This window comes from Acomys minous (genome assembly GCF_964271855.1).
Source record: "Acomys minous genome assembly, chromosome: 19".
NCBI lineage: Eukaryota > Metazoa > Chordata > Mammalia > Rodentia > Muridae > Acomys > Acomys minous.
In genome coordinates, this window is record NC_140499.1 from 47,736,787 (window position 1) to 47,880,965 (window position 144,179).

At 36.3% G+C, this 144,179-nt stretch overlaps 1 protein-coding gene and 1 long non-coding RNA gene across 2 annotated transcripts; one reads left to right on the forward strand and one right to left on the reverse strand.

Moving 5' to 3' along the window:
- Window positions 1–14,859: 14,859 nt before the first annotated feature.
- Window positions 14,860–32,564, forward strand: LOC311590079. The gene is made up of 3 exons (XR_014776756.1): window positions 14,860–15,077; window positions 30,826–30,942; window positions 32,058–32,564. It is a non-coding gene; the product is annotated as an uncharacterized lncRNA (long non-coding RNA).
- Window positions 22,001–89,836, reverse strand: BCHE (butyrylcholinesterase). The gene is made up of 4 exons (XM_084768900.1): window positions 89,664–89,836; window positions 82,132–83,660; window positions 33,550–33,716; window positions 22,001–26,326 (listed from the first exon to the last, which is right to left on the reverse strand). Exons 1-4 carry the CDS (start codon window positions 89,778–89,780, stop codon window positions 26,202–26,204), a joined length of 1,938 nt encoding a protein of 645 aa, XP_084625026.1. The 5' UTR covers window positions 89,781–89,836; the 3' UTR covers window positions 22,001–26,201.
- Window positions 89,837–144,179: the final 54,343 nt, after the last annotated feature.

Genomic DNA, 144,179 nt, shown 5'->3' on the forward strand with positions numbered 1-144,179 from the left:
AAAAAGGCAGAAGGACTACGTGAAAGTCACCTTGGTTGGAGAGAGAGAGGTACTATTGTGGTTTGAATATTAAGTACTATATAGGAGCTTGTGTCTAACCACTTGATCCCAAGTTGGAGGTACTGACTGGGAAGGCTATAGTAGGTTTGAGTAAGTTGAGTGTAGCTGGAGGAAGGAAGTAAGAGAATTTAGGTTCTGTGAGTTTATAGCCATCCAACTTCCTTTTCTTACTTTCTGCTTCCTGTGTACAGATGAAATGTGATGAGTCTGCCCTACTAAAAAGAAGCCACACACTTTTTAAACATTAGAAAAATACAAATGAGCCTCATGGCATCTCAGGAAAAACACGGGCTCTATCCATTTTAAGTTCAGGACAATAAGAGAATAGACTCACTTAAAGATTCAGAGCCTGGCTACTTCTCGAGCTCATGAAAGACTGGGATCTTCCAAGCAATGCCACTTTTCCAGATATGTAATATAAGATTTACAAGTTCATACATTTACACATTTAAAATTAAATAACTAAGCCTTGTGTTGTGGAACTAGGGTCATTAACCAGAACACACAACCTAAGGAGAGCAATGCATAAACCTTTAAGAGTGAAGCTGAAGATACAATGACAATCCCAGAACACTGAAGCAAGTAGGACGAGAGAACATCTGCCAGTAAGAGCTGCAGGTAGAAAGTACAGCCTGCCTAACAATACAATCATATATGATGCTAACTGTAAACACATGGTGGCTTTACAAGCTCTTGCAAGATCTACTATATAATTATGCACTTGGGACGCCAAGGTTTGCCTTGTTGAATTTTTAGGATGTTTTTGTTTGACCATTCCTAGCTATTCTTCAGTTATTCTGTATTGGAATAAGAATGTGTACTCTATTCCACTATTGCCTGCTGTTGTTATGTAACTTTCTTTTGATTTTATTAGGCTTCACCACTGAGAGTTTGACATGATTCTTCAGGAAGATTTTGGTGTTGGACTGTATAATACATGAGCATATAACTAAAGTATACTAGCCATGCATGGTGGCTCACACCTTTAATCCCAACACTTAGGGAGGTAGAGGCAGCCTAAGTGCTGTGAGTTTGAAGGGCAGCCTGGTCTACAAAGCCAGTGCATAACAGCCAAAGGAACACAGAGAAACCCTGTCTCAAAAAAGAGAGAGAGAGGGAGGGAGAGAGAGAGAGGGGGGGGGAGAATAAGAAAGAAGGAAATAGACTAATGATTTGAGGAAACAAGTAAATGACATCAACTCAAAGGAGAAAGCCAATAAATAGAAAAAATATAATCATGTTACACATTTGTTGAAATTAGCCAAGGGGGAAAACATACAAAGTATATTAAATAAGTTACCAGAAAAAAATGAATGGACTGAAAGACTGAAATTTTCAAAAGGATTAGGAAATCATTTCAAGAAAGTAATTAGTTTCTTAAACTGTGGTACATATACACTATGGAATACTATTCAGCTATTAAAAACAAGGAATTCCTGAAATTTGTGGATAAATGGATTGAGCTAGAAATGATCATAATGAGTGAGTTAACCCAGAAGCAGAAAGACTCAAATGGTATATACTCACTTATATCTGCATATTAGCCCAAGGGGCATGTCCCAGGAAAGCCTTCACTTACCAGGAAACTGGGACAGAGGGAAGGACATCCTATTGGGACTCTAGAAGAGAGAAACATGGGAGAATAGCAAAGTAGAAGGATCCAGAGGGTCCTAGAAGCCTACAAGTAGAACATTATGATAGGTAGATTTGGGCCCAGGGGTCTCGCTCAAACTAAGGCACCAGCCAAGGACAATACAGGCGGTAAACCTTAAACCCCTACCCAGATCTAGACAATGGACAGAACACTCTCCACAGTAAAGTGGAGAGTGGGATATTACTTTCTCACATACTCTGGTGCCTCACCTTTGACCATGTCAACTGGAGGGGGAGACCTGGTGGCACTCAGAGGAAGGACAGCAGGTTACCAAGAAGAGACTTGATACCCTATGAACATATGCAGGGGATGTAATCCCCCTCAGGAACAGTCATAGGGGAGGGGAATAAGGGGAAAATGGGAGGGAGGGAAGAATGGGAGGATACAAGGGATGGGATAACCATTGAGATGTAACAAGAATAAATTAATAAAGGAGAAAAAAATAAAAAACTAAAAGCTAAAAAAAAAAAGAAAGTACTTAGTTTCTTAAACAATATAAAACTTTCAGGAAGATGTGAACATGTTTTTAATGGTATGCAGCATTGTTGTTACATCATATTAGGCATACTTATGGCTTTATTATTTTTTTCTTTAGAGATTAAGTATGGCAATTGTGTTTGTGTATAATAATTCAAAAGAATAATTCTGTAATGGTTAACCTTCAATGTAAACTTATAAGTTTAGCAAGACACTATTTGGAGTTGTTTTTGACGGAATTCCAACAGCGGAATCACTAAGACAAGATGGCCTACTACAAGCTTCCCCCATGTGTGTGTCCAGATCATCATGAGATGAGTAATCCCTCCACAACTGTGTGCTTCACCAATGATACTGAGCCTCGTCACAGACCCTCAGGCATGGAACAAACAGCCAAGAACTGAAAAAGAGCTGTGAAGACAGCAATTTCAAGTATTTTATCACAATGAAATGTCTCTGCAGCACAACGGATAAATAACTTCTTCCTCTTCTGAATCTGAGATTCTTTTGGGACATTGGAAGACAAAGACCTAAGGCAATGGCTATATGATTTCTTAGGTTCTGGCAATGAATTGAGCTTTCAGCCTGGGGCATGTAAACATTTAATGAGGCGTACTACAGCATCGTAGGGTTTCCACTCTACAAGTAGAATGTTGTGAGACTTATCAGCATCCCTTGCCCCAACTCGAATAATAAATCTTCTTCGCCTTTTATCTGTTTACCGTATTAGATCTGTGAACACTAACTAATACAAAAAGCCTGGAAGAGTCAACCATTAGAAACTTAATGGGTAATAATAAGAAACCTATGAATTATGGTATTCCAGAAGGAGGAGAAAAAAATGTTAATATAGGATAAAATTTTCGTATATTAATCCTAACACCCAAAAAGAGAAAGGATGTTTCAAGGTAAATAATAACTGAAAATCAGAGCACAATATTGTCAAACTACTAAAAATTATATATGAAAAATGAGCTTCTTAAATGAAAATGGCTAAAACAAAATAAAGTAATAAAATGTGAAGTATAGAATAGAAAATTTGAGCAAAAAATATTTCTCAGTATAAGTAGTTCAGAAATAATGTCTGAACATTTTAATAAAACAAACAAACAAACAAACAAACAAACAAACAAAAAGCCAGTAGGTCCTAGGAAGATGGTTTAATTGATGATATGCTTAATGAGCAAACACGAAGATCTCAATTTGGATCTTTAGTACCCAAGTAAAAAGCTCAGCAGCTTCCTAGCCATCCAATCCAGAATTGGTGAGCTCCATGATCAATGAGAAGCCTGTTTCAAAGAACATGATGAAAAGCAATGGTGGTAGATTCCTTACATTAACACCTCACCTAGCGTTGCACTTGCCTACATGGGCACATGCACATACACTTCAAACTACTTACATAATATTTATATCTATAAAAATATGGAGAATTAAGAAATGTTCTACTAAAACTTACCCATCACAAATTTAGCAGTATTTTAATAACTTGTAGAGGAAGTAAATGAATTAGGTGAACACAAGACCGCAAATAATTCTCATTGTTAAGTTGATAAAAACTAAAGATAATAACTAAAGGAAAACATAATTATAGAATAGTTACTATTACCCTTATTTGAGGCTACTACAATTCTTTACAGCAGATCTAATAGAATTGCAATACTAGTCTATTTTTCTTTAAACAAAATTAATAAAATGATTCCTAGTAAAAACTCTGCTATATTGAGAGATCAGCACCTAGTCCAATCTTCATCGGACAAGCTGCCTCTTGCAGCTGATGGGAACAGATGCAGTAATTGACAGCCAAATATTAGGTACAGAGAGAACCAGTGTTGAAGGTCTTCAATAGCCCCTCTCCCCTCAGAGCTCATTGGGCATTGGCTATAATTTACTATTGGTCTTTTTTTTTTATTAATTTGTTCATATTACATCTTGATTGTTAGCCCTTCTCCTGTTTCCTCCCATTCTTCCCTCCCTCTACTTCCCCCCTTCTCCCCTCCCCTATGTCTGTGATTGAGGGAGACCTCCTCCCCCTATATATGCTCTAAGAATTTCGAGTCTCTTCTTGGTAACTTGCTATCCTTCCTCTGAGTGCCACCAGGCCTCCCCATCCAGGGGACGTGGTCAGAAAAGGGGCACCAGAGTTCGTTTGAGAGTCAGATCTCACTCTCCACTCAACGGTGGAGGATAGCATGTTCGTCGGAAGACCCAGAGATGAATCCACACACATTTGCTTACTTGATTTTTGACAAAGAAGCCAAATCTATTCAATGGAAAAATGATAGCATCTTCACCAAATGGTGCTGGTCTAACTGGATGTCTACAAGTAGAAAAATGCAATTAGACCCTTATTTGTCACCATGCACAAAACTCAAGTCCAAGTGGATTAAAGACCTCAACTTAAAACCAGAGACATTACTATTGGTCTTATTCAGAGAGAAAATGAGGTTGGACTCAGAATGTCTCTCTTTTCTTTTACCTTCCTTTTTTAGTTTTAGAGATAGGGGTTGAAAAGAAAGTAGGGGGAATGTAGAAATATTTTGGGGTGATAGGATGAAAAATAGACTATTTAATCTACTACTCAACCTAAGGCCTTAATTGTTACTCACAAGATTATTTTTAATTCACTGCTATAGAATTTTGTATATTGATGCAAAATAAGATTAATTTTGATACATTGTATAGAATTCAAATTTAAGCTTATTTTTCACACACATTATAGATATTTCTACTCTAATATGAGGTATTGTACCCATACAAATCAAGTAAAATACAAGGTTTACCTCCAATACATTGAAAGTGCTATTGCAGGCTGTTTAGGATATGTAAGATATACAAATTAATTTTTATTTGATAAAAGCATGCTCATGTCAATTACCATTATATTACAAGACTGTACATCCTATGTTTAACAGCTAGATATGATTCTACAGATAAGGTAAAATAGATAAGATCTTCAAAAACTCACAGACATACAGAATATGGCCTTTAAAGATGTTTTTATTATCTTAAAGACTCATTAACAAGAAAACAGGTTAACTCCTGACAACACCCAGCCTCAAAGATAAGGAGCACCAAAGAACCTCCTTATGGAGATGGCTTCAAATGTGGCTAACCAGCTACAGGGCAAAATGTCTTCATTTCTGCTACACACAGAATTATTCCTAAAAATGGGCAAGCTTGCCCATTCGATGACTCTGCCAAGACAGGGTGAGCAAGCCCTCAATAGTTCCTCCCTCACAAATATGAATGTCAGATACATTGGGCCAGAAAGCTGAAGATGATGTTCCAACATTATAGAGAGTTTTGGGTGACTGTTAAGGCAGTAAACTGTCTCTGTCATTTTTTTCTCATTGGGAGCTGCTAACCTGCACTTCATATTTAAACAGTTAATTAATTTTATTCCTTCTCAAGTCTCTGATGGGGTTAAACACCAGATAGTTTAGCTTTACAATTAAGCTTAGTTGTTTAGGGGTTAAGATATTTTTAGGTCTAAATAGATGTTTTAATTTGATAGAGATGAGATATGATAGCTATTTATTTACATTCAGAATTTTGGACTCACAAAAATAGGAAATATGTTTTCTTCAAGGTTGCCAAATACAAATAGCCAAAACACTATGAATGTAACGTTATGTTATTCCTGATTGTTTCATGCTTCTTCTTTATGTATGCAGTTTATTATATATGTCTGTAATTAAAAAACAAATATAATATGAGAAATCTGAATGAGAAGAAACTATACTATCATAGAAGTTTAGGATGGATTAATTATTGTGCAGCATTGTGCAATAGGCTTATTAAATAAATCCTGGTCTCTCTGTGTGGTTATTTGGGTGTAATTGCTGATTTCACTAAAATAATAACTCAGTATTAAATATTAATAATCCTTCAACAAATATCCAACCATTTCATAGACACAAACTTGCAGGTAGGGATCACACTACAGAGTTAGTAAGACATATAAAGTGATTAGCCAGTCTACTGGTATAGATATAATTTGGGAGGCTGTGAGATAGGAGATAAATGGTTTCTACCCACACAGTTTCATCAACTTTGCAAAGATGAGACTTAAAAGTACTTTATAAATTAAAGAAATTAACTGCAGCACTACTAAACTGAAAGTTCCACCTACACTACTTGCATAGTTTTCTATTAATAGTGCTTGAAGCATTAGCTGCCAAGGCCCTGGAATAAATTATTGTGGAACTTGAGCTTGCAGAAATGAGTTATTGCCTTTCATATGCACATTTCTTGTAGCAAGAAAATGCCATATTTGGAGTCAATCTCTTGTAAAGTCCAAAAGCTATGAACAGTTACAGTGACATAAGAGCTTAGACTTACAGGCTTATTAATGTTTTATAGAAACAAAGTGAAGGAGATAAAATGGATAATAATTTAAATGAAGGTGAGATCATTCTTCAATATCTTTTGATCCCTTTTTGGTCTCATGTCTACTTTTAAGAGTGCAAACGGACATTTTTGGCTGTAAGGGAAATTCATTATTCTATGGCATTACTTATGAAAGAGAGTGATCATAGCTAGAAATTGTTGCATGTGGATTTACTAAATTTTTATCAATATCTGCAATATAGGTTAAAAATAGGTTTAAGGTAAAAAATCACAAAGCCATTAATTATATAAAAAAATTAAAAACTTACAAATGCAAAACTCATAAGCATCCATTTAACCTGAAAGGAAAACTTATTCTTAGACTAAAAAACCTGAAAAATAATCACAGTACCCAAGGCCTTGTGAACAGCCAAGGAAAATTAAATAATACCAGAAGTGCAATGATTACCATCTATCATTGCTTTGTTCAGCCTCCTTGTTAACACATGCAGCTGACACTTTTCCTCTCATAACTAAGAAAGACTGTCTTTGGATTTCATGTTAAGATTACCCTCTACCAAACTAGAGACTATGTGTTTAAATTTTGTTTAAAGGAACTGTTTGGTACAGTTTATGTGATTTGGACATCATTGTGGTCTTACCATAATAGATCTTTTTACTATGTGCAGGGCTAGGTCAGTTTCACTGTCTACTGAACCTGTCAATCAAGCAATAAAATGTGATAAGAAAAGTCTAACATCATATCAGAATTCAAAAGGAAATACCTCTTTCATTTATTTAAACAACGATTTTTATTTTTTTCTATGTAAAATAAAAATATACCATGTCTTAGTTTCACCAATGATTGTACAACAAATTTACAAACTATGAAAGAGATTGACTTGCCTAATATCATATACATACAAGAAAAGCACTGATTTCTCCTAAGCCAACCCTTTTTTTTTTCTTCCACTTAATTTATATTTTAACTAATATATAAGGTAATTTTTAAGTGTACATATTACTGTTGTGTTATATAATACAATGGCTTGACAAATTATTGCATCATTAACTGTTTGAGCCACACAAATTAAACATCTTTTTAAATAAGGTTTTGTTTACTTTATTTTATGTACATTAGCATTTTGTCTGCATGGATGAATTTGCTTCATGTGCGTGCAACGCAAGGACAGTCCAGAGAGAGCGATGGGTCCCCTGGAACTGGAGTTACGAACCACACAGTACACTACATGTAATTATTGGGAATTCAGCCAGTGTTCTTAATTCCTGAGTCATCTCTGAAGATCAAGTTAAAAAAGCTTCTCCTCAGATGTAGGGTTGGTGAAGATCTTTTCCCAGTCTGTAGGCTATCGTTTTGTTCTCTTGACTGTGTCTCCTGCCTTACAGAAGCTTCTCTGCCTCATGAGGGCCCAATTATTAATTGTTGACATTAATGTCTGGGCTGTTGGTGTTCTGTTCAGGAAGTTGTCTCCTGTGCCAATATGTTCCAGGCTCTTCCCCACTTTTTCTTCTAAGTGACTTAGTGTCTCTGGTTTTAAGGTCTAATATCCAAAATATATAAAGAACTCAAGAAATTAAACACCACCAAACCAAATAACCCAATTGAGAAATGGAGCTTGGAACTAAACAGAGAATTCTCAACAGAGGAATATCAAATGGCTGAGAAGCACTTAAAGAAATGCTCAACCTCCTTAATGATCAGGGAAATGTAAATCAAAACAACTCTGAGATTCCATCTTACACCCATCAGAATGGCTAAGATCAAAAATTCAAGCTACACCACATGCTGGTGAGGATGTGGGGAGAGAGGAACACTCCTTCATTGCTGGTGGGAATGCAAACTAGTACAGCCACTTTGGAAATCTATCTAGTGCTATCTCAGAAAAATGGGAATAGGGCTTCCTCAAGACCCAGCTATTCCACTCCTTGGAATATACCCAGAAGATGCTCCAGCACACAACAAGAAAATTTGCTCAACCATGTTCATAGCAGACTTATTCATAATAGCCAGAACATGGAAACAGCCTAAGTGTCCATCAGTAGAAGAATGGATAAAAAAAAACTGTGGTACATATACACTATGGAATACTATTCAGCTATTATAAACAAAAAATTCCTGAAATTTGTGGATAAATGGATTGAGCTAAAAATGATCATAATGAGTGAGTTAACCCAGAAGCAGAAAGACTCAAATGGTATATACTCACTTATATCTGCATATTAGCCCAAGGGGCATGTCCCAGGAAAGCCTTCACTTACAAGGAAACTGAGATAGAGGGGAGGACATTCTATTGGGACTCTAGATGAGAGAAGCATGGGAGAATGGCAAAGTAGAAGGATCCAGAGGGTCCTAGAAACCTACAAGTAGAACATTATGATAGGCAGATTTGGGCTCAGGGGTCCCGCTCAAACTAAGGCACCAGCCAAGGACAATACAGGCAGTAAACCATAAACCCCTACCCAGATCTAGCCAATGGACAGAACACTCTCCACAGTAGAGTGGAGAGTGGGATATTACTTTCTCACATACTCTGGTGCCTCACCTTTGACCATGTCCCCTGGAAGGGGACCTGGTGGCACTCAGAGGAAGGACAGCAGGTTACCAAGAAGAGACTTGATACCCTATGAGCATATACAGGGGGAGGTAATCCCCCTTAGGAACAGTCATAGGGGAGGGGAATAAGGGGAAAATGGGAGGGAGGGAAGAATGGGAGGATACAAGGGATGGGATAACCATTGAGATGTAACAAGAATAAATTAATAAAGGAGAAAAAAAAAAGCTTCTCCTCACATTTAACCATTTCTTCATGGTGAGACGGTCAAAATCCTGATTCCTTTTTTATTTATTATTATTATACTTTATTTGCATTACATTGGGATTGTAATCTTCTCACTCGTATCTTCCTGTTCCCACCCTTCCTCCTTCTTCTGCCTTATTCCCCTCCCCTAGACCTCTCACATCAGGGGTTCCCCCCCACCACCACTGTCTGACCACAGCCTATCAGGTCTCATCTGCATAACATGAATCCCCTTTCTTTGTGTCACCACAGGGCCTTTCTGTCCAGGAGCAGTGATCAAATCACAGGCATCAGAGTTCTTGTCATAGGCAGTCCTACACACCTTCCCTACATGGAAAATGAGCTGTCCATTGGTTACATCTGAACAGGGGATCTAGCCTTTCTACTTGCTTTCTTTACACAGTAAAACAAAGAAAGAAATAACACCATATCCACAAAACCAAAAGAAAGGAAACACACACACACACACACACACACACACACACACACACACACACACACACAACCATGAACATAAAAAGAATAGGAACCAATAACCACTGGTCATTATTGTTTCTCAACATCAATGGCTTCAACTCCAATAAAAAGACACAGGCTAACAGAATGAATGCAAAAACAGGATCCATCATTCTGCTGCATACAAGAAACACATCTCAGCAATAAACATAAACATTACCTCAGAGTATAAAAGGCTGAAAAAAGAAAAATCCTGCTTTCTAACATTGCAAAATGTACATTATTGTTAATGTAATCACAATTGTCTATCATTTTTTAGACCCATTGGCTATTCTTCTTTTCTGCTTCTCCCCCTTCATTCTTCTTTCCCTTCCTCTGATAGTTAATGCATCTTCTATCCTTAACTTTCACAAATTAATATGTTTTAACAATTATGTCTTCTTAAAGACTGCACCCCAATCACAAACAAAATGATGTTGAGCACTAAGATTGAGCATGAACTTTGGTGGGCACAAACAAGTCTATGATAAGTGTACTGGTCTCAATTTCTAGTCCTTGGTGTGGAGATCCCAAAAACCATTTGAAGGAAATAGAAATTAAAATGAAGAACTTGTTATTTTCTTATCATTACAGAACAATAGGTATTCTTGTTCTTGACAAAGTCTTTTAATAATAGAGACAGAACCAATTATTTTGTTCTAACATTTTTGTCATAAAACCTTTCCTGACACAGAGATCCTAAATCCCTAGAACTGAACTGGGTAATAGGAACATATTTTGTTGTAATGAGGCAACTTTCGTTGGTTCTTAGACAGGTGCAGGCCATCAAAAACAATGACTATAAGCTTGAGGACTCCTTATTCCCTAATTTTTTTCAGAGAGGAGAGGGACCAGAAATGAAGTCATCAGTCAATGGAAGTTAAAAGATAAAGTTTTGATAAAATATGCAAATTACAATTCCTAAGAAGCTTCATGGTAAAACCTCGTCTATTTTCTGGAGTGTTTGAATCCTCATTCTGTAGAGCAGATTTTTCTTCTCCTCTTACAACCTTGTTCTTTGAATCACATCATCATGTGTTCATTGAAATCTTCTATTACACCAATAAGGATATTTAATGAGTTATGTAAGCCATCTAAATTCATTAATATAGCAAAATACAGTGATTTTTACTATCTTTAGACTAGTTACTAGTTTCATGTTACTTTATAGTCATTACTTTTGGAGTTTCTAGTTCAATACATACTTGCTCACTGAGTACACTTTGTCATCTTAGATGCTTCAGTGTTTTAGTCCCACTGTGAATACTAAATGGCCATGCATTTTAGAAATATTACAACCAAAATTGGAAATACAAACAACCTGTATGCTCATTACAGGAAAGTGTCAGATGTGCATTCTTTTGTGATTTGTTCCAGTAGCTGTTCTTTTCAAAGTTCAAGAGAGTAGAGAAAGTACACAAGCAGAAATGTGTTATCTTTAGTCATTTAATTGATCTAGTCAGAAAATCTGCTCCATCAAATCCAAATTCATCATTTCCCCCCAGAACTTTGTCATGACAAAATACTTGTTTTTCTACTTCAGACTTCTCATTGACCTATCCCATGGATATTTTATGTTCTATTGATTGTCTCAGCTAGTGCTGTATTGTACACATAGTTCATAATACAATATTATTGGATTGTACTGTCTCCATAGCTCAGGCAATGAGGTGTTCATCAAGTACTGCTTAATAGGCCCCACTATGAACACTGACACATGATCAAAAGGAAACTAAACTTCTTTTTTTATGTTGAAATGATGCAATGCATACCTTCTTTGAGCTCCAGTTTTATAACTGTAGTTTCCGGAAAATTATTAAAATAAAGCAAACATAGTATCTCATAAAGACACAGGACATTCCACAATACCTATGTGACAATTTGTATTTGTATAATAGATTTATTTGTATGTAATTTGGATAAGGTTAAACAGTAATGTCCAAAAATGTGCTTTTGTTCTCAAAAGAAAGTCCAGCAATTTTCCATTAATAATTTTCACACTCAGTATGATTAAAGCTATTTTAAATTATTTTTTGAGTGTTTTTCCTGAATTGATATATGTGCACCGTATATATGTCTGTTGCTGGCAGACAATAGAAGACCATGTCAGAGCCCTTGTAACTAGGATTCCCTGCAACTGTGAGCCTCCTTGCGTGTTCTGAACTTCCATCCTCTTCAAGACCAACAGATGCTTTTAACCACTGATACATTTCCCCCAGTCTCTTATTTTGTGTAGTTTTAGTGTTTTTCATTGATTGTGTTTTTACCCCATTTCCGATATTTAAAATATTTGTTTAAGTCTAGGTTTCAATCAATGAAACTTCTTTTATAGTAGTGCCTAGGGAATGAAGCTTTAGTTTAGGCTTCAGGAGTTTAGCCAGTTTTTTTTTTCCTTTCATATCTTAGACTTTGGAAGACTTTATTAGCTTTTGGAAGTCCTGTTCTGTATAATGAAACATTAAAATGATTTAATCCTAATTTATTGAATTTAAGGTTAATTAAAAATATATCCTGTGCTTCTGACTTTCACCATGCAATAATCATTATCAAATTTTATTTATTTCTACAATTATTGTTTTTCAAAATGTTTGATATATATTTTTAAAATCAGAAGAACGAATGATACATTAACCTTGCTGCCTTCCTTCTCTACAGCAATTTCTCTTCTAACCCACGTTAAGGGGAGTCAACTAACATGTGGCGCGTACCAACCTCACAGATGGATCACTAATGGCAATTACACAATTGCCGGGTTGTGCAACACAGGTGCATAGATTGGCTTTGTTTGCCTGCCAGCTATATACGAATTTTTGGCAGGCACTCTATTGGTAATGAGAAGCAGGGAGAAAGAGAGAACACATCCTCATTCAACCAGAACCAGCCCTTGCTGCAATGGGTCTACAGCTCAGCCAGAAATACTGTTTTCAATGCATCTTAGTTACTGAATCACTGCCAGGTTCTTAACTCATATCTACACCTTGGGAGCAAGGAATTTTGATTAAATCATAGATTTATAAGTTTAATGTGGCCACCTTGTACTCCTTGATGGGAAGAGAAAACTTGAAGACAGTACTACTTTTCTATTCAAAATAAACAATGGAAACGTTTTATGTTTATATTAATGAAAACTGCATTTTTCTTCTTAGTTTTCCAACCACATCTTTGGGTTAGATTTGTGAATCTGTATTTCCTATTCCTTGTTTTTAAAGGACTGATTTTAGGGTTAAGGAGCTAACTCAGTAATAAAAATTGCTTCCTGCTCTTTCAAGGGACCTGAGTATGGTCTCCAGTACCAATAGCAGTCTCCTCTCAGCCACCTATTAAATCCAGCGTGCGAGACCTTAAGTCTTCCTTTGGCTTCTACAGGAACCAGAATCCAAATTCCCTACATTTAAACAGACATGCCCATGTGCACAGAAATAAAACAGTAATAAATCTTTACATACAGACCGTGATTATAATTTCTATATGTTTATGGATCTTAATATAATATTGTGACATGTATTTTAGGTCAGGTGCATACAAAATGCTCTTATTTTTGTGAGGCTATAGATACTGCACTGGTTCCCAGGAATCCAAATATAGGTTTCTAAAGACTCACCCTTAATTATGAACTCATGCTATAAGAATCAGAATGCGTAATATTATCCTATTTTAAACGTGGGAAACAATGTAGCTAGAAGGAAGTAATTATACTTAATAAAGGTTAAAAAAACTTAGAGAAGCAAATGTGTTTTAAAAGTTGATTAAATGAGCAGTATTTCTTTTAAAGGTACATAAAGATGGGCAAGGAAACTTATACCTATAATCCTTGCAACTGTCAGACTAAGGCCAGAAGATATGTATGAGTTTGAGGACAGCTTGAGGTATAGAGGGAGTTGCCCCACCTCAAAGAAATCAATGAGAGGGGAGGAAGAAGAAAGGAACAAAAGAATAAATTTAAAAAAGAAAGGAAGGAAGAAGAGAGAGGGAAAATGGAAAAATAGACAAAGAGTGATAGAGAGGAATGGGATAAGAGGTTGAGAATGTAAAATGAGTGGGAAATGGGAAATATAAAATGTGGATGTATAACCTGGCCTCAACAATGTTACTGTGTTAATTCTGTCTGTTTCATCTTATTTGAGCTCTCAGACAGAAAAATGCAACTTTTTTTTTTCATTCCCCTCCAGATGTTTGCCAAAGCCAGAACATACCAGCCATCTTGCTATGTTTCTAAATTACCCTTCCTCTTTTTTCCGTGCAACTGATTACAAAAGGCAAGAATTTTTATCCTCCTTTTCTCCACCTTCCTCCTGTGGGTAATTGCCAAACTATGCAGCTTGATATTCCTGGTCCCCACACCCCTTTGGACAGTAACAACATTGCCTTTAATCTATCTGGTGAGTCTGTTGTTACATTACTTTGTTAACTAAATTAAGAACATTAGGAAAGGAACAAATATCTTCATTAGTTTGTGACACTCTAGACAGCATTATTCCTAATTTTCAGTAGCAGAGACATATTATTCTAAATGTGCCAAGGTGCCTGCCTATAATATGAAGAAAGAAAACCCCCTGTAGAAGTATGGGTAGAGGCAGGCTAGAAAGATGAGGAGAATGGGAAGACAACAGTTTTCATAACTCTGGAGTTTGTTGGAAGTTTCCTAGCAACCTAGATAAGAATTTGACTAATCCCTGCCCTTAGAAACATTGCCTGTGTCTCTGCTGTGTCTCAAGTGCATCAGTAGGTGACAGAGAAAAGAGAGCTCATGCCTAAGCTAAGTGTTCTGACCAATGAACATCTGAATGGTTAGTAGCTACTAACAAAAGGAACATGAGATGTCCATCAGTCTGGTACCTCACAGGCCCCGATGACACCCAGGACCAGGAGTAGGCAAGAGACAAGAAGAAACCTGTCTGGGATGGAAAATGTCCGGCAGACAGGGCAAGGAACAAGTCTAACATAATCACCAGACTGGCCTCATGGGGTTTGCACAGTGAGCTAATCTGAGACAACCACCAGTCAGGCACCATGCAGGCATGGGAGATGGGGAAGGCAGACCATGCATGAGATCATAATGCACCAGTGGGGCAGAGTACTCCTAACCACATTCCTGAGACAACCCCAGACACTCAGAGCCATCAGGCACCACTAAGAGAAACAAGTGATGGAGAAGTGGAAGAGAAGTAGAGACACAAGGATATGGGAAAAATGAAGACAGGCAGAACTGAAGACTCAAGACTAGTGAGGAACACCCTGATGTGAGTAGGTGTTGATGCCTGGGACCATAGTGAGGTTCTCTGGCCTATGCTGCTAATGCGCACAATGTCTGGGACCATAGCCCAGCAGCAGCAGGGGGCTGATAACACAAAGGCCCCTGAAGTCTCTGGTCTAGGCAGCAGTCAAGGGGCTCAGCTGAGCCTGACCCTAGCTAATTACCATAATCTGGAGAGTGGGTCCCACACATTGCATAAGTAGCAGGTGAGCTGCCATCGAGGTTAGGAGAACTGGCCATGTTAATCTTAGGTATGGTGGCAGACAAGGGAGAGATAACCTCCTCCCCTCCTCACCCTACTCCCACCTTGCACCAAGTGAGAGACATGGTCTTGGGGTCATGAGAGCAGGAGAGCTGTCTCTTCCCTTCACCAGCTGCAGCACTAGGGAAAATGGTCCCTGCACTTTGCCAGGGCAACCTAGAAGAGCTGACTCTGGTGGTAGGGCCACAGGTGAGAAAGCCGCAAGATAGAGCTGGCCCTTCCACTTCGCTGCCATATGGTGACATGAGCAAGGGAGAGGTAATCCCCCTCTGACCTTTTGCCACCTACATGAGGCAGGAGAGCTGGCTCTGAGGTCATCAGAGAGGGAGAGCTAGCCATGTCCCTCATGTGTAGCAGCGCTTGGGAGAGAACAGGCTCTGCACCTCTCCTTGGCAACACAGGTGAACTGGCCCTGATGTGAGATTTGCAGGTAATCTGGCCTTGAGGAAAAAATGTGAGATAACTTCTCTACTTCTTATCTGTTATGTGGTGGCATCATCAGAGAGATCCACTTCCCTCCCTTTTGTCCTCATCAGCAGCAAATGATAGGAGAGTTGGCCCTGATGGGGTCATGAAAGCAGGAGACCTGATCCTGCCCCTCATCTGCAGCGGCACTTGGAAGATCAGGCTCTGCCCCTCATCTGAGCAGCACAGTAGAGATGGCTCTGGATGTGGGGGTTGCAGGAGATCAAGCCCAAGGGTGTGATTGTCAGAGAGCTGGCCTTGCTTCTTTTCTGCTGGGCAGTGGTACAGATAAGAGAGAGACACCCTCCTCCCTGCCCTTGTTTCTTACCATCTATGGCAGGCAGGAGAGTGGACGCCAAGAAGTGGGAGAATTGGCCTTGTCCCTCACTAGCTGCAACACTCAGGATAGCAGGCCATACAACCATCCTGGGCAGCAGTGTAGAGCTGGCCTTGGTAGCAGTGATTGCTAGTTAAGCTGCCCTGAGGACAGGATAGCCTGAGAGCTGATGGGCTGAACAGCTCAGATTCCTTCAGCCCCAGATCCAGGGCATTGAATTGGTCCACCCCAATATCTCCCACATCAAGGAACTGCTGGAGTTTATGAAGGGGCAAGTCCTACTGATCCAAAACTACATGACACAGGGCAACCACAGGGTATCTAAGGGGAGTCCCAGTAAGAATCTAGTATTGGTAGAGTGTAGCAGAAGCCAAGGCCTTGCATCAGTCCAACAAGTCATTGCAATGAACATTTATAAGCAAAACCGTGGAGAGAAAAGGGTATATAAGTGTCTCGATACTTACATACCCTTTTCTCTCCACGGTTTTGCCCATATTTGAACATGTCCCTTGGACGGAGATGCCTGGTGGCACTCAGAGGAAAGATAAGAGGTCACCAAGGAGAGACTTGATACCGTATGAGCATATTCAGGGCGAGGAGGCCCCCCTCAGACACAGACTTAGGGGAGGGGAGGGGAGTAGGGGGGAAGTGGGAGGAAGGGAGGAATGGGAGGATACATGGGATGGGCTAACAACTGAGATGTAATATGTATAAATTAATAAAAATGTATTTAAAAAAAAAGGGTATATACTGTGATGTGCTAGAGCTTCCACAACAAGATTTTTATATTCTCTGTTGAGGGAGAGGTTGCAATGTAGGGGGGAAGCATAAAGAGAAGGCGAGATGAGTGAGGTAGTGTGCATGATGTGAACTTCACAAAAAACTAATAAAAAGTTTATTAAAAAAAGAACTTGACTAAACATAACTAAATTTGTGATGATCATTACCTATACAGAAACAATATTTTTCTATCTAAAGTTCTTAAAACTATACTAAAACATATGTTTCATCCATTATATAGATTTATTTATTTCCCAACTATAAACCTACTATTTTTCAGGTATCGTTCACACAAAACTATAGACGTTGTCATTTAAAATCACGTTTTAACTCCCTTGATCAACTTTGGTAAACTTGGTTTCACTTGAGCCTATAATCCTGCACAGCGCATGCCAAGCACTACAGTATGTAATCTCCATTATCAAAATCAGCAGAAGAAACAACCAATCAAAAATATTTAGTCAAACCACAGGCTTATCTTTCATGAAGCAAACATATTTTTTTTAATAATTTCTAGTGAAGTGTGGGTGTACTGTGGTCAGAAACTTAACAGCAAAGTTGGTTTAGACAGGACTGGGAATAATCAGTACAGTCTTAAGAGGAGGCGTAAACACCAAGTGCAGTCTCAGTGCTCAGTTGCCTGCATTGTATAGTCCATATCTATAATAAGATCCTGCATAAATTCCTCTTGATTTTTGGTGGCGTTTTCTAGCACGAGGCCAAATTTCCTAATTAATACCACTAGTTAAGCCATACTGCTAATCTGATAACCTTCACTTAACCAAGATTATTAGTTGATACCTGATACGTAAGACGATCTGAGCCAAATTCTCATTTCTCTTCAGATCTGCTGAATAGACTTGACTTTCTCAGATTATAACTCCATGGTGGAGAAATGCACCCAGTTTCTACTTCCTGTCTCTTGACAAATCCTGTTATCAGTTGCTTAGAGCTATAGATAACATAGCACCTCTGGCTCCTCTGAAGGCCACTACACGCTGTAGCTGCCATCTTCTCTCTTGCTTGACCAAATGTTTCTCAACATCCACATTAGCTTTCCTATAGTCCAGTCCTAGAGGAGCCAGAGTGAGCTTTCTAAAATAAATATTCTCACCTATGTGCTCAGAATTGACAGTGGCTCCCAATCTTCACTACTTACCCACACCTCATCTTTTGCCCTCATATTTGTTGTCTCCCAGGAGGTCTCATTTGGTATTTCCCCCAAGCTTATATGATTTAGTAGTTTAAATTCCCATAGTGTGGGAGACATGTCATTTGTTATATATAAGGCATAACTTGCACAACTAAAAATCTCTACTCGCAGTTTACCAAAACTATATTTATCCATGGTTTAATATTATATAATTACAAAGTTCTCTGCTTTATCTTTGTATATCTCTTGTCACTAAAATTTGCGCACCAAGAAAGCAAGCGATTTTCTGTTATGAATACTACTATGTTGAAGTGCCTAAAATAAAAATGGAAAAAATGGGTGTTAAATGATAGATGAAATGTGCTCAGTCTATGCAGTGTAATATTTGGAAGTACATGTGAAAGCCGTTTCCCAAAACAGAAATTTGTCATATAAGGAAATCAAGAATAATTTTATATATGGTAAGTATTGTTATATTTATGGTATGTTTATATTTTCAATGAATACATATTTGGAAGTTGAGGACTATGTGATTAACATTTTTATAGATGAGCAAATAAAATAGATGATTGTAATATGTCCATAAATGACTTTCCCTGTCACAGTCTCCACTGCTGTGACAAAACACCATGGGGGAAAAATTCAGTTAAGAAGGATCCATTTTGCTTATATATTTGGGGGTTATTGTCTTTTGCAGAAAACCAAGGTCAATTTCAAGGCAGGAATCTGTAAGCAGGAAATAAAAAACAGCTATGGAGGGCACTGCTTACATGCCTTCCTCCCATGGCTTTCTCTGCATGCTCTCCAACATCACTCAGGAACAGTTTCCCAGGGGTGGCATTGCATACAGTAAGCTGAGCCCTCCCATTACAATCATCAATCAAGACAACTCACCAAACACTTGCCTATCCATCAATCTGACAGAGGCTTTTCCAATTAAGCTTCTTTCTACCCAAATATGCCTAGGTTTTTGTCAGTTTAACAACTAACCAAGTCGCACAAAACCAAGTTGTTATTAGGGTATATGGTCTCCTTGTAAGAAACAAAATAGCTCTATTCTGTAGTGGTTCTTAAAACCTGATTGATTGGTGTATCTTAAAGAGGAAAATGTCCCAAAGGGCTTCATTATTGAATTTATCTGTAAGAGTCAACATGTTTTCCTAGATTCACTATCCTGTGCACAGGCATGCTAACAGTGACCAGATGTATTAAAAACTTATCATTAGCCTTAGTGTATAACACATGACACTTGTGTTCTTGTAAGACAATTTGATAGTATAAGTTAGGCTAAACAGTAGCTCAAAGAATGTACATCCAACTTCAGAATATTTTACAGCACTGAGGAATATACATGATTATTTGGAAACACATGTCTGTGTCAAACAATTGTATAAAACCTTATGTATGGTGAGAATTGAGGCTGCCCTCAATAGAATGCCTTCAGTGTGTATCAGGGTAAGTAAGTGCTGTTTCTCTGACTGGCTCCTACATATAATTTACAAGAAGAAGAGTATTATATCCAATTCATGTCTTAGAAATTCTATAACATGAAACATGAGAAGGAATAGTGATATGCAAAATTCCCACTTAATATTTTGCACAAGATTTTAAAGAGACAACTCCAAAAGCGATTATTAAATTTTCACCTTTATGATTGTGCGGAAATGATAATTCACCTACCAAGTAGAACATTATGTACACATTTAGTTTAAAATTAAAATACCACTGCAGATATCAGCATTTGAGTTTTCATTCACTTATTTCCTTACAAAAAGATAGCAATTTCCGAATTATCACATTACAGTGTTGTAAAAAGAAAAGAAATGAAAAGAAAGAACATTTCTTAATGAAAATGTGGTAATGTTGAAGAGCCATTGGAAAGAAAAGATCCTATAAAACTGAAAAGGTACCTGAGGCAACAGATTTATGGCATATGGAGGAAACAACTAAGTCCTATTTTGGATATCCCCAAACGTATCTTTGTGAAAATCCTAGTTAAGAAAAGAATGTGATATTTCAAATACAAGATTGTTCAATACTCTCAAAAAGATGTTTTCCCAGTGGGGATCCATAAGTGTAAATAAGATAAACTGGTTTTATGATACAGATGTAAATATATGTCTGCAGTTTACCAGTTATTCCTAGAGTACTCCCCCGCCTGGGATATTAAGCTATTTTTGCATTAGTGGGAGGAAAAAAAAAAGAAGAATACAAATAACAACAAATAATAAGGAGAAGGAGAAGAAAGGAACAGAGGGAAAAGAAAATACCTCAGTAAACAGCATCTTTGTTCAAAGGCAATCAATCGGGAAAATCATGGAATCATGAGATATTGAATTTCATTGATGGGAGAAAAGGAAAAGAATCTACCCTGAAAGTATTAAGAAGTACTGGAAATGAAAGCCGGCATTGAGATGAACAGTTATGTATATTAACTGTCTGAAGTGTAAAATACATTGGGAAGGGTTAACTCAAAAGTTATAGGCGACTGCTCTCTTCAACACATATCAAAGGACTCGCAATTCCTGAAGCATTTGTTGCAGGGAAATTTCTTTTTCTGATACCTGAGGATAGACACTGGTAAAAACTGGGATGAACCTGGGCCTGCTATGGAGTATTAGATTTTGGATTTTGCTTATTATTAAAGTAAAATTTGAGCTAAAGCTAAAGAGCAAAGAAGACTTTCCTCAAGACTGCTGACTAGAGAGACACACGGAACAAAACTTAAGCAGGTTCAAAGTTCTGAGATAAGCCACTGAATATGACGAAAGAAGAGTGGAGAAAGGCTGACCAGCAGGACACACAGTGCTCAGGGGGGTTATCTTCGGTTTTCTATGTAAATACATAAACTACTAAGATACCCTGTTCTCATCAAAGTCCAGTTTGTGCTTTCTCGTTAGTGGATGTAATGATGGCAACACTCTTCTAGTGTTAAATCTGAGAGTCATGTTTCCCAGGTTCTTGAGAAAGATAGTGGTTCCTGAGTGGTAGAACACAAAAATCAGGAAAATAATTTGTATATATCTATATGAGTTCTAGGGAAGCTTTAAAACAACTCACTTTCAACTAGTTTATAGTAAAACATTCAACAGCATTAGCTCGTGTTGATGACATATTGAAATCATTGCTACAGTTGCCACAATTGGCCCTAACATAACATATATGGAAAAAGTTCAATACGTTTATGTTTTATAACTATATCAATGTATATAATGAACATATACTTCGTTTATGTTATAATACATCATTTTGTAGTAATTATAATGCTTAATTAGATGATTATCATGTGAGCATAACAGTCATTTTCTCATTTTATTATTTTCTACTACATGGAGCCATTCAATAAATTTCTTTGTTCTACTTTATTGGTTTTGTATTACTAGTATTATCAGTAGGTAGGGCTAGCAATCAATCAAGACACTGACACATGTTATATTTTAAAATAGCCTTAGTTAACCCAGGGCAGGGCAGACATTAATCCTCTAAACCCCTTGCCATAGTGGGGCAGGTTTCACATACTTGCACCAATCTCATGCCAACTTTCCTAATAAGTTCTGTCAGGTTACCTCCCATCTATATTCCCAAATACTTGCTAATGTTCTTCATCTGGGCTGAATCTCCATCCACGCTGGCCATGTGCTTCTCTTCCATCTAACCCATGGCGGGCTTCCTCCTCATGGCAGTCTTTCTCTTTCTCCTCTCAGGACCCTCTCCTCTGCTTTCCTCCTCCTCCTCCTCCTCCTCCTCCTCCTCCTCCTCCTCCTCCTCCTCCTCCTCCTCTTCCCAGAATTCCTCTCTCTCCTTCTTGGGACTCTTAGCCAAATCTATCTCATCTGCCCTGCCCAGGTGGGATGTCTTTTTATTAATTAGCATCAAAATACATCAAACCATCCCCCAACACTACTTCGATGGTAAAAGGAACTCTTTTTATAGGTAGATATATGTACATTCATGTTGTATTACTTTTCTCTTGCTGTGATAAAATAGCATGGCTAAGGAAAATTACAGAAGAAAGTGTTTATTTGGGAGCATGGTAGCAAGCATCAGGCATGGCTACTGGAACAGGAAACTGAGAGCTTATATCTTCAAAAACAAGCACAAAGCATAAAGGGTGAACTAGAAGTATATAGAACTATATAATCTCGAAGCCTGTTCATAATGATATGCTTTCTCCAGCAAGGTGGTACATCTTAAACATCCCAGACACTACCACCATTTGTAGATGTGCTCAACTATCTGAGCCTATGGAGACATTCTCATTCAAACTCCTACATTATCTCACCTGAGACATTGGTCTCCCCACTCTGAGCAGAGGATGCATCCAACATATCCCTTCTAGTATCCTTGGCTGAGAGAATTGGCTCTGTATTGTACACAGAACACAGAATTACCTTCTCTGAAGGAGATGTCAGGTCAAACAATACAGAGGTCCCTCAATGCCTACCAATTGTTGCCTAGAGACCTTTAATAAGACTTGAGGCTAGCAGGCCCCTGGAAGTGAGGTCTGTGAGGAGGTGCACTGAACTACTAAAGAATTCAATGAACTTTCAAGTTCATTCACAGAGAAGTTTGGGGAATGTATAGAAATGGATCTTAAGGGTATAGGATAGGTGTGGAAGGAACAAAACCTGGACCAGGCTAAGATTATTGATCTGCGCCCACCGAATGGTGATTCTAGGCTTAACATGGAAGCTTTCTCAGTTCAAGGGAGTTCATTTGATTGGTAGTCTGATGTATTTCTCAAGTGATATTCTATTTAGAACAAAATGGACATGCCTGATATCACTTGGTTTATTGTTAATGATGGGCCAGCACATTTGAAGAGCTTTGTCATTATTCTTCTCGTGCCTGATCTTAGTGTTGAAAATACTCCTGCTCAGTGGATACATTAATTGTATTGGGTTCAATTGGACCCCACAGAACCAGGGGTCAGGTGGCACCACTGAATTGTCAAAGCAAGGCAAGCACAGGTATTCTAAAGAGCTGTTCAGGCAAAGCAATATATATAATGGTCTGATCCATAGGGATCTTTGGTACTGGATAATCAAGTATGATATTTACAAGGATTAAATAGAAGACTACTAAGCATTTATTTCATCTGGGCAAGCAGAGAAAGTCTAGAACAAATGCAGGAAAGGATAAATTTGATTGTAGCACTAAGAAATCTTTGCCTGTCAGTTTCCAGACTTGAACCAGTTAGAAGACCTGGAAGGAGGTCCAGGTGCCCCTGAGTTAGAAAAATATTAACATATTGAAGTTTTTTTTTATCCCTTCTCCTGTCCTTTCCTAGCAGGACCTATGGCCTTATACTAGAGTAAATATACAATGATGAAAATAAACAATTATATTTTCTTGGGCTATTGTATACTGGCACTTAACTGATACTGATTCCAGGAAATCCATGAAGGTAAGCTGCTTGTTAATGGTGGAATACAAATTGGGGAGTACAAAACTAGTCAGTTTAGTGCAGAAGTTATTATAATTGACATTAGTGTTTATATCTTAATATATTAAATCATGTCTGTATGCGTACAGATATATTAAGCAGCTATCTGTATTTCCTTCCATTATTTATAACACAATGTAGTATCAATTGAGATAGTATCACTGGTTAAGTGTTGAAAACTTATAGTATCATGTTTGAGTGGTAGGACACTAAAAGATGACGCAATCTTCAAGGACTCGGCTACCTACTCTAAATCACATAATACATTTCCAGTTGTGCATGGAATAGTTACAGCATGTTAGGCAAATCATGATCTGACTATAGTCTTCCTTTAGACATGAAACACGGCTTAAGGAAATGCAGCTGTGTATCATGCTGACAAGCAGTGAATTTGTAGTGGTTAAGTTTTATATCACTTTGACAGGATCTGGAGTCAACAGCATCACAAGTTTTAGGACACTTCGGCAAGTGGCTTCATCAGGAAATTTGGAAGAGGAAGAACCGTCTTAAATATGGATGCACCCCTTGTGGGTAGCTTAGATCAACTTACATGAAAGACGGAAATTTGCTTTTCACCTGCTTGCTTCCCCTCTCCCTTGGAAACAGGGTTTCTCTGTTTACTTGCTCTGGCTGTCCTGGACTTGCTTTGTAGCCCAGGCTGGGCTCAGACTAACACAGATTGTCTGCCTCTGTCTCTATAGTGCTGGGATTAAATGAATGTGACACCATGCCCTGCTTGTTCTAACTCTTGCTGGCAAGTTCATCTAACCTTTTGCTGTGGCATCCCTGCACTGATATAAGAACCTACTTCTTTGAGATTTCATAGTAGACTCAAGGCCAGATGCTCTCTAGGGTTTCTCTAGGTATCCAGCATATTACTGCAACTGCTGAGACATCCAGCCTTGTGTATTGAACAACTTCTATGTTCAAGACTTTCTAGTGTGAGGCACTCATTGTTAAACTACTAGGCTATAATCCCATAAGTCATTCAAATAAATTCCCCTTGAATGTATGTATTCATTTTTGTCTGTTCTGTTCCGTTCGAGAAACCTAAAACACATTTATATGCATATTTTGATCTAGTGGTAAACTTCTTTTTTCTTTGGCAGTGTGAAAAGATAGTAAATAACGCTTTGCATTCAGTACATTTAGGCAAAGCTGCTTTCTCCTTGCTATTTCACTCTCGTTTCCAAACAGGTTTGCAAAGAGAACATGTGCTGTTGGGTACAGTTTAAACAACCATTCTATGACATTTCACAAACTTTTAATTTTGTTGTCTTTCTTCAGTAAGGTGAGGATTGTCTTATTTAATAAGCACTGGGTTAATTGTTTGACAGCTAAAGTAATATTAATAATTATCCAATAAATTATCAGATTGACAAGAATTTAATTACATTACCTTTTAAATTATCGTCTTTGTCATTGTAAAATTCAGCAACTATTTTTTGAAAATTAAACGTCAATATAAGAAGGTTTCTTTTTAAAGGAATGAGATTTGTTACAGCAGTTCTTGTAAATCAAAATTTGAACATTAAGCCACTAAAAATAACATTTTCCGTATATAGTTGATCAAAATAATGCTCTGACCTGCCTTAACTAATTACACTTATTCTTTTATAATCTGAGGCATATTTATTTGTCAGATTTTAAGACATGAACCAAAAACCTCCCCCAAATTAAGTGACAGTTAAATGGCTTTGTTTAATGCTACAGCAATAGTTCCTCATGTATTAACCCCAAAGAGGACTGATGTGATGTGGATTTTAAATTCACAGACACTTAATTCATGAGTACTTTCAATCAAACTTTTGTTTCACCTGTGAATCTGAGCGTTCTTAGACACTTATTACTGCTGTCCATCCTACACAACACTGTGGAGACAGTAATTATCTGTTCTAGCATTACTGTGCACATGGTTTTGTTGCTGATGGTGGTAGAGGTTTTTTTTCTTTTCTTTCTTTCTTTTTTTTTTGTGGATTGTTGTTGTTTTGTTTGATTGTTTTAAGCTATGGAAATTTTGGATGCTTCATGTGACAAGTCATGCTCATGAAATGATGCCTGAAACATGGTCCTTATGCAGGACAGCCAGTTGGCTTGATTCTCAAAAGTACCTGAAGTTCCTTGTATTTGTTGTTAGCCATATTTTATTTTACTATAACATTTTCTAGATTCTATGGCAGTTATTTTTATATTCACTATTGCCTCTATGTATATGAGCAGCCATTTTTGTTTACTATTTAATATTTATACTAGACTTATGATAAATTATAGAAAATACTAATGTAAACTATGACATAGTGTTTCAAAATCCAATTCAGTTTTTAAAGATTCTTTTATACAGGTGGTTTTGAAAATACAGAACTGGGTAAAATCAGATGATGTATCTTTTAGGTAAAAGCTGTAATGTAATTTAGGAAAGTAAGATCAAAGCAACACATAATGAATTCTCAACGTTTACATTGTGAAAATTAATAAGAACAACTTCTAGGAGTCAATTCTGAAACTTTAAATAATATACTAAATGAAGGATGAAAGGAATCGATATTCTCCTCTGGCATTTCGGTCTCTGCTGTTTAAAAGCATTCTTGGTACATGAGGACAGAGCTACTGGTATTTTTGCCTTCACCTATAAAAAAATGAACATTCTATAAAGGGTAAATCTATTAATTAGAGACCCATACAACTCTCTTTCTTGCTAGTGTAATCATTAAATTGATTTTTCCAGTCCATCATGTAATTACTCCAGCGATGGAAACCTGCTTTCCACTCTTGTTCTGTTTCATCAATATTTCCTGTAAAACATGGAATACATTACATTAATCTAAAGTTTAATCCCTGTTTACATTACTTGAAAAATAATTCTAATTATAGATGCCATATTTCGCATTATGTATTATCAGCTTCTATTACTACTGGAAAAACGTTTAATAAATTTTTATGCATCATATTAAACAATGTGACTAAAATATATATAAAGTGAAAGTATAAATTGGATTATCTCAATTTATATTATTTGTTCTTCCATTATTTTCCGAGAAGACCTGCAGATATTACTTCTATTAATTAACTATATATATTTACAGCATTACAAAAATTTCATAATACAAAATACACACTGGGGTATTAACTTCAATCCAAGTACTTATATATGTGAATATTTACAAAAATATAAAGAGAGCTTTGCAATTATCATACCATACAGATTTTCCATGTTCTTTTCATGTAATGCTCAGTTACTTACACTGTTGACGTTATTTAGCATCAAGTACTTTCATACTAAAGAAAAACATTTAAAATGAAAGTATCAAAGCTAGCGTGTTCTGGATAGGAAGCAGCAAACAAAAAGCAGCAGTGCCTGAGGAATGAAATAAGTGTGGAGGTGAGAGTCTATAATGCAAAGCAGGAGAACCCTGCATGCAGCGAAAGCTAATCCACCCAGGAATCAACAACTGGGACCTGTCAGACCTCCACTTTAAATTACTAAGCAGCTGTGCTTAAGATAGAATTTAAATTCCTTAGCATGGTGCACAGGACACTTTGTCCTGGGTCCCTGGTTGTCTGGCTCTCCTCTCCGGGATGCCTTCCTATTAAGATTCAGTTCAGGCGTCTCTTCTTAAAAGCCTTCCCTGATCCTAGACCATGCCTCTACCAGTTCTTTGTCAGGTAACAGGCGTCATTTTTATGCAGAGCTTCAAGGATAGCATAGTTCCTTCCTAGAGCTCTGGGACAGAACATAAATTCTGTGAACAGTTATCACATTAACTGAAGAAAATGAGAAGAATGATTATCATATTTCTATCTAATATCTGGTTGTATTACCAAAATTATGCAAGTATTTGTTAAATGCAAACTACCTTGGGGTAACAATCTAGTATCTAGGGAACCTACTATAAATATTTTGTTGTTTAGGAAACCATTTTCATCTCCCTAACTTTTGATATTTTGTGGATAATTGATGACATGATTTTTTATTTTTTCAATAATGAGTATTTTCATACTTTCTATTAACTGTTTTAAAAATCCAATTTATTTTGAAACAGTATTTCTTTTAGTTTTTAAAATTATAATATAATCACAACATCTTCTCTTTACCTTTCCTACTTCCAAAACCACCCAAATGTCCCACCTTGTCATTTCCAAATCTATGGCCTCTTTTCTGTTAATTGTTATATGCATATATTAATGTCCTTCTACTCAACACCTAGCCACCCACCAAAGAAAGTAGTCTATGTTAATTTTAGCGCGAATGTTAAATAATATTCTAAAAAGAGTGTTAATCCAGTATAACTCATAGCAATATACAGTTTGACAACATATTAATATCTTCAAATAGATACAAATATATTTATACTAAACAGGAAAAAAGCTTTCAAAATTTATTAAGAGCCTATGATTAGAAAGGTAGGAATAAAATTATACTCAGCAAAGTTAACATTGTTCTTATGCAATATAAAAAATAACAAATAATGCAGTTTATTTTCTAGACAATAATTGCCTAATTTTAAAGTGCCAAATGCACAGAAAATGTGAATATTTATAATAGAATTTACATAAATGAATTCAACTTAAGTCATGCTTTTGCCCTGACTATTTCCTAAAAACAGAAATGTTCTCTATAAATAATCTAGCAATTTCCACCTGAATTTCTAAGGCATATTAATTTGACATGAATATAATGTGACTTTACATATATAAATATGAATAAGCTAAAATATGTATGCATCTTAATACATGACCTATTAATTTGCTAGTAGTAAACAGATATTTTTTTTTTAATTTTTGAAAATTATATGCACTGTGTAGGGGTTTTGTGGGGGTCTGTGAAAATAAATGGAGTGCAAGTAGAGGACAGAAGAAGGTGTTCAATCTATTAGAGTTGGAGTTACAGGCAGCTGTGAGCTGGCCGAGATGAGTGATGGAAACTTCCCAGGGTCGGCTGTAGGAGCAGCACATACTCTTAGCTGCTGGGCTCTCTCTAAAGCTCTTACATTTAAATTTTATCCTTTTATTTTTCTATGAGTGATTTAACTACTTTTAACTTACTTCAAATGGCACAAATTATTTTACTAGCTATAACGCAGGGACTGTTTGCTTTATTTGTATGTATTTGGTGGATTATGGACAGATTGGAGACCATAAGTGAATACTTTTCTTTGTGTACTCCGTACTTCACAGAAAGAAAAGGAAGAAGAAACATGGATGGTCATGGAAGCTGGCTATCTAGAAATTAAAGTTTTCCATTCACTTTTTGTTGTCGCTGTTTCTTCTCCCTTTGTGTCTCATCTGCAAATAAAAATATTCTCTTTTCTATGAAAGTGGTTACCCTTTGTTATCTTAAAAACCAAAAGAGTGAGCAAACTTCTGTTGGGCTAGGGAACACGAAATACAACTGAAATTTACATCTCATATTTCTGTGGATATAAATGAATGCTCAGGGCACTTTGGTGAGAACGTTGATCCTGACTCCTAAGTGACAACATCATTGTTTTGTCCACACATAACCAGGAATTGGAAAGTAGCTCAGATTTTAAACATTCTTACTCTCAGTTTATCTTACTTTACTTTTAATAAGAACACTCACTCATCTCATAGATGAAGGCTCCACTCTCCCAATCTCAGTATCCTTAAAGGACCCACACTCTTCTCACTCTCAACGTTAGGATTTCAATACATTAGTTCAGGGCACAAATAATTAGCCTACAATAGACCATGAAAAACAGGTGAACTGACTTAAGTTTCTCATGGAATTAAATTGAGGAAGAACTCAAGTTGACAGACAATGACTTTTGCTACTCTTGATTTAAAATCACCAACTCCATGAAGTGAACAAATGCTCTCTGAAAAGATTTAATTGCAATCACTGCCTTACTTTCCTAAGTTTAACCTAAGCTAAGGCAATATCAGAAAATTATAATTCTTTATGTAGTAAGTTGAAGACTTACTAGTTTCCCTGTCATAATTTTGGTGTTGAATGAGAAGCCAGAGAGAGTCACATTAAAATGAGGTTGGGCACTGTGAAGACCACATGTACTATGACAGGAAGAAAAACAGTTAATTTTATTTTATCATAAAGTTAACGTTGTTTACATATTTTTGTTAATAATAGCAAATCCATATTTTGATAATGAAACTACTATAGCTGTTTTTTGTCCACATCCATTTTCCATGGTTTCATTTTTAGTTGTTAGTCTTGCTAACTAATTGGGACAATTAGTTAAATGGTCTGAAAGTGACCAATTTAAAAAATGTCTGAGCTATTCAGTATTTTTTCATTTTCATGCATGTGTATATGATGTTTTTCATACAGCCATTGCTGCTTTCCTGATTGCTCTGGGACTCTTCTATCTCCACCTTCCAAGACTGTAATTGTATTTACATAAGTTTGGGGGATCAAAACTCCGGCCCTCATCTTTACTTAGACAACACTTTAAAACAGACTCTTGTTGGTGGTTGGTCTGGTCTGCACAAATGAGCAGACTCATGTACCCCAAAATGTCTGTAACCTTGCCTAAATCCTTGTTCCTGTTTGACTACTAAAAAGCCAAAACACCTGGGCAAGGGAAATGGGATAGGCGTGGCTTAAGTTCATGGGCTTTTGGGAGAGAGACTGGAAGAAATTTAAGGAGACCAGAGGGGGAAGAGTAGTAAGAAAGAAGGGCCGTTACCATGGATAAGGTGGAGGAAGAAGCACATGGAAGCCATGGATGGAGGACTCAGCCTAGATGAAGATAATTAGCAGGAATCTGGGATTATGGGTGGGAGGTAGCTCGATAGAAATTATTAGACGCACACGGCATGGGATTCAGGTAGGGTATGGGATACCTGCAACCATATGGGAAGTAGTTTAGGGGATTAATATCTGTCTGCCACAGGTTAAATAATGGTATTTTTAAATATAACAGGTATCTGTGTTTCACTGATTGCTAGAGTGTTAGGAAATATCACTATACAACCAGAAGTAGGTTCTACTTATAAAAGAACCACACGGAATCTTTCTCCATATCCAGTGCAATTAAATTCAGATGTGGTCTTCTTTGGACTGGGCAAAGAACCATTCTCAGCAGTTATTTAGCTGGTTAAGAAGTCACTTTGTCTAATGTGTTTCTTTATGAGATAATATGAAGCTGCTATATTTTTCATTAAATTTCATCTTTAAAGGAGATTATTGCTATCACTGGTGACAATGAATGGATAATTTCTGTCTCTTTGTAAAAATCAGTATAAGGTACTATGCTATAATATTATTACTGAAAATATTTGAAACACACACTGTATACTTTATTTCTTGCAGGTACATGTAATAATGGCCAGGCATGGACGGAAGTATAGCCTAGAAGTGAAGAGCTGCAATCCACGTTTTAAACGAGTTTTAAGAATCTCTTAAATTGAGGATGTTTATTGTTCAAAGGTAAACTATGGCTGACATGTTGCTTAGGATGTTTATTGCTTTTCCTTGTGAAGTGAAGTAAGCTTTCTTATTTCAATATAGGCCATCAGCAGTAATTCTTTGAAACTTTCTTTTGTTTGTAGAGGTACCCATGGAAAAAATTAAACCTTAGCTCGAGCCTTATAATATAGTATTTGAAACATTCATGATAAAAACATTCGCAATTTTAAATCTTGACCAATGCAGGGTATGGCTTGAATATATATTTTACAGATAAAATCTTTCTACAATTACTTAGTTATAAAACTCAGAGCATATAACATCATACTTGGTTAAATGTAAGAATTTTAAGTGAATAAGTTGTTCCAAAAATCATTAGTTCATTTGCCTTAAACTTTAATATGTGTGTGTGTGTGTGTGTGTGTGTGTGTGTGAGAGAGAGAGAGAGAGAGAGAGAGAGAGAGAGAGAGAGAGAGAGAGAGACAGAGACACAGAGGGAGAGAGAGAGAGAGAGAGAGAGAGAGAGAGAGAGAGAGAGAGAGAGAGAGAGAGAGAGAGAGAGAGAGTTTTTTAAAAGTTAGTGCTGAGAGTCTAATGTCAGGTCTCGATACTGATGCACTAAACTTTATCCACTGGCTTATCTCCCCAGCCTCATTAAAGTATATTTAATTTGAATACACTTGGAGTGGTATTCAGACTATACTACAGATCTAATATCTAAATATAAGATTATATTTCAAGATGAACTAAATTTATCCCAAAGCAAATTAGGACATTTTACAAAGTTTTGCTTATGTTATAAAGATGCCCATCGTTTTTAGAAGCAGCTGCAGCTGACCCAAACTGAAGTTTTGTGACAGAAAAAATTTTCACATAGAGATTTTTGTATCCAACTTTAAAAATCGCTAGTATTGCAATCATGGCTCATCAATAAATAAATCATCATAGAATCCTTGTACTTGAACAATAGCTCTGCTGCCTTGTAATAAACACATCATTTCAATTCATCTTCTCACTTCATCCTTAATTTTTCTTCAAAGTAGAAACCAACCCTCTCACTTAAGCAGATTTCATGTAGAGGTTAGAATATTTCATTTGTGGTATGTTCAATGGTATCTGTTTTGGTTTCTTGGCAGATTGAGTTACCTCATTGTTACTCACAGCCGGAGGACACAAGGACGGCACTGTTGCTCTGCCAAAGGACACAGAGACCCATCTCTGGATATATATTATGTCACAGAACACTTAGTCATACTCAGAGCACAGATATATTATTAACCTCTTTCAAACAGATGAGAGTACACAATTAGAAGTTTGGTGATCAATGTCCAATAATCAAAGGGTATATTAAACAAGCTAATACATCTCTGATAAGCTTAGCTTTTTTCTAAAGATAATGCAAGTTCTCTGAAAAAGAAACCAACGATGTACATTAATGTTTGATGACTAAATGACAATTAAAGAAGCAGCCAGCCATGTGATGGCTAGTTGAAATCGGTCACTATTTTTCATTTAATTAAAATTATGCTCTAGTTTAATATAAAGAAAATACATTTAAATTATGAGCAAATACCACATGATTGTCAAAGTAACATTAAAACATTATTCCATAAGTATTCAAGTTTGATCATGAATATAAATTACTTCTCACTAAAGAAAATATATTAAAGTGGCCAAATAAATTGAATAATTAAAAACTAAAATTGACACTGTTCCCTTTAGTAATTCATTAATAAATGTTCTTTAGAGATCCATGAAAACATTACATTAAAATTAATTTAAAAAATTCTTGATAAAATGGATGCAAATTCAACAAAATATTAAATTTACCAATCATAAGGCATTAGTAGACACTGAAGAACAAAAGTAGCACTCTGTTAATATTCACCTTGACATGTAGTAATAAAAAAGCCAAAAGAATAATTATAATTTCTGAAGATAATTACTAAAATAGCCTAAAATATACCTAGTTAATAAACATTATTACTGATATAAATGCTAAATAGTTTTATAAGATTAAAATTAGTAATTATACTTATAAAATTAAGGCAGCTACATTTGAGAAAGAGTGCATATTATTTTCTTTGTGGATGGGTACAAGTGTTTATATAAGCACACACCCTACTTTTTTAGATAGATTCTCTCATTGAACCTGGAGCTCACTGAGTAGATTAGCTGCCTCATCTCCACAGTGTCCTCCTGCCTTGGCCTCCCAGCACCAGATTCCAGGTATGTACCTTGACCATAGTTCCAGTGGTGTTGGCAACAACACTCAAGGCCTCATGTTTGCACAGTAAGCAGTTTATGAGCTAAGTTGTCCTCCTAAGCCCATTATATTTCTTTTATTTTTGAAAGTATGTTTACAGACTGTATGTTCTGATTAAAGTTTTGTCTCCTTCATCTCCTCTTAGATTCTTCCCATTTCTCTACTCATCCAAATTCTCTCTCTCTCTCTCTCTCTCTCTCTCTCTCTCTCTCTCTCTCCCTCCCTGTATCTCTCTCTCAAATTATTTTTTGACATTTGGGCTAAGATCAAGTGAAGACTGTCTCAAGCTTGAGTAGTCTATTTTTCTATAATTTTGTATAACCCAAAATCTACCAAATCAGCAAACAGAGAAAAGAACATACCTGTCATTTCCAAGACTTTTGGAAAAAATATTTTCCAGAATTGGCATTGTGGAGCACGAAATTTAGAGTTTACTCTTGGCTTTTCTGTGTTCAAGGTTAGGTATTTTTGTTCAGCACTTGTGAAGACAGGCCATACTGTGCTGTTGCTATGGGTTCCATTGGGATGTCTAGATAATCAAATAGAGACATAGTTTATATGAAATATTTGTTGGATAAAATATTGTTCTCTGAAACTGCTAATAAATACCAGCAGTCAGAAAACACTGCATTTTGATGTCAGCAAGAATAAATAAACTGGACTTCAGAATGCAAAGCATGAATGAGCTTCCTCTTGAGTATCTTGAACCTCTATGTTAAAGAAAACTGTAGGATCTGAAATTCAATGCATTATATCTGTGTAACATAGGAAAATATTTTAACACACACACACACACACACACACATATATCTTGATTCATACTTTAACACACTCAAAAAAGGCAATATTACTTATATCCAGTTTTCTTTCCCTACCTTAGACTTAATAGTCAATATTAAGAACACCAACTCAATGTTTATTGCCTCACTAGCATTCTGCTAATTTTTATCAATAGGGTCTGGACTTGGCACCATTCATTTCCTCATTATGCAATGAATTTACTATTTTAGGAATGTGGCATGTCTCATTTTTAAATCCTCTTATTGCTCTTTTGTTTTACTCCTTTAAAAAATCTCTATAGGGCCAGCAAAATGTCTCTGCAGGGAAAAGCATGTACTCCCAAGTCAGATAACTTTAGTTTGATCCCAGAGACCATCATGGTTAAAGGAGACAATTTATTCCTGAAAGCTGTTCTTTCACTTACACATGTATTAGGTATGGTATATACATACATACATACATACATACCTGCATGCATACAAACACACTAGATAAATAAATAGATAAATAAATTTGCAAGCTAAATTTCCATAACTCCTAATTGAGTTTAGACCAAAGTTAAAGAACATACATAAGAATATTTTTAATATTTTCAATTATTTAAACCATTTAATATGAATTAGAACTCTTTTCATTAATATTCATCTTTGTTTCCTTTAAAAAAAATAGCATATAAGAACAACTACAGAAATAACGAGCCAGTTATGCAACCTACACTACTCGTAGGTCTAATGGAGAAAAGAATTGTCAGATTTGAAAAGAGATCATCCAAAGAATGGGATGTTAGGTAAAATAAGGAAAGAAAATAAGGGACTGAACACAAAAGACATTTGAAAAAGCAAGAGAGGAAACAGAGTTAGTAAAATTGTGAGAAACGAATCTGCTACTTAGTCCAAATAACGATAAAGTGTCTTCAAAGCTAAGAGCCAAGAAGCTAGTTTAGAGTTAGCATATTAGTGTTGTCACATTTATATCTGACAACAGGAGAACAGTGGGATTTCACTTGTAGGAATTTACTGTTCTTCAAGGGAGTCGAAGTCTCTTTTATAATGTGGTGCTTAGAAAATTATGTAGGCCTAGAAGGTAAATATTGATATTTCTATAATGAAGAGAGGTTTGAAGTGATGGAAATAAGAAATCCATTCTATTCTCTTAGTTTTTTTTCCTTATCCAGAATAACAGAAGAAAAACACTAGTTGAACTTTCTACACACTTAGTATGAAAAACTTCATTACTCATGTGGGATTTGTAGAGTTATTAGATAGACATTTGCTAGAAATGTTAGAAACAAAACTTTGAGGTTGAGAGGAAACTCTAAAATGAAGAAAGTTTGGAAGAAAAAGCTGGTGTTCATCCAAAACAGCTATCTAGAGGCAGATTGTGCCAAGCGCTTGTGTTCAACAAGCACCATAAATTCACATTTCATCAAAGGCACAGGCATACTCAAGCATGAATTTAGGTGCTTTAGCAATAAATAGCTTCCTGATGGACTAGTTGGTTTTATGAAGGCATTGGATGATTTAGTAAGGATTATTAATAACCAGAGCTATTTAAGTTAAACCATTACCATCCTAGAATTGAAACTTCCAGCTTTAGGGTATTATTTGAAGGAGGTCAAGAGGAAAATGTGTCCTGATCACAGATGGCACACTGCCTGGGAGAATCATGGAGCCCTTTACCTTTCTTTAAAAGCTGTCGACACTAACAGGTCCAGCTGCTGGAGGCTGGATACTAAATGAAGGGAACCATTGATGTGATACAGAACGGCAGTTTTGATGTTGCTAAACTACCCACTTTCCTTCTAATTCCCCTCTAATTAACTTATGACAATGTTTTAACGGCACACCCATTCTGGTCTCCTGCAAGGTGGCTATGACAGAGCCGACATTTTCTTGAGTTCAAAGGCAGAGCACTAATAGCAGCATCAGTGTGCATTTAGCAAACTATGCCCTTTAAAATGACTTATGATGTCCCACATTAGAACTTGAGGGTAATAAATTTTCTCTGCTCATGGATGCAGATATGGTTTTCAAAAACATGATTGAAGCAGCTATTCAAGTGATAGAACATTTTACTCTGTAATTTGAACAAATCTCCTAAGAATTGAAACTTGAAAAGAGATACAATTGTCTTCCTGCCCATACCAATTAAAAACTTGTGAAATGCAGTATATTTCCCAGAAACATGATTCTAAAACAGGATGTAATTCAGAACTCACTTATAAGATACATTTGAACATCTTGAGTTTGCTATTTCTATAAAACATTTTCTGCTTTTGTCACAAAATAAAGACTTGAAAATGATTATAACAAAATATTTCAAGAAGCAGTAGACTATTCTTTATTTTTATTACTAGGTCTTTTTCACTCGGAGACATAGAAAATGCTCATCTATTGTAATTTCTCTCTTATGTAGGTGTCAAAAGTTATGGGGCATAGCTCATTTAACCATTTGAAGAGATTATTTTTATACCTATAGTTCAAAATCATTCCTTGACTATTATAAATATCTGGACAGACATTTCAGAATTTATTTTATGGAATAGGTTAAAAAATTATAAGTGCTGTTGTTGGGTATCTTGGTAAGAAATAGTAAACATTTAGTTTCATCTATCAGTTTTCATACATAACACAACCATAATCTTGCTTATGTTAACAGAAGAATTAAGATACATAAATTATGGGGAAGAAAAATGTCTCTGTCAGTGAAATATCGGGTACACAAAAAGGACAAGATGCATTTGGATCCTTATTCTCCATGAAAAAAAAAACAGCTGTGGCAGCTCTTCTGTAACTTCCACTACAGAGGCAAAGGACAGATTCCTGGTGCTTGCTGTCCAGAGTCTAGCTGACTTAATAAACTTCAGGTTCAAGAAGAAAGCAGGTCTCAAAACAATATGGAAAGTGACTGCTGAAGACACCCAATGCACGTTCGCGCATGTGCACACACACACACACACACACACACACACACACACACACACACACCAGCACACTTAACACACACACACACATACTTAACACACACAAGGAATTCAGAGAACTAATTGATAGCATATATACAATTATATTAGGTAGATTATTTCAAAAGAAAATGTGCTTTATGATCTAGACAAATGAATCATGTTCATTAGTTATAAATTTAAGTACAACCTTTCTCACATACTCTGGTGCCTCACCTTTGACCATGTCTCCTGGAGGGGGAGACCTGGTGGCACTCAGAGGAAGGACAGCAGGTTACCGAGAAGAGACTTGATACCCTATGAGCATATACAGGAGGAGGTAATGCCCCTCAGGAACAGTCATAGAGGAGGGGAATAAGGGGAAAATGGGAGGGAGGGAAGAATGGGAGGATACAAGGGATGGGATAACCATTGAGATGTAACAAGAATAAATTAATAAAGGAAAAAGAAGTGAAAAAGATTTAAGTACAACCTGAAATAACTGAGGAAGATTACCTCAGGTTGATTGCCTTGATATGAGAGGATCCAGCTAGAAAGGGAACAGTACCATTACCTTGTTGGGCCCTGGACATTATAGTAAGAAAAATAATTAGTTGGGTGTCAAGAAATTTTAATTAAGCAACATGGCTGCTCTGTCAAGGGATCCCATCTAAAGAGTGTCTAGATCTGTGTGATCCAGCTGGAATGACACATGTTTAATCACTCTGGATGGAACACTTAATACTTGGAATGCTTAATATACGACTTTAATCCCAAACAATGAAGGTAAAGTTTATTTGTAGAAGGAATTACCCATGTTTGAAAGTGATGCTAAAACAAGGGGCATTCAAAGTGACAAATCAGAAAAGATCTGACAGAATTAGCCAGATATAGGATATACCCAACTCTCAGAAGAACAGACAGAAAAGAAAAGCTATTTATGACCAAAACAGTAGAGTAGAGACAGTAGAGTATGGTAGAGAGAAAGAAAGGAAGACAATAAAGTAGCCTAGAGCACAATAGAGAATTCAGTAGAGAAGACAGTACAGTAGATGAAGGAGTAGAGTTGAATACAGTAAAAGATTCAGTGGAAAAGACAGTACAGCAGAGTCGAGTTCAGACAGTATAGGTTGTTGGATGCAGCTCAGTTTATGCTGTTCAGAAGCAGAGCGATTCAGAAGCTAAAAGAAGACAGTTTGATGAGATTTGAAACAGAGTAACTGAGCTGAACAAGCCAGCAAGTGTTCAGAAAGAATCAGAAAGGGTGAGCATATTCAGCAGGAAGCCTCCAAGATGACTAATTACAACAGACAAATAAAAGTTACTATTACATTGAAGACTAAGCATGCAGGAGTTTATTTCTTGCTAATTTTGACCTTGTGCATGATGGTATCAGCTGTGTCAAACTTCCACCAATGTAACTCCCCCTTGATTTGGAAGCTAAAATAAAGCCTTTATTCCATGAGTTGCTATTTGTCAGAATATTTTGTCACAGTAAGTAAAATTAACCTATCATGGTTAGATGTTGAATCACTATACTTTCTCTTTTTATAGAAGAATGGATAAAATAAATATGCTGTATCCATGCAAAGGAATACTATCCTAACACTAAAAGAAGGACATGCTATACCTTGTGAAAAATGGGGGAAACTGAAGATATTATATTAAGTAAAATCACTCAGATACAGAAAAGCTAAGTGTGTTATAGTCTCTCTTGCTTTGAAATTCTAAAATATTGTTATGTAAATACAGTTATCATCACTAAGGGGTTGGATGAGTAGTGGTGTGTAATTAGAGGAATGTCAGAAAATAAATAAGTGGAAGAGTAAGAGTGAGCACCAAGCTCTGCTCTCTACAGTGAGGGAAGATGCTGATTGTTCACACACTACAGATGGTGTGAATATCTATAAGGAAGGGTTTCCAGGATGTAACATACAATGGAACGGTAAGGAGATATCATGTTGAATACCCTAATTGATCACCATACATTGTACACATGTATTAAATAATAACAATGTACCTCTTATTATTAGCCTTTGGTTTAAAAAGTTGGAATGATAGTGCCACCTATTTAACCATATTTATGCATTTCATGAATTTTATATGGTACCCAAGAGTATGGAAAACTGAAATGATGCATTTAAAAATCAAATAGAAGCTAGAATTTACATGCTGTGATCACTTGATCAAAAGTTAGTTCAACATTTAAGTCATACCAAAATGGAGATGGGATGTACACAATTTTAGTGATATTCTTTATTACTGATGGAACCTCTACATTCCACCTGATTTATACTGTATTTAATATAGTGTTTACCTAGAAGAACCTGCCAGGGACCAAACGGCCCGTGGCCGACCCCAACCCATTCAGCATCTGCAGCAAACATCCTGCTTGGCCACTCACTAGGCATGCAAGACATCCGGCTTAGCCCTGAGAAGAGAGCGATCTGATCCTGAGATAACCACAGAGACATCCTGCTTTGCCCCACCTAGGAAAACCCCTCACCCTGCAGATGTTCCCAGGGGTCAACCCCAGAAGATTCTGTACTTTTCCATTACCCTCCTCGCTTACCCCCACCCTCCCTAAAGCAGGTTTTAAAAAGCCTGCCCTCACCTTCAATAAACGGCTCTTGACAAGCTACGGTTTCCTAGAGCCCTGCATCTCTCTTGCCCATTTCTTTATGCACAGGTTGCGACCCCCCTCGGCCTCCCAATAACTGACCAGCCGGACTGGTCGAGAACCAGAAATGTAAGTCCATGTGTTGATTTGAACAACCCCTATATTTAGAAATGAACATCTTACGATTTGCACAGTATCTGTTTTTCTCAGATTATTTTTCAAGTCCTTCCATCCAATTTTATGAGGGAAGCCTTCCCTAATCTTTACACCAAAGCAGTCACCATTATCAGTACATATAGTTTTATTTTATGATCTTCAATTTTTCTCCCTATTTTTCTACTCTCCCTCCACTGTCACTTCTACAGGTTCTGTCCCTTTCTTCCCTTTATCTCCCTCCCTGCCTCCCTCTGTTCCTCTTTTTTATTTTCCATTGAAGTCTAAGACCCATGAAAACTATAATTTGATTTTCCTATTTCCAGAAGGAAACTATACATGAATCATATGGTAGGAAGAAGTAAAACTAGGTCATTTGTGAGAAAAACTATCATAAAGTAATTTTTTAATTTACCTAGTTGAACAGAGTTAAAGTGTTAATGATCTCAAATGAAAACTACAAACAGAAATATATATTCCCAAGATGATAATTTATTGACCTTTAGAAGGGTCATATTAGAGGTCAGATAATGAAGAATTCTATTTCAAATATGTGTATATTATATAAATAATATGTATTTACTGTTGCTGCTTATATTAAAATGTGCTTCATGTCTTCATTATTTTTCCCATGATGATTTCACTTTTAAATAAAAATAATTTGTAACAGAAAATAAAGTATGTGTAAAGTCTCACCTTTACAAGGTGATATATAAAATGTGGTGCCATCAGGAACAATTAGGAGCTAATTGAACAAAGTGAGCATGAGAAAATAAAGCATTCATTTCTTGACTAGCAGAGTTGCAAGCTAAAGGAGGTGTTCACACATTATTTCTGTTATTTTGACATATTTATATAACGAACAGGCAAAACAATTTTCACATAAACAAACTCAAGCTCAGTCTTTACACACGTGCTAAAAATAAAGACATGGCATGGTCCACTTCAGGGAGAGAGAAGACATCAGTCCTGTTTACTTTCTAGAGCTGTACCTGAGTTAGACAACTGAAGAAGCAAAGATGTAGTTGAATTCATCATCTTGTAGGTTTCAGCTTATGACCAATGCCTCCTTTGCCATGAGACTGCCCAGTGGTAGAACATCACTGTGTTGGAATTGCACAGAGTATATGACCATGGGGACCATGAAGCAAAGGGAGGATGGACCAGGAGCAAGATTTGGTGTCCCATGTTTCCTCCAGTGCTTATTCCTTTTAATCCTTTTCCGCAAATGCAGTTTCTTGTTAAGTCATGAACAGACTAATCCACAAAGGAGTCCAGAATCCTCCTTGACCAAGCCCAACCTCAAAGCTCATGAGGTAGCAACACGGGAACTGTAGGAAGGCATTTCTGGTCTAACTCACAACAGAAGTGAAACAGAAAAAGATAAACTACAGAAAGGAGAAAAGCAGATAAAACAAAAGAAATAAAAATAAGGTTTCCTCCAAGTTCAACTACTGTGCCTCATTTTGCATAAACAAAATTCTTTAGGGGAATTCTGGTCATCAAGTAGACTTTAAATTTTTCCTAGGATAATTTTCGGTTATTGTGATATCTTGATAAATTTGACACAGTATTAATATTGATTTTACATACTTGTGTTCTAAGATTTTTTTAATCCTTAAAATACATCCAAATGGCATTTATAAATTTAATGAATTGATTGTAACATTTATTCTAATTACATACTCAACTAGAAAAATCTTAACATCAACAAAATTTTTATTAAACATTTTTTACATATAGTTTTATATTATTACAAATATATACAATAAACTACTACAGCAAGAAGAACAATGAAACAATCAGGAATTATATAACTGCAACAATCTTAGTGTTTCGGCTATTTGTATTTGGCAGCCTTGAAGAAAACATCTTTCCTATTTTGGTGCATCTTAAATTCTGAATGTAAATCAATGTCTATATCTCATCATTATCAACTTAAAACATCTATCTAGACATAAGGACATCTTATCCCCTAAACAACTAAGCTTAATTGTAAAACTAAACTATGTGGTCTTCAACCCCATAGGACATTTTGTTTTTAATCTGTAAAACAAAATGACAATTGGGATGGTTAACAATTGTTATAATTAGTGTACAAACATGAATACAAATGCTTGAATTTTTAGTGAACATGTTTGAGCTATTGAGAGCTGCCATTTTCATCTTCAACAGACACGCTACTATATAGCAAATTATTAGTCACTCAACTCACTTTAAACAAAACAGATTCATTGGTAGTGGACTTCTATCAGGTGCTATTACAGTCAGCCAACAGAGGCTTCCGTCATAAAATTGTTTTCTCAGGTAGAATTAAAAAACTGCCTAAAATATTTCTGAGCTTTGGATTAGGTAAGAGTTGAACTAGGTTGCTGGGGTAGCTGAGGATGAAATTTTTTTCATAAAATATTATAAATTGTTATGTCTTTTTCTTAGTATTGTATTACCAAACCACATTTGTTTTTTATCTGTTCCTTTTTTATTTATTATAACTTATTAACATTACATCCTGATTGTTATCTCTTATCATCCTGTCCCCAATGTCCCCAAGGCCCCTCCCTCTTCTGCCCTATTCCCCACTCCTAGGCCTCTGATGGGGGCCATCCGACCGCACTGTCCGGCCACAGCCTATTAGGTCTCATCAGTATAGCCTCCATCCCCTTCCTCTGTGTGCCCACAAGGGCCTCTTGCCAAGGGGCAACGACCAAATCATGGGCTTAAGAGTGCATGTCAGAGGTTCCGCAGAAGTCTCCCTTGTCCCCTTGTGGAGAATCAGCTGTCCATTGACTACATTTGAACACTGGGTCTTGTTTCTCTGCATGCATTGTCCTTGGTTATGTAGCCCCCACTGGGTCCAATCTGGAGGCATTGATGACCTCCCAGTGGAGCACCTGCTCCCTCCTGAATTTCCATCCCCCAACTCTTCCCTACCACTCTCAGCACTCTGTCCAGAGTCCAGCTTTGAGTCCCAGTATCTGTCCCCACGATCTGACCCTCACGCTGTGTGGAGTCTCTCAGAGAAGATCTATTTTGGGCTAATATCTACTTATAAGTGAGTATATCACATGCATGTTTTTCCGGGTCTTGGTTACTTCAATCAAGATGATCTTTTCTAGTTCCATACATTTGCCTGCAAATTGCATGATATCCTAGTTTTTAGTACCTAAATAGTATTCCATTGTGTAAATGTACTATCATTTCTTCATCCATTCTTCAGTTGAGAGACATCTAGGTTGTTTCCAGATTTTGGCTCTTTAAAAAAGTGCTGCTGTGAACAAAGTTGAGCAAATGTTCTTGTTGAATGGGAAGCATCTTTCAAGTATATGCCCACAAGTGGTATAGCTGAGTATTGGAGTAGCACTACTCCAAATTTTCTGAGAAAGCACCAGATTAATTTCCAAAGTTGTTGTACAAGTTTTCACTTCCAGCAGCAATGAAGGAGTGTTTCCTTTTCTCCACATCCTCACCAGTATGTGCTGTCATGTGAAATTTTTGTCTTAGCTATTCTCGTAAGTATAAGATAGAATCTCAAAGTTGTTTTGATTTGTATTTTTCTGATGGCTAAGGAAATTGAATGTTTCCTTAGGTGTTTCTCAGCCATTTGATATTCCTCTGTTGAGAATTCTCTGATTTTCTCTGTACCCCATTTTTAAATTGGATTATTTGGTTTGATGGTGTTTAACTTCTTGAGCTCTTTATATATTTTGGATATTAGCTCTCTGTCAGATGTATGGCTGGTGAAGATCTTATCTCAATCTGTAGGTTGTCACTTTGTTCTGTTGACAATGTTCTTTGTCTTACAGAAACTTTTCAGTTTCATGAGGTCCCATTGATTAATTGTTGATTTTAGAGCCTAAGCTATTGTTGTTATGTTCAGGAATTGTCTCCTGTACCAATGAGTTCAAGGCTCTTCCTCACTTTTTCTTCCAGCATATTTAGTGTGTCTGGTTTTATTTTGAGGTCTTTAATCCACTTGGGCTTGATCTTTGTGCAGAGCAATGAATATGGATCTATTTGCATTTTTCTACATTTAGACATCCAGTTAGACCAGCACCATTTGTTGAAGATGCTAGCCTCTTTTTCATTGTGTGGTTTTGAGTTCTTTTTCAAAATCAAGTGTTCATAGGTATGTGGATGTATTTCTGAGTCTTCAATTTGATTGCATTTATCAACCAGCCTATTTCTATGACAGGACCATGCTATTTTTATTACTGTTGCTGGATAGTACAACTTGAGATCAGCGATGGATATTCCTCCAGAAAATCTTTTATTGTACAGGACTGTTTTAACTATTCTGGGTTTATTGTTTTTCTGTACAAGTTTGGAAATTGGTCTTTCTAGGTCTGTAAAAAATGTGTAGGTATTTTGATAGGGATTGCATAGAATCTGTAGATTGCTTTTGGTAGGATGGCCATTTTTACTATGTTGATTCTCCTAATCCACGAGCATGGGAGATCTTCCATCTTCTGATACCTTCTTCAATTTCCTTCTTCAGAGACTTCAATTTTTTTTGATATAGATCTTTTACTTTCTTATCAATAAATCTTTTACAGCACAACTTATAAAAATGAACCCATAATTGAATTGCAAATAGTTGACACATGATCCCCCCCCATTTTAGTCCATAGTAGTGTCCTAAGCTTAAGAAATTTCATATTCTTAACTTCATGACTTTCTACAGATTTAATTTAAAGCATGTACAGTGAATCAAATATATTTTTGTACATACACATATATACAAATGCTTAGTCTGTTCATACTGGCATGGCAACTTGCAGTGAAGCAAGTGGCTTATAAACAGCAAAACTTATTTGTCACCAATCTGAAGTCTAGAAAGTCCCAGATCAAGAGCTGTCAGATATGCTATCTTTCAAGGGTGTATAATCTGGTTGGTATTCATGTTTCTGCTCTTTTTTCCCACAGCAGATAAGGCAAGATGGCAAAGAAAATCAATTCTATTCCTGGGAAGTTGGGCTACAGTGCCTAGCACAATTTCTTGTGAGGTTAGATTCCCACACATGAGATTTTTAAGATTCATTGTGTTTAGATATGGGGGAAAAACCTTCACTGTATAGTAAGTAAAATGTGCAATCATACACTGCAGAATAAATTTCTAGATGTGCTTATTCTGAACCTGAATATAAGACACAGAAATAAAACATATTCTATAAATTTTAATTAATCCTATATCAAATTATCCTAACACAATGTAACAATGTTTAATAAAATAAGTAAGAATTACGTTTGAGTTGTAGAGAAAATCATATCTTATTTACTGTGTATGCTCAGTGTTTATAGCATGCCTACGCAAAATATCAATCTATCAAAGGCTTCTTGCCCTTAGAACTGAGTGAATTATCTGTGAAACTTTGGCTGTAATTTTGGTATACTCAGTATTATTTACAAAATGTAATATATTATTAGAAAAATGAAAGTAAAAGATACCTTCATATTCCATGTATGAATGATCATTTAGAAATACTATTATTCTAATGTTAATTAAAATAATATGGATTCCTCAAATAATATATTACTATCTCCTTTATTTATGTTACATAGTACACTCTGTCCTATGGCATATGTGTTTTAATCTTGTTCACTCTTTTAAACAATTTTACTTACATTTAGTTATCTATTCTTTCATTAAGTATTCTTGTGTATTAGGTCGCAGTGTGTTGACACTGGAGGATAACTTCCAAGAGTCATGTCTCTCTTTCCTACCACTTTACTCTGGGGATTGCACTCATTCAGTTAGATTTGCCTACAGGTGCCTTTCTTGTCTAAGCCATCTCATTTCACTAGCTCTTTCTTAAAAAATTAATTAATTTATTCATATTATATCCCATTCATAGCTAGTCCCAATCATACCTTCCCTCACTCTTCCTGCAATGCCCCTACCCTATTCGTCAGAAAAGGGAAGACCTCATCACCACCACAGCTCATCAAGTTGCATCAGAATTGAGCATATCCTTTTCCCCCCTTTGGCCTGGAGAAGCAGCTTCACCTAGGGGGAAGTCATCAAATAGTAGACAACTGAGTCCATGTTAGAGTTGGCCCCTGCTCCCCATACTAGTGAACCCACATGAATACTGAGCTTCCTATCTGCTACATCTGTGTCCACTTAGGTCCACTCTATGCATGGTTCTTGGTTGGTGCTTCATTCTCTGCAAAACACTATGGGCTCTCTTTTGTTGCCTCTGTTGGTCTTCTTGTGGAGTTCTTGTCACCTGCAGGTCCTTCTAACCATCCTCCCATTTTCCCACAAGACTCCCTATGCATTGCCCAATGTTTGGCTGTGAATATCCACAACTGTTTGGATCCACTGTTGGATGTAGCCTCTCAGAGGACAGCTATGCTAGGTTACTATCTGTCAAGATAGCAGAATATCATTAATAGTGTCAAGAGTTGGTTCTGTCCCATGGGGTTGGCCTCAGGTTAGGCTAGACATCGGTGGGACATTCCCTCAGTCTCTGCTCTATTTTTATTTCTGCATATCTTATAGGCAAGGTAAATATGGGGTCAGTTTTTGTGGGTGGGGTGGTGTTCCCATCCATCCACTAAGAATCCTGTCAAGGTAAAGGGTGTTCTCCTCAGTCTCCATGACCCCTGCCACTAGGAGTCTCAGGTAGTCACCCTCAGTTCCCTGTCTCCTACCCTGTTTCCAGGTAGGGTCTCCAGGTTTTCACAGAAATGCCTCCATCCATGATTTCTCTTCTTTTTTCAGACCCTCTGTTCTTCCACCCCTGCTCTCCCCAGGTCTGATCACCATCACTTCCCTCTACCTTCCCTCTTCTGCTGTGTTCCCTCTTTTCAACGATTTCCACTGTCTATTCTATTTCCCCTTATAAGTGAGATTTGAGCATCCTCCCTTGGGTGCTCCTTTTTACTTACCTGCTTTGGGTCTTTGAATTGTAGAATGTTTACTGTGTACTATATGTCTAAAAGCCACTCATAAGTGAATACATACCATGTGTGTCATTCTAGGTTTGGATTATCTCACTCTGGATGATCTTTTCTAGACAACTCAAGTGATAACACATGCTGGTGAGAATGTGAAAAAGGGGGAACACTCCTCCCTTGATAGTAGGAGTGCAAACCTGTACAACCACTTTGGAAATGATTCTGGAGTTTTCTCAGAAAATTGGAAATAGCTCAAGACCCAGCCATACCACTCCTGGTTATATACCCATAAGATGCTCTACAATACAATAGGTCACTTGCTCAGCTATGTTCATAGCAGTTTTATTCATAATAGTCAGAATCTGGAATCAATTTAGATGCCACTCAGCTGAAGAATGGGTTAAGAAATGGTGATGCATTTACACAATGGAATACTGTTAAACTATTAAAAACAAGGATATTATGAAATTTGCAGGCAAGTGGATGGATCTCACTAGCTCTTAATCTTTTTTTTTTTTTTCAAATGTAACTGTATGTGGCTAAGCATTCTCTCTGTGGCTGGGAGACTCAGGGAGAATCATCCCCACAGATTACTAGGATCCTCCTCTATCTTGGAGATACCTCACACACACCACTTTCCATTCTCTTTCCTGGTCACCATTCTCCACCTCCCCACATCTGATCTATACTGAAGTTACATTCCCCACATCCTCCTCCACACTATTTCCTCTCTCTATCTACTTCAGATGTATATTTTATTTCCTCTTCTGAGATTCAAGCATCCTCCCTTGAGTATTCCTTGGCTTCTTTGGGTCTGTGGGTTGTAGCATGATTATTCTGTACTTTATGACTAATATCCACTTATAGGTGAGTATATACCCCGCATGTCTTGGTCTCAGTTACTTCACTGAGGATGATATTTTATAGTTCCATCAATTTGCCTGCAAGTTGCAGGATATCTTTGTCTTTAATAGCTGAGTAGTATTTCATTGTTTAAATGTACCACCGTTTCTTTATCCACTCTTTGGTTCAGGGACATCCAGAGTGTTCCAGTTTCTGGCTATTACTAGTAAAGTTGCTATGAATATAGTTGAGCTAGTGTCCTTGTGGTATGACGGGGAGAAGTGGAAGTTTCTGGTTTCTTTGAAAACTCAGTATGTCATGTGAATGTATTAATGTTGTTGTTTTGGTCCCAAGTATGGGATGTAAGAGTGTTTTTTCCACTGCTAAAGATAGTCTTGTGACTTTTGTTAGCGGGAAGGAAAACAGACCTGTGAGAGAGTATGTGATGTTTTCTGGTGAGAGGGTACATGATGTATGGGTGGAAGCTGTCTTGTGAGAAGGCTCATGATGTTTGTCTCCTGTGAGACATCTGGATTTTGCTAGCTGCAAAAAACACATTCTGTGACCTCTGAGAGGAGATAAACAGAAGCCCATAGACAGTGAAACAACACTTTTGCATTGCTATGCATTGCAATGGTAAACATTGCTTCACTAGTCTTCATTTTGCTGCACTTTACTTCACAGAGAGAAAAGCTCCAGAGCTTCTCCTGGCATTTCTGCTGAGTCGGCTGCACTGTGCAGAGTTTTGCTGTTTCTACTGAATAGTGCCATTGATACTGATTCATGTTGCTGTTTGATGTTTTCTATTGGACTGGAGTGCTGCTATCCTGACAAGCATAGTGGAATGGCCCTAAGGAATTACGTCTAAATCCCCTGCCGCTGTTAACCTTCATTCTCCTCTACCCTTGGTCAATGGAGTGGAAGGGAGGTAGAAGCATTTAAGAACATCAAATATAATAGGTTTTTGAAAAATCCAAGCCTACAGGGGTGTATCTTTTTGGTATATGCCCAGGAGTGGTACAGCTGAGTCTTGAAGTAAATCTATTCCCAATTTTCAGAGAAAACTCTAGATTGATTTCCACAATGGAAATTTAACTCAGTTTTTCTAATGCCTAGTTATATCCACCATCTTGGCTCACAATTCTATATAGAGAAAGATTAGTGATGGGAAAAATTCCTTCTTGGTAGTATGTTGGCAAAAGTGATTGGTTGCTAAAATGACTAGATTATGAAATAATGTACTAGTTCATAGGAATTTCAGCAGGTGAAAAACTAGCAAGTAGGTTATAATTCATAGAAACATCTACACCTAGCTTACTGGCCACATAGATTATAGTTAATAGATATATGAACACCCAGATCTCTTTATTTTTGCTCTCGCATATCCTGATATGTCTATTGCAAATTGTGGAAATGGCAAAGATAATTATGGAAAAAAATTTCCTAGAAACAATACGTTGCTAAGTTCTTGGCTAGTTAAACTTTAAGGACTGTTCTTCTAGGCAGAATCTCACTTCTCAGAAGAAAAGAATTGTAACATCAAACCAAACCAACTTTCAATAATTAAGAAGTTCACTAATGGTTACCTTTGGAGCCTTAATATGTTTATATTTAGAGTAGAGCTCATATTTTTATTGTTTATAAGGATTTTATTCTTGGGTCTGGGAAGATGGCTCATCAGTTAAAAGTGCTCTTAAGCCTCAAAATCTGAGTTTGATCTTCAGAAACTACATGATGGAAGGAAAGGACCTGCTCCTACATGCTGTCTTCTGACCTTCTTATGAATATGCATGCATGTGTGTGTGTGCGCGTGCGCACGCGCACACACACACACACACACAAATAAATGTGATGGAATTTTTAAAATTACTGTTTTATCATTCCTAACTACTATGATTTAAAATTTTTTTTAATTTCAAGGAGCAATTAGAATGCTGCCTTTTGAATGCGAGAAAAGAATAGAGGAGAAACATGTGGGTAGTGAAGAAAAGGGAGAGGCAAAAAAGTTCAAATGGAAAAACCCTAACCACTATAATCCAGTTAAATAATCTGAAAAAATGCAAGGCTCGTCAATAAGCTAAAGTTCCTGAGGTGGCGGCAGGGTTGGGGTTGGGGGGAGGGAATGACATGAATCTTTCCACTGAGGCTAGTAAATGAGAATGCATATTATTAAAGTAAATATGTACTGAAATGCAATGTGTCTTCAGCTGCATATTGCCTTTGAGTTTGAAGGTAATTAATAGCTACAGTTACTAAAGGTATGCAAGATATCAAACAACAATTATGATGCTTCTAAAAATACACGCTGTGAAAATAAATGCCATGAAACTAAAAGATCATCTCCACTGTGAGGCACCTTACCTAACAGTAATGCTGTTTTCTTTTTTGAGCACTTACAAGGAAAGCCTGGTAGATTAATTTATCCTGTTTAAATCAATTTTACTTAAGAAAACACATTTCTCTTTTTGGTTAAAACCTACATAAAATTCTGACCTTTCTAAGTCCTGTTTCAGTATATATATATACTGAAAATCATATATCCATTTAAAGTACATTTTCTATATTTCCTGAGAATATATAAACCTTATATAGCATTGAAAGATGTTTATATAAGTAGTTCTCTCTCCCTAATGTTCAGGTAAATGACTTACTCGGTACTCGTTTAGAGACTGGGATATATTCACCACTGTGAATCGTTCATCAGTTAAAAGGGCAAAGGGCTGATAGGAAAAAATCTGAACATCTTTATTATACTGTTGGTTTGATGGTTGAACACAGCTCATGGTCTGGAAATTATTGTTGTTGTTTTGTTTTTGCTTGGTTTTCTTTCCTCCACGCTCTTTGACAGAAAGGTGTGTTTTATTAGCTCAGGGGTTGAAAAGGAGTATCCAGCTCTTTAACCCCTCAAACTCTCCAGAAAATGATTTAGCCTGAGTAGTAGATCAATGGGAAAATATGAAATATCCTTCCTTTTCTCCCTCCATCTCACTTTCCTTCCATTCCTCCTTCATCACTTCCCTTTCCCTTCCCTTCTTCTTTTTCATCTTCCCTTCCCTTCTTCTCTCCCATCCTCCTTTCCTCCTCACTCCATCACCACTTCCTTCTCTTTTCATTATCTTGGCAGCTACACTCGGATTTATAAAAGCTTCTTTCTAAAAGCAAAGATGCATGGCTTTGGAGACCCCTGAAGTTTCCCACTGACTGCAAAGCAAATGTTACCATTTGGATGAAATCATGAGCTCCTGAGGAACTACAGCCCAGTAATCTGTGGAGAGTTCTAATGTCCCTTCACTTAATAGCAGCGGAGCACTAATTTAATAATAGTGGAGACTTTGAATTAATTTAGATAAGAAAACAACTGCAAACTTGAAACTGGCTCCCTCTCAGGATATGCTGACTTCTTTCATCTTTGCGCTCCATGCCTATGCATTTGAGTCTATGCCATAAAAGTGATAGCAGTTTCAGGAATGAGCTGCAAAAGTGCCAGGAAAATGTCTTAGGAACTTAGTTCTAGAGTTAGAAGATCTCCATTATAAAGGGATGCTAGTATATTCAGAAGTATGTGGGAAACCAAATGATCTAAAAAGAGACTCAAACCAAATGACGCTTTCATAGGGAATTTGATGACCATTCATTTTGAGTCCAAACTGAGTTCTTTTGTAGGTTTGTTTCTTTGTTTTTTCTTTTTTTCTTTATTCTTTCTTTCCTTCTTGTGTATGTGTGTGTGTGTGTGTGTGTGTGTGTGTGTGTGTGTGTGTATGTGTGTGTGTGCTTTTTTAAATAATGGAAGGACATTATAATTGTCTGATCAACTTGATTAGACTGTAAACTGGACAAAAGCAACTATTATATTTTGTTCACTCCTGTATCCTGCAACAGTTAATGCTCAGTAGAAGGCTGCTTGACACAATTTTTATTGTCCAGAAGACTTGTGTATGTTAATAAACCACGAGATTTACTGGTTGTAACAAAGCCTCAAAGTCATTGGATTATACTAAATAACATCAGGACTAGCAATGAGTCTTAGTGGATAACAGTGCGTCCCACTAAGCTAGAAAAGCTGAGTTCTGTCACCAGGACCAATGTGCTGTGAAGAGAAAATTTATTCTTGCAAGTTGTTGACTGACCTACACATGTGCACATGCACAGTGGAGTACACACACACACACACACACACACACACACTACATTTAATAATAAAAACAGTGTAAGTGACTTATACATTATAAGAACCTAACTTTTACAGTCTGATTATGCAAAGGAAAGAACCAATTTTCTTTCAAACAAATAGCATTTTTTCTGAATAAGATGTTCTTTATGGTTATGTGAGGGCCACATAAAAAGTTTTCTGTAAGCATGAATAGTGTACTTCAACATTTACATTTTGAATTTTTTATATTTATACAGTAGTCTATTGGTTTTTATAAAAATAACTCATTTTTTATTTTTGAGATTATGAATTAATGACAAATCTCTTCCTTTTCTTTCCTTCTTTCTTCCCTTCAAGCCTTCCCAAATAATCCTTTTTGTTCTCTTTCAAATTCATGAACTGGACTATTTTTTTTTTTATGTGTGTGCATGTGTCGTATGTATACTCAGTTCTTATAATATTTCTTGTATGTATATTTCAGGGATGACTTTTTGACACAGGATATGTTTTCAGGGATTACCTTTTGGTACTGAACAAACATCTGCCTTACTCATTTCCAGAACACTCCCTCTCCCGTTCTCTGCTTTTCTCAGTTGCCTATAGTTCTTTATGTGTGGTTGAGGCGTCATAGACTTTTCCTTATCCACTTCGAACTGTCTATTGGTGTCACTCTTGTTCAGGTCACACTGGGACACTCATGTTGGTGAGACTTTATGGGTGTAGCTTCTGACATTACTAAGAGACACAATCTCATAGCAAAGTCCCTGAATCTCTAGGTATTACAATCTTCCTGCCTCCTCTTCACCAATGTTTTCTGAGTTTTTGGTGTCAGAGTATTTTGTAGATGTATTTATTGGAAATGGCTAAACAATGCTAAACTTTGATTGGTTGTGGTTTTCTGTGGTAGGAGTCATTGTCTCTGGAAAAGTGACGTTTCCTTGATGATAATGGCAAAGACTATACTTCCCTGTGGATGTAAGTACAAAAGTTTATAGATTGTTGTTAATAATTATGCTGGTTTATTAAATTAATGGGTCCATATTATCTCCTAATAACTATGCCTTTCGCTTACTAGACTAGCTTTTAGAACTCTCTTCTTGAGAGAATCCTAAATCCTATTAGAGATCTGTTGATAACCATCAAAACATGCATGCCACTACTGCACCCTTAGGATTATCTTGCCATGCTGGTCATTGATGTAGTACTGGCTGCCTCTCCCCTTTATTTTTAAATTATTATTATTATTATTATTATTATTATTATTATTATTATTATTATTATTATTATTATTATTACTATACTTTTTTCACATTATATCCTGATTGTTATCTCCTCACTTGCTCTTACCCTCCTGTCTGATAACTCACTGCCTATTAGGTCCCCTCTGGATAGCCTGCATTCCCTTCCTCTGTGTTCTGACAGGACCTCTCTCTCCCATAAGGCGCTGTGATGAAACTGAGGGCTGCCTCTCCCCTTTAAAAGTAAAGTTATTCAGATATTTTTTTTCCTGAGGAAAGTAAGGTGTTTAGAATAATGAACTCAAAATCCAGCAACGATAACAGTGGGATTTAAATTTACGGTGGTGAATTGAGTGAACACAAAGTGCGAAATCCAAAATCATCAGTTGCCTGTTTTCCTAGGCTTAACCAATTTATGGAATTTGAGTATTTAAATGTTTTATTTGTGTTTATGCATCATGTATATGTGTGTGTGTGTGTGTGTGTGTGTGTGTGTGTGTTTACATGTGTGACATGTACATGCTAGGATGTGCCTATGAGAATCAGAATAAACCTCGCAAGATGGCAATTCTCACCTTCCACCCTATGGGTACTGGTCCGATTGCCAAACATGGAAGCTCATGGCTTTACTCAGTGAACCATTTTACTGCCCCTTAAATTTTTTATATTGCTGTTTTTTAATTATTAAGCATATTTTATCTGATTGTCTTTTTTCTTTTTAAATATTTATTCAAAATATGATCTCATATTGTCTAGCAGAACATTTGCTAATGTTTAATAAATTATTTTTCAACTTTTAAGGTCAAATTCTGTCACTTTCCCAATATTTAGTATATCAAACATTAGTGAAAATCTTTGAGGCAACAATGCCAAATCTACATTTTTAGAACGGTTAACCTATGCATTCTATGTAGAATGACATGTTATTTTTTTTCAGTAAGTTTCCTATTCTACTGATAATTAACTTGCTAATTAACTAATTCTACTTAATTAGCTAAAAGTTAATTAATCTGCATCATATTCTTGAAACTTTGACATTCTATTTTGTATTTCAGTTATTTACAAATCTTTTTAAAAATAGGATATAGTCAAAATATTTGAAGTATCAAAAGCCTTGATGTTTAGATAATTTAACACTTTTTAAGTATAATTTCTTATTTTCTCTTTTTTGTGAGATGAATAGTTTATTTTTACTCAAAAATGATGTTAAAAGTTTTCAACACAGTAGAGTTTTCCTCAAATTAAGATGATCCAGTATATTTCCCAGTGTTTTCTTTTTCTATAATATGATCATAAAGGGTTCCTAGCCTTACTTAGCTCACTGTTCACAATGGCATGTGTATCAGTGGGCAGAATGGCTTTAGTATTTGACAAATACTCAGTGTATTTATATTCTACTAGGAATTTATGCCCTGATGGTTTCTAGTTGTGGTAACACTTGTTTTTCCTAACAGTAAATGTCCTTAAAAAATAATTAGCTCAAAACACTATGAATGTTCATTTATATAATTCCTGATTGTCTTGTGGTTCTTCTTCCTGTAGTTAGCTTATTGTATATATGTGTAATAATATAAATGTATATGTAAAATATATTTAATAACAAAAAGAAAAAAGAAAATGTTAACCAAAAATTAATAACAATTAGCTTAAACACTATACTCTTTCTCCATTTTGAGTCCTGAAAAATATGTCCAATTTGTCATTGATAACATAATTATAGCCAATATCCATCCACAACATCTGTACAAATGGGAAAACTATAGACAATAATAAGATATTTAACAAGAAGGGGACACTGAAACATTTCATCTTTTCTCCTGGCTTTGGTTATATCTTTTTGAGTGCTCGAATGAAACATGAGACTTGCTTTCCCAAAGATGGTAAGTACAGCCACTTATAGGGTCTTCTTGACCACATTCAATTAATTTCTAAGTAACTTGCTGATTGCAGTGCCCTAATAAAATATATTTCATATATTTATTGGGAAATAAAATTACCACAGTATATTGTTTCTTGTGCTCAAGACAAATGTGTCATAGAAAGAACTACAAATATAATTATTTTGTAAAAGTATTATTGATAACTTATGCATTTAAAGACAGTATCTCTTTAAAACTAGTTATGTAGTCTATGCAAACTTAACAGGGGAGATGGCAAAGAATCAAAAACTTATTTGCAATTATTTTTACTGTTTTATGATTAAGACTATATAAATATTGTTGCAACCAAGCAATTGCCAATATAATCTAAACAGAATGATAAAACATCAATAAAACATGAGCCTTGAAATATAAATAAAAAGCATATTTTCACTGGAAATCTTAAATTAATTTTTAATTTGGGGGGCTGGAACGGCTTATGAAACTGGAGACAGAAGGTTTAGAAAAAGAATTTTTGCTAACAATAAATCCATATCATATTAAGTGTAGTTCTGATTAAATGAGAGGTGGTCCATTAATTTTTAAGGATTTATTTATTTTAATTTCTTCATTATACCATGTGCCCAATGAAGCCATACAAGGTATTTGCTCTTTTGGAACTGGAGTTACAGATGTTTGTGAGCTACCTTGTGTGACTGGAATTTAATTCAAATTCTCTGCAAGAGCCTCCAGTGCTTTGAAACATTTAGCCGTTTTCCCAGATCCTGGTGTGTTATTTTTGATACTATGTCTTAGATGCAATTTTAAAATAAAAAAACTGAATTTAAAAAAATGAGTTGAAAAATTTTTATGGCAAATTATATTCACGGTTTATAGTTTGAAATTTAACTAAACTACTTAATAATGATTTTATTTAGAAATAAAAGATTTAATTATTTTATAAACCAGTTACAAAAAATATTTTCATTGCTAAATGAATATAAAAAAGAGAGAGACCATGATAGATCAAATGACCGTAACCATCAACCCTAATCTCTGAATTCATGGTAGCAATTGCATGCAGTTTCTCAGATATGTGCCCATATGTGTATGCATCCTCAGTGATATAAAGACATGTTTTCACAATAAACATGTGAGTCAGACTTCATAGAGAAACAGACATAGGATTAACATACTTGGAAAACATATGGTAATCATGGTTTTCAAAATAAATTGTTTCTCTGTCTAATTACCTGTTCTTCCTTGTGCACTGTAAATATAATATTAATAAAAATTAATATAGAAATGGGAGCAAGAAACACCTACATTAATGTGTGCTTATATCTTCTATATCTAGTGTGTATAATTTTAGTGTTATTGGGATTAAAAGTTATCAAAATGCAAGTGTTGCTATGTTAGAATTTACATTACATTTTACAAAGACCATTCCTCTCTCTATGCCTCTACTATTAAACCATCTCACTTCTCCTATGGCTCGTTCAAGAATATCTATGGCAGATTTTATTTAAAATATTTCTTTATTTTATGTCCCTTCTTTTTTTATTGACCCCACTGCTTTATTCCATGTTGTTAATCTCTTTTCTATGTGTGATTAAAAACATATTTTGTTATATTTCTGCTTCTGCAGATGACCAATATTCTAAGGCAATTTCTGTACTTCGAGTTCCTAGGTAAAAGAGCAAACAGACAACAAACAAACAAACAACAACAAAACCACAACCCACAAACAAACAACAACAAGACCACAACCCAATTCAACAGGTAAATGGTGTATAGGGTCTACTATATTTGTCACAAGTAACACCTAAGCTTCAGACATTGCCAAGGGTGCAAATGACCAGACTGCCTAAATAAGGTATGCACCCCTGATATCTTGGGAAAAACTGATCAAGAGATTTTTATATTTCCCATTCCTACGGAGCCTATGGAAATGCATTGTGCACTCTGCTAGCTGAGCTCTCTGAATCACTTCTCATGCTGTGTGGGCAAACTGCTGAATTGTTCTTTGTGCAAGCCAACCCTGCACATTCTCCTGGGCTACTGAATGATGTCAGTGGAGAAGAAAATATGAATGAGGAAGAAGTGACAGCCAACAGCCACACAGCAAGTTCTTAGTTCCAGAAATCTGTATATATTCACTCACTGCTGTGATAGATATTGAGGAACAAACACATTGCAGCCATTTAAAACTATGTATGAAATACTGGATATTTCAAAAATATAAATGTTATTCAAAACCAATGTCACACATTCTGTTCCAGTGTGTTCCACAAATAAGATCTTGGCGTTAAGGTGTTAAAATGAACAGTCATATTACAATTATTTCTTTTCTTATCTATCCATTCTGTTAAAAATAAAGCTCATCATTTTATGTTTTAATGGTTCTTTAGTGGGAACGCATTCATCTCCATTGTCTTTCATGCAAAGCAATTCCATAGGTTCTAGTCATGAACAGCTATTACATTTAGCTGTTTTCTTCACCAATTATTTATATACCTTCACTATCCAGCTCCCTAGGAAACATATGTTATCTTTTTAAATGTTTCTATACTTGAGACCGCGTCTCTAAATCATATTGCAGTCTGAGTGTGAGAGTGAGAGTGTGAGTGTGTTTAGAATCACAGACTTTCCAACAAGACTGCCAATTAAAATTTAACTTGCATGATTTATGCAACTTTGTAGTAAACAACATATTTTAATTATTATTTAGTGACATAAAGAGTAAAATGTCAGGGATATTACGAACAGAGGGACAAGTCATCCCAAATAATATCACATAGATATTTGTCATATAGTAAAAAATAATTTGAACTTTACTAAGCCAAATATGGATGTTGGCGGAAAATTATTAAACAGGGATTTATAGGATTTAGTTTTCATTTGAAAATAACACTCCTATAACAAGAGCAGATTAAACTACTGATTGGAAGACTGGCATAAGGGAGGATAACTACTGTAGTAAACCAGATAAAATTCTATATTGCTTTAAAATCAGGCATGTGGCTGTGAACAGAGAAAGACGTAAATTATTGTTATGTATTTCGGAGGCAGAACTGATAACATTAGTTATTATGGTATAGAGAAGTATGAAAGCACAGCAAATATTTGGTTTCCAAGCCACTATTAAATGAGACATCTACAAAGCAATGAATAAATTTATGGGTTTACACCCGACTCCTTAAGCCATGGCAATAAAGATGATGACGTAAGAGCGAGTACAATAAACAAGATTGGGGAAATATCTGAAAAGGGAGCTCCGATAAAATTGCAGAAATCTGAATCTACCCAATTATTAACTTGTTTTTCAATAACCTGTCTATAACTACTTCCTATAAACACAGCCATATTATATGTACTCTTACAGTCTTGGACAAGGTAAATATTTTGCTTACATATGTGAAAATATATGCTGATGGACAAGATCAACTAATAAAGAGTAAGAGGATGCAAAGTAACAAAGGAACCATTTTTAAGGACTTATTTTATATTTGTGTGTATGTGGGGGAAGGAGGGCTGTGTATGCACACACGTGAGGAGGTACTTTTGGAGGCCAGAGTAGGGCACTGGATTCCACACAGCTGGCATTATAGGCAGCTGTGAACAGCCTAGGGCGAGTGCTAGGAATCAAACTCTATTCCTCCACTGGAATGGCAAGTTCTCTGAAGCTCTGAGCCATTTATCTCCCCAGGCCTGTGAATGAAAATATTAAGTGTGTAGAAAATTACATTAAAGTTTTAAAACTTGACACACCTGTTTTATGCTGTATTAAGTAACCATTATGATAAATTGTTAAGTACTTTAACATATATTTACCAAAATAATAAAAAAAAATCCCCACTTGGACATAAGTACAACATCACCACATCTAATAAACCTCTTAAATCATTTTGTAACCTCTTAACATTTGTCTAAGACTCAAGCTGTACTTTATAACATGCAGTGAATACCACAGCGACAGTCATACTGTTTGAAGAGGTCCCAAGATGAGTTTCGTTATTAAAGGAAACAAAGGCCAAATTTATGAAAACATTTCCTGTGGACACAGAGAAATTAGAATATCAATGCTCTGTCTTATTTTTTTTCGTATGTTGTGTTTGCTATTATTTCTGTTTTATTTATGTATATGTGTTTGTGTGTGCAGACACCTCAGAAAGAATTTGTGTGGTATTTAGTTCTCTCAGTGCCACCATGAGGATCCCAGAGACTGGGCTCAGGTCATCAGGCTTAGTAGCTGGATCCTTCATGCGATGAGCCTTCTCACTAGTGCTATCCTTTGTTGTGTTTTATGCATAAGCAAATGAAAGAACAGAGTTGTTTCTGAGATAGCGAGGTCTGTAAAGAGGTTATTAAAAGTATGTATTAGATATATAATGTTTGACATGTTTATTAAAAATGTCTAAGGGAATTTGTGTGGACTGCCTAGGGTTTTAGGAAGAAATCCAAGCTTTGCCCATAACTGTGGATATCACTAGTGGTTACATTAAAAACAGCAAAATGAATGTTATTTCCTGTGGGATAAACACGAAAATAACAAAGTAACTGTGTATGAAATGAGCTTGGCTTTATACATGTTAAAAGGAGAAAGCAAGAATGGTAAAATGGATTTTAAAAGACTTATTATTAAAGTGTGTGTGCATGCATGTGTGCCCAGGCATGTGTGTGTGCATACAAGTGTGTGTATTGTATGGTATGTGTGTGTGCATGTGTGTGAGTGTGTATACATGTATGATAGCAGATGCCCACAGAGTTGAGAACAGGATAACAGAACCCTTGGCATTGGACTTATAGGTGGTTGTGAATTAACTGACATGACACTGGCAACCAAACTAAGGTTCTGTGGAAAAGAAGTTATTGATCACTGTAATATCTCTCCATCCCAGTAATGGACATTTAAACTGGGAAGGAATGTGAAGTCTGGTGATTTGGGAAAGTCTCTGTGGTTTATGTGTAAGAAATTCTGCAAATAGTAAGGATTCCAATATTGAATATAGCTGATAACCAAAAAATAATTCAAAAACGAAGGTGGCTGAGAATGATCTAATAATTTGAAATGCAGAAATGAGTTTGAGCACTGTGAGAGTGTGTGACATGAGGTGACAGAAATGGATAGTAGACCAGGGAAAATGTGGAACAAAAAGAAATATGTAGGCAATTGGGAGAGGTATTTAAATTTCAAGTTTTACTGTCAAGGAAAGAGGAGTGAGGAACTAGAAAAAAAATGTAGGAAGTGTTAATATAGTCATAGGGGATCTGGCTCCACAGGGTTCTCCCGGTACGTAGATAGATAGAGAAAAGAACAGGTCAGAGCAAACTTGCAATTACAGGGATGCGCTTTCTGTTTCCGTTTTTGACACGTGGTTTCATGTAGCCTAAGGCGGATTCTAGCTATTTGTGCAGCTGAGGATGATCTTAAACCTCTGCTCTTCCTGCCTTCACATTCCAAGTGCTGGCTTTGGATCAACAGTGTAGTATGGATGGTTTGATGAAGTAATTGATTCTCAGATGTTAGTTTCGCTTTGTTACCGTTTGCTTATTGTTTTGTCTTTTTAAAGTGACAATTATTTTTATTTATTCCTATGTTTGATGATAATGATGTCGTGTGTGTGTGTGTGTGTGTGTGTGTGTGTGTGTGTGTGTGTGTGCATACACGTATGCCAAGTATAGGAGAAGGCCAGTAGATAGCATTACATCACTTGGGCTTGAGTTACAGGTTTGAACAACCTCACATGAGTGTTGGGATGGCAATCAAGGTCTCTTGCCAAGAAACAAGCACATTTGGGCCAGGAGTGGTGGTGCATGCCTTTAATCTCTGCACTTGGGAGGCAGAGGCTGGTGGATCGCTGTGAGTTCAAGGCCAGCCTGGTCTATAAAGTGATTCCAGAACATCCAAGGCTACACAGAGAGAACTTGTCTCGAAAAACCAAAAATAAATAAATAAATAAGAAAGAAAGAAAGAAAGAAAGAAAGAAAGAAAGAAAGAAAGAAAGAAACAAGCACATTTAATGTGAGAGCCTCATTAGAATATATCAACTCCTCACTCTGTCTCTCTCTCTCTCTCTCTCTCTCTCTCTCTCTCTCTCTCTCTCTTTCTCTGTCTGTCTCTCCCTCTCTTTCTCTTTGTCTGTCTGTTTGTCTCTTTCTCTCTGCCTCTCTGTCTCTATCTCTCTTTCTCTCTCTGTCTCTCTCTCTCTGTGTCTGTCTGTCTGTCTCTCACTCTCTCTCTCTCTGTCTCTCTGTTTCTCTCTCTGTCTCTCTCTGTCTGTCTGTCTGTCTCTCCCTCTCTCTGTCTCTCTTTCTCTGTGCATGTGTGATGTGTTTGTGTGTGTTTCCAGACAAATCTGTAATTACATATTTATATTTTTCTATTGTGATTTCTTAGTGAAAATGATTGAAGGAAACCAACACCTTGGAAAGACTATTGCCTGAACTCTGAAATAGTTTTATTTTTACATGATTTGGGGGTATAGCAGGGAAAAGGATGCTGGATAGTAACATTCTGCCAGGAATGTGCTAAGTACAAGTCAGTAGTACAGTAACACTGGCAAACTGCTTATTCACCACTGTGTGCCAAGAATAAGTACACTGTATTAGTGCACATAGCATGTCACGCAGACAAGAAAATGGCTTATAACTGGTACTATGTAAATATTTGCTAAATTAATTAATTTATAAAATACTATACAGATATGGCATAAAATTTAATACAAAATTGCTTTATAAATGTATTTGTATTCATAATGTTGGATAAAACAAAAGGATTAGAACCAGATGCCCAAATAATGATATAATTGCATCTTTATTATAATAATTATGTAGTTCATTTTAATATGTTTGAATAATAGTCAAAATGGAAGGCACATTGTTCTGATAATTTTAATTACCAAAATGGGTTATTTTAATAGCAGAATTGAGTCATTTTCCATAACTCTACCATTTAATTAAGAAGGGGATAACAACATGAGTAGACCTCTGTAATTTAAAGAAGCCACTATAAATAAAGCCATATAACTGAGCAGATATGGTAAATAAATGGAATAAAATATATTATTTCTAAAATAACTATTTTTCTTTAAAAGTCATTTTTTATTTTCATTTTCCTTTGATGGAAGAATGGGGAATATAAACTTGTTAATAATTTTTATTTCTAAAAATTGAACTGAAAGGTAACAGAACAAAGTATAAGGGAGACTACATTAGCTCATGAGGTTTTTAATGGTACTAAAAGATATCCAGGGGCTGGAGTGATGGCTCAACGGTTAAGAGCACTGCCTGCTCTTTCAGAAGTCCTGAGTTCAATTCCCAGGAACCACATGGTGGCTCACGACCATCTATAATGTGATCTGATGCCCTCTTCAGGCTTGCTGGTGTGGATGGCAGGCCAAACATTGAATACATAATAAATAAATAAATCTTTAAAAAGAAACAAACAAAAATTCCAGTATGTGAAATATTTTGTACATCCATAACAAAACCTATGCTTCCGGAGTTAAACTGTTGTACTGCTATGTCTGACTAATTTTTACATTACACACATCATTTTATTCTATAGGATCTCATGATAAATGCTGTCACATTTTCCTGAAACTTATTTGTCTAATAAGTAATATTTAAATAATTTCCATGTGTAGAACAAAAGAAAAGTTTAATACTTGAAAAAAAAAAAAGAGTTTTGGTTGTTTTTAGTTTCACTTGATTGGGCTGGAAAAATGAATCCACAGTTAGGAACACTTGCTCTTTCAGAGGACCTAGGTGTGGCTCAGATTAAAAGTGACTGTACAGATTAAAAGTGGTAGTGAAAACTCTGAAATTTAGAGTGACAATATCTTAGGGTAGGAGAATTGGGTAAGAAGTAGATTACATGCCGTGTCTTGTAATTGGACCTTACTCAATTTAAATGTGTGTCTGTGTGTGTCTGTGTGTGTGTGTGTCTGTGTGTATAATAATTTTGAAAAACATTATCCTAAAACTAACTAGGTCAGTGACTGTGAAGGTACTTTGTTCAGGACTAGAAATGTGGCAAATTCAGCTTGCCTCTCCCCTCCTTTCTTTTCTTTCTTCCTTCATCTGTCATCTCTAGCATTTCCTTTCAATGTGTTCACTTCAATAGTTCAGAGTGTCTGCAAGTGGATTCTACATACTGTGAACACGGACTTTCAAGAAGAGTTAAAAATTCTATCTTGGAAAAACCTGCAGTTTTAAAAAATGACTATTTTGGGTCTTTATCCATTCTCACATCATTGGTGTTGAGTTTAAGATACAATCTCATCAAAAGTTGAACCCCTAAGAAGTAAGACATCTCACTCTTACAAAAATAATCCCAAGACATGAATCAAACAATGAATAAAAATTTGGAGTTAAGAAGATATATGTGATCTTTGTAGTCCTATAATTAAATGACAAAAGTATTATGATCCATTGGTACTCTAACATATTTAAAACATTGTCTCTGTAAAATAATTATTTATAACCTAGTAGGTTGACATTTTTCTTTAGCAATTATAACATCATAATATAATTTTAAGTAAGAAGAGGTTAATTATTATATATGGTTTATATTGGTATTTCTAATTTCAATGATAATAGTATCTACTTCTTTCAGAGTTAATATTTCGTTTTGTTCAGAAACTAATAATTTCAGAAAACCAGAGAATTAATAAAATTAAAGAGTTTACATATTTCCTTTAAGTTTCCATCTGTGTAATTGCTATAAGCTGCTTTCCAATGTGGTTTCCCACAATGAAAAGTGTTTAATCAATAATGTATACCAAGAAGTACATTACTGTGTGTACCCATTCGGATTCGTATCTTAATGAGTCCTCAAACCAAGCGCATAAAAGGATTCTAACCAGGGTTCACAGGAGCTCGTAGAGACTGAAGAAACAACCTGAAGAGGTCTGACCAACGTCCTCTGCATATGTGCTATGGTTGTGTAGCTTGGTGTTCTTGTTGGACTCCTAACAGTGGGAGTGGGGGCTGCCTCTGACTCTTGCCTGCTCTTGGGACCATTTTCCTCCTAGAGGGATGCTTCATCCAGCCTTGAAATGAGATATGTGGCTGGTTGTGTTATAACTTGTTATGCCATATTTGGTTGCTATCCCTGGGAGGTTTACTACTGAAGGGAATGAGAGAAGAAATTGATCTAAGGGAGTGGTGAAGTGATAGGAACTGGGAGGAGAAGCGGTGGGGGTAACTATGCTCAGGATATAATAATATATAAGAGAATGAAAGATAAGAAAGAAAATAAAGAAAGAAGGAAGAGAGAAAGAGAGGGAGAAACTCTCTAGTCCATCTTTGCTCAGATGAGGGCTCCAGCTTCAACACTGGCTTGTTCAGAATGGTCAAGATACACTTGGATTCATAGACTAAAGCATCCAGTGTTGTAGTTGTTAACGGTTACAATTCTAAATATCATTTCAAAAGTTAAACAATGTAAATCAAATCTTGACAACAGTGAAGTAAACAAGAAAACTTACAAAGTTATAATACATCATTTTTTCTATGAGTGTTAGATGATATCATCAAAAATTTGAAAGAAACTTAAACGTATTTGTGAGAATTTTGTTATGCTGAGTTAATTTTTATATTTTCAGGTATTAAATGACCAGTTCATTTTGTTTCTTATCTTACTACAATTACATCTTTACTCTGTTTTCTGTTTTTCCACCTGATTGAGTGCATTCAGGCTTCTAACTAAAATGTGAAGATAAATTTTAAATTTTTAACATATTATTATTTTCACTTTATAGATATCTGTTTGTATGTTTATTTCCCTAGTATTGTTACTATGAGAAACCTTCATGTGGCAAATCAGTAATCTAAAAGTTATTCCCTCTTATAAAAATGATGGTTATTGGCTTTCCTTTGCACTAAAAACTATTTGTTCAAACAATTCATTCTATTATTTTGATTCACTTATTTATATCCAAATACCTCCTTGGGTCAAAATAGAAAGAACAAAAAGCAATTAATTATATTTATTTTAAAAGGAGATTTCTGTTTGCATAGAAAAAAGAGCAATAAATATAATGTGAATATAATGTAATATAAATATTGGAATTTACAAAGTATTTTAATATAATGCTATGCATCCATTACATATATGATCCACACTGTGCTAAAGGTAGAAAAATATACTTAAAAGGAAAATAGAAAATAACTGAATAAGATCTCTAATAGGACTTAAGGTAGAGATAGTTTTAAAGCAGTCTTAATTTACCTCTAGTTCATTATAAACCTAAGTAACTAATAGAATATTTTTGGAGAAGGCTATATTAATACCAAGATCTGTGTATCTTGAAATTGTACACATTTTTGCAATTATTAGTTCTAACTTCTAAAATGGTTTCCTTTTAATAACTGTAGGAGGTTGCTTATGCTACAAGGTCTGAATAACTTGCTTCCCAATAGCTCAAACTTCCTATGGTAGCTATTTTAAGGACTGATTGTTTGAAAATAAAATCCATATAGTAGGGGTTCAGTAGCCATTCTGTAGTCTGAATAATCTGTAAAAATACCTCTGGTTTGTTTTTTGTTTTCTTCTCATTCCTTACTTCTGGGTTCAAAGTCTGTTCAAAGAAATCTTACAAAGCATTCCTTTCCAAGAGGTTATCTTTCCTCAAGTAGAAAAAGAAAGAAAGAAAAGAAACATCTGGAATAAAAAAAAATTAAAAAATTAATTTTTGAAAGTTTAAGATACCAGCTAAAGGAATAATTCTCTCTCTCATAATGTTAATAATGCAGGCTAATCTTGCCCTTAAGTACTAATCCTCCATTTCCTCAGCTCATTAGCACTCCTGGGACACCTGGCCTGCTCATGCTGAGAGCTGCTGAGCCCTTGGGACAATCCCCTGGAACACAGAATAGCACTGGAGTGTGCTCTCACTCCTCAGGCCCTGTTCCTCAATTCCACTGGGGTGATCCAGATGTCAGAATCAATTCCTATTGCAATATCCTGATATTTATTTCTCTTTTTATCACCAACCCCTGTACCCTTTGCCAGTTTCTCTCTGACACTTTGCTCAGCTTGTACCAAACCCTTGCTTCTATGGACCATTTTCTCTATGCTATTAACTTAAAGTTGGGTTTGTTCAGTAGAGCTGTCAAAACTTAAAAATAAAACAAACATTCAGCTAAATATGAAGGTCAAAATTGAGGATGTAGGTAGTGGTAGGGGATTTGTCTAATATAAATAGGGTCCTAGGTTTGACCACGGCACAGTAAAAAACAAAGAAACAAACAAACACACCAAAGAAAGGCCAGTAAAGTTTTCCCTCATGTGACACAAGCAAATTTTTATGTATCATCCATCAATCATTTATCTATCTATCTATCTATCTATCTATCATGTATCTATCTATCTATCTATCTATCTATCTATCTATCTATCATCTATCAATATATATGACAATATATCTATTGCTATGCTGTTTGGCCTGGCCTTGAACTACTGTGTAGCCCAAACTAGCCGCAACCTCCATATAGTCCTACCTCAGAGTTTAGAGCCTGTGAATTAAAATGTGTGCTTAATGTCAAGCTGAAATTGCTCTTCAGGAAGTACATTTAAAATACCGAGAACACACCAGGACCAGGAAATTCACTGGCACCATGTTGACCATTTCTCCCATGTTAGGCAACTCTGGAAACATTAGGACAAAAGCACTCAGAATCTTTAGCAATTCTTAGTTTTCAGAATAAGAACGTCATGTGAAGAATTATGTATTGTAAATTTAGTTAACAATTATTTCTTTTTTTAGCTAACCTTTACATTTAAACAGATGTTCTATATTTTATGTGGAAATTTCACTTAAAACCAGAACAACGTTGGGTATTTTACACATCATTTCTCAAATATCAAAAACAACCAAGAATAGAGGAAATTAGTACTATTTTAGAGAAAAGAAAACTAAGGCTAAAGTGCATGGAATTATTACCAGTTTTCCTTCTCCAAATGATACCCAAATCTTCTATCAGCAACATAATTCAGGGAAGATGTATCTTGGTTTCTCCACTGTACCCAGATTTCAATTTGAAGCACTGGTTTACACCAGGAGCTGTGCAATTTTGAGCTTTTAAGCCCCACAGTCTTATTTCCACCTGCTGATGGTGATGAGCACCACTGTGATAATGAAATGAAGCGCTAAGCAGGAAGCTTGGGTACGTCAGCAGCTAATACACAGTAGCCACTAATAGTGATGGGAACAACGCTGTACCTCAAGATGACTTAGCCAAATGCTTTTTGGTCAGTACTTTCTTGAGCTATCCTGGGGACCAATCGTCTAGATTGTGTTTGCATATAGGTGAAGTAAAAGGGAAAAAAAACCCTTAATTAATGACCAGGCTTGGTTATGATAGTCAGGAAGTTAGTTATGATATCATAAAATTAAGTCAATCACATTAATTGTACAATTCCTGCAATATACTAATGTGCTGCTACATTGGTAACAAGCAAACACAAACAGTAAAAGGAGCTTCTTATCTGTTTTTGTGTTCACATCCTTAACTTGACTTCCCTGCTCCAGTTCACAGTAAACCTCACTGAAAAATTGACACAAACTGAATCTTTTCTTTCTTATTAATCTTCGAATCTCACTGTTTAATTTACATAAATGTCATCAAAACCATGTTAGGTCTTTGCTGTTCTCCTTCTACTTCTTTTAATTTTTGAAAGTCACTCCTTCAAATACTGCATTCGTTTGATCATCAGGAATATTAGTTTACATTTATTACTGTAACAAAATACCTGAAGCCTGAAAACCATATAAGAATGTACAAGTATTTCACTTTCCAGCTCTGGATGGTTTCAGGAAAGAGCTCTAAGCATCAGCTGTAAGCTCTTCAGATTGTGCCATATAAAGGTTGCTCTCGTCACATAGGTTACAATTGCTCATACAGCATCATATCCTGGAAACTTTCTACACTTCTTTGAGAAAAGGTTGTTAAAGATTGCCCAGCAGGCTCTACCTCATGAACATTCTAGAATCCCTACTATTGTCACAGTAAAGATTAAAGCTCAAACATATAAGTCCTCAGAAAATAACCATATAAAAGCAAAGCAATGGTTACCTTATTCTCCCACGTTCTCTTTAAGCCTTACTGATTACTCAATTTTCGCTTGGTAATCGACACCTGTTTAATCTACAAGTTCAATAAGTAGCATAAATCTGTGCTAGAGCTTATTAGAGACCAGCTTATTTCTCCTATCACCTTTGCAAATTTATATTTCTGTTTCTACGGTATAGCAAATGTTTTAAGTGTTCAATGCATCTTAATATGTCCAAAATGGAGTTTTAGATTATACTGTCTCAACCACATCTGTCATTATGTCCCGACTTAATAAAATTATTCTTCAGTTCTTTGGTGGTTTTTAGGTTTGTTTTGTTGCCGTTGTTTTTTGTTTCGTTTCTCCTTTTCACACCCTAGATCCATATCAACATTACATCATGTTTCTTTAAAGTGTATTCTAAATATTACCAATTTGTCCTACTTGTATCAAAATCAAAACACAGTGATTTCTCACCTAGATTGGCCCCGTAGTCACTTTGCACTCCTGTCTCTCTGCTCCTCACTGATATTTTAACTAGCCATTAGATCCCCTTATTAAATTTGCATCACATGATACCAAATCACTGTGCTATAGTATCATGCAACTCAGACTGCAATTGAAACATGTTTTCAATTTAAATGGCCTGTAACTCAGCCCCCTGTAATTCTCTGAACTTAACTTCTATCACTTTCTCTCCACATACTTGTTCCAGCCATCCCAGCTCTCTTGCCTCTGCAGTTTTCTACATTGCTTAGTAGTAGGTCTAGTGCTCATTTCCCTTTCTTCTGAGACATGCTACATCCATGTACACATGATTAACTCTGCCATTTGGCTTTATGTTAACTTTAGCAGTAGAGCTAATGTTCTTTGCCCTTAACTGGGTTGAATATATTTTTTCAGAAGCCTTACCATTGTAAGATATGTCAGATAAGTTAAAGTCTTCTCTTTTTATTCATGGGTAAATTTGAAGAAATTCAGGTAATGCTTGGGATCGCAGAGGGTATTCCATCCTAAGTGTATTTTCCAAGGTACATATAGTCTATAATACTGTTTCAGTTATAGTTAGGTCCATAAGGAATGATTAATTAAATCAATGATAGCAATTATAAGGCTTTGAGTTTGATGCCTATCATCACAGTAAATTGAATGAAGTGGGAAATTAATAATAGCTAATAATAAAGAAAGATATTTAAAATAATGGGCCCAAATCAAAAGTATAATTGGGTGGTCTTTCTTTAAACAAACAAACATCTTATTCATGTTTCTTACTATCTCCATAGTGAGAGGAAGTAAGGTACATAACTGTTAGTGTTGACAGCGTTAACCAAGGCTAGGAGGCATCTTCAATCCTAGCAGAGCTAGTCTTGTGACAGTAAATATGAGAGCTGAGAAAGAAAATAACTAACTAATGTTGGGGAGAGAAAGACAAATATTCTGGGCACTTGGAAAGAAACATAAATGACATCTTCCATTAAAAATTATATTTTCAATTAATTACCTGTTTATTTCTTGAATTTTCTATATATCTTAAGGATTCAACAAATTATGGGTGACTTAGATTGCAGGGAGTGAAATCACAAATAAATGCACATAAGCTTATGTGAGTCACTTTGTAGACTCATTTAGGGAAGCAGGCAGGTTTCTGTGGGCTCAAGGCCATTCTGGTCAACAAAATGAGTCCAAAATGGCCAAGGCTACACAGAGAACCCCTATCTCAGGAGAAAAAAAGAACTGCACATAAGGATTTATTGTCTTTTTTCCGGCATTTATATTGAACAATGAAGATGAAAATTCTTCTGTTTACTTTCTTCATTTAGTTCTGGTCTATTTATTTCCTTTTCTTTTTCCTGTATTCATGTTGTTTCATACTTGATGGACATAGGATTTCAAAATGTTTTGAATAATTAAATGGAAGACTGAAAATACAAATATAATGTGATACAATTGTACAGGAAGTAACTGAATAGTTTTGTCTCCATAAAAAAGCATTTATTTTAAAAATATTTTGAAAAGTTGTGAAATAGTCATGCTTCCAGAAACCGTATTTTACTAGCAAAAATATGGCTAGTTTCGTAAACACAATGTAAAGTTGTTTAATTAAGGCAGTTTTGCCCAAACCCAAAGCCAACATTTACTTAAAGGGTGAAAAACTCAAAGCAATTCCCCTAAGATCAGGAAAAATGCAAAGTTATTCACGCTCTCTATCCTATTTAATAAAATTTTTAGCTAGAACAATAAGATAAGTGAAGTAGGTCATATTGTAGAAAGTTGGGGAAAAGGTAAAGGTATCTTTACTTACAGATGATATGATAGTATGCATAAGTGACCTGAAATCACCAGGAATTTTGTGCACCTGATAAAAACATTCAGCAAAATACTGGATACAAAATTAACTCACAAAAAAATCAGTAGCCCTCCTACATATAAATAACAATAAATCTGAGAAACAAATCAGGGAAATATCATCTTTTACAGTATCCTCAAATATGTGTAAAATACCTTGGAGTATCTCTTACCAAGCATGTGGAAAACAAGTGCAATAAAAACATCAAATCATTAAAGAAAGGAATTGAAGGATATATCAGAAGATTGCAAGATTTCTCATGCTCATGGATTGGTAGAAAGAACATAGTAACAGTAATCATCATACCAAAAGCAATCAACCAATTCTGAGCAATTCTCATCAAAATTCCATCACAATTCTTCAAATCTTGGAAGGATAATTCTCAACTTCATATGGAAACATATACATAGGCAGGTGCACATGCATGAGCACACACACAAACAACAGGATAGCTAAAACAATCCAAAATAATAAAAGAACTACTTGAAGTATTACCATTCCCAATTTCAATTTATACCATAGAGTAGTAGTAGTAGTAGTAGTAATAAAATAATAATAATAATAATAATAATAATAATAATAATAATAATAATAGATAGCACAACAAAAACAGACACACTAATCAATGAAATTAAAGAAATACATTCACATACTTATAGATACTAGATATTTGATAAGGAAGCCAGAAATCTACATTCAATAAAAATACATCTCCAACAAATGGTGCTGGTCAAATTGCATGGTTGTATGGAGATGAATCCAAATAGTTCAATACATAACATCCTGCACAAATCTCAACTCCAGGTGGATCAAAGACTTAAACATAAAACTGGAAATACTGAACCTCATAGAAGAGAAATCAGGAAATAGCCTTGAACTAATTGGCACAGGAAAAATTTTCTGAACAGAACATTTTTAGCACAGGCACTAAGATCAACAATTAATAATTGGAACCTCATGAAACTGAGAAGCTTGTATACACTAATGAACACCATCATTTGTACAAACTAGCAGCCTACAGAATGGAAAAAAAATGACCAACTACACATCCGAAAGTGCCTTAACATCTAAACTATATAAAGAATTGGAAAATCTAGACACCAAGAAAATAAATAACCCAATTAAACTATGGAGTAATACTCAGCTCATAAAATCAATGACACGCGATTTGCAGGCAAATGAGAGAACTAGAAAAAAAATCTTGATAGCCTGCTTATTCTTTCTTTGAGTGCATCAGGCCTCCCCACCAAGGGGAGGTGGTCAAATATGGGCCACCAGAGTTCATGTCAGAGTCAGTCCCTGCTCTCCACATAACTATTGAGAACGTCCTGTTCATTGGGTAGATCAGAGTAGGGGTTCAATGTTTACTATTTGTATGGTTAGTGCAATAGTTTGAGCAGACCCCTCTGGACCCTGATCCACTCATCATGATGTTCTTGGTAGCCTATGACCATCTAGTAGGGGAGGAGGTCACCCTTGGCCTTAGACCTGGGGGAGGGGAATAGTGTGAAAACGGGACTGAGGGATGAATGGGAGAATACAAGTGATTGGTTAACAATTGAGTTGTAATCTGAATAAATTAATTAAGTTGAAAACAAAAAAAAAATAAAAACAAAAATAAACCATCTTGTGGAAGGTATCCTAGACCCAGAAAGACAAATATAGTATGCATTTATTTATATATTAGTATTTTAGTCAAAGATAGCCAAGAAAGAATCTATAGATCCAAAGACGTTAGGTATAGAACAACGGATTGGGGGAATCAGAAAGAGCTCATTAGAAAATGAAAATAGATTAGATATTCATGGATGGGTGGGAGCATCTGGATTGGGAGGATAAAGTGGTAGTAGGAAGGGGAAAGTTGGTAGTTGTAGGGAACATAGGGCACCTGAGGGTAACTGTGGAAAAGAAACTTTTAGGTTTTTACATATATGAAGGCTATCTAAATGAAATTATCAAATAATGGAGAAAATGGAATTCCAAGGAAGCATCCAGTATGGGGACTGGATTACATCTAATTAAGTTATTGGCCAAAGAGGCACTATGGGAATCGCCAAATAATCTGGACCATTAACAAGACTATCTGTTGTTCTCCATAAACAGAAAGCAAGGTCCTACTGTTGAAGACAACATCTATGCAACTCATTAACATGGAAATGACACTCTAATGTCCACAAATAACCTTAAATATTATGTGTTCCACTGTCTATGTTACAAGAAGATACTCTGCAAGCTGTGCAAAGAGAAATGTAAATACCAACCCAGTCACAAAAATTTTGTCTACAATGTTATTCTACCTGGAAAATATACTAGGCCAAATATGGCACAAAATTGTGGAAATAACTAACCAATAACTGATCTTATTTAAGGTCCACACCATGTGATAGCATTCATATATGATATACCTTGTGTAATGAAGAACCTGAGACTAGATCTCCTTGGGATCTAAGGCAAAACTAAATAAGAGTAATATAACAAATGTACTAATAAAATGGCTTCTAATGATATTCTTCTATACTCAATATATCAGTGCCTTTTTGAACCATCACAAGAGAACTATTCACTTATTTTTTAAAAGTCAGTAGTTAATGCCTTTGGGTTAATATAATAGCACCTATCATGGTGACATAAAGTAGGAAAGAAACCATTAGGGTTGTAGACTTAATACTCTTTAGCATGCTGATCTCAGGTATTACTGACTGGAATAGGACCTAGCAGCAGGAAGAATTTCTTGAAACTCATTAGTCTCATTGAACACAGTTTAGACAGGTCTGACTGTTAAAAAATGTGTGCTATTTTATATAGTAATATATTTTCAGAAACACTCAGTTACTGTATTATATTACTGCATCATCCTCAAATCTATTACTTTGTATATGCCTAATCTTCTGGAATACATCTATATGTGCATTCCTCAAATAATTATTTCTAAAATATGACATCAGTTATAATGTTAGGGTGAATATATTTACAAATGGGCTATATGCTACATACTTTCAAAATATGGGCAATATTTGGAGAACTATATTAAACAAATCATACCATGTCCAAGTAAATGGATGCAATAACTGTGGTTTTCTGTTTAAATTGCCTTCTTATACTAATGTATCAGCTTCTCCTAGAGCATAAAAATAGTGTGTTTTAAATATTTGTGAAAGCATGTTTTATTTTGTACCCTTCTTCATGGATTTAGTGTTTAGTGGAAAGGAACATCTGATTCTCCTTCTTCTCATTGTACTACTACTAAAGGTAAAATAGTGGTGCTCTATGAAATAGCTCTCTAAGGAACATGATCTAGAATTTAAATTGTTTCCTAATACAATTTGTTCTTTTCAAATAAGTTCTATTAATGCATCAGGTTTTTTAAAGCTACATTTTTATTCTATCTGCTACAGGAACTTCCAGGAATGCTGCAGTTAGCATTTATTGTTTCATCCATTTCTAAGTAATTCTTCACCTAATTCTGAGAGGGAGAGAGAGATCTGAAATATTGAAATACCAAAACTGTCAAGATAGCAACGAAGTACATCCAGGGGGATTTCAGACTTGGTCTTTCTGCTAAGTCATCAAAATGTTCTATTAGGGTTAATTATGATAATGTACCACAAATAATTATAGAATCAGAGGGTAAGAAAAATTTTTCCTCAGTCTGGAAACCACATGAACTAGTATCTATCACAAAATCTAATTATAAATCTGATAGGAATTGGAATGGAAGACCAGATGACAGTCCTTCACAAACTTAAACTTACCTCCATATTTCATGATGTCTAATTTTAGTCCGCTCTCTGACCTTATCTCTGAAACATTAACTAGGATGTCAGTAGCATGCTAACATGTTAAAATTACAAGTCTGCAACCAAATGCATTTTCTAAGCATACTTAATGAAGGCTTTTAATAATTCATGGTGAAGGTATAATGTAAGAAAATGAAAGTACTGGTTCATCTATGTTCTGTCACCTGTTAGCTCCAATTCACTCTTCTTCTATAAACTACACATTTTAGCCTAAAAATTAGGAAATTTCACTGTTTCATTATTTCTTCATTGTAATTCCATTCCCTGTCAGACTGATGCTACCTCTCAATTTATCTTGTACTGATTAGCTTCTCCTGTTTGAAGATGCTTCCTATTAAGGTTTGGTTTTAGTGTTTTGAAAGGGGTTCTAAAATGTATATTGTTTAAGCTGAAAACATAATGACAATCAAATTAAAAATTAAGTTGAAAGTTCACTCTTTTTCTTTTCTGGAGGAGTTCATGTGACTGCAGGAACCCTAGAATAGACCCCTCCTGGTTAGAGGACATAGAGAATTCCTCAGATTTCCACACAGCTTCCCCATTGTACTTTAAAATATTGAGTGATTGCATAAGAAAGACAGAACAGAACACCAAAAATGCATCCATTTGGAAAAAAAAAAGTGGATATACTCCAGTAGCTATTTCAATTATTTTCTTTTATATAAACTAAAACATTAAAATACGAAAATATTAAAGCAGTTTCATGTTATACATTTAGAAAATACATTATTATTGATATATTCCTGTGCATTAAAGTTATGGTTATACATATGAATGCCTTCTGGATGTGTGTGAGGTTTGTATATATATGTGCAATCACAAAAGGGTTTTATCCCTTTAGAGTCTGTCAAATCTAATATTACATTAATGTGTAGAAGTTTGCTGTCATTGTTTGAATGAGACTAGTACCCATAGACTTGTAAGTTTGACTACTTGGTCCCTGTAGCTAGTCTTTAGAAAGGTTGATGAGCTGTGGCCTTGGAGGAATTATGTCACTGGGTGTAAATGCTGTTTTTATTTCCTCAGATGGTGGGGATGAGATGAGAGCTATAAGCCTTGCTATGTAACTATGCCTAGGCCTAGGCCTGGAAGCTTCCAGCCTCTATACCATCTAATCTTCTGCATGCCTGGACCTTGAAGGCCTCAGATTCCAGTCTCTGCCCGCTAACCTAGGTCTAGAATGTTTTCATTCTCTGAGACTTACTGCAGAATAAACTCACCCTTCCTAGTTTTTCTGAACTCTGGCTGGCTGGTTCAACTCTGAACTCCATGAACTGAATTGTGCTGATTACAGGAATCAACTAAATTGCAACAAACTGCACCGAACTGTACTGTTCTCCTGAACTCTACTGAACTGTCTCCACAAATTCGCTTGCTCTTTCTGTGCTGCTCTTAAGCAGTTCCTTTTTCGTCTGCTTTCCTGAGAGTTAGGCATATCTTATCTCTGATTCATTCTTTCAAATCTTTCTCTGATTTGTCACTTTGTGTACCCCTCTATAGATTTCATTGTTTGGGAATAAAGCCTACATTAAAGCTAATGTTTTGTAATTAATCTTCAACTATTTTTGGCTTGGTATTTGTATTATGGTATTAGTGTTTGGTGTTATCACAAACTTGCCTAGAATTATATCTTTTTTCACTTTCTTTCTTTAAATAAAATATAAAGACTTTCATGAATCATTAACAAAATTTTGTTGGTAGTAGGACAATATTGTAATCCCTTCCCTAATAAGCACCTCCTCCACTGTGTGCCTCACCCCAGGTATGATAAGATCTTTAAATGTAACAGAGTGAAGTTTGAGTAATTGAATGATATATCTAAAGGCATGGTATTGGCTTTCATTTCTTATGGGTAGATAAAAACTGGCTTAGCCTCCTTGTAGTCAATAATTATAAAAGTTGACAAGACAAAAACAAAAGCAGTGAGTCCCAAAACTGAGTCTTAGGCAGCGCAAGTCCAAGCATTTTCAAAAAAGAAAAACTGCAAAGCAAGTCTGCATTTGCCATAAATCCTTACTCAAAATAACTTACTCTCTGCGGTGTGGGAAAAATAACTTCAGACAGAGTAACACCATCCCAGCGGAACAAAGACAGAGAAACCAGAACTACAGGCAACTGAAGAACTAGACTGTTTGGAGCAGAATTCCAGAGCAGAAGCAGAGACATAGGACATCTAAGATTTCTTTAAAGGAGCTCAGTGTAGGTCTTGGCTGAGCACTGACTTGAATATATACAAAGTATGGGTGTGAGACGCTAGCAAGAGAGAAAACACCAAAAGAGAGAAAACAGAAGAGAATATAAAGAAGAACTGGAAAAATTGAGGAGGAATGAGTTATGAATATTTGGGTTTTATCTCATTAATATTCCATTAATACTCAGTTTTTAATTAAGTAAAATATGTACAGTAGGAATAAGGAGCACACTGAGGCACACTCTTATCACTGCAAAAAATCCTTAAGTCCAATAACCATTGATATTCTCTATGAACACAGGATTTAAAATATTATATTTCTGCCAAGTTGATACACCAATAATTTTCTTAGCACCAATGGATTCATCATAATAAGCTGCACAACCAACATCTGTGGTTTCATAAGTATCTGCCAAAGGCCCATGTGCAAAGCTTGCTGCCATGTGCCATGGTGCCATATGCCATGTGATGATGCTGGACTCTTTAGAAGTTGAATAAAGAGGAAAAAAGGAAGTTCAGATACTAGAGGAATGGGTTACATCTTGCCATAGTGAGAAAAAACTTCACAAAACAACTTAAAAGAAGGAAAGGTGAAATCTGCTCCTGGTTTCAGAGGATCCAGCCATGGTTGCCATGCTCTGCACAGGTGAACATAAACTCACGACACTGAAACTGGACACTGGAAGAGAGTTTTCTTTTTTTTTTTTCTTTTTTTTTTTTTTATAATTCATTTCTAGCTCAATCCATTTGGAAGAGAGTTTTCATGTAGAGCCAGAGAAAAATCAGAGAGAGATATCAGGAATGTTGGCACTCCATCCATTTTGTACTGTTTTTAGTCTGTTCTTAGGCATAGCCCATGAGACAGCACAAGCCATATATAGAGTGGATTTTTCTTTTCAGTTAATCCTGTCTGGAAACCATCTCAAGGACACACCCTGAAGTGTGCTTTAGAATCATCTCCCACTCTGATTCTAACTTCAGTTAGGGTGAAAATGCATACTAACTGTCCAGTTTTAAATTGTACCAAGTCCTCTTTTCTCTCATTTCATTATTTTCTCTCGGGAGAGGAAACTCATTGATTCACAGCATGCTCCCACCATGCTTTGAAATAATCCCCAAAACAACAAAGCCAGCTCACATTACATAATCTGAAACTTCTCACCCTTATTCAACAAGTCTTCTCTGTAAGCTAAGATGATTATCCCTGGAGTTTTGCCACAGTGATGGAAACCTGACTAAGATACAATTGAACATATATTTGGGGAGAAAATGAGTTTGAACATTATTTAAACTAAATGTTCAGTAGAAATGAACACTCTAGAGGACACATACTCTTCAGACCCAGATAAAACAAAGGGGTCTTTCTGCACACAAGGTAGAACTCTATTATAAAATTTTAAATTACAGTGGAGGATCATACACTCACACACATACAGGGAACATACTTGGCTAGTGGAAGAGAGGAAGAGATGGAAGGGCATGTAGTACAATCTGTGAGAAACAGAATTCAGGTGTGTCTGATGAGGAAATGGGCTGTGGAGTTAGCTCTGTGATTAAAAGCACTTGTTGCTCTGTCAGTGGACTTGGGTTCAGTTCCCAGTGCTCATATGTGGGTTGACAAGTGGCTGTGACTACAGTTCCTGGGTTTCTGATGTACGCTTTTGGCCTCCAAGATCATCCTGCAATGTGAGGTGTATGCATGAAGGCAAAACACTCCACATAAAATAAAAATAAATAATTGAACAAGTAACTAATAATAAATGCAACAAAAAAGGAGGGTTCTGATTAGTGAGAGGGAACATAAGTACAGAAGCATAAAGGAAGGCAAAATAACAGTAAGAATGTCTGAAAAAGTCATATGGAATCATACTATCATATCTACCTCTAAAACCCCTATAATACATATATAATGTACAATATGTGTATATATATTATGTATATAATAGATATTGTATATATGTATATATTGGTATGATATGTTTATGTATTTGTATATAATGTGCACATACAATATAAACATGTCTTTATTAAATGAAATGTCTTCATCTGTTCTGACAATGCTTTCCTTAAGAGTCAAAGACCATTTAAAAGAAACCCCAGCATCAGGCATGGAAAGCTCCCTTTTTTTTTTGTTTGTTTGTTTGTTTGTTTTTGTTTTTGGAGACAGGGTTTCTCTGTGTAGTCTTGGCTGTCCTGGACTTGCCTTGTAGACCAGGCTGGCCTCGAACTCACAGCGATCCACCTGCCTCTGCCTCCCGAGTGCTGGGATTAAAGGCGTGCACCACCACACCCGGCCGGAAAGCTCCCTTTTGATTGTTGTTCATATTACAGGCTTACAGGGCAGAGAAAAAGTTGGCAGATTGGAGTTTATACACTATGTTGAGCAGGGGAATAAATAGCAAAATAAATAAGTAAATGAGCAAATATTTATTTATTTCTTAAATGAGAAATGTTATTTCTCATTAAGATGTATGTTATATCTCATTAGACATTAGTCAGAGTTTATTGAACTATATATGAAAATTATATACCAAGGAATCTCATAAGAAGCACACACATATTTAGCTAACATGCAAGAGTAATTGATTTGAACAGTAGTGGAACCATGAAAATCTACTTCCTACATAATTAGAGTTTCAAGCTCTACTCCTCCTCACTCTAAGTTAGCCTAAAGCTTGAAGTTTAATACAAAGAAAAGAGCTCAGAACATCTGACAGCATGACATTGTCTTTTCAATGAAGAGTCACAGCCTACTTTCCTTTTTGAAAAACACCTTTTGGGATTGTGGGGAAGGACAGACTATCACATGTTCTCAACCTTAGTATTTCTAACATTTTGGAATAAATAAATATTTGTTTGGTGAAGTGTCCTGGGCATTATATTTGCCACCCTATGATTCCTACCCCAAAATGACTCCAGACAGTGTGCAGTATCCTCCAACTCAAGCAGGGTTGTATATGAGGCAAATTTTCCATCCTTGAGAAATTTAGACTCAAAGCAAATCAAATCTAACCTATAACTTGGCCACTTTGCCTCTGCTGAAGTTCATTACAGATAATGTTTATTTTCAATTCAACTGTAAGCATGTTTGACATATATTTCCTTTGTCCAACTTCAAATATGGACTCTGTAGAAAATCACTTTACCAATGAACTGCATTGTATAGTTATATTAGTTTACAAGGCTATTTTAACTTTTTACAATTTGTTTTATAAATCTAATTCTATGTTTCACACTATAATTAATAAGTCAACCTTCATTTATACTCCAGGAAAACACACTCATCAGATAAGTACTTAATTACGGCTAAACTATTTTATTAAATGTCAAAGACTTTAGTCTTTGATCTGATGTTATGTGTGTCATCCATAAGACATTAGATATATTATACTAGCACTGTTCAGTGTGAGTAGGAGAAATATAAATTTCTGGATGATATCAGTATGTAGATACGAACTATTTTTAAAAATACAAACATAAGTAACAAGAAGACAGACTATTTCTCTTTAATAATTTATAAATCTTTGAATTGTAATACAAATTAAGAATGTATGCAAATGACTCATTACAGACATAGTCTTTGGAAAGAGAACAGAATGAGGCTTAAGTAACTCTAACACAGCTATTAAACCCATGCCTTTTTACTTGAACAAAAACTTAGGCTCATGTAACCACAACTTGCCCAGTGGTGCACGCCTTTAATCTCAGCACTTGGAAGGTAGAGGTAGGCAGATTTCTGTGAGTTAGAAGCCAGCCTGGTCTACAATGTGAGTCAAGGACAGTGAGGGCTACACAGAGAAACCCTGTCTCGAACAAAAACAAAACAAAACAACAATCTAGGCTCATGTTGAGAAGCCAGATGATACAGTATAACTGATCCACCTAGAAAAGTAAAAGTATATTACTAGGTCTCACTCAGCTACTACCCAAATATTTATTATGATATACCTATTCAAGTACTTTAAGGACTATGTACAGAAACTGACACTTTTGTTTCAAGAAGCTAACTTAATATAATTCAGAAGGATCATCGTATAATTGCCATATGTAGACAAGTCATTGACTTCTATGAGAGCTGCAGATGTTGCATCAATTGCTCTTGAAAGTGAAAATATGCTATGTGAACCAGAATATTTAGTCTGGACCTTTCAAAAAATAGAACTCATGTCCTTGAGGAATTGGAAGAAGCAGGATCACAGCCATATGGAACAGTGCACCTTCCCAGCCTAGGCATTCCTAAAACACATGACTTGCAAGCAGCTCAGTCCTGTTGGTAACATGCATGGTAACAAGAATGAAGAATGTAGGAATCCCTTAAGGCTTAGCAGGGGGATTCTAATTTGGCAAAGAGTGTACGGATTGGTGTAGTACTCAGATGAATAATTACTAATAGGTCATATTGTAGAATGATGCACAGCACCATGGAGCATGAGGAAGTCTAAATTGAGGATAAAAACGAGACCTAGAAATGGGCAGATGGCTTAGAAGGCAAAAGACTCTGAAGTCAAGCTTAGTTATCTCAGTTCCATCCCCATTACTCACATGGTGAAATGGAGAACTGACTCTTGTAAATTGTTCTGAGAACTCCACAAATGCACACAAGTGTACACACACACATGCACACACACACTACGTACACACCACACACATGCACATGCACACATACCAACGCATACTTACACTCTAAATAAATAATAAAAGAGGAAAACCAGAAATTATACTATTATTTATATTCTCTTAGACTAGTGAAGTATTAATTGTATTAACAAATCCATCTCTTTATAGCATGTGCAGATTCTCACTTCAAAAATATACTCTGCTATTCTCAATTTTTATTATTCACACCAACACACATGATTGTTTGGGAGCTATCATTTCAGCAACTAAAGTTTTATCTTTACACATTAATACACATTTTAAATTTTATTCCAGAGACAGGCATGGTGATACACCTCTGTAAAGGAAGCAGTTTTGAGATTTAGGTAGGAAGATTTTAAGTTGAAGGCTAGAGTGGGCTAAATAGGGAAAGACCATCTTAAAAATAGAAGGAGCAAAGGAAAGGTGGATTCCAAGAGATTATATATGCTTCTTGGTTTATGATGGAGTAATCTTCTGACAAATATATTGCAAACACGATATACTGAAAATAGGCTTAAAGGAAACTGTAGCTTAGCAAGGTAGTATGCCAAGAGTGTTGGCTGTTTGCTTTGCTATGCAGCAAGTGGGCTGGAGCTGTGTCATCATTGCTACTGCTGTCTAACTTCCTGAGAGACTATCATTCCTCACATTGCTGGGCCAGAAAAAATGGTACAGATCCAAAGTATGAACTCTAGAGAACATTATCAACCTCATCATACAGTAGAAAAAGCCTCAGAGGAACCATCTGCAAATAGGGAATGGTCTATGTTTTTAGTAAGACCCCAGGCAACATCACAAAGATAAAAGGAAAGCCAACTATGAAACTCTTCCAACAGAAAAATAGGGAAACAGGAAGGACCTCAAAAGTCAAGTCAAGCAAGGTTACCTAAAGGGATGGATAAAATCTCCTAGAAGAAAATGGCAAAATGCTGAGTGCTGTGACTTTTGAGACTAAGGGAACGGAGTAGAAAACATCTCATCTGCGGGCCCCTCATATTCCTAAGCAGCGACATGTTTGCTCCGGTACCAGATCTCTCTATTCTAGACTTTAGACAATGAGAAGACATAGTCCTCCTCTGTCTTTAACCCGGAACCCTTATAAATGTGTGGTTTGAAAACCATTTTCATTATCTAAGTTCTGATACAAGTATTTTTTATTCCAAACTTTAGTTAACACTATTAAATTATTTTGCAACATTTGGGAAATGAAATCAGAAAGTAGCTTACAGAAAAAATTCTCTGGTAACTTTCCTAAAGGATTGAGAAACAAAGAGCTGAAATTTACCACATAATGAGACACAAAGGCAGCTTGCATACAAAAAGGATGTGCTTGAAAGGTTACTAAGCTTTTATTGAACTCTGCAGGCGAGGTCAATCAAAGCTAAGCAAAAGAAAACCAGGTAACAGCTATAGGAATCAGGACTTACCCATATTTTGCAAAGTTTGCCCAGAGTTTCATTATGGATCGACTCAAAATTTCCTCAGCTCTCGTATAATTAACTCTTCTTTCCAGAGGTAAACCAAAGACAAATTCAATTTCATAGCCATGCATCACTCCCATCCATTCTGGCCAAGGGAGTTTGGAGGACCGGTGTTCGAAAGAGTAGAAGAAGGCATTATTTTCAAGTTCTGCAAACTTCTTGGTAAACTCCAATGCAGGGCATATGATGTTATAATCTCCAATAACGTCATTCAAAGCTTCCCGGTAGACTTCTGGTGTCTGGTCACCTGACCAGTCCACATAGTAGAAAAGGATCGCTTCCTTTCCCAGGCTGCTCACTTCTGGGAAATACACATTTAAACCTTCTTGAAATTCCCTCCTAGTAATGAGACTGTCGTTGTCTTTGCTGAAACCAGGAGCTTGGTACACTAGGAAAGCCGACCCTTCATCCTTGTTAACACCCACTAAGATCTGCGTTGTTTTCACTTGCCCCAGCTGCAGCAATGTGTGGGGCATATCAGTGAGAAAATCACCATCCACCGTTGGAGCAAAATTTATCGATAAAAGGGAATCAGAGGGGAGAACGAACTTCTCATTCAGAAGAATTTCCTGAGGATCTTTATTTTGCAGGCATTTAATCATGTCTGCCTCGTTCTCCATTGAGCAACCAGTAAATTTAGCTAAGGTCAAGGTTTGGTTTCTGGCTTCCTCCGGTGTCTTTACTGCCCAGGGGGCATTAGAGGAGCCACTTTCCAGAATGGCTCTGGAAAACAAAGGGTAGCTTTGGGGACAAAGCAAATGTAAGCTAACGGAGGCTGCTCCCGCACTTTCTCCAAAAAGTGTTACACTTTTAGGATTTCCTCCAAAAGCAGCTATATTTCTTTGGACCCAATGAAGGGCCAGCTGTTGATCAAATAAACCCACGTTGCCCGGAGCCTCAGAATTTCCCGGTACAGCTAGGAATCCTAGGGCACCTACCCTATAGTTCATTGACACTACAATAACTCTTTCGACCCGAGCTAGAAACTTCCCATCATAAACAGGTAGAGAGGATGTCCCAGTTTGAAAGCCACCGCCATAGATCCATACCATTACAGTGGCATTTTTGGGCTTAGGTGCTGGAATCCAAACATTCAGATACAAGCAGTCTTCACTGAGGTTCGTGTTGGGATTCCACATTTCAGACCCCTGGAAGCCCGGGAAAGTTTGATCTATGTTCTGATAACAAGAATTTGCATATCTAGTTGCATTCTTGACATCAGGCCATTTGTTTAAGGGTTGTGGCTTTTTGAATCTTAGCCTACCCAGAGGAGGCTGCGCATAGGGGATTCCGAGAAAGGCAGTCACTGTGCCACCGAGAACCGGCAGGCTGAGTCCTCGGACTCTCCCAGCCTTGGTTGTAATTATGACTTCTTCGGTGTGCGCCTTCCCAAAAAGCATGCAGAGCAGAGGAATCCACAGGAGGCACCGGATTTGTGTGACGGTGGTACGCTGGGTCTGCATGTTTGTTGATTTCTAAGCCAAAAGTAAACAGAAAGGTTTTAACAGTGTTGTATATGCTGTGATCAGTCCAATGATGACAATCACTGAAGTATAGTAGTTCCTATTCAGCCTAATCTTATGAAAACTAATAAACATATCACCAAACCAAAGGTATGTTTATGTACTAGAAAGAAAAGAGAGATGCTTCTACTTAGAAGAAGAAAAACATAGCAAGATCACAAGTAAGTGATCTTATCTTCGAAATACAGTTTTTAAGAATCTGCAAGGAGTTTCAGGACTGTAAAAAGGTATTTTGTTCCAGGCACAAACGATAATCAAGCTCTATAAATACTCATACAAAATTTGGAATTATGTAGGGGTGGACATGTCAGGAGTAATTTCTACATGACTGTAGGAGAAAATATAAATACACACGTTTTCTGAAATATCAAGACTGGATGACAGATCACAGAACTCTAAGGTCAGCTAAGAACTTTGAAGAATCTGGAAGTATTAATCATTTATCATCCTCCTTTCTTCCGTTGTTATTCTTTTCATAGTCCTTTTTTTAAAAAAGTCAAAATTTCTTCTATACGATCTTAGCTTATTCATAAAAGAATATAAAACAATTTTTTCATAGAATGTTAAGTAAAAACTAGTAATTTCAATTTATTTATAAATAGCAATATTAACAAGACAGCTTTCATTATGAAAGGACATTATTAAAACACAGGTTTCTTGAGATGTGCTCTGGATATGCTTCAGGGAGGTGCTCGGAAATATATTAGATCAAGATCAGGTTGTTCTGCTTGAATCACAGCCTCCTTGGTTAGAGGCCCAGCTGAAATTTATCTGGGGGAAGATACTGCTCAAAGGATATGTGGTGATTAAATTCCAACAAATATGTAAATAACCACAATGCACAACATTTGCTTTGGAATCCCACACTTAATGACTATATCTCTGTCAAATTTTAGCAATACCCATGGCTATTCAAGATAGAAATGCAAATATGTCTATCTACAAGTTGATTGCTGTGGTTATGCTGGCTATGTGCTCAGGTTTTAAAATCATGTCACAGGTTTTATTTTATACTTTTTATGTCTTCTGTTTTGATACAATTGGGTATTTGCTAAGGTCCATTATATGTATTATTGACACATACTATTGAGTGAGATGCTTAAGTAGTGTACTCAAAATCAGTTTAATTTGTAATTAATGATTATCAAACTACATGGAATAATACTGTAAAGGTTCTGGTAACCTGACAGTAACTAAGGCAATGTATGTTTAGGACAGGAGATTATCTTTCAAAATCAGCTTTTCCAAGAGCTGTGTAGTCTGGAACTTTCTAGTAAATTCACCTACGACTCCTGGTAGCTTGCCTTTCTGTGTGTGGCATAGTGGAGTTTCCTTGTTTGTCCCCTGCAACGAAGTTCTGGGTTGTTTTCCTTGGTTTTATTTAAATACTATCTTACTTGTAAAAAATTAAATTGTTACTAATTTTAATTTCTAGTAATTTTTGATAACTTAAAACTTTGGATCAAAGGCTACAAAGGTGCCACGGCTGCTAAAGTGCTGGTGGAGCCGGCACGAGACTTGTGTTCAGATCTCCGGCACCTACATAAAAAGAGCCAGGTGTGGTGGTACCCCTCTGTGACACAGGAGGCAGAGACAGGAGGAGTGCCGAGGGGCTTACTGTCCAGACTACCAAGCCAAATCTGAGAGCCGTGTGTCTGTCAGAGAACTTTCTTAAGAAAAAATGGAAAGCCATCAAAGAAAAGCACTTGACAGCAACCTGTGGCCTCCACACACCATGTGAGCATACCTGAGCATACATGTGCACACAGAAACACATTATATATGAACACATGAACATGTGCACAACTGAACATACACACAAACATTTCTTCAACCGTGTCCTATATAGTAAGTTTAACTACCTGCCTCATGTGTTTGCTGAACACGTAATTAACAACTGTGGTAATTTCATAAAGTTCTCTAACGGCTACTATCGCACTTAAAAAGTTGCAGTGTTTCCAAATGGCCTATACTTATACTTATGTTTTCGTCTGTGATTTAATATCTATTTTGTTCCAAATGAATCGTAAATTCCAGAGCAACTGATCACATGAATTAGAATCATGATCTCAATATTGGCACCTATGAGGTTTTCTTGTATACAATGTTAAGTGTAACAGAAAGAACCAGCTCAAACATATTATGCAAGGGTGCTTCCCACATGTTACACGCCTGGAACACTTACACGTCATACTGATAAATCTGTAATGTTAAATGAAATTATGCCTAAATGAAAATGTTCCCACACTCGGTACAGTATACATTTGTTGTATTTAAATCAATATCCTTCTATTATTTTCATAATTTGCCCATGGCACTCTCAAGTTCTCTTTTAATTATAATTTTAAAATTCTATAAATCTCCTTTGCCTCTCAAATATTCCAGTGCAAGTGGCAACTACTAAGAGTTTAAAAATTAAACTCGGAAACACATGCTTATCATAAAAATTGAGGGAAATATTCACACTGAAGAAAGCTATCTTAAGGTAGATAAGCACACTCCTTGAAATAGTAGTTAATATTTCAGAGAGATTGGGAGTTTTTACTTGTAAGGTGAAAGTAAGTAAGTTCTAGAAGTGAAAAACAAAAAGAAAAAAGTTTTAGGTTAGTCAATTCACATTAAACAAAGGCTGTCTGATATCAAGTTTTACTTCTAACATTTTACAAATCTTTTTAGAACATTAACCTTTAAAATAAAAAGGCACATCATCTCTCTTTTTTAAAAACTTTTAATTAAAATTTGAAATCAAATTCTCCAGACAATTTTATGGGGAAATATCCAATATCATTATACCTTCAGATAGGGGTATATTAAATACTGATACAAAAAATATTTGTTACCATTTGTTTGTATAATCCGTTTGCAAATGTTTAAAATAATGGACCAGCCATAAATATGAAAAAAAAAGTTCAAAAGCTTCTGAATATGTTCATAGGGTATCAAGTCTCTTCTTGGTAACCTGCTGTCCTTCCTCTGAGTGCCACCAGGTCTCCCCCTCCAGGGGACATGGTCAAAGGTGAGGCACCAGAGTATGTGAGAAAGTAATATCCCACTCTCCACTCTACTGTGGAGAGTGTTCTGTCCATTGGCTAGATCTGGGTAGGGGTTTAAGGTTTACCGCCTGTATTGTCCTTGGCTGGTGCCTTAGTTTGAGCGGGACCCCTGAGCCCAAATCTGCCTATCATAATGTTCTACTTGTAGGCTTCTAGGACCCTCTGGATCCTTCTACTTTGCCATTCTCCCATGCTTCTCTCATCTAGAGTCCCAATAGAATGTTCTCCCCTCTGTCTCAGTTTCCTGGTAAGTGAAGGCTTTCGTGGGACATGCCCTTTGGGCTAATATGCAGATATAAGTGAGTATATACCATTTGAGTCTTTCTGCTTCTGGGTTAACTCACTCATTATGATCATTTCTAGCTCAATCCATTTATCCACAAATTTCGGGGTGCAAGGGATGGAATAACAATTGAGATGTAACAAGAATAAATTAATAAAGGAGAAAAAAAAGAAATAACTGACAAAAAAAAAAAGAAAAAAAAAAGCTTCTGAATACTATTCTAAGGTATCGTGTTCCTCTTTTAAAAATATAACTAAAATCTGTGGGTCTTATTTGGAAATGAAGATTCTTAAAGAACACTGGGGCAGTGCTCTCTACATAATGGTGGAAGAACCTAGGAGTGCACTGAAGCACCACTTGAACAAAGCAGCTATGTCTCTACACCCAACCAAATACTCTTTTGTTTCCGGCTAAGTGAAGAAAATTGAGGAAATCTGTTAATAAATGGACTGTATCTTGGTCTCCCACTGAGATTTGAATGTCTGTAAAGACATCTAAACAGTTAGAAGATAACAGATGAGTTCTGAGAACCTGAGATCAATTCTTGACCAAAATCACACAGGATAATCCCAGATTATATTAATAAAGTGAACATTAAATTATGAGATTTGTTGGGTTTTCTTTGAAGGAAATTTTTCTCTGATTATCCTTGTTTTACTTACATTTCTGTGGCTGTAATTACCTGGCAGAAATGAAGAAATTCTAAAGAGATACTTGGTTCTCTCAATATGACAATAATACTGACCAAAAAAATGGATTCCCAAAGAAATGTCAATTTCCCCCAGAAAATGCATGTTGCAAAATGAAAAATACACCAATCAGAAGGGAACTTTTATTGTTTGTTTAGTTTATTTTACTTTTATTTATTGTTTTCCATGTATCCTTGGCTGTCCTGGACTTACTCTGTAGACCAGGCTGGCCTAGAGATCATAGAAATCTGCCTGCCTCTGCCTTCCTGAGTGCTGTGATTAAAGGCATTCGCCACTATGCCCAGTTGGGAACTTACATTCTTGGAAGAAATTCCATACAGTTCTAACAACTTGTGAGACCATCTTCTAGAATTAGACTGAAGTCTAAAAAAGGACGAGTCAGTGCTGGGTGGGACCACACCCTGACCTGGACTGCTTGGGTAGACACATTCTTGGGCCACTAACTTAAACTTTAATCTCACTTCAGAACCCTCATGTTGGATAATGGGAGGAAAAGCTCTTCCCAATGTAGTCACATTGAATACACCTCCCTTATCTGCTTTCCACTATTAGTTTAGCTCTTTATATTGATTTCATAAGTACCTGTGTGCTCAAACCTGCTTTATGGCAAAGGCTGTGAACCTTCAAATTTGATAACAAGTCTGTCAATTTCAGTAAGAATCAACAGACTTTGGAAAACCATCAAAGCAAAGACCATGATGAAATTTAAAGTGCATTATCACTTTACCAAGCAATCAAAGAAAACACTATATTTACAGAGGAAAACCTGTAAGGTTTATGAATTTATAAATATGTAATACGGTGAAGATTTTGGATTTCTTCTAATAATTGAAGATGCAGGATATTATTTATCAACAAAAATAATATTCTAAGTGAACAAAGCATGTCCTTTAAAATCTTGCTATTTATTACCTGAAGGCAATGGTATTTTCCCTACACAAACTTTAAAAGCCTGCTATCTTCAAACAACATGAATTTTATCAAAGTAAACTATGGTCCTATTTATCATAAATATTTTATAGTCTATATTAAGGAAGCATTGCACCTGTTAATTGGAATACATTTCTTCAAATGCAAAACACCTGCTTTTGAAAAAAAATTACAGCAAATAGAAATCTAAGAAAATGATTTGTTTGTACTTCAATTTTCTTTTGGTCTCATAAATTTTATAGTCAGTGACTGAACAGAATCTGATACCATAATAATAATGACAGGATGAGCCAAACTCTCTATTTGTTTACTATTCCTATAAAGATGAAAATAATGGTAGCATAAGAAAGTTTACTCCAGGTAAAATACTCAAAAGTGGCCAATAATGGATGTTAGGATATTTGTAGATTAAATTAGAAAGTAGATTTTCTTGGCCATAAAAGGAAATTTTGATTTCTGCTTGCCAGCTGATGTTGGGAAAGTTTCGGTGGGAAAAATACTGCTAGATAAAAGTGATGTGTTAAGTAATAAGAGAAAACTAATCCATGTCATTGCGAAAGAGAAGATATTTAAAAACTGGTCAAGGTTGTCCAAACAGTATTTCTGTTGGTAAGAGGTTGATTAATCTCTATATTAAAGGGTAACTTAGCCTAAAATAAGTGTCCCCAATAGGAAATAAATAAATAAATAAATAAATAAATAAATAAGAGACTCCACAGGTGCTGTGCCCCTTCACTCAAATTTGAACAAATTCAGTATGTCCTCAAGAGAGAAAGGAATTGAATTTGTGTTTCTAGAACGCTCCGATGCAGTGCTAGCAAGCCTGTCTCTTCTGTCCCAGTCCCTTGTCAGGGACTATTATCAAGAGAGCACCATAGCAAGGGCTCTGTAAACACGTGGAAAAAGTCTCCTTCCTTTCTTAGCCCGAAGGTTTCGAAAGGAACCTTTGCATAAGCTGTGTAAATTCAGAGCAACTCACCTGAATCGCTGCAGAAAAGGATGACGAAGTTTGAAAAGTGGCAAGCCTGTGAAGACTACTTGGGAGAAACGCGGGATGCAGCGGCCGCCCCGCCTGTGAATTGCAAGGCTCTGACATTTCAGTCAACTCCTCCTGACAAAGCTCGCGAGAGCTGGCAGCAGCAATTTGATCTGGCGATCTGCCGCTGGCCAGGCTTCTCTGGCTGACATCTGTTTGCTTGAAAGCAGTGGTAGTTTCTTCACGGAGTGCTGCGGGTCTTCCTCTGCCATCACAGACAGGCTGCGGGGAGACAAGAAAGCCAGAGGGGCGCCTCTGTGACAGAAAATGAGCCAGCTCATTAAGTCCACCAGCGCTTTAAAGTTTTGCTTTGTTTTGTTCTTTTTCCTTGTTAGAATTCTACAATATTAGACACTGCACACATTATTTTATAGAAATGTTACTGGAATCAGATGTATCGACAGTCTCTAAAAATGGTGTGGTCAGAAAGCATCATAAAAAAAAAAAAAAGAAAATAGGAAACAAAATAATCGATATATAAACTAAAAAAAAAAATCAAAGAATTGTTTACATTATCTGAATACCTTTGACTAAAAACCTGTCCCTCTAAAACTAAAAACTGTACCCTATTCCTCAATACTTACTTAAGTCCTAGAGCTTTCACAGCTCCTAACAACTCAAAAGTCCATGTTGGTAATAGGTGTGGAAAAAAAACACGGCTTGTAATACCCATGCAAAGTCCAAAGTTTATCAGCAAAACAATTAAAAGAACATTTCCAGCCAGGCAGTGATATTGTTTGTGAAGAGAGAATTTTATGTTTCAAGCTTATTTTACTTTACACACATATTTTGCAAAACAATGAGAAAAGGGAAACAAAACAAACAAACAACAACAATGAAAACCTTCCAGGAACTCTTTAATGGCTGACTCTCAATGCAGTGCACTTTTAAGTTTTTGTAAAGGTCAGCTTTCATTTTTAAAACTCTCAGCTGAGGGCTCACTACAGATTAAACAAAGTAACTAGATTTGTAAAAAAACAAAAAAACAAAAAAAACATGCTTTTGTACTTAATAAAGTATACTAATTCAAACATGTGTCCATATGAACTGAGACTTGGATTCTGGCCAGTGCTAATCATAAGGACTGACATTTTTTATGTACTACATTAATGTAACAAGTGTGAGTTTAACAGGCTTAATTACGTTTATAGGTGATAAAATTTGAGCATAAAATCTCAAAAATTTGCCATGTTACTAAACCTAATAACTTTTGAAGTAAAAATTTCAAATTAGATATTTTTATATCATTTTACATCAAAGCTTCCCAGAACAGACATTTTTATTAGCTGAAACTATATTTTTTTTAGATAATGTTACTTGGGCAATATTGATTAGATACATAACATTACGATCACAAGAATTCCTAATGTCTAATATTGGATGATCTGTATAACCACTGGACAAAGCCTTAAAAAGAAGTACACTATTCCTTTCGGGGATTGCCTTTACATACATGTATGTACACTCATACTTATTCTTAAATATATAAGGAAAGCCTGCCCAGTTTGTATAATGTTACTTATAACGTACGCTTTCAGAATACCATTTGGTATTCTAATACGAACTCGTGTGCTCTTCCCCGGGAAAGATATTTCTCCCACTCTGAGCATTTCTTACTTGTCTCTGCATGTTTGTGTGGAGTTGAAACCTCATAGGCTCTCCTTCATTCACTTTAACACATCTACAGTTGTTGTTCAACAAGAACAGTTTGACCAGTGTACTTTCTGACTTCCCTAGGAGAACAATCTCATCACTACCTTCTCTCATCCTCTGCCTCCTACAATCTTCCCACTTCCTCTTCGGTAACGATCCGTGAGCCCTGGAGTGGAGAGGTAGCTGTATCCTTCGGGAATGGGTTCTGTAACTCTAGGTCTGGATTCACTGCAGTTACAAGTCTGAGAGAGAGAAAGGATGGCTATATGGGTGGGCTTGGAGGGAGGAAAAGGAAAGGAGAATGATACAACTGTATTTCTAACAAGAGACATTTTTAAAAGCATACTGTTAATTTTACAGTATTCTGAAAGGAGTGGTGTCTATATTTAAAGCAGTCATTTTGGCAGTTTTCCTGGACAATCCACTAGTTTAGGATGTGACATTCTCTAAGATTTTACTTATTTGTATTTTATACATTGTATTTGTATTTTATACATTTGTATTTCATAAATTGTCTGAGTGTTTTGCATTTATGTACCCGCCTACCTCACAGGACAGAAGAAATTGGTCAATCCTCTAGAACTTTAGTTACCGATGATGGTGAGGCATCAGGTAGCCAGTCACAGTACCTTTAAGGTTGAAGGTTTTATCATAACACACCTTGGGCTCGTGGTTTTCTTGGGAGAAGCACTGAAGATTTCAAACTGTGTGGACAATAATAATATCATTACATAATAAACTTTTACACAATGCTATGTAGAAAAGTGTCCTGTTCTTTATCTTATATTGGTAAAATTTGTTGTTCTGTAGTTTTAATTATCTTACATGTAACTAGGTCATTTCATAGCATTTTTTCAAACAATTTCTTTTTGTTGTTTCTCTCTCTCTCTCTCTTTCCTTCATTTTTTTTCTTATTCTTCCTCCACCTCCTAGCACCAGTCACTTCATTCCTGCTGTTATGTTGTATGTGACATTTTCCCTCTCCTGCTTTTGTTTTTAACAAGAACAATATGTTTTTCCAAGCAAGATATCACAACAAAGAAAAACACCTTGCATTTTTGCATTTTACATATTATAGTGCAGGAAAATAACACTTTAATATTACTTAGTTATAAAACTTAAGAATGGTCAAATAGACTGCTGTAAGCGGTCCAGCATCAAATAGTCAGCAGTGTGAGCTGCAGAGCATCACCTTTGCTTTAGAACTAGAGAGCAAGGATGTTTATGGCCAGATGTGTCACCAAGCACAGGATTGCAAGGACTTTAGCACAAGTAAAACCACACAGATGATAATCCTGTTCTTTACACAACCTGTAGCTTGACATTGCTTGACAGTCTCTTCCCATTTTATGATTAAAGTCACAGCATGCCTTTATTACGCAGCATATATTTACTTAGTGTGATTCAAAATAGACTTACTCATAGTCCGTAAAATAAACATGCATTCTTTTTTATTGACTGATACAATAAGACAACCATTTGGTCCTTCCCAGTAGGAGTTTTTGCTTTAAGACCCATCAAATAGTAAGTTAGTCCTCTTTTGTAACTTGGGTACATTCAAATCATTTGTACATATGTGAAGGCCTGAGGTCAAACTGGGTGTACTTTACCAGGTTGCATCATTGTTTTTGAGACAAAGTTCCTCTGTAAACTTGGACTAACTTTCCAGGGAGCACCTGGGATCTGACTTTATGTTCCCCATAAGCTCTGGGTGGCAGACAGTTGCCAGACCAGGCTTTTGTGTGGGTACCAGGGATTGAACTGAATATGTCAAGGCTGCATGACATGCAATTTACCTTCTGAATCATCTCACAAATGGAGATCTCAATTATTTTGAAATCAGATCTTTTCCTCTGTGTAAGTGATCAGTGTATCGTAAAACATAACGATCACTATTAGAGAAAACAAAAGGTTTTCACAATTATGTTTGTATAAGAGACATGCATATTTAATCTACATTTGTTTGTACATTGGTAAAGCTATGACTATTTCATGTGGGTAAATTGGCATCAGTAAACATGGGAAAAATGTGGGTGGTCAATTGTTTGTGTGAATTTGGCTGTGCTAATAGATACCCTAGTCTGATAAAAATAGGATTTTTGAAATGTTATTAAGGATGTTTCCAGAAGAATTTAGTATTTGAACCAGGATGATGAGTAAGGAAGATCCGTGTACAGCAATGTGCATGAAACTTTACGACCCCTTGAAGACCTGCTGATAGGACAAAAGGTTAGATAAAGCATCCATTCTCCCTTCCTGAGCTGGACATTCACTTTCTGTTGTCAGGCATCACAGTTCCTGATTTCTAATAACAGTACTTGCATCATGCCCATTTAGTTCTTTACCCTCTTTCCAGAAATTACCAGATCATACACCTTCTCTGGATTTTAAGACTGCATATCACTATGAATTATTCCACTGTCTTTGCTGGCTGAATTGCAGGTGGCCAGATGAGCCTCTGATAATAACTTTTTTCTTAAATCTGTCTCTCTATTCATATAGATCTGCGTATCCAATCTATATCTATGTATATCTCTATATTTCATTTGCCCTGTTTCTCTGTGCACCCAGAGCAAATTTCAGAGGATGAATAAGCATATTGTTATTACTATTTCATGTCATGTTGGGAAAATCATGTGAATTCATGCAAAGAAAACCTTGTTTTAAATTATAGTTTCACATGGTCATGTACCATATATTCATGTATATCCCTGCTTTATTTGTTATTAGTATGCTTGTGCTGTCAGGAATTTGTCATAAATTGTTTACTTGTAGTAGAGTTGTGGTATCAGATTTAGTCCTTTGATCCATAGCTGCCTGATATCTTTATATGTCAGGCTACTAAGGTTATTTCTGCCATGCTTTAAAGGATAGGGAAGATTTTAATTCATTAACTTAATACTACACCTGATATGTAATGCCTATACTTTATGATAGAATTATTTTCCTTTATATATGGTGAAAAACTGAAAGACTCTTAAACGAAGATGTGAATTAAGCTGAATGTGGTTTCAATAGAGAATTCCCAGTAAAAATTATGTACACTGATGTAAAAACATACAGAGACACACACAGACCTACAGATACACAAAGAGACAGGCAGGCAGGCAGGCAGACATACACACACACACATGTACACAAAGAAAGTCCACTTAAACCCTAACAAGGAAGAAAATTTTCTTCATTTACCTTAAACAGAAATAAGGGAGCATGTCTTCAAAGAGTACAAAACTCTAGAATTTGTATTTCCTGTGAAGATGGAATATAAAATCTATTAAATGTATGTGAGAAACAATCCCTAGACAATGATATTATGGGGACTCATGAAAGAAAGGAAGAAACAAACAAACAAACAAACAAACAAACAAAAATCCCTGTAACTTTCTTTCATTAGGACTCATAATCCAGGGTTGGGGATTTAGCTCAATGGTAGAGTGCTTGACTGGTAAGCACAAGGCCCTGGGTTCGGTTCTCAGCTCTGGTGAGAAAAAAAGAAAGAAAGGAAGAAAAAAGAAAGGCCTCATAATCCAATCTACGTCAAAACAGCAAGTAAGAACTTCAGAAAGCAAATTATATAGTAAAAATGTGTCTGTGAATTTGTATGTGCAAAGGTGTGCTCCTTGCATGTCACATGAAGGTCACAGAACAACCTTAGGTTTTATTCTTTGCTCTATTTCTTGAGACACACCCTCCCGTTTTCTGTTCCTTCTTTTTTTCTTTTTTCTTTTTTTCTTTTTATTTTTTATTAATTTATTATTGTTACATCTCAATACTTATCCCATCCCTTGTATCCTCCCATTCCTCCCTCCCTCCCATTTTCCCCTTATTCCCCTCCCCTATGACTGTTCCTGAGGGGGATTACCTCCCCCTGTATATGCTCATAGGGTATCAAGTCTCTCCTTGGTAACCTGCTATCCTTCTTCTGAGTGCCACCAGGTCTCCCCCTCCAGGGGACATGGTCAAATATGAGGCACCAGAGTACATGGGAAAGTCATACCCCACTCTCCACTCAAGGGGTATGTCCCACGAAAGCCTTCACTTACCAGAAAACTGGGACAGAGGGGAGGACATCCTATTGGGACTCTAGATGAGAGAAGCATGGGTGAATAGCAAAGTAGAAGGATCCAGAGGGTCCTAGAAACCTACAAGTAGAACATTATGATAGGCAGATTTGGGCCCAGGGGTCCCGCTCAAACTAAGGCACCAGCCAGGGACAATACAGGCGGTAAACCTTAAACCCCTACCCAGATCTAGACAATGGGCAGGACATTCTGTTCCTTCTTATGGGCTAGCAAGCCCAAAAGACTCCATAAATTCTGTGTTCTGCCTTCCCATACCATCACCTCACAGTGGGAGAGCAGAGGCCCCTCCCTTCTCACTAATGCACAGCACAGTTTTGGGGGGGGGGAGGGAGATTGAAATCAGCCTGCTACCACAGCAAGCTTTAGGGGGGATCTGGGAATTGAAACTTAAAAATTCAAACTTGTGTGACAAGTACTTTACCAAATAAACCATATCCCCAGAGCCCACACATAAATTTTTAAGAGAATAAAGAAAGTATCCACCAAAAAACAAAACAGAAACAAAAAACAAAAAGAAAAAACAAAAAACAAACAAACAAACAAACACACAAAGCAAAACAAAACAAAAACAGTGGGCTGGAGATAGAGTTCAGTGGCAAAGCACCTACCTATTTAGTACCCACAAAGTAGTGGAGATAGTTGCAGTAAAAAATGCATACAACACACACACACACACACACACACACACACACACACACACACACACATACACACACACACACACACACACACACACACACACACACACACACACGGTGGGGGGTAGGGGCGGGAAGAAAGACAAGAGAAATGAAGAGCACTACAAAATGAAATGTGAAGTGGCCGCACAAATGGCAAATTAAATACAAGAAGATGATTACAAAGTTGAAAGATAAAAAGGGAGTATAGAAAATAAAATGTGGATGCATACATGTTAAGCACTGTTAGTGAGGAATCTTTGCAAATGGTTAAACACGTTCAAGATATAAATCAAAAATTGCAAGGTAATCTCAGAGGATTTTCAGAGGAAAAACTTGAGGAGGAAACTAAGTAGAAGTGCAATACTTCAAAATGAGTGATAAATTGAATTAATATTTATTTTTTAAAAAGAAGTTGCTAAGTAGAAAATGAAAGTAAAACAGTGGCTTCTTAACCATGTAAGCAGCAAAATAATGCAAATGACACACGTTATAAGGAAAAAAAGGTAAAATAATCATGGATTCAATTTACAGGTGATAATGATCTAATCTTCTACACTCACATAAATTTTAAGAATGTGATTTTATAGCGGGTCATGGTGGCAGAAATATGTAATTCCAGCACTTGGGAAGCAGAGGCAGAAAGACCTCTGTGAGCTCAAGGTCAGCCAGGTCTACAAAGTGAGTGCCACTACAACCAGAGAGTAGTTATACAGAGAAACCTGTCTCAAATAAATAAAGAAAGAAATAACATTAATGAAATATTTTCCCTGATATTTTAATCCATGCAAGTTGAAAATGTTGATGGACTAAATACAAAATTAGTTCTTATAATCACTAAAAGTAGTTATAAAATTACTGTTGTTAGAGAAAAAGTACTTAGCCCTGGATGGGCAATATTGGTATCAATCATTGATGCTAACGATATTTTGACAATTTTCTTCTTATTTTTCAAAAAAAATTTCAATATCAGATAAGTTTCCATTTTTGATTTATAATTGTACTATAGAAAGAAAATGTGATATCAGGAAATATACAGGGGACTGTGGGACCTTGTGGAGCCCGGTGACCTGCAACACCAGGTAGAGTCTTCTGAGAGACAGTCTGCCACCTCACCTAAGAAATAGCCTCAGGATTGCATAGTGTACTGGATCTCTAACTCAAGTTGGTACCACTGCTCTGACCTCCACCCACCACTACCTGAGGCAAGTGAGTAACTCCAGCCCCAACAAAATACTGTGCACTCCCACTCTGACTGCAGCACAAACATCTTATAGGACCTGATGGTTTGGGGTTTTGGTTTTGGTTTCGGTTTATAAAAGAAAGAAGTTTACTCTTGGCTTACAGTTGTGGAGGCTGAGAAACATAAGATCATGGGGCTTTTTGCCAACATGCTATCAGGAGCCCCTTGATGAACCCAAAAGACCAAAAGTAGACTGAGATAGCCGAGTTGTCTTTTTAAACAAAACAGTCTCTTTATAACAGACCCACTCTCAGAGGAAAGACATGAATCCTTTTTACTGTCCTAATTACCTCTATTTAAATTCAAAGTTTGTTTAAAAAATTAGCACTCATGGTATTAGAGATTATTGTGGCCTTCTTAACAAGTCATGTTTTAGTAGATTCCCTCCAGCCAGTCCCGCGCTCTAGCCTCTCAAATCTCCTTGTCCTCTGCCACGGGACCTTGTTCATGTTCCTTGTGTCTTTTTGCTCTCCTTCTGCCCTTCCTCAACACCTATTTTTACCCTGTCATGGAATCTTATTTAGGTTTAGGCTTTATTCACATTCATATCCATGGATGGATGGATGGATGGATGGATGTGTAAAGACATAATTTCTTAAACAGGAGCAGAACAAGGACAACAGCAGTAAGTACACCAAAGAAAGAAAAACCATGGGACTTCACTTAAAGGCAACTAAGGTATTCTCAGAGTGGGAGAAATAGTTGTCTTTAGGAAAGAGCACACCAATTGATTATCCAATTCCAAATGATCATCGCTGAAAACATGCATACAAGAACCATTATACAGACTAAGGATGTTACATTTATGAATATATGTATATACATATATAGTTTGTATAGTTATATGAATATGCATAGATACACATAATAACAATAAATGGATAGAGACCATGAATTGTAAAGGGGAGCAAGAAAGCATATGGCAAGGTTTGAGGGGGGACCGGCAAGGAGTAAATTATATTATTATAATCTCAAAAATAAAAGAAAAACTAAAAAAAGAAAAAAAACCTCAATTCCAAATGAAACAAGAATTTCAACATGGGAACTGATACACTGAATCTGGTAAAGAACAAAGTTGGAAAGGCACTGAAAGGTGATAGAGACAACTTTTTGAACAGGAAACATCGGCATAATCTTTAAGACCATCAATTGATAAGTGGGACCGATGAAATTAAAAATCTCGTGTATAGAAAAGGACACCAAAGCTCAAGTGAAGAGACAGCCTACGTAAAGAGAAAACATCTTTTCTAGCTATACTTTTTACACAAAGTTCATATTTAGAATATAGAAAGAACACTCAAACTAAAAGCAAACAAGACTATATCATGAAAATAACTTAGTTATACAATAAAGGATGGATCAATAGACTTATCGACAGCATAGCTCTTGACTCTGCCTCACAGAAGTGAAAGCAGAAAGGATATAATAGTCAACATACCACAATGTCTAAAGTAAAACAATCTTTAATATGAATGTCTTCATGAATAAAGTTGGAATAATATCAATATCAATATCCCTTCTAACATGGAAAGATTTTTTTCCCAAATGGATTTCCTCCTCTAGACTTCAGGCAACTGATAATGGCTGAGAGGTAGAGTTACTCTCTTCCAGGAATGAGGACTCTAACAGGCTGTTCAATACAAAGAGGTCAGCCTTGAAGATATATATATATATATATATATATATATATATATATATATATATATATATATATACACACATACATACAAACAACAAAAAATGGACTCCACAGATTGTATTTACATATTTACATGTGTGCAGACATGTGCATAATATTAATAATCAGGAAAAAAGAGGCTATCAATTTGAAAATCGTGAAGGACGTAGGAGTTAGAGGGAGGAGACTTGGAAAGGGCTGGAGGGAGAAAAGAGAAGTGGGAAGGAGACTGAAACAATCCCTCTTTGATAGTTTTCCTAGTGTTGGATGATGTTATGCATGCTTGTGGAAGTAAAAGAAAAAATAATCATTAATCTCACCTAGCCATGAACCCTGTGACCTATAAAAACTATCCTGATAAGAAATGCCCACTGGTGCAATAGCAGAATAACTGAAGGGGAGAGTAGAAAAGGCGATGTGGGCAGTGATAAGTAACACAAAAAGCCTTTTGAAAAAGCCACATGGAAAGCTACTATCGTAGAAGCTTCCTCCAAGGAGCCCATATACACATATAAAAAATTCCAATAGAATTCCTCTAATCAGCAGACAATTCTTTAACGAAGGAACACATACTCTCAAATAATAATCCTGATACCAGGAATGGCTACCACTTTTTGACTTGTTGGCCCATGGCGTCCCAAGGTCTTACTAATAATATTACAGGCTATTGCTATTGTTCTTTATTACTCTCTAGAATTTGAAAATAAGTCCCTATTGCTAAAGATATCACACATTTGAGTCATAAATGAATGGAAAATCAAGGGGACAGTGACTTGGAAGCTTTGTGCCCCTTAGATAGCTTACATAGTGCTGGATGATGCTACACATGCTACTGGAGAAGAAAAAAATAATCATTAATCTTACTTGGCCATGAAACTTGTGACCTATAATCACTCTCCTGATAACGCATGCTCACTGGTGCAATAATAGATTGAATGCTATAAGATAACCTGATTGGATTTAAGGTCTATTCCATGAGATGGAACCATGTTTGGTACCATTATATTGGCCAAGAACTTATGGTTAAAAAAGGTCATAGACACTTAAAAAGAAGCTAGTGCTGTTATTCTACTAAATGAACGTAATATGTGAACAGTTTCTAGATTAATGCAACTCTTAAACCTCATCAGAGAAGCAGGTATTTTCAGTAGATTGTAATTAACACAGAGACCCACAACTGGAAAAAGTGTAGAGGTAAGGAACAGCAGAATGCCATATGAGATGCTTATGAAATAACCCTCTTTCCAAGTGTTCAAGGATGTTGATGAAAGAGGGTAATGTATATAAGAATTTAAGAATGAATGTAAAAGATCAAGGGGATAAATTTTTTAAAAACCTCTCTTCTATCTGCAACAAGTCAGATGTACAAATGACTGCAGGGCAATTATAACAGCATGCACACAGACTGTGTGCAAGCACAAGCCAGACAACATCCTGTTAAGTAGGGACAGTAGGCATTAAGTCCCTCCCAAAGCAGAAGAGCTAGTATTAATTGATGATTGCCAGTAGAGAGGGATTTGATTTTCTTTAAGGCTATGATCTCTTGTATTTAGACAAATCTCCAAAGCAGGATACACACGCAAGATTATTTAGGTAACACAAGTTGGAATTAATGAATTTTTGAGAGAGAGAGAGAGAGAGAGAGAGAGAGAGAGAGAGAGAGAGAGAGAGAGAGAGAGAGAGAGAGGAGAGAATGTTAGATGGCTCAGATCTGTGAGGGATTGAGGATGAAAAGTAATGATGATCAAAGTGTATTGTATGAAGTTCTCAAGAATAATAAAAATATTTTTTAAAAGGCATCACCACATATCACGGATCTAAAGAAACAGGTTAGTAGAAGGAAAGGAATAAAAAAACACCACTGAATCATGCCATTCCCACTTAACTGCCTTGTGGCTATCCTGAACATACTCACATATATCACTGCACTTGAGGTCCCTGCTTTGGAAACCTCTTTTCAGTCTGTTGTCCTTCAGATGGGAAGAAAGCAGAACAGGAAACGTAATTATTGGCACAAACTGGCAAGCTGAGCTTTAGAGAATCTTATGACTAACAATTCTGGTCACTTATGTTTATAAACTATTGAGATAAGTTACATGAATATAACAATAGACAGGATATGATTTTATAAAATGATGAGGTAAAATAGTTAGATGAGGTCTTCAAAAACCTCAGAGACCTACAGAATATGGCATTTAAAATGTTTTTATTATTTTAAAGATTAAGTGACAATGAGACAGGTTAACTCCTGGCAACACCCAGCCTACCTCAAAGAGGATGATGAGCATCAGAGAACCTCCTCATGGAGATGGCTTCAAATGTGGCAAACAAGCCACTGGGCAAAATGTTCTCATTTCTACCACAGATATAATTCTGCCTAAAAAAGGACAAGCTTGGATGCAGGCAGAGTCAATGGCCAAACTCAGCCAAGACAGGGTAGGCAATTCCTCAGTAGTTCCTGTCTCACAAATATGTCTGTCGGATATATTGGGCCAGAAAGCTAAAGACGATGCTCCAACATTATAGAGAGTTTTTAGTGGCTATTCAGGTAGAAAACTCTGTCCTCTTGTCATTTGGAAAGCTACTAACCTGTACTCCTGGTATATTCAGGTAATCAATTTTATTCCTTCTCAAGTCTCTGATGGCGTTGAGGAGAACATAGTTTATTCTTACAATTAAGCTTAGTTGTTTAAGGATTAAGATGTTTTTAGGTCTAGATAGATGTTTTAAATTGATAATGACAAGATATGATGGATATTGATTTACATTCAGAATTTTAGACACACCAACATAGGAAAGATGTTTTGCTTCAAGGCTGTCAAATACAAATAGCTAAAATATTAAGAAAGTAACATTTAAATAATTCCCGATTTTGTCACAGTTTCTCTTACTATGAGTAGCTTATTGTATATATATATATATATATATATATATATATATATATATATATGTAATTATATGTAGTAATATAAATATATGTATAAAAATAAAAATATTTAATAAAAAAGACTGAAACAAGGACAGAAAACTAGATAAGTGAATAATTAGTCTTATTTTTTTTCATACATTTCAACCAAACCAGTTAAAGCTAGCATTGCAATTGAAACTTGATCAAGGATCTTGCAGTTAAATTATGTGATTAAGGAACTGGGAGAAGCTGGAGAATGAAGAGAAAAATGTGGCTGAGAAAAAGCTTAGGTTTCTTGTGCCCCAAGTCCTGTGTTAGACTAGACAGAAGGCCAGCCTGCTGTTTATCTTTTCTTTTATATCTGTTCAAATGTCTTGGAAAATAATAGAAAAATCTGGATAGATTGACAAGATTAATGAATGTGTAAAGCATGAAAAAAATTCTTCAAACTGCTAAATTTGCAGGGTACCCCTTTTTCTGATAGTTTATTGTTATTTTTGTTGTTGTTGTTGTTATAAAGAGAAAATTCACAGTTCAAAAGTGTCTCTTATAGCTGGTGATGTCTTTTGAAACTATTCATCTGCTATAGATGGTTATCTATTTTGGAGTTTTGTCAGTACCTTTCTCCACTGAACTCTCTAAATGACTTTTATTCCAACTGGATACTCTCAGGACAAATTATTGGAAGGGTAGACATAAATCTTTTGTCTCAGGAAAACAAGAATAGATCTGGGATAAGAAATTCAGAAAGAAATTCTTGACCTTATCATGCATGTCTCTAAGGTGGCTTATGCTGATGGTGGCAGCCTAGAACAAAGTACCAATGCTTCATGTAGTGTTCTGGCACACAGGCATTAGTCATTACAGCCACCCTGAGTACATCACCGCTCTTAGTTTGAGCAAAGTTCCTGTAAAATTAACCACATTAAAGAAGAACGGGTAATTTATAGTGTTCTAAAAACCAATGTTATGAAAACTATTTTGATAAGACTATTTTACTTGAGTATGATGATATTTAGTGTGGTACACACTGCACTTCTCAGGACACGCATGATTTTATGGGTATAATTATTAATAGTGGATTTTCTTCAAAGGAATATAATGAGAAATTATGTAGACCTATACTGATAAGTGCATGTGAGTCAATAAGAAATATTATATTGGATTTCAAAGGAAAAGAAGGAGCAAATGTGAACTCAAAATTTTCAGTATGATTTTTAATGCAAAAATACAGTTATAATGAAGACCAAGTCTGGGTCTGTGTTCCTGCTGTAGATGGGGGTCTATGTTTATGTCTGTGGCCCATGTTGCCACTCAAAGCCATGAAGCCTAGGATGTCACCTGAAGCCAAGTATATGTCCTTAGGACATGCTGTCTCCAAGGCCTTGTCTGGGTCTGTGCAATTCTTCAGGTGATGAACATATTTGTGTTCTGTGCTAGTATCAGAATCAGAGTGGAAGCCCATGGTCTGTGTTCCTGTTAACTGTAAAGTGCAAGGAAGGTACCTTGTAGTCATATGGATAACTATGGGACATGAGAGTCTTCTGCAACAACTCTTACCACCATCACCCCGCCCCTCCCACAAAAAGAGTAACACCCAATACAGGAAGCCATTGAAGAGAACTCTTAAAAGTGTAATATCAACGCTGAAGTGTGCCTCTCCAGAACTGATGATTTTTACAGGCATATGGGCGGGTAAGGACTCAGATCTATTTAAGGGGTAAGCCACTGAGAGTTTGACCACACTCCAGTGAGTATACAGATAGCACAAACTGGACTTGTGTCTTTTATTTTTCCATTTTTAAATTCTAATATTATTTTATTTATTTATTTATTTATTTTTGGTGGGGGAAGTCAGAAGATTACAGGGGACAGACATGGAAGGACACAGGGAAGGGAGTGTGATGGAGTACACGATATGAAATTCCCATAAAAATAGTATGTTTAAAAATTAACAAAAATAAAATAATTAGGCATTAGTGACATGTATATATTTATCAAAGTGAAATGTATGCCTATTCTTAAACACATTTGACTCATTCTTTAGATGGAAAAGCTTTCACAGTTCATCGAAATAAATCTTTTTTTTTTTTTTTTGTCAGTTTTTAGATGAGTTGCCCAGGTGTTGCCTCACTTATCAAGTTGAAGCAGTTCACGGAACTCCTCCGGCAGAGGAAGGACTTACTGAGCAAAGAGTCAGAACTGTGATGCGGGCGTGAACCCTACCTCTTGCCACCCTCACCTCATCTCACAGCATTGCAGCTGTGCATAGCAACATAATGCCAGATGGCACAGGGACATCAATTGATTATTGCTCAGGAACAATGTCACCTACTGGAGTGAACCACAGACAAATTGACAGAGACAGCAAAGTGTTTGCAGGCCTGCATAAAGCAGCCCTGTAAGTAGATTCATGGCTGAATTTTAACACTGTGTGCTGTTCAAAAACTTTAGTAGGAGGATAAGTCTGCAAAGTTAATTGTGGAAATTTGTGTTCTGCTGCATGTTTCCTTTCTTGTCTGTACACCTACAGATATCATTTTTCTCCTTGGTACACGGCACTGTAAATTCAAAGCTCCCCGGTTCTGCTTTGAATTGTATCTTTGACCTTCTTTTGGTGATGATCAGTTAACATTATAAACTTGGCCAAGAAAGAAAGGCAGAAAAAAAAAAAAAGAGCCTGAAGAATTCTGGAATTCACAAGCTGTTACTGTGACTTATCTGTCCACAAAGAGTGTCTTTTATGAGTGAGTCTTGTTTTTATAGAAGGCATTTATTATCATATTTGGTATCATTTTCTGTAGCATATCTTGGATTGTTTGCACTCAGACCCTCTCTGTGAGCTGTATCTGACATCCTGGAATGGATGCCAGTATTTAAACCACACATGTCTTGTTACTTAGCTGAATTTTGGTAAACAAGTCTTACTGGCTTTTTGAAAATACTCTCTGGAACTTCTCGGGTGTGTTAGCTTCTTTTCAGATTTATTTCAAGGCATTCTGGAATGAGAACCAAAATTCTATTTCAAAAACATAGCATACGGCTGCTCTTATGCAGTACATAAATTGCTCAGAACTATTGTTTTTGATAAATAGTGCATGTTTATGTAAGGACAAATACAAAATTGTTTTGGACAGAAAATTGATCCTCTCATCCAAGCTGTTCCAGAGTGGATTGCTTTGTGCAAACAGGTTTTTTGCTTGAAAACCCTATCTTATTGGGAAAGGCAGTTAAAAAAGGCAGACTTCTATTCTTAGTTTTATATTTTAATTCTGGTCATGTATTTTTTATGATTATAACTCACTTACTTCACTGTCTCATAAGAACACACATTGTCCTTACATTTTATCCTAATATTCTAATTTTCCCCCTATAGAAAGACAGTCGTTCCCTTAAATTCTCAATAAATAAAAAGTTAACAATATTATCAGGAACCCTTTCTTCAAGTGGTTTCTTCTTGGCATGGCATTTGAAAGTTTACTCCTGGTCCCAAGCCAAGTCTCCATGTATTTTGGAACATAGCTATTCACATTCTTGTGTGTTCTGGGCTTTGCTCAGGCAGTCAGACCTGAATTGATGTTTGCCTAGTTGCTCCTGCTTGCAGCTGATTTTAGACTCTCGGGCAGCACTCAATATCCCTATGTGGCCCCACATGGCCTTGAATCACAGGGCTGTAGGATTCTTCTGGTTTCTCTTTCCAGCTCTGAGAATTTTGTAGGCCACAGGTTTTCTTGGAATAAGCACATATTCGAAGAGGCAGCAAGGTGCTTCTGTGGCTCCTGCTTGTTTCACACTGGCTCTATGTTCCCCAACAGGCACATTTCTAACTCCCCTCTCACTATATGCTAAGCTGCTATTTCTAGTCTTCTGTGCTTAGAGTGAGCCAGGGAGTAAGACCTTTCTCTTACGCCTGCTTGCTTCTTCTCTAGCCTGATTTTTTTAAATTTCCTTTTCTTGTTTCCAACTGGGGATGTAGGTGCCTTATCAGAAACTTCCTCAATTTCAAGTTTCTTTTCTGTGAATTTACATTCCTGTCTCTGCTTAAACATTTATTTCTTAAGACAGTCAGTGTGAAGGTACATAATACAATGTCTACACTGTACACTTTCTATAGTTTTTAGTATGAAGAGCTCATTTTTAAAAAGCTGTTTCATCTTAATATGTAAAAATAACCTTTAAACTTTCAGAAATATATATACTATTATATTCACACAGACTGAAAAATATCCATTATGAAACTTGAAATTAAATTGTATATACTTAATCTGAGTTGAATCTCAATCTTTCTCTAATACAGTATATGCTATAGATAGCACAGAAGAGATACATGATTGTATATGGATACCTTTTGTTGCTTTAATCTGAAAAATGTTATAGTTTCATCCTGGTCCTTATAATGTTGTTCTCTATAGAAAAGATACTCATGGAAGGATGCTATTTAATCTTATACATTAAAAGCTGAATATTGCAACAATTAATTTTTCTGTAACTGGCCAATTACTATTTTAAATTTGGCTATGTGAAATCCATGAATTACTGGTTATTCTCAGGCGTGACCACAGGAGGGCACTATACCTTACAAAGAATAGTCATTGTCAAAGCATTTGTGTACTAGGAATTATAAGGTAAACAGATTCCTGGGTTCTTTTTCCCAAAGTCTCTAACTCAGTGAATCTGTGCTTCATGCACAGCGTTCACATCTTGAACTAATAGACTACCACCACTACAGTCTCAGCTTTCTCTGAACACTTACAAATCGTTCTCCAGTTGTGACTTGTACAACTGAATTTGGGTCTAGATAATCCAGGTATCTTTATATCCCAAGTAATGGCAAGACATCATGTGGAATGTTTTTATGGCTTTCTAATACATTTCCAAAGGGATGTGAAGTCCACAGTTGATGCCGTAAACATTCTGTCTAGCCTACAAATTGTCCACATTTTTTTTTGCAATTCTAAGCTTCTTAAATATTTCCAGAATTTGAAGAGTGAGCTGTGCAAATATGTGTTCTACACCTAAAAAGTGAGTCTCAGAGTCTGAGAGGAATTTAAAGATAGCATTTTTCCATTCTCACTTTCTTTCTGTTTATACAGATCTCAAATGGTCTCTTTTTGCTTTAAGGTGTGTGTGTGTGTGTGTGTGTGTGTGTGTGTGTGTGTGTGTGTGTGTGTGTGTTCATTTGGGATCATGGTCTTGGATTTAAATAACTAGGATTTATATTAGAAACGTATAATAACTCAATGGTATAGATATAAATCCTAACTAGTGACTGGTATGGCACTCTGAGGCCACTCTGAGACACTGAAGTACTTGTTGTATTTATTAATCTAGTCTCACAAATATTCAGGTATTTAGCAGAGTACTTACAAGAAAATACCGAAGTGTCACATTGGCAAGTGGGATTGAGCTTAGAACAACCTTGCAACAAAAGTAAGAATCATGTCTATAGGAAGACTTGGGAGTAGCCTTGGACAAAGTGACTCACTTTGTCCCTTGCCAGGCAATATTGAGAAGTTGTAACCCATGTGTCTCATGAGGCACCACGCATGAAACAGATGCTCAGGTGGCAGATGGTGTGTTGCACACCTACCATAGGTAACAAGCAGATCTGTGAATTCTTGGTCAATGCAGTCTTATATATGATTTTGCTTCTTTTTGTGTGACACACTTCAGTCATATATTTCATGGCATATTCCGGGGTCTTATGCCTTCATGAGCCAGCCACACGTCATCTTCTATGATCACTTCAAATCTTGTAGTGTGAACTATTGTGCCTTGCTGTGTTAAATGCCTACCTTTTTGCTTTTGGAGACTATTTTTTTTGTCTCCTAACAAAGCTCAACTTTGAAATATCAAAGGTTTTAATCTTAACATCAACCACTACTGAAGGAGAGATAAACCTGTTTTTTAGGATCCCAAGTACGGGATTGGAACGGTCTCTTGAGAGAACAGGTGAGGCTAATTCACTAGAAGAGCAACCACAGTATGCAGGAGCTTAATTGTTGCCAGCTGAAAAAATCCCGTGAACAGACTCTGGGAGGAGATATATAAATGAGCCCAGAACTGGAGACGGGTTTTTTTTGGAGACTTGGGATCGTTTTGGCTGTTCATCGCTGCACTTCGAGATGCTCCTAGAGAGAACCGCTCAAGGAAAGGCTTCGGGGCTCCAGCTGCTGCTGAGGTTCTGGGTTCTGGTTACTGTAGGTTCCAGCAGAAGAAGTTCTGCAGATTATGCCAGGAGAATCATTCCTCAGAACTGATATCCTTACGGTTTTGTTATTGTGTCTATTAATCCTCATTTCCTATTGTTTCGTTAGTCGGGTTATAAGTGACGTATGCTCAGTGACTAAGTTGTTAATAAAATATATTCATTAAGAAAATTGAGCCTACACACTACCAGGTTTATTTTTCTTTTTAAATTTATTCTTTTTTCTCCCATAATGGATTTAATTTTTTAAAGTTATTTTCCATCATTTATATCAGAATTTCACTTAGGAGGTTGAGGTGTACTGGAATTCACACGAAGTTAAACTCACCCAGGCTACTTTAGCCTTCCAAGTACTGGAATTACTCAAACATGGATGGGTCTGCATCCTTAGGCCAGATCCAGTGGCCTGAATCAGGTCATATATCCCTGCAGCTATATTTGGGACAGAAAGCTGTGAAGCGCTCTGTGCTGTGATTGACAGCTCTCAGTTACGCTACCTAGCTCTTCTATGATGTTAGACATGCAAATTATGTTTAACTAAATCACATTTTATGAAACTTCCCACCTCCCCTAAAGGTTACAAAAATTCAGACTTTTCCTTTGTTTGGGGTATAAGGGGCACTGATTGAGTGGTCACTCATATATGCTATTTGAGGACATCCTACAACCTCTCCTTCTTGCAGTTATCCCTGTAGAATAATGTCATATTATTCCCTCCCCCCATCCACCTACTTCTCTCAGATTCTCTCTGTCTTTGTCATTGGTAATGAAGGTCCTCTCTGAATTCTAAAGGGAAGCCCCTCTTTCCCTCTAAAGTCACATCATGTTTAAAGTTCGAAGCATATATTGTATTGCTCCTCTCTAATGCTCTCTGTCCCACCTCCAGGGCCACTCAAGGCCTTGAGGCCCTTTTATTCTGGTAAATATCATTTAAGGTAATTGTGTGTAGGCTTCCTTTGCTTTCTTCTCTAACTCAGAAAAGTAGACAAGCTCCCTGGCTCCAGGCAAAGGCTTCATAGGACAGCCTTACAGATGCAGCTAGATGAATCCCAGAAAAGGCTCTGGGAAGAAAAAGTAGATTATCTCATTAAGAGGATAATATTTCCTCCCATTTCCATGAAGGTAACTGGGAATAGCAAGTTTCATCCAGAGCTAAAGGTGGTTTTAGAGGACGAAAAAATAAAATAGGCAAAGTCAACTCCTTCTGGTCAAGAGAAAAAATTCCTGTCTGACTGGAGACCTAATATTAGAGTTGGGGATGGTCAATTTATGGTTTCAGAAACCATGCCTAAAAAGCTGGACTAACCTTAAGCCCTACTAGAGATAGGTGGAATACTATCTCTTTAGTAAGATGCTTTACTTTTCCTTACCAGAAACCCTCCACTAGTGTAGTAGCTTAGTGGGCTCAAGCCATGCAATTGGAAGTCTGCTTTTTTTTTTTTTTTTTTTTGCTGTTATTGTCAGGGCATTTTTTTATTCCACTTTGGGTTCCTGTGAAGTTTTAGACTTCCTTCCTCTTTCTGTAAAGCTTCCCTGTCAGCCATGTGACTTCTAATCTACCACATGCCTGCCCTTCCTACCACCATCAATGATGTCTTCATTTTCTTTCTTTCTTTCTTTCTTTCTTTTCTTTCTTTCTTTCTTTTCGAATCTCATTTCCTTTCCCATTTCTCCTGTTGAAATTTAGAGCTTGACTGCCTTAGGCATTTATTTTTCTTTTAAACTCTAGTAAAATGATCCCTGAGCTTTTGTTTTAGTCCATTCTTAAATTATTTTATTGTAAGACTAAGAACCTGAGGAAGGGCTCCCTTTCTCCTTCATCTGAGAAGGAACTGAGAAGAAAGCCTAGGATCCTGCACTTTTCATACAGTAATCTGAATTCCAAGGAACGAGAAGCTGATTTTTACATTTCAGTTACCAGGGGAAAGGGAAGAAGGATCTAAATCTTCAATAGCTTGGCAGTACAGTTAGCACCAGCACCCCAGGTTTAAATTTAGAAATTCTCTCATAGCATACATAGTACAAGAAGAGAAACCCACATGGAGGAAGTGGATATCCATTGTTCTTATGCAGGAGAAAAGACAGCTGAGGTACACCATCCTATGTGAAGCAGTAGTAAGTAAACAGGGCTTTGCGTCGGATTTCTAAGGCAACTTAAAGAGATGGAAGGAAAAAAAAAAAGGACAGGAGTCTGACTTCAATAAACTGACCTATTTATTTTAAACAGAGAACAGGAACTACCTCATTGGAAAATAGATGCCTGTGTGGGAAAAAGATGACTGGATCCTTTTATAGGGTCAGGCTATGGTTTTCAGCCCTAGGGGGCTAGGGATGAGATGAGTCTATTGTTTCTAGCATGAGGGAGCTAGGTCAATTCTAAAGTCTCTGTTTCCTTGAATTGTCTATTTCAAGAGAGACAGATTATTTTGGGAGCTGGGTTATCTCTGCAAATATTTCCCTCTGGGCTGAGGGAGGAAGGCCGTTTGTGATCTTGTATGACCCTTGCTGTGCAGGTGAAATGCTCCCTTTGATCTTGAGTCAGCAATGCCGTGTGTTGATGAACTGCTAACCCCCTGCTGTGTTTAGATGTGTGTGTGAGAGCTTTAGGACAATGTGCTCTTCTATGACTGACCTAGGGTCTTATGAAAACTTTAGCCTTAATGCTTAGCACAGTAATTTGAATACTAAAATTCCTAACGGAGATGCCTGCATGGAAGGTATTACAGAATGTGGTCTTCTTAGCAAAACTGTTGCCATCTTAATGAGATCAACCCTACCTACTTGCAAGAGTGCCCCCCAAGAAGGCTGTTGATTGTTAGTATTTGTTTTTAGTAGGAAGGGTGAGGACGGACACTGTACCTTTACTTGAGCCTCAGGCACTCCTCTATGTGCCATATGAGGAAATTTGCCCTCATTGCTTAGAGGCTCAATGGCTTGAGACAGAGGCTGCAGGATATGAACTGGGCAAGGTTATTTGAGAGAGGTTCCATCTGAGAGTTCATAGGGGGCCATAGGCAGAAGCTGGGTGCAGACAATCCAGCAGGGCTGCTTGAAGGTCACTCATATTCCAGGCCCTATCCCCTCACCCTTGATCAGGAAAAGAGCCTAATAAAGCCATTGGTTCCCCAATTTGAACCATACTTTGGCTTGTCCTTGGGACATTATAGGGAGGCAGATAGACATTGCTTACATCTCCCCAGGGGACAAAAATCTTACACCATCAGGGAAGATACCACAATCAAAGTTCTTAATTGGATTTTCATTTCTTTTTATATTAGCAGTAGAAGGAAGTACAAATTTTAGGGAGGCCTGGTCATTAAGTTTTAACATATATAGAAAAGTGACAACAATCTAAAGTATTAGAATATAATAATAATACTGCCTAAGGTTAAAAGTTTTGCAATTTTAGAGTTTATACACTCACAAGTGATAGAAAGTTCAAATTCTTTTTTTGTGTGTGTGTTCATTAATATTTGCACTAATAAAACAAAACTAATAAATATAAAATATCTGTGGGGCACATAGGCTGAGTGACCACTGAAAACAGGCACGGAGCTAGTGTGAGTTCAGAGACATGTCCAAACCCTGAAAATCTCAAACTTGCAACTGAAAACCTCCTCCTGAGACCAGCAGGAGTAGGATGGCTCCCTCCCTGCCTCCATGTCTTCATGCCCCAGGGCACATAGCCTGGGAACCCTGCGATTCTCAAGGTAGTCACAGATAGTCCTGGCATTTGGATGCAAATAGATCATCATGGGCATGCCAGCCCCAACCAATGATATGCACCCATCCGAGAAATCCCTTCCTGCCCCTGAAAGTTTATATAGTCCTTGTCCACCTTGAATAAAGAAGCATAAGCTGTGTCAGTAAATATTGTTTAAGAGTTGCAGTTTCATTGAGGTAGCTCTGAGCTAGGAATGCTGTTGACATTAAAATCCTTGGAGAAGATCTTCTCCCCTGGCACTCCCAGGACTCCCCTAGAGAGAAAGTAGAACTCTGAACCACAGATATCTTTTATTAATTTTAAGTTATGTGTTATAATTAACATATCTTTAATATAAAATAACATTTCAGAAAAAAATGCTATTTTATATTTGTAAATCTTTTTCTAATCTCAAGTTGTCTGGAACATTTTGTCAGCTTTTGCATTTTGTTGGCTATGTGCCATAAGTCCTGTTTCTTTAGATATTCTGGTAGACTTTGTGAGATAATGAAGCCGAAAAGGAAGACAAGAAGTGGCTTAGATGCTAATGGCAAAGATCCAATGAGCTCCTTTTGAAAGTAAATGTCAGCAGTCTTTAAACCTTGTTATGGTGTTAACTTGGGGGAGATGGCCCAGTGAGTAAAGTGCTAGCCTTAAAAACGTGAGGGCCTCAGTTACGTAGCCTGACTTGGTATTTAAAAAAAAAAAAGCAACACAATGCTGCCTACTTGTAATGCCAGTGTTGGAAAGAGTGATACATGAGACCCCACTGGCCAGAATATCCTATTTGGTAAATTCTAAGTCAGTTAGAGTAACTGTCTCAAACAAGGCAAAACTAAATAGTAGATGGCTCTGAAGAAAGCCCTTTGAGATTGTTCTCTGGTCTCCATGTGCATGTGCATACATAACACAAGTTATGTACACACAAAGGAAAATAGGTTTTCAGTGTTAGTGAAAGCACTGACTTTACACAAACCCTGAAAATGTCTCAGAAAAAAATCCAGGGATTCCTAACTACATAATTAAAGCTATTAATGAGACTATCTAGGTTGACTTTGTTTCCTTAATACCACTGAACACATACTTTTTGCATAAGAACAGGCTTTCACAAGTACCAAAAAAAAAAAAAACCACCAAAAAAACAACAACAAAAAAAATCCATAGTGGAAAATTACTATGCAACTAATCTCATAATTTTTGAATACTCAGAAAGAATTCTTGTAGAAAGTATATTTACTTTGAAATACAAGTTGAAAAAGGAACTCTATAACTCCCATAATTTTTAGAAAATTGTCCAATAAATGTGCATCATTATTTTTCTAACAACATATCAACAATAGTGTGCATTAGAAGAAACACAATATTGTGAGATTTGGACATTCCAATTTTATCTACTATGAAGACACACTGTGTCCAAGGCAACTCATAAGGAAAAGCATTTAATTAAGGGCTTGTTTACAGTTTCAGAGGATTAGTTCATTATCATCATGGCAGGAAGCTTGGTGGCAGGCATGGCACTGGAGCAGTAGATAAGAACTTTGCATCCTGACCCACAGGAAGTCAGATAGAGAGAAAGACACTGGGTCTGGCATTGGCTTTTGAAACCAAAACTCTTTATAGACTTCACCTTCTCGGACAAGGACACACTTTTTCCAACTAGGCACACCTTCTAATATTTCTAAGCAGTTCACCAATTGGTAATCAAGCATGCAAATATATGAGTCTATGGGGACAACTGTAATTCAGAGCACCATACTTTTCTTGTGATGCGGTGGTGGTGGTGGTTTGTGTGTGTGTGTGTGCGCGCATGTGTGTGTGCTCGATTTATGTTCTGATTGTTTTGTTTTGTTTTTTATTTTAGTCTTCCAAGACAGGGTTTCTGTGTGTCATATTGGCTGTCTCGGACTTGCTTCGTAGACTAGGCTGGTTTTGAACTCACAGAGATCTACCTGCTCTGGTTCCCATGTGCTAGGGTTAAAAGCCTGTGCTACCACTTGAATGAAAGGGCTTGGAAATGAGTGGGTAGCAAGGGAAAATCTGGAAGGAGTTTGGAGAAGAAAAGTAGGTTATCAGAATACATATTATATAACATGTATTGATGTGTTGATAGTTGTGTGTGAGACTTAAAGACATACGTGGACCAAGAATAAGAATAAAAAATTGACCTTAGAATGTGTTGTAAGCTTTAAGCAATCCATATACTAACCAGAGTTATTCAGTGTATTCAGAGTTAAGATTTATGTATTTCAGTGTTAAAGCACCAGAAACTCTACTTTGACCTGTGAGTCTACTACTTATTTGTATTCATATTATGTCAAGTGATTTATGTGCCTTTCTTAGGAACCATCACTCAACATTCTAAGTCACTAGCTCTCTATTTATATTATCTCAAAGTCCTTTTCATCTCAAGTCTGATTAGCTTGTGCCTCTGAATAAAATCTTTTTGTTCTGAATGGTCTATTTTATCTGTTAATCTCTAACCTGTATTTCATGGAGAGTTGATGCAGATCCACAATTCATAAATTGTGATATAAACATTTAATTTACACTAGAAACAATATTTTTCTACATAAAAGGTATTTTTTTTTCTCCTGGTAGAATAGAGAGGTCTGTCTGCAGTTGAAAATCAAAATTGTATTGAAGTCTGGAATGCTAGCTTTGTTTACACCTTTAAGCATACAGTAAATTTTGACTTTTCTTATTGAAATGCATAAATTCTGAATTGATTGATTCAACCACAACTTTCTATGAGTATTGTTTTACCTTTAAGTACTAGAAACACTAAATATAATGAAGATGTTCACTAGGGGACACTTAACAAAAGCAGCATTATTAAATGTGAGGAAGAAATATTCACCATTTAAGTGTCATTCCTATCAGAAAGTTCTATAATTCTCTGAATGTGTAAGTGCTGGTTGGCCATGAAGGTCCCATTACAGGCACCTGTGCAAAGTTTCCACATTCATGCCATGATTTTTACATGCTGGATAACTTATCATGGTGCCATCTGTTTAAAAAGCTTAGTTGCCATACTGGATGGATTTTCAGGCAAATCAATTATTTTTTTGTCTTTAAGTAAATGTACTTGCAAATATTTGAATGACAATATTTTATATATTACTAGTTTATAAAAGCAAAACAATATTACAAATGTGGAATAATTATTGAAGGGAAATATAATAATAACAGAAGAAGTAGATGTTAATCAAATAACAAAGAGTGCATGTTTATCATCAGCCTGTGATTTAAAAATTCTTAAAAAGGCATAATAGTAAATTTTTAGATGGAAAGGATACCTTGATTGATCCTTAGTCATTCAGGATAATATCATATGAGACATAGTTTTTTTCCTTAGTAGCATATTTTTAGAAAAAATAATAGTATGTAAATATTTAGTTAACAACATTCATCTTTTCAATTTTTTTAGTCCTGAACTCACCTTTATTTTTAATTAATATATGCATTTTATTAATTTATTCATATTACATCTAAATTGTTCTCCCATCCCTTGTATCCTTCTGTTTCTCCCTCCCTCCCGCTTTCCCCCATTCCCTTCCCCTATGACTGTGACTGAGGGGGGACCTTCTCTCCCTGGATATGCTCATAGGCCTGGTGGCACTCAGAGGAAAGATTAAGATGTAAGTGATTAAACATGGGAATATATTACAGTCATCTAAAATTTTCCACTTCATGGTCCTTTCATGAAGCATCATTAAAATTATAGTTCACTTGGCTGGGAAGATGATATGGATCTGTGTGGAAAAGTGCTTACGACGAAAACATGCGGACCTGAGTCTGTATCGCTTAAGCACATGGGTGTGACAGGCTATAGCTGAAACTCCTGCACAGTGGAGGGTGGAAACAGGGGTCACTTCAGCTTCCTGACCCTGAACCTAGACGCAGGTTGTGCTAGCATGTGAAAAGTAGTAGAGCAAGCACTTGATGTTCTTCTCTGGCCTCCACACACATACACACCTGTGTATATGTACAAACATACACACACACATTCACACACACAGAGTAGTTCACATAAAATCTGACTGTAAGATATTTGTGAAACTACACACGTCTTTTGCATTATTCATCTTGCATAAGTTGTTCAAAAGGACACAATTAGTCCTATTTAACAGAACTCCCCAGAAGAAAAAAATACATTGTGTGTGTGTGTGTGTGTGTGTGTGTATGTGTGTGTGTGCGTGTGTGTGTGTTGACAAAGTACATGCCTAGAGCAAGAGAGGGGTCCCAAGGAACTGGGTCTCTTTAGAAAAGTGAAAACTTCAAGGACTGCAAGTTGTAGGCTGTAGGCTGGAAACTTGGGAATACTTTGAGAGAAATATAAAGGCAGCCTGCTGGCATAGCTCCTTCTTACTCTCAGGAGGCAGGGTATTTTTCCATTAAAGTTTTCAACTCATTGAAAAAGACCTGTTACCTGTGAGGGCAGTCTATTTATACAGCATCCAACCACTTCCATGTAATTTCAACGACGACAAAAATAACAACAACTACAAACTCTTCACAAAAACACTTCGAAGAAAGCTTTACTAAACGTCTGGTCACCATGTCATAACTGTTCATGCTGACCTCTATTGATCTGTTATCAGTACCTGATGTCTCTGTAAATTTGTACACCCTTTCCTTTGTTACACATCCCTTTGCTTATGAGGGATCCTGTATAAACTGCCATCACATTGGAGCCCAATATCTACAGGCATTGCTTCCAGCAGTCTCAGGAGTCGGAAAGCATGTAGGTTCTCAAACTCTCATAGAAAATGGTTATTTGCCTATCATCCTCTTGTGCTCCTAAACCCAGTCTAGTTATTTGTCCAAGCAAAAATCATGAAAATGCTGCATAAATAACCGACACTAAACTGTTTGGGGATTAATAACAAGCAAAACTCAGATTAACTCTCAGTACTAGTATGTTGGTTTTGGTAAATATCTCCATCCGTGGTTAATTGAATAAATAAACGGAATTCATTCTAGGGAATGAATATGCATTTCTAAAAACCTAATCAGTGCATAACTTCCTCTGAAACTGGATTGCAAAGGCTATTTGATTTGGATAGTCAAGTTTTAGAATGTTTATAGTAATTAAAAAGTGTGTGTGGAGGTCTTACTATACTGGATATAAAACTAAAATAATGTAAATATAGTTTTTTTTGGAAGGAAAAAGTACATTAGTTGATTAAAGTGAAAAAACTGCTAAACATATAACAGAGTGTTGAAGGAGTACTTCAGTAGCTTCAGTGCTGAAACACAGATATACACGCATGCATACACACATGTGGATGTTGGTTTGTGTGTATGTGTGTTTGTGTATACATACATAAGTATATGATGTATATATATATATATGGACATGTATATACATATATATATATATATATATATATATATATATATATATATATATATAACATGAGGCTTTAATGCTATCATTTTTTATTTCTGCATCTCTAATACTGCTTCTTTGATTTTCAAGTCATGTTCAAACAAAACTGACCCACCATCTACTTTTTCAGTTATTTTCTGGAGGCCTGCAGCACAACTTGAATTTCAATACTACCATGCCCTGTAAAGTAATTTGTAAGTTTAAATGAATCACTATTACTTTCTACAATAAAAAATGTAATGCATTTCCTGCAACAGATCTTTATATTCTCAAAGTCCTGAGTCAACAGTTGTGAAGCTAGGAGAAGAAATATCGTAATATGGGGGCAGACTGATCTTTGGCAATTACACTAAATGAAATTCAATTAAACTTTTTGATGATGTTTGGGTATATGTGGAATGCTAGTTTTCCTATGACAAGCAGTATGTGGATGTTTGTGAAAGTGTGTTCTTTATTTTAAAAAGGTAACACACACTCCTGGATTATCTTATCTGCTATCATATCAAATATTTAGACTGGGGAGATGGCTCTGTGAGTAAGACCTTTTGCTTTCTTGGTTTGCAAGCTTGAAGACCTGGCTTTGAACCCAAAGCGCATGAATAAAAATCTAGGCATGAGCACATGCATACAAGTCGGTCCATCACTGTGGATTCAGGTGAGCAGTGTGAAGATGTGATCACTGAGGCTTGCTAACCATCACCCTAGGATGAGGCTCACTGAGACTCTCTGTCTCAAGGAAATATCATTCAAGTCTTTGGATAGAGCATATGCCGTTCTTTCTCACCCATATTATTCATATTATTTTAAAATAAAAAATGGGGTTGGACCATAACTTAGTGGTTGGTGCTAGCCTAACATGGGTGTGGCCCTGGCTTAATTCCTAGTACTGAAAAACAAACTTGCACGATAAAACACATAAGATACAGTGGTGATTGCTATTAATCAAATCTAAGTTTTCTTCAACCAAGCTAATCAATAAATTAGCACATTTATTTTTCTGTACCTTCAACACTAGTTTTGTTTATAACTTTCACTAGTAGACTGTTGTCAGGCTTCACTAATTAAGAGTTTTCCCCCCCTTGTTTCTTCGTGTAAGAAATGACTCTGACTTAAAGGGTTCTCAATAGACTATTTGTTATTGTAAAAGTAAAGAGCAACCACTATTCTTTCAGTTATCTCATTAGGGTATAAGCACAATTGTAGGTACAAACAAGCACATAGGTACTGACTAGTCTACACTTAGATACTTTGGTATTTTTATGTTTAAAATCATAATAACTATAATGAAATATTAATAAACTCGATACATCCTAGCTCCAACTACGTAAAGGAGGAATAGTATGCCTAGGCAGGTTTTCCTGCAGAATCAGAAGCTCAGAGCATCTCTGAGCTGAGAAGCTCACAGAGACAAATCCTGTGATATAGTAAAATGTGTATGAGAATCAGGAAAAAAACGGTCTCATTTAATAAAAATGCAGGAACCCAGAAGAGCCATTAATATGATAATATTCTTTAATATTTTTTTTTCTTGTTGGTGATGGTTGTTTGATTTGTTGACTTTGCTTGGGTTGAATCTGACTACTTCTGTCTTTTTACCTCACAAATGAGAAACCACTAGGTACTAGTTCTTTGTTGATGTGTAACTTTTTACTGCACACTTGAAGTGTAAAAGAAAGTATCCCTTGGTTAGGAGTCTGGTTCCTAATCTAGCTACTGGTGGCTTGAGATGTAAATCTGTATTAGAGTCCATTGGGGCTCAGTTTCATCCAGAAGTTTGATTGAGACAAGCACCTGCTCTCAGGTGAACTTTGGCATTGGGCAGAGTTCATTTCCTGGCATCTGTTGGGCAGAGTACTCAAGACCCTGGCTGGCCAGAGGCAGATGTCATCCTGGCAGCTGGAGATATTCTAGGTTCCTCAAGGTTTTTCCTCTTCTCATGCCTTCATTCTCCCTGCTGCCTGCACACCTCACTAGCCAGCAAGGAATTGCTCTAAAGCAAGTCAGCAAGCAAGGTAAAGTCTTGTATAGCATAACCGACATCTTAACATGACACATCATCACCCAGCTATTTAAAGGCCTTGATTCAAACCAAGATGTAACTATTATCTATGGATAAAGGAACAGAATTTTTTATACAATCAAGGAGCCAAGGAGGTTGGGATAATAGCAATGGGATGGGAGGGTTTCCAAGCCTGATAGCTGCAGTTGGCACAAAATTTTGTTGAACCCCATGAAAAATGGCACGATAATGTCTTTCAAGTCTTAACACCACTGGCAAATGACACTGATATTTAAAAATAGATCTTTCCTATTTCCAGAATTACTACTCAGTATTATGAAAAGTTTAGATCTATTTCTTTTCTTTTTTGGCTTATTGACGACCATAGCACACACGTGCCAGTTGGGCCCTGGAAGCCGTCCTGTCCCAGCTTCCTCCCTGGCCTCTGTTCAACGATCACCACGGCACCTTTTTGGCAGATGAAATATTTCAATGCTGCACTCCACACCTGCTCTGGAAATTTAAAATACACGGAGGTAAAGTGTGGGAACCAGACCCACAGGACAGGAAGCAGGCATACCTCTAGGCATGCATTTTAGCAGAAGTTAGAGTAGGACCAGGCAGAGAAAACAGAAAACAAGATAATAAAATGGGAAGAAGGTAAATGTCTCTTCCTTCTCTATCTTAAACATGGAGGACCCTTTTTTTCTAACTTCATACATGGCTATAAATTCTAAATCAAGGTAGTAAACTGGTACCTTAACGAATGAATATTCGTTCTAAGGATTGAAATATATAGCAACTGTTGTATGTTCTTTCTTTAGAAAGAAGATAGAGGTACTTCTGGGTGTCTAGTTAGTAATGAAACTGTATATACACTTGGCTCTAAAGGCAAGAAGTCCAATGATAACCAACCAACCACATTATTAAGGGACCAGAACTTGAGCTTTAATCTTGAGGAATGGAGCCAAGGCCAGAGAGACAATTAAGGAGGAATCCTTTGGACTGTTACTCTGGGAAATCACCCAGCACAGGTACTGCTTGATGGGTTGTCTATGAGTGTCAAGAGTAGATAATTTGGTAGCAGACAGGTGTAATGTCTGGGTCCTGGAGGTTTGAATCAGTTGAAAGCACTTGTTCCTTTTGAAGAGGACCAAGATTCAATTCCAGGCACTCATAATGATGTCTCACAACTCCAGTTACAGAGGACCAACAAGCACACATGTGGTAAACATGCATCCAAATGTGGGCAGAATATTCATATACATAAAGAAAAACAAATAAGTCTATGAAGAAACTTTGAATTCCTTATGTTTCACTCCTGGAGCATATAGTTACCCACTCATTCATCAGAGGTACTAATGAATGAAAGAGATTGAAATGCTTCCTCTGGTGGTTCCAGACTTTAACACAACATATATGAACATCATAGAGTGGTAGAAGATAAGTCTCATAGAAAATAAACCAGAAGGATGGGGAGATGGTTCACCAATCAAAGTGTTTGTTGTAAGTGTAGGGAACTGAGTTCAGAGTCCCAGGAGAAAATAAAGTTACCTGCAGTCATGTAAAACTGTAGTCCCAAAAGGCCTAAGAGGAGATGGGAGATAAAGAAAAGAGTGTCTCTAGAAACTCTCAGGTTGCCAAGCCTGGTGCACACACCTGTGGAAAAACAGATCATGCCTTTAAAGAAAGAGGAAGTGAAGACTGACAAATATCACTGTTCTGACTTCTGTACTTGATTCTCTCTCTCTCTCTCTCTCTCTCTCTCTCTCTCTCTCTCTCTCTCTCTCTCTCTCTCTCTCTCTCTCTCTCTCTCTCTCTCTCTCTCTCTCTCTCTCTCTCTCTCTCTCCCTCTCTCTCCCTCTCTCTCTCTGTCTCTCTCTCTCTCTCTCTCTCTCTCTCTCTCTCTCTCTGTGTGTGTGTGTGTGTGTGTCTTGTGAATACAACACATACACACATTTTAAGAAAAAAAAAACAGGAGTACTTGAATCTATTACCACTTAAACTGAGAGAGTGGTCTGGGAACTGACAGTGGCTTTTGGCTGACAGCCATCAAGGAGATGAGCATGTCAGTCCTTTAGGAAAATAAGCTTGATTCTGCCAGTTCTGTACTCAAGAGAAGATTCTTCCTGGCCCCAAGTCCTCTCAGTGAGAGCTCAGCTAAGCCAACATTCTGACTTTGGCTCTGTGCAACTCTCCATGTAGAACCTCGCCAAGGCAGCCACAATCTGATGTACAGATCTTTGAGATGATAAATGGATGTTGAATAAAAAAAGAACAGATTTCTGTAGAAAATATGGAATATTTAGGTGGAGTCAAGCACACTCTTCCCAAGGAAGAGCAAAACAGCAAGTGGTTCTGGGGCAGTCTAAATGAGAAGTAGCTGGACAGAAAGGGAAAGTAATGGTACATTTGTACATCAACAATGGAGATTTTGCTTTATAGTTCAATATGTCATTGAAGAATTTAGACCAGTAAAAGGAAGCTGGAAAAGTTGGTAATATGCTATACATGCAAGCACACTTGAGTTGTTATCTCCTATGACTTATTCCTGTAGGCTTGTTTTTTGGTGGTTTCTTTATTTGCGTTCTTATACCTACCACCTTTGCGAAACTTATTCTATTCTAATTCTTTCAAACATGGCCCCTGCCCCAACTAGGTAGGAGAGGAAAAAGGTTAGAGGAAACACCGGGCATAGGTCTCTTTAGATTGCTTGCTGGGGATTAGAGTCGTTGAGTTCCTTGGGGGAAAGTCCAATCTCCAGTAGTCAGAATTTCTCCAACTCCTTCCCCTCAAACTTCAGTAAAAGGAATCAGGAGCAGCAGGGGGAGCCAAAGCCTTTTTCTTCCTCAAAGGTCAATGGTCCCTCACTGGGCTCTGGCATTCATACACTCTCAGGAGTCCCCAGAGTTTGAAATGTAAACTATCTGCACCTGGAAAAAAAAACACGCTCCTGCTAGTGCATGAGACAAATCGTAATCACCTTCGGTCAATGAGCCTTTTTATCCCACACCTGAGATGAAAACAAAAACACATTCACATAACATGTCTAGGTTTTTAAAGAAATCAAAATCCTCACTACACATATCTATTCCTCCTTTTCTACCTTCAATAATAACAGTCCTATTAAACAAACAAGTCTTGCGACTTTACATATGACCACACTTTTAGAAACAAAGCCATTGGTATACTTTAAAAATATTGTATTTGGTTATATGTTTTGTGTGCATCTGAGTGTTTATGGGATGGCACACATGTTAATGATAAGGGACAAGTTTTTGGAATTTGTTCTCCCTTACATCACTAGAATTTCTTTTATTACAACCTATGAAATAACTAATGTACAGGGTTCGACAATAATATGAAAAATGATTATTATGACTTATTTAGTTTCCATGTTAGTGTTCCAATGTTCTAAATTGAAAAACCCTTGTGTGCATTTTGCATAGGACTCTTAGCTATACAAAATCAAATGCTTTTTGATACTTAAGCCACTAATGTCCTCAAATCCCATCAAGACCAGGAAAAAAAATCAACGTATATTTTTTTTATTCATTGTTTGTTAGGGAGAAACTTATGTATTCTGATAGTAACATTTCTTAAAAGTTTTCTTCTATATTAATTTATATGATGCATTATTGATTATTATTGTGTTTATATAGGCATATGTGCCATAGTATGTATATAGAAGCCAGAAGATAATTTGTGGAGATAATTCTCTCCTTCCACCTTTCTGTTCCAGAGTGTGAAGTCAGGTTGCCAGACTTGCCTGGCAAGCACATTTATCTACCGAGCTATGTCACCAGCCTTTCCTCATGTTCTGTTCAAACAGGTGCAAGCGTACACCAAGTTGCCAGGCTGTTGGAGAAGGTTTTTCTATTTCACAGAGTGTATTTACCAAAAGACTATAAGAAATGGAGACTTTTGTTTTATGTTCCATTTTAGCCTCAAAATTTAAGACAGAAAACAGTGATAGGGTTTGCTCTACAGTCTTCAGCCTTACCCCAAGGGCTATTCCCAGGCCATTCCTAGGTCAGATATAATAATCTCATTTGCTACAGTTTAACTATATCCACCAGGCTAGGCTTGTGAATCTGATGGGTTTTTTTGTTTTGTTTTGTTTTGTCTTTCTTTCATTTCTTTGCACCCTAAATGCTCTATTTATTTAAATAAGGCACTATTCTAAAAATACAAGATATTTGAAGCTATGAAAAAAACTTATTATCTTTCCAATTTTGTCTATGTGATGGAATTTCTCCCACAAATCTGGTTCTTATATGTATGTCATCTGCCAAAATGCGTTAAGGCTGCTGCCTTGTCAAGTCTCCAGGCTTAATCACTCTTTGGTCAAGGTAGAAAACTGAAGCACATCTCTGTTAAGAACAACAACAATAACCAGTGCAGAATTCTACATTAAAATACAAATTAGAGCTCACCATCGGTCAGTGAGTGTTTCAATTGAGGAAATATAGTCTTTGGGGAATTACTGTTAACAGGTGTTTTATAGATAAAAGACTATTGATTAAATTTTTTCCATTGATTAATTTGGATGCCATAAATCAAGATACAATTAGGATAGACAATACATCCATGACCTCAATATACTTTATGTAACCTTATAAATGGTTCTGGTGGAGGGATATTGGTGGAGATAATCCCTATCTAGAAAGATGTTGTACACTCAGTCTCAAGATTAGTGCAAACAGTGTACCACCATTCTAATTCTGTGAGAAAATTTTTGAGGTCTCTGAAGTATTACTTGTGATAATGAATAGGGTATGTGAAAACCCAGACTGGAAACATGAATAAAAAATTCAGACCAGTTGAGTGCAGCCACTAAAAATAATGTAGTTACTTCACCCTTTCTTATTCAATGCATCTCAATTAAACATGCATCCTAACCATTCAGCCACATGGGATTTGAATTAAATACTTTCACTTCAGATAGTTTACCTTATTAGTAAACCACACAAAAATGGAATACGCGCACGTGCACATGTATACACACACACACACACACACACACACACACACACACACACACAAACCAGCAGTAAACCAGAGTCTTTAGTTTATCAACACAGCTACTGTCTCCTGTAGCACAGCAGGATAGTCAAGACCTATGTATTCATGTCTCTAGGGGAGCATCTAGGAGCCTTAAAATCTCTTATTTTGTAAGCAGGGAATATAAATTTACCTTCGCTCTGTATAAAAATTGGTGTCCTTCCTGGACATCCCAGATGGACATTTTTCCAGATAGATATAGCTCAATATTTTGGGGGCCTTTAAAATAGCCTAGCAATCTGCAACGTTTAAAAACTATAATTACTCCTGAAAAAACAGCTCTCAAGATTTTGAGGTCTTAGAAAAAGAAAACGGTACACTGAATGCTCAAATAAAACGTGAGAGAAAATTGAATTTTAAATAATAAAATAATTAAATGAAGTCTTAAATAATGTGTTAAAAAGTAATAATAAACATTGAGGAAATATTCTTTTAAGTATACTCATGAAATTCTCACAATGTCTGTTCTGTGATGATGATGATCATGATGATAAGACCTTAATAGCTCTCTCTAAGTGCCAGTCTGTGGCCAATACTTTTTACACGTAAGTTCTTTGCATCACTAGAATTCCAGGACATATGAATTATACTATATATTATTGTGGTCTTCAGTTAAGTTAAACTGAGACTAACTACACTAAATAACTGAGGCCTGCAGTGTTTCAGCTGAAAAGTAATCTCATACCTAGAGTTTATATTGTTTAAATTCCATATTCCTCCAAACACGAAGAAAGTACTTCAGTGTACAATGTAGTCTTTGATTCTTAAAACCGCATATATATGATGATGTTCAATGCCAGTCATTGCAATAGAAGACACTTACAGAAAGTCTTAGCACAGTTCCAGTATGTACAGTCTACTTAGAGTCAAGCCAACATTGCAACAAAATGGAAGAGAGAATAAAAACTATTAAGTTGGCTGGGTAGAGAGGTTGGGGAGAAGCTTGGAGAAGTTGCAGTAGGAAAAATAGCATGATCAATATGTACGGTGTGAAATTGCCAAATATTAATTAAAATACAAAAATAAATCTTAATACAATAAAGTAAACAAGAACTATATTATTTTTTGTATCATCGAGGAAGGGATGTATATAAGTTATATTTATTATCGTTACCTTAAAAATACCTTAATATTATGACATTAAAGGCGTATCATGCTTTTTATTGAATGGAATCTTATTTGTAATGTACTTCAATGTAGTTATTATAGATTATTTTCCTATTCATTTAACAAATACAGAAAGAACACTCCTGACTACATGTGCAGCAAACACACACACACACACACATACACACACACACACACACACACACACACACACACACACACACAAAAGATCAAAGGGGTGTATAGGAAAGGAAACATGTGAGGAGCCATTACATAAAAGCTTCTTATCCTCTGTGTTAACTGAGAATTCTTGCTGTCATTTTGGTAATATACTAGTATTGCTAATTTCTTCAAAGTCTTTCAGTTTTGAAATTTTGGTGGAAATCTCTAAATATATTACTAGTAACGTTAATGAAAATATTTGTGTATGAGTTGAACATTACACAGATAGTAAAAGATACACAACATTCAAGGCTTAATTTGCTGTCATGGCATATTAAGGAAGAGGAATAAAAATCACTTGGAATTCAGTTAGGTCAAAGGATATTTTTTTTTCCATACAAAATTGTGGATAATGTTGGGAGGATCCAAGATGGCAACACTGAGTGCTCATGGTATCTTAACAGCAGAACAGCAGTGAGAGCAGAGTGGTGAGACTCTGGACCCCAAAACCCCAACATCTGTGTTTCCTGGGTGAGACAAGAGGCTACCATGAGGGAAACTTGCAGGCCAAACCTCATGTCACCCAGATAAACTCAGGAAATATTCCTGGGTTCCCATAGGCTAGGCCTCAGCATCAGGCTACATGTCTGCTCCCACCACAGATGTGTGTGTGTGTGCGTGTGTGTGTGTGTGTAGATACCTTCTGATGCTGGGAGGCGTGCCTCCAAACTTGGGTGCCGACTATCACCACCAGGCAGATACATATCAGGTACCAGTGGCTTGTACCTCCAACCTTGGAATTTCCAGTAGAGTTCCAAACTCAGGTGCCCACTCTCACTGTCCTGGGTGTGTAGCTTCAACCTCAGGTCTCCTGACTTTCTGGACCCATGAAAACAATTTCAGCCACCTCTCCAAAGCTCATACCATCCACTGAGCTCATATTCAGCAAGAACAGTGTCTGAGCAGTGTCTGGGCAGTAAGATCTTGGAGCAAGATTTCCTTTGGTGAGAGGAGGGTCCTGTGCTCCCTGTACCCAGGATCAGACATCTGAGAAGATCCAATGGCAATTCTCTGAAAACTGCCTACTATTCCAAGACCATTCCCATCAATCTTAGGACAGTACTTGCAGGAACATCCAATGTTGAAGTTATTTGTATAAAACAGTGTTTGCTTCTCTTAGCTTATTTCTTGGTCCAGCTATCACATGAATAACTGATACTCTTATAATACAAGTTTTCACAACAATAATCTTGAGCAGTTTAAGTGTGTTCTTAACCCTCTGTACTAGTTTGTCTTACTCCCAGGAAAGATCCCAGCAATAGTTAAATTTTGTAGCTTCTCTCAGCTCTAACTCCTTCCTTCCTATCTTTCTTGGACCTCTACCTATGGCTGAATCCCCAGCTTCTTCTACTTACTCTGCTCCCCTGGCTAGCAGGAAGTTAAGCCCTATTCTTTTTACTGCTCTTTGGCTGGCTGTCAGCTCTTTTATTGACATAACATGGGGGCAATTGGGGAGCAGTTAACACAACATTTGAATAGAAAATCAGAATTTAAACCACACAATTTATGCCCACAATCCAGCTTATTGCCCAGTGCACTTTATGTATCCCTGAGAACTCCAATAAGAAAGGGAATCTACCAGTCAACTCCCAAGACAACTAGATGACTAAAGGACAGTGTAAAAACACAATCAACAAGTCCAAGAGCAATATGGAATCTTCAGAACCCAGGTACCCCATGAGAGGCAGCTCTGGGTCCCCTAACACACCTGAAACACAAGAAAATGATATTAAATTCATGCTTATCAAAATGATAAAGGAGAAATGAGTAAAATACTTAAAGAAATAGAAGGTACAGACAAACAGTTTTGAGACCTTTGGTGAGGAAATGAATTAATCACTCAAATAACTACAGGAAAGTAGAAACAGGTGAAGCAATTGAATAACTCATTTAAAGAAATGCAAGTAAATACAAACAGGTTAAGGAAAAAATAGTTCAAGAGTTGAAGATGAACATAGAAACAATAAAGAAAGCTCAAAATGAGGAAATCCTAGAGAGGCAGAACTTGGGGAGAAAATGGGAACTACAGAGGTAAGTAATAGCAACAGAATACAAGAGATGGAGAAAACAATCTCAGGTGTAGAAGACACAATGGAAGTTAATTGTTAGCTGATCAAATCACGGTCATGTCAATCACTAGTCTAACTCTATCACAAGTAAATACATCTTAAGTATGCCAGATAGATATGATTCTATAGAAAGATAAGGTAGAATAATTAAAGAAGGTCTTAAAAAATTCTAGAGACTTGTAGAATATGCAATTTAAAGATGTTTTTATTATTTTAAAGATTCACTGACAATGAGACAGGTTAACTCCGTGTAACACCCAGCCTACCTCAAAGAGGGTGATGAGCATCAAAGAATCTCCTTATGGAGATGACTTCCAATGTGGCAAACAAGCCACTGGGCAAAATGTCCTCATTTCTAACACAGAATTGTGCCTAAAAGGGGGCAAGATTCAATTCAGGGAAAGTCAATGGCCAAACTCTGCCAAGACAGGGTAGGCAATTCTTCAACAGTTTCTGCCTCACAAATATGTCTGTCAGAAATATTGGTCCAGAAAGCTGAAGGAGATGCTCCAACATAATAGAGAGTTTTGTGTGATTATCCAGCTAGAAAACTGTCTCTGTCATCTTCTCATTTGGAAAGCTACTAACCTGCACTCCCAAAACAATCAGGTAATCAATCAAGTTTATTCCTTCTCAAGTCTCTGATGGAATTGAAGACCGCGTAGCTTAATTTTACAATGAAGCTTGGTTGTTTAGGTGTTAAGGTGTTTTTAGGTCTAGATAGATGTTTTAAGTTGATAATGACAATATATGATAAAGATTGATTTACATTCAGAAATTTAGATGCACCAAGATAGGAAAGATGTCTTCTTCAAGGCTGCCGAATACAAATAGCCAAAACACTAAGAATTTAACTTTTATATAATTCTTGACTGTGTCATGGTTATTTTTGCTAAAGATAGTTTATTATATATACATGAAATAGTATAAATATACATGTAAAAAATTAAAAAAGAAAAAATATTGGGATTAAAAACATACTTTCTTATTTCTCTGGTGGGGGGTGGGAAGAAAGAAAGAAACAAAGAAACAAAGAAAGAAAGAAATGCATCTGTCAAAGAAAATGTTAAATCTTAAAATTTCCTGACACAAACCATCCATGAAATCAAGGGCAGCATGAAAAGATATGAAACCTAAGAATAATAAGAATAGAAGAAAGAAGATTCCTATATCCAAGACCCAGAAAGTATTTTCAACAAAATCACAGAAGAAAATTTCCCCAGTTTTAAGAAAAAGATGCCTATAAACATGCAAGAAGCTTGCAGAACACCAAATAGAATAGAACGGAAAAGAAATTCCTCCCTCCACATAATAATCAAAACACTAAGTGTACATAAAAAAGAAAAATATTAGTAGCTGCAAGAGAAAAAGGCTAAGTAAAATATAATGGCAATCTTATCATAATAATATCTCACTTCTCAGCAGAGACCATAAAAGCCAGAAGGGACTGGACATAGGTTTTGAAAACCCTAAGAGACCACAGATGCCAATTCATACTATTATACCCAGCAAAACTTTCAATCACCAGAGGTGGAGAAAGCAAGATATTTTATGGCAAAACCAAATTTAAAGAATATCTATGCACAAACCCAGTACTACAGAAGATACTAGAAGTAAAACTCCCACCCAAGCAGGTTAAATACACTGCCATCCAAATTATGGGATATAAATAACTTCACTACAACAAAACCAAAAGTAGATAAGCACACAAACACACTAACAGAACAAACATCAAAATAAAAGGTTCTAATAGTCACTATTATCTCTCACTATCAATAGATTCAACTCTCCAATAAAAAGACACAGAGAAATAAAATGGATGCTTAAACAGGACCCATCAATCTGCTACATACAAAAAGCCCACCTCAGCCACAAATATAGACATTGCCTGAGAGTAAAGAGCTGGAAAACTTCTTCAAAACAAATGGATCCAAGAAGAAAGCTAGAGTAGCCATTCTAATATCTAGTAAAGTAGACTTTCAACCAAAGTTAATCAAAAGAGACAAGGAAGGACACTTCATATACATCAAAGGAAAATGGAGGTCTACATAGAAAAATGCAAATAGATCCATATTTATCACGCTGCCCAAACTAAAGACCAAGTGAATTAAAGACCTCAACATAACACCAGACACACTAAATCTGGGAAAGAGCTTTGAATTCATTGGCACAAGAGACAGCTTCCTAAACAGAACACCAATAGCTCAGGCTTTAAGGCCAACAATTAGTAAATTGGACCTAGTGAAACTGAAAAACTTCTGTAAGGCAAGGATACTACCAACAGAACAAAATGACAGCCCACAGACTCTGAAAAGTTCTTCACCAACCCTACATCCGAGAGAGAGCTAATGTATGTAAATATATATAAAGAACTCAAGAAATTAAACACTACCAAACCAAATAATCCAGTTAAAATGGGGTACAGAGCTAAACAGAGAGTTCTCAACAGAGGAATATAAAATATCGAATGCCCTAAGGATACCTAAAGAAATGTTCTTATATTTGGTTGTCAGCTTAGCTTTTAAGTAATCTGTAAGATATACTGTATGCCAGAAGGCTGAAGATTATGCTCCAATGTTATACAGTGTTTTGGGTGACTACTGTTCAGGCAGAAAACTGTGTCTATCATTGTTTTAACTTTGGAAGCTGCTAAGCTGTACTTTCTGTTTATTCATGTAATTAATTGTATTACTTCTCAAGTCTCTATGGGGTAGAATACTAATTAATTTAGTCTTACAATTAAGCTTAGTTGTTTAGGGGTTAAAATGGTTTTAGGTCTAAATAGATGTTTTAAATAGATAGAGATGAGATATGATAAATACTGATTTACATTCAGAATTTTAGACACACCAAATTAGGAAACATGTTTTCTTCAAGGTTGCCAAATACAAATAACCAAAAAAAGTATGAATGTAACATTAATGCAATTCCTGATAGTTTGTTGGTTCTTCTTTCTGTATGTAGTTTATTATATATATGTATAATAATATAAAAGTTTATGCAAAAATAAATTTAAATAAAAATACTGATAAAAAGAAATGTTCAAAGTCCTTAGTCATCAGGGAAATGCAAATCAAAACAACTCTGAGATTCCATCTTACACTGGTAAGAATGGCTAAAATAAAAAACTCAAAGTACAGCACATGCTCGCCTGGATGCAAAGAAAGGGGAACACTCCTCCATAGCTGGTGGGAATATAAGTTTCTAAACTATTTTAGAAATCAATCTGTCACTCTATCAGAATATTTTGAATGGTGGTAACACAAGATCCAGCTATAAAACTCCTGGGCATATATCCAAAATATGTTCCAATATACAAAGTGATTTGTTCAACTATGATCATATCAGGGTTATTGATAATAGACAAAATCTGGAAACAACCTAGATGTCCTGCAACTGAAGAATAGACAAAGAAACTCTGGTACATTTACACAGTGGAGTACTATCCAGCTATTAAAAACAAGGAAGTCAAGCAATTCGCAGGTAAATGAATGGAACTAGAAAAGATAATCATGAGTTAGGTAACCCAGACCTAGAAAGAAGCACATGTTATCTACTCACTTATAAATACATATTAGCCATATAATACTGGATAACTATAGTACAGTCTACAGACTTAAAGAAGCTCAATAACAAGGAGAACCCTAGGGAGGATACTTAAGTCTCAATCAGAAGGGCAAATAGAATAAACACCAAAAGATTGAAGAGATGGAACAGGACAGGAGCCTATCATAGATGTTCTCTGAAAGACTCCACACAGCAGGGGGTAGAAGCTGATGTTGAGACTTACAACCACGCTCTAGACAGAGTCCAGGGAGTCTTATGGAAGAGTTGGGGGATAGAAGGACCTGGATTAACAGGTGTTCTACATGGAGAATAAGAAAGTCAACAAAAATGGCCCTGGGGGAGACTTCAGAGACTGGTGCACCCACCAAGGACCAGGCATGGAGTAGGATGTCTATCCTACTCAGATGTAGTCCATAGGCAGCTCAGTCTCCATGTGGGTCCCCTAATATGGGAATCAGGGGGTGCCTGTGCCATGAACTCTGTTGTCTGTTCGTTGATTACTTTCTCTGGAAGAGCAGCCTTGCCAGGCTACAGAGGAAGAAGATGATGGCTGTCCTGATGGGACTCGATAGGCTTGAGGAGGAGGGCTCCCACTTTCTGAGGACTAGAGGAGGCAGAAGGAAAAGAGGAAAGAGGGAGGGACTGTGGGACTGGAGTGGGAGGAAAAGATGGAGGGGCTGCAGTCGGGATCTAAAGTGAATAAATTAACACAAAATACGTTAAATAAAATTTTAAAAAAATTGTGTGTAATTCATTTTCATGCTTGTTCAATATTTATTTAAAAAGAAGTATAAATATATTGTCCACAATATTTCAGAGAATTTTTATATGCTATCTCTAAATTTTGTATACGTTGATGTTAAAAACTCAATAAACAACTCTCATTGAGACTGACAGATGTTCTGCAATTAATATGACTGACACTCAGTTATTCATTCTGAAAAAAAGATCCTACCAAATGTTGCCACAAAGTATAAATGGATTTTCAGATTGATTAAGTTGAAATCATTAATAGTCCATCATAACTGTGAAGCCTGTGACATTATTTCAGAATTTGAGCTTTCAGTGGTTCTGAATGGGTCCCTGCACATTACCTTGTTCTCCCTCTGGATCTATTACATTTAGTAATATAAAAGAAGGGAAACACATTAGACATCATATTTTAAGCATTTAAAAAAAAAAAGCCTTGCTTATCTTTACAATCTAGTATTCAAAAATCTCCCTTTATTGTGTCAAGGGCACAAAATTGAGGTCTTGTCATATCTTTACTGTAGGCTTCTGTGTATTTTTATCCTCAGGTACTGAAGGTAGGTACTATTTAAAAGTAGAACTACAATACTCATCTTGCGCATAATATGGACTTCACAAGGGTTATATTTTCAGTTAAAAAAAACCAGACTATTTTCATTTGCTTTCTCCACTCATGACCTGAGCAGATAGGCTGTGAAGCAGCTTTTCCATTTCCATGGTTTATGCAACAGTTTATATGGACCTGTGGTTTCAACAGCTTTTAGCACCCAAGTAGAGTATTTGATGTTACAATAAGCATTTGCCTTTCTAACAGAAAAATGTGACAAGTAGGGTTGCGTTTGACTACGACTGTATCATATGTTCTCAGGTTTTTTTCTCACCATTGCATAGTGAGAATTAAAAATATCTGTTCATCATTCACTATTAACAATACGAGAACAAAATATAAGCAGAGAATTTTTACTTTCCGGTTTATGGCACTCACAGTACTTCTTCCTTTAACACCATCACTTTGGATTGTTAAACCCCCATGTCTATATCTTTTAATTACATATTTATTTATAAGTAGGAAAAAGGAATCTGTTAAGAGTTTTATCATAAAAGTGATTTTTAAGACTCAAGCTACAGGACAACATAGGCTAAAAACAAGGAAAAATTTTATTATCTTTAGGCAAGAGAGACTAAAATGAGCATGTCTTCTAGATCTCTAGGGAGTCTTCAGTAGGACCTCACTGCATCTGTACTGGGAGGTTCTGGATGTTCACCATATATCCTCAGTGTAAACACAAGGAAAGAGATACCACTCAGATTTCCTCATATTCAATACTTTACAATTTCTTTAATTAAATTTTTTCATGAATGCTTATTTCACTGGATTCGTTCGATACATCTGCCATTTAGTAAAACAAGTTGTAGCCATAGTTTCTCCTTTCCTTCAATCTTATCTTTTAGGTTTACAGATTTTCCTCAGCCATCTTTCTAGTTGTCACCTATGTTCGTTTGAGTTTGTAAGAACCATACTTTTTATCAGCTAATTGAGTTCTCATCATTTCAGAACATGGAACAGAGACATATAAGAAAGTACTGTTCTTGTGAATTTAAGGTTATTGGTTTTTGACATGATCTACAATTTTTGAAGTACCAAGAATAAAATGTTTAACAATAAGATAAAATTGAGATAATTTATATTTCTTATTCAGAGGCAGATCTTTAAAATCAAAGCTCCCTGGGTTCTTTTAACCTTAGATTACACAGTCACAGCAACTCTATTCTGGTGAGTTGGGCAATTATGCTAATGAGAGTTCAGTCATGCTTGGGGCTGTGTGGTTGGGTGTAAATCTGCCTGGCGAAAGGCACGTGTTGCAGGTTGCCACATAGTGAAAAAGACTGAATTAACATTCAGGTGATGGAATCAGAAGATATTTAGATAGCAGCTTTCCTAGTGATTGGAATTGGTACTTCCTAAAATCTGGACTTTGACATGAAATTGTAGTCCTCTGAAATAAAAAGGTAGAGCTGAATTATGTTGAGTCATCATGAAGGAAAAGTGTTACTGACGTGTTTGGCCAGGCTCAGGTTCCTTAAGGAAGGAAATAGACAAGAGGCTGCTAGAAACAGAACAGAAAAATAAAATGCCAAACGAAACTATTAATTTAGTCACATATTGTATTATAAATGGTGTCTTAGTTTTCACAAAAAAAAAAAAACCAAGAAATCTTGTCTTCATGTTTTCAAATAATATATTGAAGTAAGGATTGAAACATTAAAGAAATGTAATGATCAAATAAAGGTGACACCTTTAATTCTTGCACTGAGCAGGCAGAGACAGGTAAATCTCTGTGAGTTTAAATAGTGAGTCCTTGTCTGTATAAAGAAAAGAAAAGAAGGCAGGAAGAAACGAAGAAAGGAAGGAATTAAGAAAAGAAGGAAGGAAAACAAAAAAGAAAGAAAGAGAGATAAAGAAAATATATTCACAAATAATCATATCTAGACCAATAATGATAACACAAAGTGAAGAAAAGTAAAAAGATAACTGTTCTACTTTTGAATTGGAAATCAAAAAAACCTGAATCTAACTCTTGGAGGTTAGTACTCACGTCAGGATCTCAAGAGTGTACAGAAGTAAAAACGGAGAGGCTTTTAGCCAAAAAGAATAGGGAAAATCATCTCTGAATTGAAAAGACTATAATAGAGGAAAACTTGAAACCCTAGAATAGAGCCATCTCTGAAGGCTGGTGGAACACTGCTCCATGCTTCTGTTGGTCTTTGCAGTATCGTCACACTTGGGAAGCTTCTCGGCCTGTGTTATGTGGAGAATGGTATCTTTTTAAAAAGATACTCCACAGTAAGTGTCATCAATTACTGTGACAGTCAGGAAACAAAGAGAGCACACTTCATCTATACACAGGACTCAGTGACAGTGAATATGCAATAGGGCCAGTTTATAAAATCCTAAATCCCTCCCCAGGGACTTCTCCACCAAGGCTTTACAAATCCACAATCTGCTTCACTAGTTCTACCAACTGAGGACCCAGTAGTCAAATACATGAGCTTGTGGGTGGGCACATTCCAACAGAGTAAATGAATAAATTGTTTTGTGTAGCTTTTTTTTTTTTGGTTTTTTTTGTTTTTTTGTCTTTCTAGAATTTATGCTAGAAAGGGGATGATGCTTGAGGTAATACCTCTTTGGATTGGTAGTTTTCTGGGCTATCATTGGCTAACCCAAAGGAAGTGCCTCATACTCTCTGCATGTGTTCCTGGCCCACCAGATAGGTGATCAGGTCCTATTCACTATTGATTTGAAGATCTTCTCGTCACTGGCCTTGTAGGTGTCATGCCATTAATTAAACAATGCCGCCATTGTTCTCAGATTTGTATGACTAATTGGTATTAAAGTACCAAGATGTCCTTGCAGTATTTTTGGATATCTCATATTTAGTTCTTTGTATATAAGGTAGTCTCCATTTTAGAATAAATGGAAGCTTCTTGTTAGGAATTATTCTTGCCCACAATGTTGTTTGATATAATTAGTTGCATTACAGGTAAGACTACATAAAGGCAGATCTCCAAAGGTGTCAATTGAGTTGGCATCCCAGTTTACTAGCATTAATCCTGTTTCCTGGAGCTACAGCATTCTCACTTCCTTAGTCAGCTTTCTTGTCTCATATACAGCTGCAAAATCTCCTATATATCTTTTTGATTGTTCCAAACATTATTAGTTTAGCTCTAAATTTCCTTTAACCCTACCATCTCTTTTCACTAAAAAAAAATTGTGACTGACAGGCTGCTTCCACTTTGGGCCTCACTTCTTCATTAATATAGTGAATAAACTTTTACTTCACAATTTATTTTAAAATTCCCATATTTGTGCTGAATACGTTATTCAGTTGATAGAGAATGTTTCTGGAACACACAAAGTCCAGATTTCAATCCCTCGTACCATACAAACTGGACATGGAAGCACATAATTTTAACTTTAGTACTCTGGTCCAGAAGTTGGGATGTAAAAGACTTTCTTTGCTGTATAATGCTTCTGATGCCTGGGCCACAATAGACAACCAACCAACCAAACAAGAATGCTACAAATATTATGAGCTTCTATTCACTATCTCTATATAATGAAATTACTTTAAGAGCTATGAAATTCTATACATGTAATGACATCCCATTATCATTCTTAATACATTGTAATAAATAATATTGTATTTTTATAATTTTGTTCCTGATTATAATTCTTTTTAGTATGCTGCTCATAAAAATTGTTTAGTTTCTCTTTTCAGTTGTCACACAAAAAAAAATACCATCCAACTAGAACTTACAAGTGCCTTTCCTTTGTAAAATACAAATTTGTTTTTGTCGTTTTTGTTTTACTTTTAACTTTTTCCTTGTATGTGTATACATGTGTGTATGCTTGTATTTTCCTGCACATATATCTATGTACTACATGCTTGCAGTTCCCAAGAGAGCCAGAAGAGAACATTATATTCAGAGCCTGGATTTACAGATGGGAGTCCTCTTAAAGTGCAGTCAATGCTTATAAGCACTCACCCATCTCTCCAAATCCAGTACATCAATTGTATTTGTTTGTTTGAGATAGTGTGTGTATGTGTGTGTGTGTGTGTGTGTGTGTGTGTGTGTGTGTGTGTGTGTGTGTAGCCCTAGCTGTCCTGGACTCACTTTGTAGACCAGGCTTCCCTCTATCTCACAGAGATCAGCCTGCCTCTGCCTCCCTGAATACTGGGATTACAGGAGTGTACCATGCTGCTCAGCTAAGCCAAAACATCAATTTTAACTTTTTAATTTTGTATTGGCTTTTACTAAAAAACTTGATCCTAGTAGAGGAGTAATGGCATTTTGCTTTAAGATTTGGAGACTAGATACAAGGTAGTCTGTTAACCTGATGATCTTCTATAGTTTGTCCTAACATCTGAACAGGAATAGGCAAAGATGACAGGAAGTTGACCAGTTTAGTGTAAAGGATATAGTGACATCTCCTTTTAACACACATTTGTTTTCTCACATTTTGTCATTGAATTTTTATCCTTGTCTCTGGGAAGAAGAGAGAAAGGAACATGGAAATATGGTTTAGGTCCAAAGACAAATGCCATATATTATATCATGTTCAGTATCTTTGTGGTATTGATTTTGTCTAGCTTCATGGTATTTTTATCCTGGTTACTTAAAATAGCTATATGTAGACACTCATTCTTTTTTTAATTTAAAATGTTACCTCTTGGTAAATATACTGTTTTACTTGCCCTACAGTTAACTAACTACAAAGCAGCCTGAGGACATTATAATCAAATCTGTCTAATTCCAGAACTGGTGAAACACCCCAGTCTTTATTTTTTTTATAGAAAGAACCATTTGGTATTCTACTGACTAATCAATTAATTATGAAGGTAGCATACACAATGAAGCAGGAAGAATTGCAGAACAGTATCAAAATTATAATAAGGGATATTCTTCCGTCAATAATAAATGGGACCTCATGAGGCTGAGAAGCTTCTGTAAGGCAAGTGACACTGTCAAGAGAACAAAGCGACAGCCTACAGACTGGGAAAAGATCTTCACCAACTCTTTATCTGACAAAGGTCTAATATCCAAAATATATAAAGAACTCAAGAAATTAAACACCACCAATCCAAATAACCCAATTGAGAAATGGGGCGCAGAACTAAACAGAGAATTCTCAACAGAGGAATATCAAATGGCTGAGAAACACTTAAAGAAATGCTCGACCTCCTTAGTCATCAGAGAAATGCAAATCAAAACGACACTGAGATTCCATCTTACATCCATCAGAATGGTTAAGATCAATGACTCAACTGATACCTCATGCTGGCGAGGGTGTGGAGAAAGAGGAATACTCCTGCATTGCTGGTGGGAATGCAAACTAGTACAACCACTTTGGAAAGCTATCTGGTCCTTTCTCAGAAAAATGGGAATAGGGCTTCCTCAAGACCCAGCTATTCCACTCCTTGGAATATACCCAGAGGATGCACTACCACACAACAGGGATATATGCTCAACCATGTTCATAGCTGCCTTATTCATAATAGCCAGAACTTGGAAACAACCTACGTGTCCCTCAATAGAAGAATGGATAAAGAAACTGTGGTACATTTACACTATGGAATACTACTCAGCTATTAAAAACAAGGAATTTCCAAAATTTGTGGACAAATGGATTGAACTAGAAATTGTCATAATGAGTGAGTTCACACAGAAGCAAAAAGAGCTAAATGGTATATACTCACTTATATCGAGACACTAGTTCAAGGTGTACGTCCCCATGAAAAACTGTACCTACCAGGATAGTGGGTAAGAGGGGAGGTCATCCTATTGAGACTTTAGGTGTGAGAAGCCTGGGAGAAAGAGGAAATAGAAGGATCCAGCAGGTCCTGGAAAAATACAGGCGAGTCTGGGCCCTGGGGTCCTCCGCAAACTATGGCAACAGCCAAGGAAAAAATAGGCAGTAAACCTCGAACCCCTACCCAGACTAGCCGATGGACAGGACATTCTCCACTGGTGAGTGGAGAAGGAGATCTAACTTTCACACAAACTCTGGTGCCCCATATTTGAACATGTCCCTTGGATGGAGATGCCTGGTGGCACTCAGAGGAAAGATAATAGATCACCAAGGAGAGACTTGATACCCTATGAGCATATACAGGGGGAGGAGGTCCCCCTCAGACACAGACATAGGGAGGGGAGGGGAGTAGGGGGAAAGTGGGAGGAAGGGAGGAATGGGAGGATACATGGGATGGGCTAACAACTGAGATGTAATATGAATAAATTAATTAAAAAAAGAAAAATACTATTGCATTTTAAAGTAATTTTTAAAGGTAAAGTTGCTCTAGATCTATATCCCAATAAAATTCTTTGTACTTTAAAAAAAAAAAAGAATTGAACTTTGAATATAACATGGGACAATGTGCATTTTCTTCTGAGATCTCTGAACTGTGGAGAAGAAATGTATTTTCTTTATGAAATAATAGTAATCTGTATCTGAAATCTGAACTGGGAGAAATCTATAATTTCACTTGTAGTACGTGAGATGAGTCTAAAATTCTGAGAAGAATTATTGATATTCCAATATCAGTGTTGGTATTTTACACACTTTTGTGGAGTCTTCCAGCAAACTGTACATATTTACTCAAATTAAAATCAGTAAGTAAAATATTCTGCTTCAGAGAAGTGCAAATATATGTGTTTATTTTAGACATATACTCTCCCAGATGATGAATATATTTCATGATTAACATTGTAAGAGACATTATTTTTACACTTAAATGGTTTGATTAAAATGTGTTTGCCCATTGTCTTATATGTTAGCAGGATTGCTGGCAATATTTTGACATTCAGTTGGCAAATGACAAACTAATTTACAGCTATGTGATATAGCTCATGTTCTATATAACAACACATTATACACTATGTGACATTGTATTCAAGACATCAAAGTGCTCATAATCATATTATAGAAACAAAATGTAATTTTAAGTAAAATACATGTTAAGTCAATTTTCTTTCAGAATATTCTGAGTACATAAAACATTTGCTAAAATTTGACCATAATCAACCGAGCATCCAAGCAAAACTAAATTAAACAAAAACAAACATTGTGTGCTATCTAGACCATTTGAATTATCTTACTCTGGAAATTAAACTAGACACATGAAAGAAAGATTTAGAAGCATAACTTAAAGACAAGCAGATAGGACACTGTGCAGGTATCTGCATCAGTGGACATCATGGGTTATGGTAAATCATTAGAGTCATTGAGATGACTCAAAACCATGGAGGGCGGTAAGAACATAAAATGACAGGCTAGCACTAGCAATAATGTAAGCAGACAAAGGAAAAAGCAGGGTAAAATATAGTGATGACGTCTGTGATTATCAATCTTCTGGAACTGCTTAGGTATGCTCCAAATTAAGCTGTGGTTATTCTTGTCCTTTGTCATTGATACTGTAAGGACCCAGACAAACTCCATTTTGAATAAGAAACTCCATTTTGTGTTAAACCTAGCCAAGGGCTGAACCCAGATTCCAGAAAAAACACAAATTAGTCTAAACAGAAAAATATTCCCTAACAACACTATCAGCTCACTTTGGGAAAGTCCTAATATATTCTCGGCTGGTCAAACTGACCAGCAGGTGTCCTGGCACATAGCAACTCCCGATTAGGAGAAGCCAAGCCAAAGTCCCTAATGCCCCCATGACTGTTTCATCCAATCTTTTCCTAGGCCAACTTGCCCCTACACCGATTACCCAAGCATGAAATGCCAAGGCTTATAATTCTCTGTTTGTAGCTTTTCTGCCCAAATGTCATCCAATCATATACTGTAAAACACATGCCTTTGTCTAAAACCTATAAAAACCCCTCTCAATTGACACTCGAGGCCACTTCCCTACATCTGCTGAGTCAGTGTATAGGAGGTGAGTCCTGGGTTCAAAACTGCAATAAAGACTTCCTTGCCACTGCATTTGGACTCAGCTCTTGGTGGTGTGTTTGGGGAGTCTCTCAAAATTTGGGCATAACAATACCATGACACACAGCTCCATGGCTGACTGTCTACTGAATTCTTTCCCAACTTATGTCCTTATCTACTTCCTTTTGTCTGAAAAAAACATCACAAACCAGTTTCTTATTACCATCATAGCAAATTATTACAAATTGAATGTTTTAAAGCAATTCCATTTTATATCATGGAGCTCTGGATGGTTAGAGATAAAACGGGTCTGGTGAAAGACAAAGAATTATTTTCTGGTTTCCCTTCAGGCATCTGACTTTGCTATTTAACTCCAAATCTTCTACATTTGTACATAAGAACCAGGTGGTCACATTAAAAACCCATGTATCAAAGAGTATCTCTCCATCTCCAGACAACTATATCTCCAGGCCTTTTACCATTGTGAGCTGCATAGTTTGTGTCAACTAGGAACAAGTTAGAATTATCTGAAAGAGTTGAAACTCACCTGCCAAAATACTTCCCCATGATTCAGCTGTAGGACATTTTCTTAATTAGTCATTGAAGTAGGATGGCCCTGACCATTGTGGGTGGGGTCATTCCTGGGCTCCTGGTTCTGGGTTCTATAAGAAAGCAGGCTGAGCAAGCCATGAGGAGCAAGCGAGTGAGTAGAATTAATCCATGGCTCTGCATCACCTCCTGTTTGAATTCCTGCCCTCACAGCTTTTGATTGTGAACTATTATATGGAACAGTGAGTAAAATAAACCCCTTTCCACCCATGTTGCTTTCGTCATTGTTTTTCATCACAGTAGTAGTAACCCTAATTAAGAAATTATGTAACATAAAATATCTACCTTACATTTCAGATGTAGAGGTCTCACGTATTTGGAGAGTCTTTATTTCTACATACCATCTTTAATTGCAAAATAAACCTTCAAAGAAACAATTTCTGATGGTTCTACAGAGTCACCCCATATGAAAGTATAACTTGCAGAAGATATTTGTAGCATGCCCAGGGCAAATATGACTGGAGAAAAGAGTAAAACTAGGAAGACCTTTGAAGATAAGTATGTTGTTGTCAAAGACAATGATAAATTTTATTCCAAGGATGAACATAGAGGAAAAAATGTGAAAACATCAAAGCAGAAATGAATTCGAAGATCGGGATTTTTGTCAGGTGGTGGCAACAAAATATCTTACAACTTGAGAAGTTATATTTGGAGAAATTGGAAAAATTTGAAACTCTAAATATAAAATTTCCTATTGTTTTCACTGTTAGCCTTTTCATTGACTTTTGGATGTTATGTAAATGGCAAAATGATGTGCAAAATGATTTAGGAAAAGAATTGTGGACATCTGTTACATTGTGGCTTCATTAAATTCCACCTGTCTGGAGGAACTAATGAGGTAAATGTTCAAAAATTTTAAAATTTATTTCAAATTAAGAAAAGGTTCTTGATCCATATAGATGTGTAAAGTATTGGAGTGTGTATGTGTGTATGTATATATATACATATATATATGTACAGCAATATAAGGATTATATATGCATAGTTAAGGCTTAAATACATTCCTTGTTTTGATTTGTCAACATTCATTGTCAGTTACTATAATAAGTAGGATAGGAAATACAAAAGGAAATAAAGTACAATATATATATATATATATATATATATATATATATATATATATATATCCATAACCTATTTCTAGGAAAATATGATCTTTAATCTTTCATACTTAAATGTGAACATGAATAAATGTTGCTGAAATTCAAGTTAAAATTGATCTTAAGAATAAAGAAAATTATGTTACTGTCCCTCCTTAAAAGGCTTTGTTTTTCTTTGGGCCTTAGTGTTATTAGTTTCGCCTTTACACATTGAATAGGATAACTCAGAGCTTGCTCTGTTCTTGTCCCTGATGTGTCATATTAAAAGGTGAGAAAAGAACACAGAACTTGTTTGGTTAGCAAAGCCTTCTTTGGGAGTGAATTATTGCTTCATGTAAACGGAAGACACCATTCTGAATATAAGAATGCAATAGTGAGGACTGAGAACATATTCTATCATGAATATTTTATTTGAAATAAATAAATATTTTAAAAAATTAATAAAGATAGAGGTGATGGAGAGTAAGATAGAGAATAATGACCTTTGTGACAGGTACTCTACAACATTTAATTTACCAAATGCTATATTCTAATCTGATGATACTAACATCTAGAAGGATTTAACACGCTAGTCATAAAGGTAAAAGTTAGAGGTCAATGTGGGGTGGATCAAATGTTCTTATCATTCTTGTCATCCACTTCAAAGATGCCTCTGTGAGTGGGATTGTTCTTTGTAAATCAGTAGTTTGAAATATATGTTCTCCAAGAATTTGTGCAAATGGTATAAGACCGTGAATCCCAGTTATTTCTGTTGAAATAAAGTAAAAGGTCATAAGATGATGAACATTTTACACACAGAAAAGAAGCTCAAGGACTAGTATCTCAAAATATGAATTTGATACATTTCTGTAAAAGTTTCTGATCTGGTAGAATATATTTTAAGTTTGAAAATTCGGTGAGGTCTTCTGGCATCTAAACTTACAGAAATAAGTTTCTTTCTGAAACTCAATGTAAATGAAATTAGACAAAGGAAAAATTAAACAATGAAAACAAAACAGCAGGTGCACCATTGTCCTGGCATGTTAAGACAATGTCCTCAAGTCTCAACGAAACAGTTAATCCCAAAGCTGTATCAGAAGAGTATGACTTAATTGATTCATCAGAAAGTCTAGTGACCTGTATGTTTAAATATCATCTTACACTGAAAGATACTGCTATAAGAACTCATTAAGAAAAACCCAACAAACTATAGTTTTCCAAACATGGCAGTGCCAAAATATTTGTATGTGTTGCAATAAATCATTAGAGCAAGAATTAATCAGTGAACAAAAGACATTTCAGAACATGAATGGTTATTTTTTCATGCCAAATAAACTTAATTACTGTATGATAGAAATATAATAGTATAAAATAAGCTTAGGAAGGCTAGAAATACTAGTGCAATTTAAGTAATGTGTCTTTCCATTCAATGAATATGTATTTTAAGTTTTCCCTCATTTTTTGTAGTGACAATGAATAAAATTATTTCCATATTAGAAAAGCCAAAATAATCATTGGGGGAAATATTTCATTTCTTTATTCATTTATTTAAAGGTGAGAGGCCTGAGGGAAGAAGCAGTACAAGCAACTGTACTGCTGCTCTCATGATTTACAGTATATGAGGGTCATGACTTTATAATTTGTTTAAAAATTGCCTAATATTTTTACTTGCTTCTACTAGGCTTCACAAAATATCATTATTTATCCTGTTGTAATTGTGTCAAAGTGACAGATAGGAAACCTAAAAAAGCCTGTCCATACTAGCTTCTTGTAAGCAATACTTAACTTGGTTTTGGAATTACTACATAAATATCATCATTACTATTTATGATACTAAGTATAGCCACAGAGAAGCACTTAGGCCTCAAAATGTATGTATGTTGCTACTCCAAAAGAGTTGTTACTGTCTCTTGCTTATTTAGGAGAAGAAGTTTATAGGCATCCAGTGCTAGTATACTTTCACTAAAAACAAAGGATCATCTAATACTCTTATTAGACTAAAGGAGCAAAAA

Excerpts from the sequence above, each read along its gene's own strand:
- BCHE (XM_084768900.1), bottom strand. The coding sequence starts at position 89,780 with ATGTCAGAGCCTTGCAATTCACAGGCGGGGCGGCCGCTGCATCCCGCG. Across the intron at positions 33,717-82,131 it reads GCAAACTTTGCAAAATATGG|ACATCCCAATGGAACCCATA; the intron begins GTAAGTCCTGAT and ends TTGATTATCTAG. Across the intron at positions 26,327-33,549 it reads AAAAGTCTTGGAAATGACAG|GAAATATTGATGAAACAGAA; the intron begins GTATGTTCTTTT and ends CATGTTTTACAG.